General features: G+C 40.1%; 4 protein-coding genes and 2 long non-coding RNA genes across 17 annotated transcripts; 3 read left to right on the forward strand and 3 right to left on the reverse strand.

The window, feature by feature from the left end:
- The first annotated feature begins 26,398 nt into the window (after positions 1-26,398).
- Positions 26,399-42,316, forward strand: atl2 (atlastin GTPase 2). Of its 3 annotated transcripts, XM_051419930.1 has the most exons (16): positions 26,399-26,511; positions 31,414-31,580; positions 32,162-32,374; positions 34,724-34,855; positions 35,080-35,184; positions 35,282-35,332; positions 35,429-35,485; positions 35,840-35,932; positions 36,127-36,265; positions 36,381-36,508; positions 36,750-36,806; positions 36,934-37,005; positions 37,236-37,667; positions 39,208-39,222; positions 39,519-39,887; positions 40,134-42,316. In XM_051419930.1, exons 1-15 carry the CDS (start codon positions 26,439-26,441, stop codon positions 39,654-39,656), a joined length of 1,872 nt encoding a protein of 623 aa, XP_051275890.1. In that variant the 5' UTR covers positions 26,399-26,438; the 3' UTR covers positions 39,657-39,887; positions 40,134-42,316. The 3 variants fall into 3 exon arrangements, with proteins under 3 accessions (XP_051275890.1, XP_051275901.1, XP_051275910.1); XM_051419941.1 differs by lacking the exon at positions 39,208-39,222; XM_051419950.1 differs by lacking the exons at positions 39,208-39,222; positions 39,519-39,887.
- Positions 42,317-43,863: 1,547 nt separating this feature from the next.
- Positions 43,864-84,082, reverse strand: LOC127374538 (equilibrative nucleoside transporter 1). Of its 8 annotated transcripts, XM_051420036.1 has the most exons (14): positions 83,937-84,067; positions 83,467-83,556; positions 57,956-58,048; positions 57,737-57,818; positions 56,703-56,887; positions 55,606-55,745; positions 54,480-54,614; positions 52,058-52,155; positions 51,634-51,715; positions 51,007-51,092; positions 50,646-50,757; positions 49,596-49,681; positions 46,977-47,176; positions 43,864-45,666 (listed from the first exon to the last, which is right to left on the reverse strand). In XM_051420036.1, the coding sequence occupies exons 3-14, from the start codon at positions 57,982-57,984 to the stop codon at positions 45,555-45,557; spliced, it is 1,347 nt and encodes a 448-aa protein (XP_051275996.1). In that variant the 5' UTR covers positions 57,985-58,048; positions 83,467-83,556; positions 83,937-84,067; the 3' UTR covers positions 43,864-45,554. The 8 variants fall into 8 exon arrangements, with proteins under 8 accessions (XP_051275996.1, XP_051275965.1, XP_051275974.1 ...); XM_051420005.1 differs by lacking the exon at positions 83,467-83,556 and having other exon boundaries at positions 83,937-84,082; XM_051420014.1 differs by lacking the exons at positions 83,467-83,556; positions 83,937-84,067 and adding an exon at positions 68,679-68,701.
- A 2,965-nt stretch (positions 84,083-87,047) lies between these two features.
- Positions 87,048-88,313, reverse strand: LOC127374654 (uncharacterized). Its single transcript, XR_007887041.1, has 2 exons — positions 87,652-88,313; positions 87,048-87,541 (listed from the first exon to the last, which is right to left on the reverse strand). It is a non-coding gene; the product is annotated as an uncharacterized LOC127374654 (long non-coding RNA).
- Positions 88,314-89,600: 1,287 nt separating this feature from the next.
- Positions 89,601-92,711, reverse strand: LOC127350855 (zinc finger protein 135). Its single transcript, XM_051377881.1, has 2 exons — positions 92,423-92,711; positions 89,601-90,988 (listed from the first exon to the last, which is right to left on the reverse strand). Exons 1-2 carry the CDS (start codon positions 92,601-92,603, stop codon positions 90,000-90,002), a joined length of 1,170 nt encoding a protein of 389 aa, XP_051233841.1. The 5' UTR covers positions 92,604-92,711; the 3' UTR covers positions 89,601-89,999.
- A 2,883-nt stretch (positions 92,712-95,594) lies between these two features.
- On the forward strand, positions 95,595-114,432 carry adss2 (adenylosuccinate synthase 2). Of its 3 annotated transcripts, none has more exons than XM_051422409.1 (13): positions 95,598-95,918; positions 101,771-101,873; positions 103,792-103,854; positions 103,969-104,019; positions 104,234-104,300; positions 105,414-105,521; positions 106,627-106,708; positions 106,807-106,933; positions 108,981-109,135; positions 110,921-111,045; positions 111,367-111,464; positions 111,882-112,031; positions 113,283-114,432. In XM_051422409.1, the coding sequence occupies exons 1-13, from the start codon at positions 95,730-95,732 to the stop codon at positions 113,333-113,335; spliced, it is 1,371 nt and encodes a 456-aa protein (XP_051278369.1). In that variant the 5' UTR covers positions 95,598-95,729; the 3' UTR covers positions 113,336-114,432. The 3 variants fall into 3 exon arrangements, with proteins under 3 accessions (XP_051278374.1, XP_051278369.1, XP_051278360.1); XM_051422400.1 differs by having other exon boundaries at positions 95,599-95,918; positions 103,792-103,860; XM_051422414.1 differs by lacking the exon at positions 113,283-114,432 and having other exon boundaries at positions 95,595-95,918; positions 103,792-103,860; positions 111,844-112,025.
- LOC127375975 (uncharacterized) lies at positions 95,928-96,953 on the forward strand. Its single transcript, XR_007887476.1, has 2 exons — positions 95,928-96,012; positions 96,145-96,953. It is a non-coding gene; the product is annotated as an uncharacterized LOC127375975 (long non-coding RNA).
- Positions 114,433-118,543: the final 4,111 nt, after the last annotated feature.

Here is a 118,543-nt window from a genome sequence, read left to right on the forward strand (position 1 = left end):
GTCACAGCCCATTCTCATTCTCAGGTCATCAAATACAGATGCAAGCAGTGTTCAGTTAGTTGCAATCTGCAACTTCACCACTAGATGCCACTAAATTCTACACAATGGTCCTTTAATACAAGCGCAGGTAGCTATTTCTACTCAGTCTATCTCACAAGTTAAGAAAAAGCAAACTGAATTTTTAATGATTTTTTTATGTGCTCAAATTTGACATCACAATATTTCTTTCAGTTGAATCGATTACTTAATTGACAGAAAATCAGCTACTATTTTGATAACCAATTAATCATTTAAGTCTTTTTCAATTGGGACAATTTGCAGATTTAATTTATCTTAAATGGCCATAAACTGAATATCTTTGGACATTTTTCACAATTTCCTCGTCAAGTTATTGACAATATAATCTGCAGATGAATCCATAATGGAAATAATCATTAGTTGCAGCCCCAATGGAAACTGAAAATAAACACTAATGATCTTTTTTGTGTCCCAGATGTACTGAAATGATCATCATAAAAATATCCTTGTGTCCTTAATAACATTCATAACATTCAGGTTTTCTTTACAAAAATATTTTAAAATGTCACTTTTAGGTTTCTGTGATGATACAGCTCTTTCTACCCAAACTAAACATAACCAAAAATGCTTCCTCCTTCTCACTCAGCTCGACCCCCTGTGTGTGATATAACATAGGAAAAAGTGCTTTTTTAACCATGGGAAGAGCAGGGTGTGGACGTTCTCTACATAAAACACACCACCTCAAACTGAAGGTAATTTATACTGCTGCTGTGGCATTGTGGCCTACAGAGCCTTTGTGAGGCAGCACACAACACATCTTCTAAAGATGTTTGAGTTTTGTGGGGAATAAATTGTGCTGTTCGTCTGCGATCCAGCATTATATCATATTCGGCTAGCTTGTCGGTGCCACTGAGGTGGTGAATGGGCCGCCAGAGGCCCAGCCACTAGCGGGTGGTCTGACACAGAAAGGTTAAATATGGTTCAGCTACGGACGCCCTCAAAGGGCCTTGCTGTTAAAAAAATAAGTTATGTGGGTTGTATGTCTTCGTGCAGTCAGGAAATTGACAATACTGGCGCAGTGAGGCACAAGGCTGTCCCAGGGCTGAACTTCATGCTTGACCGTCCAATTGAAAAAAAGAGTCACAACATCACTTGTTTCCGGTGGATTTATTGACGGCTCATCAAAGCCCTGGCTAGACGAGAGGTGTAAAATCAACACAATGACCATGCGTATATAATGGTTATATTCATAGAGCTTCTTTGTACTTAGAACTATGACAACAAACTTGAACTCTTCATTGACAGAAAACAAAAATGCAGCAAAATAAATGGTTAAAACATTAACATAGTACAAGCATCAAATGGTGCCTTAAATACTAGGAGAGACACTGGACTAAAGCCCTGCATTGCACTGCTATAGTGATCTATTGTACTACTTGTATCATTTATTTATGCTTTGTATTAAAGGGTCAGTTCACCCATATTACAGAAAAACATATTTTCACACATGGTATTAACAGTTGTCATAGTTTATTAATTTCCCCTTGCTTCCACCCCCCACAGGACAAATATCTTTTTTTTAATAATAATTTCTTTAATAATTTCCACAGTTGCCACATTTTTTCAAATACTTTCTTCTTGGTTTGTTTAATCAACCTTTGGCAAAAAAAAAACAACTGTAAAGTACACTGTCTATTATTCAGATGGATTGCTTTTGATTTTTTTAAATGCCAGTCTTCAGTGCCCTGAGCACCACATATGAAATCCCCATTTACTTCCAATAAATTGTGATGCATAGTGGGAGGAGCTATTCTGGGCTTCTCTGGTCCCAGAAGTAAAAGTCTTTTTCCTATAGACAATGTTATCCCACAATGTTTTCGAGGTTGGATTAGTCTGAAACTCTCCTTGTTGAATCACTGGTACAAAAGATTAACAAATGCATGAGAACATTTTGATAAAGAGCCAAGGGCGTCTTGGGCCAGGTAAGCTACCTGGTATAGAGCTCGTACCCCATGTACCAAGGCTGAGTCATTGCTGCAGCCGCCATGGGTTCAAGTCTGACCTATGGCCCTTTGCTGCAGGTCATCTCCTCTCTTCCTGTCTATCTTGAGCCATCCTGTCAAATAAAGGCAAAAAAAAGCCCCAAAACAAATATATTTGGCAGTCCTGACTCTGCCGGCTCCCATCAAAAAAAGGGGAGCGTTGCCAAACAAGACTTGATGAGACACTCATGACTTTACAGTGTAATTATTTGTGCAAGGTGTACCAGTACAGTACAGACTGATAAATACACAAACTCATTCTGTTATGGCGTAGCCTACAGTATGACATACTGAGCAGCAAAGTTTGAGGAAAGATGGGGTAATGAGTCTTTGAGCATTTTATAAATCAGCTTTTATTTATTTCAAAATTACCATTTAATACTTGCCTTCACTGTAGGGGTACATATGACACCAAAATGAGAATAGGTAAACTGCATAGTTCATAAATAACTACAAGATACATCTGTGTAGTCCATGGAAAAGAGCAAGAACATACTATAGGATCATACAGCAGGCCGTAGTCACCACCATGAACAGCAAAGGACACAACACTACAGCCACTGATAAACCCGAATACTCTACACACAACTGTGTAGCCAGGTAAATCTCTCTTGGTCTGATTTCAACAAGAGGAATTGTTTAAATGGGTTTCTTTGCCTCTGACATGGTAAAAGTGAAAGTTGCGTGTTTTCATATTTTCCACAGCAGACAGAGGTGGGAAGTGGAAAGAGGGTGTGTTTTTGTGTGTGTGTGAACAGGATGGGGAGAAGCATCAAAGCCCGGGGAAGAGGTCCCTGGCTGGCCCCCCACTGCAGCCTTGTTCACATGAGAATCAATCTGGTGCCAGTGTTTGATGTGAACCGCAGATAAAAGAAACTAAACAAAGAAAGACAGCGGGCAGATATGGAAAGATGGGGCACAAACAGACAGGGAGATTAATGGGACAGGCAGATAAAAAATGTAGAGTTATGAAGAGGGCCACATTTACCAAAGAAGACAGGAATATGGTACATGAAAAAGACGGGACAAGCAAATGTACAGACATTGGAACAGGAGGCGTGAAGATGACGCTGAAAGGCAGACAAAAAAAATCAAACCAACTGACTGACAGAAACATGTAAGTAGGAGGACAAAGTGAAAGACAGACACGATCCATCAGTCAGTCAGACATCGAAGGGGCAATAGAAGGTTCAAAGCCAGTGAGGTGGACACCAATGCAACGTCTTCTCGCAGGGTCTCCCCATGACGCCAGGAACTCACATTAGCATCACAATGCAAACTGCATTATCATCATCGCCATCACCATTATCATGAAAAATGAAAATCATATTGAGTTCGGAGCAAAGCCTTCAGCCAGACAGATTTCAATAAAGGATTCACCCCTCTGGAATGTGGAGGTATCTCTCTAGTTATCAGGGTTGTACATTCACAGAAAACACTCCTACAATGCTGACATACTGTGTCAAAGGTAAAAAAGCTCAATAATAAATCAGAAACCCCCTTTTTAAACCCTCATGATCAGAGTCGAGAACTCCCCACTTGCTGGTCCATCAGTCAGTCGTCATGCTCCTCATGGAACAGTGTAGGAATGTTGTTTTATTTGTACTAAGTTGAACAGAAAAGTCAGAGCTCTGTTATCACGGGCCGCACAGGGACAATGAGAGGCGGAGAGAGCAGCTTTTGGGTCTTTTCTTGTTTTTATTTCAGTCGAAACAGGCTCTGACATTGTTGTTCTTTCTGCTAATTAAGCTGTTAGAGAGAGGGGCTGGTCTGACAGGGCCCTGCTTGGCGGGGAGGCAAAGAGTCAATGGGCCGAAGCTGAACAGGAGACATTTATGGGCTGCCTTAAGCTATTGTTTCCCCCCACCGTGGATCTTTTCAGGCCGGCCGCCTCTGTCTCGGTGACCTGTACAATGAGAAGAATGCCACTCCGAGAACCCAGAGCCGGCCACAAAGAGCAGCCCCACAGAATGAGGATTTCACGGCACTGGGCCGAATCCGGACGCTGCCAAGATTCCATGGATAGTTCTCACTTCTTCTGATCGTCAGACACTCTGTGTCACTGTGTTTGTGTTATGAAGGTGGATAAATATTTTGTATTCAGATGATGTATTCACATACTCAGTTACACAAGACAAATGAGTAATATGGCTGGTGCAAAAGCTGTGTAAATTAATTGCATAATAATATTAAAACACATTCATTTTTTGTACTGTAAGAATTGTGAAAAGTTTATTTTCCATCAAAGTATTTTAAAGTATAAATCTCAAATTAATATGCTCAAAAAATCAGATTGAAGCTTTAATCAACTCTTACAGAATGGTCCCTCTAAGTTTGTCCAGCAGCAGTTGTTTGAGCCACCTGTTCCTGTTACAGAAGCTGTCGCCCAACCTTGCAGATTAAACAGGTGAGATTAAGGCAAAGCTCTGGGCAGCTTGCAGAACATCCCCTTACACAGGCTACAAACACCCCTTCTGTGAGTGTGTTTGTGTGTGTGTGTGTGTGTGTGTGTGTGTGTGTGTGTGTGTGTGTGTGTGTGTGTGTGTGCATGCTCTGGTCCATTTGATGGTCATCCAAGCGTCTCTGTGTGTTTACTTGGACCGTGAGGCAGATCCTTCCTCTCTCGCCGAGTCACACAGCTCTGTCGCTGGCCTGAAGATGAATTTGTGATCTGCTTAGTTGTTGCAGAAAACTTTACTTTTTTTTTTCAAATTGCGGTTTTCTAGTGACTTAAAACAAACCATTTCTGTGTCAACACCACCTGCTTATGTCTTATCAGTGTGCCAGTTTCTGCTCCTTTAGCAACTGCCATGTGTTGTCATAATGTAACTCCATTTACCACAAAGTGTTGAATGGCACTTTCAGACGAGCCAGCACCTCGCACAACAAAGCGGCCCAATTATAGAGCCATTTATGTGTTTGTCAGGGGCTTCAAATGGGCACTGGTTTCTCGGGGTAGCCATATTGGCGAGGTCAGGCACAGCATCTGAAAAGGCAGCTTTATTACAGAACAACCCATCCCTCTCTTAGATGAACACCCAAGAAGAACAAAATGACAAAAAAAGGAAGAAATAAAAAATGACAACTTTGTTCTTTATAACAGTTTGGCTGAGCCTGCCTGTCTGGCTGCTCTGCGGAGCGCAGCAGCATGTGTTTCAGGGATTGTCCTGGAAGCGGGAGTGCAGAAACAGCAGGGAGCAGAAGACAAACAGGCAATTCGTGACTCATTAAACACGGCGACGGTGGCCAGCACAGTGGAGGGGTGTGAGGACCCGCGTTCCAACCGGGCGATAAACCCCCCCTGTACCAGCTGGAGCAGGCATCTGTCAGCCGCACGCCGCACCACGCCACGCCACCGATTATCAGCAACAAGCCATATCTGAGTTGCCGGCCACAGCCATTTTCAAACACCGTACACTTACATAACAGCCCTGATTGGCTCACATGGGACCCGCAGGTCCATTGACAGGCTACACATTGGAAAGTTGTTGCAGGCCTAGTCAGGGAGGGGGGCAGAGCAGGTCTCTCTCTCTGCTACACCAGAGGTCAACTCATGTCATTTTGTCATTTTATTATGAGCAGCAGGTTGGCAGTTTGGTTTGGGAGGCCGTCTGTTAACAGTGGCCCGTAACACCAAAGCAAAGAAAGGACACCAAACCCAGAATAACAACCTGCTCCCAGGGCAAGAGTTGAAGTCCAGGTAATTTTAACTACAAACTTATGGCACGTACAACTGAGAGTTATTTGTAATAAGCCACTGCGCTTGTATCTGTCCTTGAAAAACTAAAAGAAATGCATATACAGACTGCACTGGGTGAGTATTGAGACCCCGCTTTTTGTGAACTGGGGAACTGTGTGTCAAATATCAATATTTCATATTTGAGTGCAAAATAGAGATAAACCAATATCTTTAAAGCGGATATAATGTATATGTATATATATATATATATTTATGTGTGTGTGTGTAATGTTAAAATGGTCACTCGCAGAGAATTATCACCTGATTCACCTACATCTTTCAGCTCATTGTTTTGGTTTAACAGCGTTCAAGGTGTCATTATGTTTCACTCGCAACATTCTCATAGCGCATCTTTTGGCCTCAGCTGTCGGCTGTTTCCAGTTTTTAAGAGAAAAACATAGCATATTTCCACTGCCCCCAAACAGCCTAAACAAACAGTTATTGCAGGTATAAAATTACTAAATTCTTGCTGCTTTGGAGCTGTGACCACAGATACCATGTGTAAGTATACAATTTGCAATGAGGTTTAAACATTTCTTCAAAGTGTGATAGCTGATATACTAGTGACTCCACTTTCTTTAACAACTATTTATTCATCCATCTGTCTCAGTGAGAATAAAAAAATGTCAGAAGAGAATATTCTCCCTGAAAAAATGAGGTGCTAAACCACAAAGACAACATAACTCAATAATAACTTATGACACTGTGGATGCAAGGTAATCAAAATCCTCCATCGCCTGGAAAAGCTCAACATCAGCACAACTTTGCAACGAGGTAAAAGTTTGCTCTCAATAGAATTTAACGAGCCGCTAACTGCCTAATTAAACGCTGAGAGCAGATAAAAGCATGAAATATAGATAAGCTGGAAACACTGCCTATAGCAGAGGAAGACAGTGATGTCTCCTAAAGCCACAATCAGCAGAGCAACTAAACCATGCCTCGTCCTCCACCCGGTTGTGAATGTTTAATAAAAAAGTGAAGCTAAACATGCTGCCTCGCAAGCCATGAATAAGACTGAATCGTCTGCCAATGGAGCAATGTAAAAAAGTGTCTTACTTTCAATGAAAAGCCGGCGTTAATGTGGTACTTCCGAAGCCCATGGCACTTTCTAGGACTGAGGGATTAGGGCTTTAACAGCGCTCGTGGTGTGACAGAAGGGGCCTCTCCCTCTCCTCACCAATGGTAGCCAGGGTTGTAATTTTGACTTTAGCAGCCTTTACGACTCCCTCTCCTCATTTCTCCGGAATATGAAAACATCAGCATATGGCTGCCGACAGCACTGAGGCTAAGGAGTCAATTTCCCATAAGAAACATTGGGACAGGGGTGACATTCATTTCAGTACTGCCCCCCTGGCTCAAAAAAAGACGACAGAGGAGATACAGAAAGAGAGACTGAGACAGAGCTACAGAGCGAGAGGAGACAGATGGTGAGATGCACAAGGACAGAGAAATTCAGAGGGAAAGAAAGAGAAAGACAAAGATGGTTTGACTCTCATTTTCTTGTACCAGCAGGTCTTCATTGCCTCACTGTCTCAGTGTGCAGTTCACAGAGTTTCATGCGGCTACCAGGAACAGAAAATCTGTCCGTCAGCTGCCAAAGGTTCCAGCTCCGCTTCGTTCCTCTGAGCACTCTTAAAAACCCGCTGTTTCACACCCATGAATTACACTATTTATGGCCCTGGTTAAAATGGGCAGTTTCTGGGCACGCTGCATGTGTGTGCCGCCGCTCTGTGTGTGTGTGTGTGTGTGTGTGTGTGAGTGAGTGTGGGTGTGCCATGTGGCAGATGGAAAGCAATATGGCACACCTCTGCCCAGACAGATGTGGCACAGCACATCACAGTGAGCCGGGAGAGGGATCGCAAACCTCAGGAACATCTGGACCTGTGGCAACCTTCACCCTCAGCCAACAAGCTAACTTTACCTAGCTGCTAAGGACCTAGGAGGAGAGGAGAAGAGGAAACACTGGCTCGTAACATGTCACCAGTCCATGCAATCCCTTATATTGCATCTTCATCTCCAACGGCATTTTGACTGACAGATGAGGAATCTCACCTCCCTCAGTGAGGCCCGTCAATCAATTGCTCTCTGGAGTGGAGCGCTGAGGCCTGTCCCAACATGGGCCTGTCATGGCCTGCTGCACAGGAGTACATTCCCACCACTCAGGGGGCAGCCTGGCCGGGGCAGACTGGGGCTTCTATCAGGGCCGGAGTAGGGTGAAATTGGATGGTGGTGGTGATAATGATGATGATGATGACGATGAGGACAGGATAAGTGAGTGATAAACTTTTGGTTTCCGTTAAGTTCTCTGTTGATTAGGGAAGACATTGATGATAAGAAATATTTAATTAGATTGATTGGCACAAAGTTTGTATCCTCAACACTTTGGTAGTTCCCTGACTTGTCTCGACAACTGCTGGATGGATCTCAAATCTCAGCATGCAAACACTAAACTAAGATGGTGAACATGGTACACATTAGGCCTTTCAGCTAGGGCTCCACAATTAATTGCAATATTAACGAAATGACAAGAAGCTGCAATTTTTTAACAAAAGTAAAATGTGTGTAAAAACAGCATTATAATAAAGTACAGTAGATACAGACCCCAACAAATGTCACATCACAATGTTAGTGAAATATGATGCAAAAATGATCATTCCCACTAATCGTGAATCACATCGCAATTGCAGTATCTGTCAAAATAATTGCAAAATGTTTTTTTTTTACCAGCACCAGCATGTCAGCATCATCATATTGCCAGACTAACATTTGCATAGCTAGTATTGCTGTACAATATGCGAAAATGTATGCAAAATGTATGCAAAACGTATGGTGGAAAACATATCGGATGCAATTTGTTGATAGTGGGCTATAGCAGGCCCACAGTGATGGAACATTAAAATAATTATTATCATTAACTCTGCAGTTTAGTGAAACAAAAAATGTGGAAATGCAAAGTTCGTCAAATCTACTGGATCTGAAACTAATTCTAAGGTCTGAGAAGAAGAATAAGTGCTTAAGTCATTTTGAAAACAAGTTTCCCTCCTGCCAAGACTGTGATGAAACAAAAAAGTATTTCAGGGTGTTTCATAGATAATATTCAACATTAGGTAAACCATAATAACACACTGAAGCCCAATTAAACAATCAGAGAACAATTTCACAGTAGAGCAGACAACAGTTAATTAGCTGACTTTCCATGGTAAGAATAAAGCAAACAATTATGTTTTGTTTTACTGTAACATACAGGACACAGAGATGAGACAGCAGTGTGAAATGGTCACAAAAGTAAAAGCTGTTTTTGTGATATCTAGCACGAGTAATTCAATTGTCCTGTGTGCCTTTTTATCTATAGGATACAAGCAAAGTGTGATTCCCTGTCAAATTAAGTACCAGTCCATTACATTACATTTACAACTTTTAAGTGTTGCATTAAAGGACCGGTATGTAGGATTTAATGGCATCTAGCAATGTACCTGCAGAGTTCAACTCCCTCTCTTCAACCTCTCCTTCGCAGCCAGAAGGAGAAACTACAGTGGCCCCAACCCTGTCTAGAGCCAGTGTTTGGTTTGTCCATTCTGGGCTACTGTGGAAACATGGTGGCGCAGTCTTTCCAACAATCACCAACAGTGGTCTGGTCAAAATAAACCTTCAATTCACAGAGTTAGAGGCAAAAATATTAGTAAAAAGGGATGCTATGGCTTAATTTTAAGGTAAGGTTAATACTTGGAGTTAAAAGCGGTTTTAAAGTTAAAAGTTTCAAACTACGTCCACTAAAAGTGCTCGTTTTTGCCAATTACAGGCTTATACTTTCTCACTACCACTGCTCCCTTTCTTCATTCACTCTCTAGCTTGCTCGACCACCGCAACTCTCTCTCTTTCCCTTTCGGCCACCATAACGTGAAGTCAGGTAGTGTTTCTCCAAAAGTTGATTTTGTTTCAACTCTTTATCGCAGGACCGTTTTTTTTTTTTTTTTGTTTTGTTTTGTTTTGTTTTTTTCTTTTGGCATCCCCCGTCCCCACCACCACAGCCTCAATGCATTACCTGCATTCAAACAAATAGGAGGGCTGGTATTTTCGCTCCAATGCCTGATTTGGTGTCTGTGGTATCTCTCCTTCACACATCACGGGTGAAGCAGCCTGTCACTGAAGGTGCTGCCCAGTGCTGTCAGAGTGCCTCCTGCATGGAGTGGGACATGTTCTCCATCAAGATGATATCTTAGCTATCGTTCTTGTTTCTCCCACCACCTCCATTTGGTCAATGGGGCAACCCAGGGCTGAAGGAGAGTCTGTCAGCAATGGCTCTCACTTGTTCTTCAACTCTGGGTATGTGTGGAGAACTGCACATGCACCATACAGAAGCAGGATTTAGGATTCACTTCTGCTTGCGAATCCAATTCACTTTGCATATCTAACAACGCTAATTATTGGAAACAATGATAAACAACCACAGATTGTAGCCTGATTAAATGTTCTTCTTTTCTCTTCATCTACAATCTTGGCAGTGGTCAAAGGTCAGATCATTTGATGGTGTTATATTATTTCCTGTGCCATTGGGAAGCTCCTGTGGGAATAAGAACTGACATATGTTGGACAGAGGTGTGCTGGATGCCTGTAGACTGTTGTCCAGATGTCCTCCTGTCATCAATATGGATCACATCCTTTCATTCTTCCTTCTAACCAAAACATCCCAAACTTTAAGGACTTTAAGCAGCCAAATGAATACATTGGCACTTTTGAAACAGTAAATCTTTTCATTGACAATATTGTCTTACTTGAATGTATCAGTTCCTTGGAGTCTGTCTATTAATTGTAGAAAACACTTAATTTATATATCACATAGAGACAAGCTGAGAAAATCCATCATTTATTGCTTGTCAGAACCCAATAATGCTGTTTTTGAAATAACTTATGGGACATATTTTAAATATTTCAGTGATTTAAATGCTTACATATACTTTCAATAAAAGACTACAAGAAAAGTATCATTACTTTATATGTATATTTTATTTCTTACACCTTGCTGCTATATTTGTGTCTATGAATAGTGAACCAAAATGTCTACAACCTAGAAAGGTTCTATAATAAACATTTGAGTGATTACGACATTATTTTTTATTAATTAGTACATTTTAAGGTTATTTGGGATTCTAAAGACCTATAGCTGAGTAAAAATGTATGCACAGAAAGTCCCCTTGGTGTTTGCATACACAGTTGTATAAGGCAGAGTGCGATCTCACATTACATTACAGAGAAAAACCAACCGACAGGCGCCTTCCTCAGCTCCCTTGCTCTCTCAGCTCTTTGAATAATTAGTGATGTGTGTCAATATTGTGGCCCATAGTAACCATATGGTGGGTGCAGGCAGACAGGCCATTGTTGGGAGCTGTGAAATATTGTGTATCCCTGCGAGGGCTGGAGCCAGCAGAGGCAGGAAGTGTTGTCGGGACTGACAGGGACATTGTGCGCTTGAATGGGCGAGTCCTCGGTGGCAGGGAGCACCGCGGACCCAGACAGAAAGTCTTGACCCTGGCGAGAAAGGCTGATTAGGCATGGTGCTGCAGGCTTCTCCTTCATCCACCCCCACCACCACCACCACCACCCCTCTCATGCACACACCCCCACTGGAAGCCGTTAGAGCCCAAGCGGAATACAACAAGGCCACTTAACTCAGCGGCGCCTTTTCACTGCGCACATAAAAACACTCATATATTCATGTCAGGGGTGGAGAGAGTGGAGAGGGATGGGGTCTTGCGGTTGCACAGTCAGTGTGTGAACTGATTAGAGTGTGTGTGATTTGTGGGAATGACAGTGGTAACATAGAGAGAGTAAACCCAACGACTGATCTGATGCCTCTTAGGTGTAACAGAGTAATGTTTTTTCAGATTTTTTACCATTTCTTTAAGCAGTCCAGAGTCACGTTTTAACATGCATCAAAACTAAGTGATGTAATTAGTGTGCTGTATAGAGGACAGATTGAAAATGATGCTAAGCTTTTGTTTTACAGTCCTCATATCGCCACTGTATAATCAGACAAACACATTAGGTCAGATGTAATAGAAGGAGGCCAACATTATCCTGTCTCATTAACAAGCTGTGGAGTGCATGAAAACTGAGCGACTAGTGCATCCTGACACAATACACAAATCCTTAAAACACCATATAAAACCCCAACAAATATCCGACTCTTAACTCTGCAAACATTTAAATTCAGAAAATCCTTCAAAATGTTGAGGAGAGACATTTTATTGTAAAACTTCCTTGGCAAACATCTGAACTTTATGCCAAACATTTTATTTGTTAATTATTAACCATTTAACAAATTAAATATTTAAATGTTTCACAGAAGAAATTCCATGTCACTCACAAGATTACTGAATAAATCGGTGCAGTAATTAATGAGGATTAAAATGTGCTGAATATGTGTACATTTTAAATGACTGCAGGCAGTAGAGACTAAAAGGATCCAGCAACTTTTAAAGTTTTTAAATCTGAGAAATGAATTTATGCTAATGTTATCATTTTTCCACAATATGGTAATATTTTTGATTTCTACAAAACAGCCTGGGCTCAGTTGTGTATTTTGTAATTGTGGACGGGGGACTTATTTTCCTTCTTGCAAAACAAGCTGGGTAGCTTCAACAGAGGAGCGAGTTCATCTGGTTCAGTTTCATTTTACCGTCCTCTGAGTTTTCTGCTCCTCTCTGCTCCATAACTGCCTGATCAAATACGCTTCCATCCACGTCCCGTCTCCTCCTCATCTCTCCATCCTTCTCCTCTTTCATCCCGTCCTCCTTTCCCCTCTCTGCCAATTATCTCTCCGTCAGTCTGTCACACTTTGTAGTCTAATAAAGGCGTCCTAAATTGATGCCCATCCCGCCTTTATCCCCCTGATAAAGCACAACAATTAAGGCTCATGTCTCTTTGCTCAGGGCCTTTGATGGCTCACAAAGCTGCACCCAGAAAGAGGGAGAGGTGGTGGAGTTGCACTCATGTTAGCACGCAGCTCTCTCTCTCTTTCTCTCTCTCTCTCTCTCCAATGTATGCACAAAAAACACAGATATGAACACATACACAGAAAAATATGTGCATAATAATGCATATCAGAGATGTGGACTCACATGTCACGTGACTTGGACTGGAGTCGGACTCGAGTTGTTAATCTGATGACTTTAAACTGGACAAAATCATAAAAAAAACTTGCAACTGGACTCTAACACCTGTGACTCTGGACTTCTCTTGGACTTTAGGCCTTTGGCTTGGAATAAGAGGTGAGGTGACAGATGAAAAAAAGCACAACAGAAATGTAATCAGTGTCAAATTCAACAGTAATAAAAACTCCAAAACTTCACAAACAAAATCCACGAAGAACAGGACCTCCACATAATGGCTGAAACAACTGTTAAACTTAACTCCACAACTATCCAAAACACAGCTGAGAAATGCAGCAGACATCAGAAAGTGTTTCATTATAAAAAGCAAAAGAAAGCTATAAATTAGAGACCAAATATAGCAATAATCAATAAAATAAAAAATTCATTTTCTTCCTTTTCAATCAGAGAAATAACAATTAAATCTTGCACCTGCAACAATCCAACACCTGATCTCGGTTTAAGACTTGGACTTCACTTGGGACTTTATAGCCCAGACTTGTGACTTGCAAAACAACGACTTTGTCCCACTTGATGCATATGCACCAACACTCACCGTACATAAACACAAACTGTGGAGGCAAAGCAATTTACACTCACTGGTCAGTGGCTTTGGAGTGGGTGTGAAAGTCTACCTGCAGGATCTACCAACAGTCTAAACACCATCTCACCAAGTCTAAAAGATTTTCAATGTCATGGCTGAATATTTAGCTTATTTAGCTGAATTTCATGGCTGCCGTATTTATTTGAGCCCGAGTGTACGGATAAGACTGACAAAGAGATTGAGAAGGGGGCATCAAGCAGAGGAGGGTGAACCAGCTGCTGAGTGAGAGGTCCAGGTTGAAATATAGCTACTAAAGTTACCCTGTAAAGGTCCAGTGTATAGGATTCAACTCCCTCGTTTCACCCTCCCCTTCCAGGCGTTAAGGGGAAACTACAGTAGCCGCAAAACAAAAACAGCCTTACAGCCAGTGTTTGGTTTGTCTGTTCTGGGCTACCGTAGAAACATGTTCTACACGATGGACTCCATGGAAGGTGACCTGTGTCCTCTGTAGATTTAAAAGGCTCATTCTAAGGTAACACAACGATTCTTATTTTAAGTTGATTAATGAAAACTAACTATGAATATTATATTACATTTCCACCAATAGAGCCTCTTGAATGTTACACACTGGACCTTTATTTTGAGACACTATTTTCATGTCAGGAGTTCAAACGCCACATTCAAAACATGTTTTATAAAGAATGTGAAGCTGTCATTGTTAACTGTTATTACTATTTTATGTAATAATGTTATATGTTATAATATAAATAATTTATATGACTCTGTATAATCTTTTGTAGGCTGCATCTTGGCCAAGCCTCACCTGGTTAAATAAAGGTTGAATAAACTCTACTGCTAAGTTCCTCCCTTTGCTTAACAAACAACTGACATGTCAAACAAGAGAGAGAGAAAAAATGTCTCTGAAAGCCTGAATAATATGTGAGTTTATGTAGTGTAATAATATAACATAATATGAGGAGATTGTGTTATTATATTCCCAGCTATCTTGCTGTGAAATGTGAAGAAAATCAACAAACTCTTAACTGCCTTTTGACGGGAGAACAAAAGTTTCTGTTTTTGAGGGAAGAGAAAATTGTTTGGAAATGATTGATAAGAGTCTTGAAACAGTAAAATGTGGTAAACAATCATATTTCCTCAGGGTATTTCAAATTTGGTTGATGAGAATTAAAGCATAGATAATTACTGAGTAAATGCCAAAACATTTAGAACAAAAATAAAAAGGGAACATTTAAAAAACACAGCGTGATTCCTGCAAGAATGTTCAACATGTTACCTCTTTGTTTATTGAGTTGTGGTTTTTTCCTATATGCCATGACACCAGGGGGTAAGCTGTAAATTTAAATAGTCGGTGAAAGTAAATGGAAAGGTGTGAAGGAAAGCAGAAGACACAACATCGTTAAAATCCATCTTCGGTCTGTGAAGGATTCAGATACACAAGAGTAACTCTGTTGTTGTGGTAGAAAAAAATCAAATCTGCACCCTGTTATTACATTCTGCATCTTCTCACCGGAGATGGATCTGAGGAGAAGTGAACACAAACTTTTCTACACAAAGAAACATAAAGTTACGAAAGCAAAGAATGGTCTTGCTTGCAAATTTTTCTTTAATGCCATTATCTTGATATTACAAGTTAATCAGCCCATTAGAAAACAAAAGGCTGGCTTCTCTTATCACTGCCAGCATACATACAGTAGATGGGGTATTAGCACTGGTTCAACATAATGCACAATGTATGGAGGAACGATAAGCATTGTGACAAATAATATTCATTCATTATTCATTTTTAAAATGAAGCCAGAACCAGGAAAAAGTGTACGAAAAGAATCTGGACATTGTAGGGCTCAATTAAGTATCAGTCTTCTTCTGAGACATTTTGTCAGTATTGCATCACATTGCAAATTAATGGCCTAAAGGTCCAGTACATAACATTTAGGAGAGTTTATTGGCAGAAATTGAATATAATATTCACAGGTATGTTTTCATTAATGTACAATCACCTGAATATAGGAATTATTATGTGTTTGTTACCTTGGAATGAGTCGTTTTCATCTACAGACATCACAGGTCGCCTTCCATGTTGAACAGCCATATTACCGACATTTTGTGTTTATTTTATTTGGCAGCCACCATGGTTAAAAGGGGTTGAAGTGATGGAGTTGCGATCAGCAATTTCACTGATGCCACTAAATCCAAACACTGGACCTTTAAATTAGCTCTCATTCATTTAGGTAACAACTCTTTTTAGTTCAGTTATGAATCCTCCCCGACAGTCATGACAGTGCGGCTGAAAACAGGTGTGATCAAATGAAAGAGACACTCACTTTCAAGCTCTCCATAATTATCTCATTATCTTGAGAAAACAAAAGTCCTTTTTTCATGAGAAATTATCTCGTTATCTTGAGAAATCTGCCTTGTGTTTGCTTGAGATAATGAGATAAATTAACTTATGATCTCAAACTAACAGCACTAACAAAAATAATTGCAAGCAGGGTCATTTGCCATATCTATCTTAAGTTTACTAACATTAGCAAACACTGGACCCCTATAACCTCCTGATTATACCAGATCAAGTGAGACTGCTGCAGAAAAAGCCCTGAGTTTATGTAAATGAGCAAAGTTGTATTACTTATGAACTCAACTTTTCATTCATAAGAAGAAAAATGTGTTATTGCTTCTGTCAGTACTTATATAGTCTCACTTTCACATATTAGGTTTACGGTCAATCAGCAGCATTTGTCAGCAATAAATAAGGTGTGTGTGTGTGTGTGTGTGTGTGTGTGTGTGTGTGTGTGTGTGTGTGTGTGTGTGTGTGTGTGTGTGTGTGTGTCTTGGCTAGATCCATGTCCTTCTACAACTCCTCCTCTTCCCGTTGAAAGATTAGAAGGGCTGTGAACTCTCTGGAATACTGCAAACTGTGTGTGTGTGTGTGTGTGTGTGTGTGTGTGTGTGTGTGTGTGTGTGTGTGTGTGTGTGTAATATACTGTAGGAGACTGCAGAGAAATTAGACCCAAAGCTGCATGAGCATTGGTAAAAAAGAAAGAAAGAAAGAAAGAAAGAAACTCAAGACATCATTGGCAGGAGTTACAAGTTGACAATAACCAGCAAAATGTTGACATACAGTTGTGGACAATGCTAATCTTCATTACAGACTACGTCATACACTGGAGCACAAAAAAAAACCCAACAAGATGACGGAATAAAAATAACACTGTCAGAATCAGCTTTATTGGCCAAATATGTGTAAGCATGCCACTTTCTAAGAATAATGTTAAGAAATACATATATATGCATATATATACATAAACAAATAGACAACAGCATACAATGTATGTAGATTTAACAGCTCCGGAAAACAAGGATACAAATAATGTAAGGATTTGTAAGCGGCAATATTATGGAGCCAGGACGGTGACTTTAAAATTTGGCTTTGAAAACAAAACCACTACTGAAAAAGGAAACATTGGCATTGAAACATTTGTTTCATGAAACAAACATGAGAGGAGGGGTCTGAGGGGAGGGGCAAATAGAGAGTGGTTTGCATATAATTTGCATATCAGCACTACTAAAATGTCCTGTTCACCAGGAACTTCCAAACCATTGGAAATTGAACAGGACATTTTAGCAATGCCACCATGCCAGAGGCTTCAGAGCAGACGGTGAGTATGCCGATATGCAAATTATATGCAAACCACGCTCTACTTGCCCCTCCCCTCAGACCCCTCCCTCTCAATGCCAAAACAATGACAGAAAGTTGAAACTGAAAATTAGTGACACTGAAAAAAAACTGACATTGTAAAAAAATCTGTCACTGAAAAAAGAGTGACATGAAGAAAAAATCTGAAGATTGTCATTGAAAAATACAAAAAAATCCCAATAAAATAAAATAATAAGATTTTAAGATTTTAATTATTTTAAAGATTTTAATTATTTTAATTAGTTTCTTGTTTCAATGCCAATACAACTGTTTTCAATACAAATGTTTCAAAGCCAATGTTTCCTTTTTCAGTACTGATTTTGTTTTCAATGCCAATTTATTTATTTTTGGATGCCAAATTTTAAAGTCACTGTCCTGGCTCCATACAATATGTGCCGGAATAAATATTGTAATGTAATAAATGACTTTATATACATACAGTAGTTTGTGAACAATATGTACAGTCTCAGGTCACGCTGCCTGTACTGTTTTTCTTCTATTCCCGGATAATCTTCCACAGTGTGTTCTATCGAGTGTTAGATGGCATGTTTACTGTAAGCTCTCCAGTGGTTTTTCTTCTTCTTTGGCTATCATTTGGTTGATCCACATTATGTGAGAGCTGTGCTGAGGCTGTGAGGTCTCTCCTTCCAGCAGCAGCAGCTCAGCAGTGTAGTTACCTGGGAGGCAAGGCCTTGTGAGTCAGTAATGTTGCTGAAACAAAAGCTCTGACAGCAGAAGTGTGGAGAGAGTGATGAGACCCCCTGCTGATGTGTTAGCTAGCCTGGCCTCGGAGCCTCATCCCTGGCTTTCCTTTTCAGACTCCTGCCCCTGAGGGCTTAGGGCCCTGGAGACACCAGGATCCTGTAGGGGCCCGGGTCCTGGTTTACCAATGGTCACCGCTCATGCAAACATTGTATTGCCTATATTAATCAGATAATATAGTAATGGCTTGAAGTAAAGCTACTGGTTTGTGACAAAGCGCTTTGATCCATTTCATAGAGAGAAGTCATATTAACATAAAACACAGCTCTGACATCACATGTAGGTCTCCTCATGTTATTGCAGGAGAGTCTTCCAGTCCTGAGCTATGTGCACGAGAGTGGGGGTTACCTTTTCCAAGCGCATTATAAGATTTTTTGCAAATCATTTAATTGCCTTTTTTTGTTTCTCTGTTAGATTGTTGCAAAGCATAAAAAAGAAATGAGACAACATATCCTGATTAAACACAAAATGTATCACCCCCTGGAGATTTCACATTTCATAGATTTTATCTCCAACCCCAAGACGGGTGTCTCTATTTCGTGTCTGAACATTATTCCTGTATTAAGACATCAAAATTAACCATCGCACACTGGAATGACTTCACTGTGATTTATTTAAGTGTGAACAGCGCGTTTTGCCTTCAGCTTCCTCAGGTTCGCTCAGCAAAGCAAGCAGCAAGCATTATTCCTGTACTATTAACTAAAACTGTTGCAAAGACATCTTAAAATCTAAATATATGTATTTTACTTTCTAAATGTAAAAGCCTAGAGAGAGAAAGAGAGAGACATAGAGATAAATAGGCAAGACAGAAAGACCTGAAATACTTTGGGATGATATTTTTCATAGATTAAGATCTTGTTATTCCACTGCAGGTATTAAAATACAGCTCAATCCCGTACAAGCTTTTGAACATATAACACCAAACTGTTTTTCCAGCACTCAGCAACATGTTTATTGTCCCCTCTCTCTAACTCCACATACAGTTTGGGTTGCTGAATCAACAGCATTGTTGCCAGGTTGTCATGGTGTCTGATTGTTGAGTATCATGTCACGCGCCCCATCACAGCCGGACGTCCCTCTGAGCTTGCAGCCGATCCCATGGTCGCCATGACGTTTACCTTGGCAACCACAAGAGGCTGGCAAAGACGGGGGAGCCAGGAGAAGTTGGTGGTGTGTCACCTCATGTCAAAGCCACAGTGTTTAACAGAAAGCAGTATGAAGCCTCTAAATACTGACAAAGGTATTTTTGGAGACCTTTTCATAGAGGTTCTGTATTTAGAGAAAGTATTTCTTACGTCTAAAACAACGTCACATGTCATGTTTTCTTATCAAGGTAAACTATATATTATTCATACATTCTTGTGCTCAGGCACAGAGAATCAAACATCCACATACAGTGGACGATGGCAATACCATTGGTTTGATACAGAGCATCCAGAATATAATGTGATTTTTATGTGATGTTAATTTTCCCTCCCGAGTCAGGTACCTATGTATTTATAATAACCAGTCAGAAAGAATTCAGATCTTCTATTTAAGTACAAGAATCAGTATCTCACAGCTGAAAGACTTACAAGTCCTGAATTCAGAACTTCACTTGAGTAAATGTACATACGTATTAGGGACAAACTGTAGTTTAGTATCAAAAGTACTTTTCATGCAGAATGCCCCATTTAGATTGTGATATTATTATATATTTTGGATTATTTGATTAAAATTATTGATGCATTAACATGAAAAGACCAATGATGTTTGAGGTAGAGCTAATTTAAAGTAATTTAAATACTATACTATATGTTTAATCCAGTTTGGCATGTGCAATAAGAGCCCATAAACAAGGCATCAAAACTGGTGCATGACTTCAAAATAAATCTATATGCTGATGATATGGTGTTATTGTTGTCTGACACATGCCATTCAATGTCATGTGCTTTGGATACCATTCAAGAATTTGAAAAGCCTAGCCTACAATAAGAGTGAATTGATTCCTTTGAATCAGTTAAAATTGGTTCTGGAAAACATAATGATAGGTATGGTATGATGTACATAAGAATTAATATTACATCACCAATTTCCATCCAAGTCATTCTTTTCAGAAATGAATAGCCGAAATCTTTCCTGATGTAATCTTTTACACACATTGATTTATTTATCAAAATAACAGAAAATAAAATACATTGAAAATGACAACATTTTTAATAGACCATATGGTTAGACTGCAGATACAGTGCGGCAATGAGTTATAAGCTCCTCTAAATTCAATCAAGGAAATAAAAGTATTGTAGAAAAACAATCAACGGTAAAGTGCAGCATTTTTTATTTAGATTTTAAAAGTTTCTTGAGTTTTGGCACATTTAAAATCATCATGAAGTTGTTTCATCTGTTTGCAGCATTGCAGCTTAAAGTGTCTTCACCCTGTTTAGTTCTGCTTCCTGAAGATCTGAGAGACCTGCTGTATTGGGTTTATATTCTTCAAACAGATTGCTAGGTGATTTATAAATCAGCATCACCACTAAAACCTTCTATAACTAACTGGAATCCAGTGTAAAGATTTAAGACCAGGAGTCTTGTCTTAACAAGGCTCATGTTATGACTGTGCTGAAGTTGTCTAATAGTATTTTTGGGGGAGACCAGATGAGAGACCAGTACAATAGACCACCCTGCTGGAGATGAAGGCATAAATGACTTTCTCTAAATCTTATCTGGACATGAGGTGTCTCATTATTTCTATTTGTTTGAGATAATAAAATGTTGATTATGTTGTTATTGCCCTGATGTGGCCGCTCAAGTTCAGACTTGAGTCTAAATGTCTGGGCAAACTCCCTCATTAAAAAAAAAAACACAGGAAAACTTTTTTGAAAAAATGAGTTCTTAGGCCCTAAAGAAGTGAAAGTACACAAGGAGAGACAAACAGATAGATTACTTGCTATGAAGACTCTGATCTGCCTCTAAATTCAAACTGAGTGGCTGCACCAAACTCAAACAGGCCTACACTGCCACCATGTGGTAGCAGTGAAAAGAAATGTAAGAGTTTCAGCTGCAATGTCCTGCAGAAAGTCTTTCTATTTATACATATTGCCAAGTAACTCTCACAAGTCTGGACTCCTGTAATCATCTAAAACAAGAAGTGGATATTAACTTATAATGTACATAGGTAATGGTCAGATGCTGTGTTGTTGTATCTAGACAATGTTTTGATATTGTGTTGGTTTCCGACAATTGATGGCATGTAGACTTTATTTTTAAGTAGGGAACAGTTTTGGTGTTTTGTCATGTTGTATAAAATAAAATAAAAGATATATGACTTAAATCCTCCCAGCAGCATAAAGAGGTAGGAAACACAAACACAAAAGTATATAAAATAAATTAAAAAATAAATAAAAGATCTTACATTTTATAAAATGTATATCATAACTGCATACAATATCTTACACCATATACATAAATAAATGCACAAATGTGCAAAGGTATTGTAATTCTGAAAACCTTAAATAAAAACCTTGCCAATCATTGGCTGCTGTACAGGAATAGGTTCACTTTATGCGGTTTTATAAGCCAGACACGCTGTAAACCACTAAAGCTCGATGGAGACGCCTGACTGTTCTAGACTTCAGAGACAGGACATTTACATATTTTTCTGTATTTTGGTAGGGATGTGTAAAATAAAACACCTTTTAAATAAATAAAGCTGATTAGATTTTTTTCTTTAGTCACTAAAGTTATTTATTTACTTAATATAGGAAATGACATTGATACAGTAAATGTTTCTTCTTCGCTTAAATATATTCAATTATAATCAGCAGACCTTCTACAACTTGTACTTTAAAAGTTGTTTGATGCATATATGTGACAACATTTACTTGGAACCCACTTACAGCTGCTTGTATAGTCTTTTGTAATTTATGTTGCAGGCACTAGAGGGAGCCCTCTACTCAGTCTTCACCGCTTCCTGAGCTCATATAGATGTACAGCAGATGCAAAGTCCTTCTAAACTGACTGCAACATGAGGCGGTGTTCAAGTATGACGTAAGTTTTGATGAGAGGGAAAAGTATAAAATAGGATCCAGGGGAATAATCCTTTAAAAAGGTTTCAGGTAGACTTTACACTCCTGGACAGCTCCTCTATATCATCCATACACCGTACAGTCAACACATCTGGAGTTTAGTCCTGGTCTGGAGGTTCTGTCACTCTTCTCTGACCCTCTCTCTAAATTTAACAGCTTGTCGTCATGTGTGTCTCTCATATTTCTGCTGGCCGATGGGACCAGCTAAGAATAGAAGAGCACTGACACAGATTAACACGGCTGGTTTCCTTCTCCCTCTCACTACTTCTAAAAACCAATTATTTTCCATCTGTCACTCTTAGAGCCATGAACTTCCTCCCTCTCCGTGTGTGTCTTGACCTTAACGTATGTTTAACTACTGACCTCGTCCATGACAGTGTGTGGAAGAACAGGGGGAGGAAGGAGAGGAGCTCACTGTCGAACCTGCAGTCTTAATAACACAGTTAGGACCACAGCAACCCTGTTTGGCTGTAGGTTTTGTATGTACGCATTAGTCGTTGAGCATTAATGGGCGGCAGGTAAATACATGTTTTCTCTCTTTATTAGACATCTTAGTTTCCCAGCATGTACCAGCAAGACAGTTCAAAGCTGCCTGCAAAAGACTCAAGCTTACAACCAGGAAATTTCCTTGACACAAAGCTTTATCTATAACTTTGAACAGGAAAGACTAGAGAGTCCTTCAGTGCCTCCTAAATGTCAACTCTAATCCTGGGATGGAGCAGGATCTCCAGAAGGGTCGTCCCTCATAAAGAGTGTTGATCAACAGGCACCCAATCACAGTTACCCAACTAAAACCTGATTGGCTCATGTGCAGGATGAGTTTCAAAGGCATCTTCATTTTGCCTGTCCCCTTTCTCCTCATCTGTCTTTCTCTCTATTTGTAAACTGTGTGTGTTATGTGTGTGTTGGTGTGTCCAGGTCGTATCAGTTCAAGTTTAGAGTTGGAAGGTTATAACGGTGCCGTTGATGACTTTCTCCAAACAGCAGCTTTGTGAGGTAACACAACTTGAATGAGCATTTAGATTAGCTAAATGCCAAAGCAAACACACCTCGCTGCTGCAGCTAACGCAAACAGACCAAATCGAGGCGACTGACACGGAACTAGTTAAATCCTTGACAAACCCATCTCTCTACAAGGTTACTAAATGGACCTTGTAGAGAGATGGGTTGTGCTGTTGTGAATGTTTTGTTTAAATCACATGATCTTCCTCAGCAGAGCAATGGACAAACACATTTTAGGACATATTGTCCAGTGGTGCTGGTAAGATTATATATTTGCTCTGCTTCTTTCATTTATACTGGATAGAGTGCCATTCAACTTGGTACAGACACTCATGGTAAGCAGAGGTTGAAGTTTAATGACGTTGATGATCCCTTAACCCATAGCGGCATCAACATTTTATGCGGAAGTTTAGGACCAAACCTCTATTCAGATCAGCCTGTTGTACTTTGCATTTAGTGCTAATTAGCAAATATTAGCATTTCAACATGCTAAACTAAAATGGTGAATGGTGACATTATACATGCTACACATCAGAATTGTATTGTCATTATGGGCACGTTAGCATGGATTAAAAGTCCAGTATATGACATTCTTAGGCATGTTTGCATTCACTTTAAAATAAGAATGATTGTGTTTTTGTTACCTTAGAATGAGCTGTTTTTATCTTTTTAAGTTGCTTTCTATGGAAGCTGTAGAACCGCCATATTTCTACAGTAGCCCAGAACGGACAAACCAAACTCTCAATAGCTGCTGTTCGTGTTTAGAGCTATCTGCAACCACACCGCTAGATGCCACTAAATCCTACACACTGGTCCTTTAAAAGTTTTAAACCCATATCTTCCCAACCAGCAAACTGACACCGGGCCTCTCCAGCCAGGTGGAATCTGACTCAGGATTACATGGCTCGAAGAAAAGCTGCCCTCCTATTTATGCATCTCGGTCAGCAGATAGTCTTTCCACAATGTCAGTGCATAATGCTGGACGTCAACAGCTGGGTAAGCACATGAGGGCAGTTTATCCACTGAGGTGAAGAGGTTTTATGACTTTTTGTTTAGCAGTCGTCGTCACTGAGAGCAGTTAAAACACCATAAAGTTAGTAAGTGGAGAACAACATATCTCCACTGCATCCCAGATATCTGGATAAACACAGGAGATAGGTCTTATCTTTACTGTGGGCAGTCCGCCTGTGAAAGCAAAATTAACCTTCATCAAGGTAGTGTGTACACGGAGGAAGGAAGTGTGGTTTAGCGTGTGGACATTACACCGTGTCTGCTGGTGGCCACAAGAGGTAGATAGGGAAACAGTGAGTGAGTGAATAAATAAATAAATGAATGTTATATGTGTGTCACATTTAATCTGTGAGGCTGTAAAAAGGCACAGCGGTGCTTTGAGCCAAATGCTAATGTCAGCATGTTTACTATATTAACCATTGTAGTTTAGCATGTTATCATGCTAACATCAGCAAATTAAGCATACAGCTGACATTGCTTTGTAGGTATTTGATTTGATAAACTAAAGTATTAGACAATTCAAATTTGGACCTGGTGGTTAAAAATTATCAGTCAGTGTCTTTACTTCATTTAATATCAATCTATCCAGAATATTAATGTCCTGATGGTGTTACAAAAGTTCAGAGAATCACTGAAGTCAGTAGGATTCATCCTTAAGAGACATAATTGTCTGTACAAAATGTCATGGCAATAAATCCAATAATTGTTGAGATATTCATCAACAGGATGTCATTGGGCCATGCAGTTGATAGGCTGATAGTATAACAATAAATATGTCACTATTTAATAAGATTAGTGGACACTAATTCTGACTTTTCATTGTTTTAACAGAAAGAAAGAAAACATGCCTGCTCACGTTTCTTATGCCAGAAACCAAACAGAACAATGTGAGTGGAGGCAGTCACGAGACTTACTGAGGAAATGGATCTAATTTCCTCCAACTCCAATCTCACATTCTTGGGATGGAAACCAACATTGTTGATGATAATTACATTAGTGGATGGGGGTATTCACAACAAAAGTCTAGACAAAGAAACAAATAACATGAGCACAACAAGCCAGTAACAACAGGGAAACAGGTCATAAAAGTAAAGTTGCAGCTTCAAATGTACCAGCCTGTCTGTGAAAGAGTGTCAGGTTTTCAGTCCTTTACCAGCTTTAAACAGAATGTAAACGACGCCAGAAGCTATCATATGAACAAGATGCAAATCATGTAAATGGTTTGAGTTCAACCATGGGAGCGTGTAACTCAGCTTTCTACCAATGTTACCATCCACTCTCTACAGTTCAGTGAAGGCAAACATGCAATTTAAAAGGAAACCATTAGTTTGCTTTAAACTAATTATTTTTTCTTACCTATTATTTACCTTAAAGGCCCTGAAACCCCATTAATTTTACTAACCTCTTGCTGTAAGTGGTACTGGCTATTCTACATAAAGGGTTTCTGTACTTCTGTACATTTCTCAGATCTTTTGTTTGAAGTGAATTGTGTTATGTTGGATAAAGTTATTTCCATGCACCAGTCAGAATAAAACAATGTAATAATCATAATCAGAAAGTGATGACAGTCACATTGTTTGCTTATGTTGTTTGAGGCACAATGGAGACACAACAAACCGGATCAAACTGCATACACACAGTCCTGAAGATTTGACACAGGTTAGCTTTCTGAGTGTTAAACTTTGATTAATTAAGTTAATTAGTAAGGTAATTAACTTTAACTTAGAAGATATTAAGTTTGAAGTTTCCCACATATTAAACAACAAACATACCTACCTACATAGTACTTATTTAGCATCATTGGATCATGACAATCATTGAACACAAAAGTGTGAACACCTTTATTATACAATCTTTAAAAACGAGTTTATTTATTCCCTCAACACCTCACACAAAATGGCTTTAAAAAACAAATGTGAGGAATGAAGGAGTTTTTAATGGATTAACTTGTTGCCCTGGTAAACACAAATTAACAAAACACATTAAATCATGAATTCAACTATGTAATTATATCGTATTTAAATTATATCTCCATAAGAAAAGGGCTGTGTAATCCACTTTTATTTTTTTAAATGTAATGTGTAATTCGTGTGTATTTTGTTAACTGTAACTAAAAAAAAACTGTAAAAACTCTTCATCAAGTCTTCATCCCTGCTCTGGGCAATATTCTTGCAGGGGTTCAGACTTATTTGCCCCTAAACAGACTACAGTGTCGAACAAACACAAGAACATGAGCGCTGAAAAGAAACTTATCCTTCGCGTCTGTGAATTAAAGACATAGTTTGCATTGTTGCGGGGTGCACTTGCCCCAGCTGCGGCAGCCTCGGGACAGACAGCGTGAGAAGAAAAAAAGCTGCTTTGACGTCAGCCACGTTAGATTTCAGTAGTCCAAGATGGCGGAGGTGAGCGGGGTGAGGAGCAGAAATCACTTCGAGCCCAACTGCAAAAACCGAGTCGTTGACGAAGGTAAACCGCTGTTGATTGTGTCTAATATATTTATGACAGTGAGCCGAGGGTGAAGTTGAACACGGGGGTTGAAATGTAAAGTGTTTTTTTTCCTTTTCTTCCTGTCGTCTTTGTCTCTTGTGAGTGACAAACTCTCGCTTTTCCGTTAGCCAGACGCTTGTGTTTTCAGTTGGGAGACCCGCGGTGTTCTGCCAAATGTGGTAACCCCAGCCAGAATATGTCTCCCCCCCTCTCCCCCCAAACACAGTCCTACTTTATTGTTTTAATCAGTTTTCTCTCAGTCAAGACATGCTTTCACTCTGTAAGTTGACGTTGGTGAGGGAGGAAAAAATAAAAAAGCTGTTGTTTTGTTTGAAACTGATTCTGACCCGGATATAATATTCAGCGGCGACACCTGTCGGCTCATTTGTCCGAGCCGTCACTTTCACCTGGCCCCGCGGCGGACCGGCGGCTCGTCGGTGGGTTTTTATCGTCTGTAAACCAGCCTGTAGTTGCACAGTCACTCCGTATTGGCTTCACCTGGCACCGTCTCTGAACTTTGAAACAGTCCGCGTTACGCCAGTTTCCTGTAACGGGGTTTCAGCCTAACTACACCAACGCATACGTTAATCTTCTCATCCCACTAATGACTCGGATATTTTTAAATACCCTATTATTAGTCTGTTTGTGAGCAGACTTAAGACGTGATTGCGGTGCTAATTTTGTCCTCTGAATACAACTAAGCGCATGTCTGTATGTATGTGCATTTTATAGCTACAAAGTATTTTGTGTATGAGCAGGAGGAAAACATAATTCAGTGTTTATACAGACGCTTACTGACCCAAAAACACAAAACAAGTAAACCATAGTCGGATATATGTAGCTCCCTCACTTTGCAGACTCATTGTGGTCACTATTGAATGTCCCATGATGAATATAAGTTAATTACAAATGTGTATATTATTAATTTCTGTATTCCCAAGCTTTTCAAAGTAAATATAAGTATTGCTTTAGTTGGGTTGGATGTTACGGTTGTTTAATATCAGGATAAATTATAACAGTAGCCTACGTATTGGTACATTAGCAAGGATGCATCTCCCCATCTGTGACAACATTGCCGTCTTTGAATTGGTTGTTTTATAGAGCTGAAACAATCAATCACTTAGTTGATGTACTGGAAATTGGCAACATCTGCAAACAGTCTAAAATGTGAATATTTGCTGCTTTTATTTGCTACTTTTATACACCAAGTAATTCATTGATTATTTAAAAGACAGTTGACGAACTAACAAATAATAAAAATCAGGAGCATCACATCCCGATAACCCTTGTGTCTACTTTCATACATGCCAGCTGACTCTGTGGCAACAACGTTCACTAACTGCGGCTGCTCTTAATCTGCACTTTGTCCTCACAGACTCTCTATTGGTCTACTTGCTGCAATTGAACATTTGCCCTCCTTGACTCTTGTCCAGGGAGGCCGGTCAGGTTGTCATTTGGCTCTGGTGTGCTGGGAAGTCAGTGTACCTGCATCTTAATGGGCTACAGTGAATTCCTCCTTCTTTTTTTCGTTAACTCTGCATTGTCTTGTTGACACTCATGTTGCCTAGTCACTTAGACAGTATTCATGTAAAATACAGAGTCTGGATCTGACGAGGCGAGACGAGAGCGTTGTGCCATTATTCTCTCTTATGATCCAAATGAAAATGGGAAATGTCCTAAACGGCAAATAGTTTACGTAATCTCGTCACTAACAGTTAGAAGTAGTTATTTTCCTTGCCTCTTTAAAGTGAAACCTCCCATATTTAGACAGCTGGTTAAATTAAGTGGACCATAGCCTTATCAAAGTCTGCCTCAGATATAGTGCAGGAGTCCAGGGAAGGGAGAGCTGATTTGGGACGCGGTGTGATGTAGGCTAGCTTGCGTAGACACACACTATTCTTGCCATGCATAGTTAAAGATAGAGCCCCATCAGAGGGATGGAGGGATGCAACATACTTGTGTGTTTGTGCGATGCTTTATGTGTGTGTGGTGTACTGTACCTACTCTTCATCTCTTGGTAACTGTGTGTGTGTGTGTGTGTGTGTGAGAGAGAGGAGAGAGAGAGAGAGAGAGTGTGAGTGAGAGTGTGTGTATGGGCAGGAAAACATGTAGGCCAGTTAACATCTGCTCTGTGCCTCCATAAGATAAGAAGTAAGGTAGCTAATTTTAGTTCTGCCCTCGTTTTTTTTTTTTTTTTTGCGCGCTGAGGAGTACGACAGTGCATTAGCCACTTTATCATGAAGTGAGTGTTGCAGTGAACGCACATATCAGCATTGCTAATGGTTTTTCACTGGCTGTTATGCTTCCTTGCATGCTTATTGTGTTTTGTCTCTCGCACACATTCTGCTGCAATACAGACTCCTCGCAGTCCCAGCAGAATAGTGTCTTTGTGTGAGTCCCCTCTGTGGCCGCAGTCTGTGCCACTTCATCCTGCTGAGTGCTGCTCTGGATTTGAAGGGAACCTGCACTGCCACAGACTAGGGAAATGTGCAGGGCTAATTTGTGTGCTGAGCAGATTACTGTAACTGCCTCGTGCTTGCAACAGTTCTTTAACACGAGCACAGCATTGCTGCTGCCCTTTGGGAATTTGCAGCACCTCTAGGTTGATCTTTGATTGCCCCATTTACAGTTGTCCTCTGGAGCAAGAATATCACCGATTTCAAAACTGCCCTCCCACCACCTTCAAATGGTCTTGGGTTTTGACAGAGTTGAGATGCTGCCAGTGCTGGGTCAGGGAGTCAAACAAGCCTGCATTTCCACAACTAACAAGTACATGAAACAAACAGCATAATAACTAAAAGTCATTGACTGTATCTTGAACATTGCCTGAATGTAGTTTTACAGTTGCGGCGGTCAATAGTAAGTTCTTTCATTTTCATTATGATTAATCCATATTGTTTCTTCACCACACGGTCCAGCACTGTGTTGCTTTCTTTTCAATAAAAATGCTTACTTGACATTCATTATATACCATTGTACATGTGAAGAGGTTTGAAGATCTGTCTTGTGTTCAGACTTGGGTAATGTGAAATCTAATTTGTGTGTTCGTTGCAAGATGCTACCTGAGGCCATGAATGGAGGAAAAGTTTAATATAGTATTAGCTGCTCTCTACCTGTGTCAACCACACAGCCAGTGTATGAGCATCCATCGGTCACGGCACAATAGTTTTTTTTGAGAGATGTTCTTGTGTTTTATATCTGTTACTGAATTAAGCACACTAACTTCAATTGGAAGTCTAAACCAGTAGATTCAAAAACAGTGCATTAAAAACAACAAAGAACCCAACTCATGACTTTAATATGTAGCTACATCTTTAGATAATTCAGAACATTAGAGCTGAAACAATTGGTTGATTTAATTGTTTAGACGACCGACAGACAAAGAAAAGAGAATTACATTCACATGTTCCAGCTTCTAAATTGTGAGGATGTGCTACTGTTCTTTGTCTTATGTGATGGTAAAAGTAATATCCTTTTGACCGTTAGTTGGACAAAACAAGACATTTTGCACCTTTTTGGCATTGAAAAAGAATCGAAAATGATCATCAGGATTTGTGTGTTTCTATTATTAAAGGGTAAATTATTAGTGTTCACTCTAACCTTACCAGTAACGTCTTTCAGGTTGTCATGATAGTTGGTGTTCGATGATGGATGTGCCATCAGAATTTGCTTTACTTGAGGTAGATGACATAGAAGGGTTTACTATATGCTGTATTAGTCTTACTATTGGATACAGGCGGCGTATCCAAGGTGTGTCTGTGAAGCAACAGCAGGAGCAATCTGTTGGGTCCCATCAGTTGGCCGAAACCTACATTTGTTTGTGGTGAGAGACAACTTGGCACAGTTGAATGGCTAATTAGTTGAAATATTTGAATGAGCAATGCTTGATCCTTGCTGTTCTACCTGTTCAGTGGACTGTGCGTCAGGTACATGGACACTTCCAGTACGTACTTCAGGGAGTGTCATCTTAATCCTGCTCCAGTGATTTTTATATCTGTAAAGAAAAGCCAGGAGTGAAGGTAAAACATGATAACGGTAGAGGGCTAAACATCCTTCTTTAACCTTTTTATTTGTGTGAATAATACTTCACTGAGGTCAAGGTAGAAAACTGCTTTAGATATAAAAGGTAAACACTTTTGTCTTTTAACATTTGAATTGTACTTTAATTGCATAAAATAATTAGAACTGTATTGATCAGTTAATTAATTGCTTAGTCAATAATAATAAATTGAGTGCAGGTGTTGGACTGTTGGTTAGACAAAACAAGACATTTGAAGACTGGAAATTGTCAATAATAACAATAGACAAGCTACTCATCTGCATTCTCTACAGTTTGTGGTGCAGCACACTTGCTCATCCTGCAGTCATAGCACTGTTACAGGAAAGAAGGAACTTTGCAATTTTTAGAGGAAATATGTGCTTTAGATTTAAAGGAAATACCTTCAGACAAACATCAAAATGACAGAAGAAAAATGTGAAAACGCTGTCCTCGTAACTTTCTTTCCTTATGTCCTTTTTGCTTCCCCTTTTGTGATTTTCAGTGCATGGGCTATTTTCAAGCTTGACCTAGATGTGTAGAGCAGAGTGGGCAACAGTATTTAGACCAGCACAATATGCTGAAAAGGTTATCTATTATTTGACCGCATATAGGGCATTTCACTTCCTCTTTAATTTCTTAGAACAATAGTCTCTCTCACACGTAAACAAACTTCTGACAATGAAGCCTATTCCTCAGAAAAATATTTTTCGGTTTTGCTACGTAACCCTGCCTCCACATTCTTCTCTCTCTTCTCACTTTATGTCCATTGTCTGTACACCAGCATGCAGCAGCCAGAGTGTAATTTTATATTTCGTCTCATTACTTTGTCCTGTTATCTAAAGGCTTAAGTGGTGTGGAAGATGTCCCCATTTATCGGCATAAGAAGAGGCCCCCTTTAGCCACCCCTGAAGACCTGGAGGATGAATTGCTTCCCAGGACCACAGCCTCAAACTCGGGCAAAAATGTTAACCTCAACCCCTCACCAGATGAAGAGATTCAGGAAGAAGAGGTAAAGCAATGTTACATTTACTACCATATTCCTGTCTATTGATAAGCATGTATACCATATCTAACTTAGAGTCCCAGTTTCTCTTTATTCTAATCACCACTCTCAACTTTATCTAGATTTCCCATTTTCCAAAAATTTGAAAACCAAAAGGTATTTAATTTTCTATAATGAAAGACAGAAAAAAGGAGCAAATCTTCACATTGAAGAAGTGCCATCCAAGGCCATTTTTTAGTAGTAGGCTCTCTTTTGATTGACTAATCATTTCAGCCTTAATGGCAGTGTTGATCACATGAATCCTGAAGACAGAATGGACAAATGAATGCATGAACTGTGTATGAACAAGAGGTACTGCAGACGAAGAAGAGAGTTCTTGTGTTTCTCACAAGGCATTTATATTCTTGAATACTAGCTGTGTCTTTGATTTACAGCAGGATCCTGAAAGTGTTTGTGTCGCCTTTCTGGCCAATCTCATCCTTGTGATTTTCAGTTCCCTCTCCCCTCCCTGAAACCACCAGTGTAATCACTTAAACCTCTGTCGATGCCAGGGAAAGCCCTGATTGATTGCTAACTCATGTCTTCAGGCTGAAGTAGAGGAAGAAAAGGCCAGGCCTATCCAGATCGTCCTGGCCAACGAGGATGAGCACAGCTTTGAGCTGGATGCTGCGGCGCTGGAGAAGATCCTCCTGCAGGATCACGTGAAGGACCTGAATGTGGTGGTTGTGTCTGTGGCTGGGGCCTTTCGCAAGGGCAAGTCCTTCCTGCTGGACTTCATGCTACGCTACATGCACAGTCAGGTGAGATAAATAATGTGGGATTTTCATATTGTTTCTGGACATACAGGGGTACATCTGGGGTAGAGAAAAGGGAACAAGTACTGAACACATGATAAGTGTTTCTTAAATGACGCTGCATATTGATTAGAAAGTTTATAATCCAGACAAAGTCCGCCAGACTTTAATACACTCTTATTTTGTATTTTTTTCACTTAATCTATAACAGTAGTGAGGTTATTGGATGTTTTATTGAAGAAGTTGCATCGTTGGTATTTATTGTGTAAAATTAGGTTACATGAGATTGATAATTTACTAATGCAGCTGATAATTAAATGGTAATTTTTACAGAGATAAAGCCGAGATTTTCCTCTTTGACTTCCACACAGCTATATGTAAAGTGTGTAAGGCTGCAACTCACAATTATTGTCTCTATGAATTGTTCGGCCTATAAAAAAAAGTGTTTGTATTTGTTCAATAGCTGGTGAATTCTTGAAAGTGTTCTTGCCACAGTGTTTTTATTAATATCAAAAGGACTAATCTGACCTGTTAATAAATCACAAAAGTTTTTACAAAGGCAAAGACCTTTAGATATTAACTTTATTGATTTTAAAATATGCCTGTAAGGGTCTTATTTACATATGATTAGCCTATCATGAAAATTTAGAAATGCAGCCTGATGCAGTTGTTCTTAATTGAACCATCTGTTAGTCAAATTGGTGATCTGACCTCATTTACTTATAAAATTAAGTTCTTGCACTGGTGCACAGCGTCAGTGAGACAGGCCCTTGCTGAAGGTATGTTTACATAAGCTGAGTAAACATTAAACGTCTCATCTTCCTTTTGGGCTTTTATTATTGTCTCACATTCGCAGTCGGTAGAGATTGTGAAAGCAGGTGGGCTAGATGAGCTAGTACATCAGATGAGATTACAACCAGTACTGGCATGTGTTTCAGAATGTGACAAGCAAAGACAAGTGCTTCCTGTTTGGTGTCATACTGAGATACTTACTCAACCAGGTGGGGTGCAGCAAGGTGTATGAATAAGACAGGGTGGTGTAACTGCTCTCAGACTTCTGGGTAGGTGAATTTTAAAGAGTTGCCGAACTCAATTAGATATAAATAAGATGGACTTTTATTATTCTGATACATCATGTATGTCAAGATTGTTTTCAGTCTAATACACCTAATGTTCCTGTGTGGTTACTGTCCTTTGAAATAATGTCTGTAAATATGAATAACACAAAGTGGCACATTACACACGCGCACACACACACACAAGCCCATTCTTGAGCATGTCCACCCAACAACTGTGTGACTTGCACTGACACAAGTGTCAACAACTAGTCGTTCAGACCTTCTGGCAGCAGCTGGACAGACAGAGGATCACCTTACGCTCACACATACTCATTAAGACACACACACACACACACACACACACACACACACACACACACACACACACACACACACACACACACACACACACACACACACACAGGCCAGACAGAACAGTGTTGGGACCCATTCTCACAGCTGTTGAGCAGCATGAATATGGGCATTCATCAGTCTGACCAGATCTGCACATGTTCACATTTTTCATCCAACACGGATGCTTTTGTTTAGCTGTTTATTTACATTTAATAATTATATATAGCAATTAATGTTACAAAGTATTACAGTATATAATATTTTTGGTTTGACTTGTTGTTATCAAATTACAAAATACCATTTTGCTTCGTCATAAGATCCTGGTTACACATTCAGCACAGATGTATTGTTGCACCAGGAATCAGTGTTCACACATACTTTGCCTTGCAAATCAGGTATTTGCTTGTGAGGCTAGTTTATACATTTCCTGTTTGTGGTCAGTGGTCACCTCACTTGTCAGCCAGAAATACAAACAGGTCACAGTAGCTGCAGTGGTGGTACGGCTCGACACGACACCACCCGCTTTTTGTACCTCTACTTTGTTTCCCACTGCAGCTAGAGCCCCCTTCAATGTACAATTGGGAAACCACACACTGGAGCTTTACTTTGGTCTTAAGAAGCTGCAGCCACACTGTACATTTACTGCCAGTTGACAGGATCGTTATATAATGCCAGTCAAAGTGTGGCCTGATGGTGGTGAATGTGCAGATCAAATTTCACACCAATTTCCCAGATTAGGGTTTTTTAAAATACAGTCTAACACTACAATACTTTATTTCACCACAGATACCTAATAAAGACAGTTCCTCATGAATATTTGACAATCTGAACCAAATGCTGGTGGAGTTTTTTTTTCTTTAAACCAATCTTCATCTCTTCTCCTGTTTCACTTTCCTCTCATCTTACCACTCCCCGTCTCCTCCCTCATCTCCGTCTGCCACAGAGTGAGTCGTGGATGGGAGGTGATGATGAGCCCCTGACAGGGTTCACCTGGAGAGGAGGCTGCGAGAGAGAGACCACGGGAATTCAGATCTGGAGCGAAGTGTTTGTGGTCGACAAGCCCGATGGCAGCAAGGTAGACAGATATCATACAAACAATAATATAATACCATAAGACCTCATGAGTTCCAAATGTTCTCATACATGTTTAAATTTGTTTTGGTAGAACCTGGTAAATACCAGGTTAGTATTCTTATTGAGATGTTTACATGTATAAGAAAGCAAACACAACAAACACCCTTCTTGGCCTACAGGCTGAAGTTGGCAGCATATAACATTTATTGCCTCTCGTCCCAACAGGTTGCTGTGCTCCTCGTTGACACTCAGGGAGCGTTTGACAGCCAGTCCACCATAAAGGACTGTGCTACTGTGTTCGCCCTCAGCACAATGACCAGCTCTGTACAGGTGAGACTTTAAAGTGAAAAATACACTGATGCTTTTTTATCTCTTGAAATGTCAACATTTATAGCTCATGTTGTGTGTGTTTTTTTTATCTGTTCAGGTGTACAATCTCTCCCAGAACATACAGGAGGACGACCTGCAGCATCTACAGGTTGGTGTCATTTCTTCTCCTTGCAGGAAAAAGCAGAACCAAAGTCTGCTGCAGTTATTTCTGTTTTCTGATCATTACTCTTTCTCCCATACGTAGCTCTTCACAGAATATGGCCGACTGGCAATGGAAGAGATCTACCTGAAGCCTTTCCAGGTACTGTCTGCTTCTGTTGACTGTGTTTGTGAACATTTTATATACATTAGATCCGATTTAATGAATGTCATATATCACTGAACGTGCACCTTGTCATAAAATCTGCCTATTCAATTAAATATGTGGCTGCACAGCAAGAATTTTATTTTTAATGAGTAATATTAGGGGATTATTAAAATACTAATTTAATAATAATTTAGAGAGGTCATTTCAGTTAGAATGTAATTGAAAACAGGAAAGGTATGGACAATCAGTGATCAGAGAACTGATCAATATCTAGCCACATAACCATTATTATCTAATCAAATACAACATGTCTCATTGTGTCTCTGTGATGTTGGTGGTGTGTTTCAGTCCCTGATGTTCCTGATTCGAGACTGGTGTTATCCTTATGAACACAACTACGGATTGAAAGGGGGCAACAACTTCCTGGAGAGAAGACTACAGGTGAGACTCATTTTATTTTCTACCCTGATATTTCTGCACATCGTTAAAGATACTTGTGCAGCAGGTCACACACTCACTGTTCTGTCATGCAATCCACATATTTTCGACAAGCACAGACATACCCAAAGTCGTTTGTTAAGTTCGCTCAGCGTGTCACATTTAAAATTCAAGTATATTGGTGTTTGCTGACACAGGTGAAACAGAACCAACATGAAGAGTTGCAGAATGTGAGGAAGCACATCCACTCCTGCTTCTCCAACATCGGCTGCTTCCTGCTGCCACATCCAGGCCTCAAGGTGGCCACCAACCCGTACTTTGACGGCAGGCTGAAAGGTAATGAAACAGGAAGATGCACATGTACTAATAATGAAGAGTGATATCCAAAGCATACTGGACTGTGATGTTCATGCTCCAGAGGACAACCAAGATGTGGGTTTGTGTGTTTCAGACATCGATAGGGATTTTAAAAAGGCGCTGGCCGAGCTGGTTCCTCTCCTACTGGCCCCTGATCGACTGGTAGAGAAGGAGATCGGAGGCAACAAAGTCACCTGCAGAGATCTCCTGGAGTACTTCAAGGTCTCAGGATTTTATTAAAATCTAGTGATTTTCACACTAATTTCTCATAGCCCTAAATTATTCACTCTGCTAACATAGAACTAGTCATTTGACAAACAAAAGTGTTAGGATGAATAAAGGTTGAAAATAAGTCTTAAAGTACTTTCCACGTTCTTTACTCACTGTGTTATTTGCATATTGAATATTAACATTGTACAGGACACACCGGTGTGATAATCTGTATTATTTTACATTCTTGCAGGCTTACATAAAGATCTACCAAGGTGAGGAACTGCCTCACCCAAAGTCCATGCTACAGGTCAGTTACAGTCTCAAAACCTAAAGGATTTTATGAAGTATGGGTCACATTTTAGGTTTTAATTCTCATCTTTTGTGGTCCTCAAAGCTATCTTGACTCTCTCTCTCTCTCTTTTCCTGTTTGTCAGGCAACAGCAGAAGCCAACAACCTGACTGCTGTGGCAGGAGCCAAAGACATGTACAGCAAGAACATGGAGCTGGTAAGGATGTGTTCTCCTTTCACAATCATCATGAGTCACAATAAATTCAATATTAATGTTGCCAAAGATGTCTAGATGATGCTGTAGTCATGGTCTGGCAAACTGGAAGTTGGAACTGGAGTTGCATGCTAATGCAAAGTCGGAAACTATTTTTGTTTTTCCTTAAACCTCTTCGGTCCATCACACTTTGTTCCTCTTTCATTTAAACTCACTTGTCCTTCCCTTTTCAGGTGTGTGGCGGGGACAAGCCATACATCGCCCCGACTGACCTGGAGCGCTGCCACGAGGAGTTTCGCGAGCATTCAGTGCGGTTCTTCCGGTCTGTGAAGAAAATGGGCGGCGATGAGTTCTGCCAGCGCTACCAGAACCAGCTGGAGTCAGAGCTGGACGAGGCCTACAACAACTTTTCCAAGCACAACGACGGCAAAAACATCTTCTACACGGCGCGCACCCCCGCCACGCTTTTTGCAGTCATGTTTGTCACCTACGTGGTGTCTGGAGTGACGGGCTTCATCGGTCTGAGCACCTTAGCAGCGCTGGCTAACTTGGTCATGGGCGTGGCGCTGCTGTCACTGTGTGCCTGGGCGTATGTGAAGTATTCTGGAGAGTTTCGGGAGGTGGGAACGATGATAGACCTGGTGGCAGAGACACTCTGGGAACAGGTGGGTAGTCGACATGAGAGGAAGGAAGAGAGAGTGTGTGTGTGTGTGTGTGCAGACTAATCTTGAAGGTTTTTTGAACAATTATTAACAATTAAATTTGTAAGGAGTGTTGTTATGGAATTTAAGCTTGAACTGATACACTGTAGGCTGAATGTTTTTTCATTAGAAAAGGTCTGGCCGATCTGTTAGGTATTAAAACAGTTTATCAAAGGTAGTTCAGGATCAGTGTATACAGTATGTCGGCTGATACGTAGTAAGAAATTGAAATACAGATCAGCCAAATATGTTTGAGGGAGTATAGAAACAATGTCTTCTTTACATTAGGGCTGAAACTAATGATAATATTTTTTATTAAAGATGAGTCTGTTGATTATTTCTTTAGATTAGAGAGACTATAGACTATAAAATGTCTGAAAATAAGTTAAAAGTTTTATTTATGGTGATATATAACTGAGAAAAGCTACAAATCTGTATATTTTAGAGGCTGAAGCCAGCAAATGTTGATAAAGAAGTCAAACAATCAGTTACAATAGTTCTATCTATTAATTGACTGATAGTTTTAGCCCTAGATTGCACAGTTTGTCCACCAGAGAGCACTGATGGGCTATTTTTGAACTGTAAAATGTTCCACTCAATGCTTCCTGGTCACAATTGGTTAATAGCCACATTTAAGTGAATATCAGCCAATATATTGTTCTTGGATTCTATAACTCTTAAAGATTGATGTATGTCTGCCAAAGAAACCCAGTATTGGCTTTAGTATTAGGTTTAGACCAGATTAGGCATTTAGAGTTAGGTGGTTGTTGTTGTTGTTGTTGTTGTTATTGTTATTATTATTATTATTATTATTATTGAATAAAATGTCATTGTCAGCTTGATACATATTTTGTTTTGCATACTACTGTGTGATGTTGGGTAGGGATTAAACCAAATATGTGTGTTTTGTCTTTGTGAGGCTGTCACTGCAGACATAAAACATGATCTGACCTGAGAGGTAGTCGGTAGGTTGTCAAAGCTTAGGGCAAGGGTTAAATAAGGTTTATAAGTGAGTAAATGGGTTTTTTTTATTTAATGTTTTCCCCCAGGAAAATAACACTACATAATGTGTGTATGTGTGTTGATGCCATTGGTTTCTACTGTCGTTAGGCTTCCCTAAAGTTCCTCTGTTGCCTTTTTATTTCTAGGTGTTTAAAAAGTCCAGAGAGAAAAAATCCTTCAATCAGTTTTGGTTTCCTTCTGTCCACTACATGTTTATTATTGTGTTGTGTCTCGTCTTCACATCCCATAATTCATTTCACAAACTCTGAAGAACCATTGTTTCACTCCACCTTTCAGCGCTCCCTCCACACAATCAGTTCTCCATCTGCAGACTGTACTCAGGTGTACAAATATGAAGCCACAGTGTTTGTGTTTCTTATCTATTTTGAGTTTCATGAATGTTTGGGGTTCACCACAAACGCAGCCCTCATGTCTCCTCTGACTGCTCCCTCCTTCCTCTGCTTTTGTCTCTCTTCCTCCTCTTTCCTCGCCTGCTTTACAGAAGACGGTCAGAAAGGTGAGAAGTGTCGCGTCTCATGTCTCTGATCTTCTCCCTGCCGGTCACAACATCCTGCCTCATTTCCTTTCACCTTCTCCTCCCCCTCCTTCTAGCAGTCTCCACATATTCTTTTGATTTTAATGGTTCAACATCTACCCTGTCTCTCATCTCTCCTTTTTTAACCTTTATTCGTCCTTCATCTACCCTCAAACGTCTGGATCTATCGTTCTCATATTTGTCCTGCTCCTGTGTCGGTCTGCCTGTCAGTCTTGTTCCTTGTTTAACTCTCCCGTCCCTCCCTGCTGTCCTCTCAGGTGTTTTCCAAACTTTTGGAGCCTGTCAGGAGCCGCCTGGCATGGCCCGTCTCTCTCCTCCCTTCATTCCCATCAGGAGCGACACTGGGACTCAGAGCTCTGTCTCCTCTCAACAACAACTACAAGAAGACTAAATAGCTGCTGGACGACCGGCGGATTCAGACTGTTAAACCTCCTTCTCGTATTGAAACTTCTGCAGTTTTTTGGCTTCTTTTATTGTTCATTTTCAGTCCAATGGTGCTGGATTCTTATACTTTAACCCCTGGGACCCACTCTGTGTGGACTCCCTCTGAACTTCACTGAATGTATCTGGACACTGGCAGGCCAGGCCCATCTCAGGATCTCAAGGACTTGAAGCCTGCTCAAACGGTTTTTAATAATTATTGTTGTTTTTTATTATTTGAAGGGGTTTTGGTCATTTGTGTTGTGGATCTTTTGTTTCTGTGGTCGGCATGTTGAAGACTGCATCCTGTTTTCGTTCCTTTTTTATTTAACGTTTTTCTTCCCTAACCTACTTTCTTTCAGTTTCTTTGTCCCCTTTTATAGATGGTTTTCAGACAAGTTAACTTGATTTGTTTTCATACAAGATCCTCTTTTTTGTCTTCTCTCCCACAGGTTTTGAAGCCATTAAGTGAACATTATATGGAAGACAACGTCAGACAGACGGTGGTTAACTCAATCAAAGCCAGCTTGACAGAACAAGGCTCGCAGCACACCAAGTTAAAGACTCACTGACACTCTTCCTTCTCATCTCTCCCCCCCCCTCGTGTTCACCACCCTCCTGCCCACTCGCTCAATGTGTTCAATCCTAGAACTGTGGAACTAGTTCAACACCAAAGCTGACCCTCTTTTTATTCCCCCGAAACGGCCATCATCACATCACTGCCCCATCTTTATTTGCTGTTGTGGACCTGTAGGCTCGCTGTGTGCCCTGCTCTTCATCGCCCCCCAGTGCCTCAGAGTAGAAACTGCACGTTCATGAGAGTACAGAGGAGAGAGCCTGGCAGCGGCTGCGTCTCTTGCCAAAACAGGACCTGAAGGACTGTCATCTTCTCCAGAGTGCCATGCTGCGCTAGATGAATCCTGAGTTGTAATGCATACTATAGGCTGACACACACACACACACACACACACACACACACACACACTGACATCTTTGCTGGTAGCGGACTACACTCACTTCAGGATTGAGCTGTAAATCAGGGAAAACTGACACCGCCGTGGGCAGCTGTTATCAACAATGGATGCAAACTAAAACCCGTTTCTGTGCATTTAATCATTTTGTCTTACAGTTCAGACAGTTCAGAGCTCAGTTTACTTCCTCTTCAGCCTGTTTAATTAACGTTTCCTACAAGCACAAGTGACCAATCGACTCAGAAAACGCATAATGAGCTGATTGTCGTGTTATTGATTCTACTGAAGCGAAAGTAAGGAGAGGCTATTTTAACTGTCAAATGTCCAGCCTGTCCTGGTTAACTGACTTATAAATGAACTGAAAACAGGAAATCAAGCAAAACTGCATTTTTCTTTCCTTCTGACATACTGCTAGTTCACCTGCCTCCATTCATTCAGTTTCTCCACAGTAAGTATGGGAGGCATGTTAACCAGCTGACCTAATCGAACTGGGCTCAGGTTGCTTCTGGACAAGACCTCTGTACGTCTCTCTGTCCTTCCCTTTAACATTGTGTGATTGTAACCCTAAAGAGAACTGTAGGAAGCCTCGAGCCTCTCAGCTGATGTTTGATCTGTTTTTAATTTAGAACTGACGTGTTTTATCTGGCCTTTAGTGTCTTGTAGCGGACCTGCCAGTAGTTGGCCCTCTGTGTGCTGTTAAGAGCTACCGTGTTGTAGCATTAAGCTAGCTAAGAGCTTTTAGAGCCCAGGCCTCTATAGTCAGGTAGTCAGGGAGGACTGTCATTTCGAACCATTTTCTCTTCCACTGCCTTTCATTAAAGCCACACTAGCCCTATTTCCCCCCACACGTTTTTAAGACCTACAGGCTGTAAGTTTGATTCTTGCTTTTCGGGAGTTGGAGATATACATCTTTTATTTCTTTAGCCCAAATTCAAAAGCTTAGACACTTTTGCTCTCCAAGAGGAGGAGATTGATACCAGTCTTATCTAATTCCTGGCTAGAAAGTGAGAAGTGTATCTCCCAGTGTTGAACTATTCCATTAACTGATGAGAAATGATCTGCCCACTGCCTTTTCCCCCTAACTCTAAATCACTGGACTCATGATACAATCAGTCAAGTAGTGATTTTTTAAAATGTTATTCCTCCACAATAGGAAGATTGAAGAAACCTGTCCTTTGATCTCTTTTTTTTTTTTTTTTTTTTACTTCAACAGCTGCATCACATCTGTCTGAGCTCTTTCGCATTGAATCCATCCACATAATTTCTCACCTCAAGCGCCAGTCTCGTACTGTACAGTCTCTCGTTTTCTGTGTTCACATATTACAAATCGGGCATGTATGTTGAATTAAATATTTAAATAAACTTTGTATACATTTTATAGTGAATCAGTTGACAATGGCTGTTGTTTTTCTTCTTCTCTTGATCAACTTAACAGTCTGTGGTTTAAGAATGATAAGTTGCTGCTGTAGGGTTTACACTAGTTGTCTCCTCACGAGGACAGACGTTAATAGAAACGTGGTGTGAATATTCGGACTCTGATAGGAAAATCTTTTGGTTGTGATGAGTGGGTTTGGAGACGATGTCTGTCTGCCTTTTAAAGATATCTCTGGTAATTTATTTTTGAATAAAATGTTTACCTTAAGAATAAATGATCTATACAATTCTTTCGGCTCCTTTTTCGTCTGTTCTTTTTGGAGTGACTTTATTTGAACCAAATGACACACTGTCACATTTCAGTTGTACAGTATTCCTTACACAGCTTTTACATTCAAGCACAGTTCTCTAAACACATTTCCTCGTATCACATTTCTTCCATTGCACTCACGCTGCCAACACAAAGCAACACAGCACATTTCTTAGCAAAGTTATGCAGAGGGTCTTGATTGTAAAATCCATGTGTATCTACTGTACTGTGATAGGTTTGGTTTCAGAAATGTGGACACAATGAAGATTGATTTAATGCACTAACTGTACTTAAAGCTATTACAAGGAGTTTTAACTGGCTATTTCTGTAGAGTTATTCTTAATGCCTGTCAGCAGGTCGGATTTGGTCCAATTCCCCTTGAAATCAATGAAATGAAGCTGGGGAAACCCTACCAACATTTGTCCACAGGGGCAGTTCCTAATGCTGCTTTAAAATAGTTTTGACACTTTTATAACAGATAACTGTTATATCAGCAGCTTCAACACAAATACTTTTCTGTCTTTGATGTAAAAAATTTTTATGAGAATATAACTAGATAAATATATCCAAAAAACAACATTGGCCATAGACCTTCTCTGTCAGCCCTGAGAATTATAGGTCTTCCCTTCAGTTTGCTTAAATAGTAAATGATCATAGAAACAACACAATAAAAAATATACAACACAAAATCACACATTAAAGGCATTTGGAGAACAGCTGGACAGTGAGACAACAGTGTTCAGAGAGATTTCAATAGGGAAATCAGCCCGACACAGTAAAGGTGAGGGTAGATGGGAGAAATGGAAATTACACCCCTTGTTGCCGACTTCGAATGCACTTCAACCAAAAAGTTCCCACATACACACACGTTGTTTTAAATTGCTCAGCAATGTTTTTAAAGGATGCATGCGATTCTGAAAGTTGTGTTTACTGTATTTTAGACCAGTGCTTCATTTTGGTGAGAAATGTGAGGTTTAGTGAGCTGTGTGTATAGTCTGTGGATAATTGTGTTTAATGGTAACTTGAGGTTTATTTTAAGAAATGTGTGTAAACAACATAGAGAAAGTGTCATGGGAAAGCTGAAAAGGAGTAGACGTTTTCTACTTATTTGCTCTCTCAATGTTAAATTGTTACATTTCATGGCGGTAGTATTGAGAAGAGTTTTCTTTGAGCAGAGTTTGAGAGTTGCTCAGTCAGTGGCCTTGATTCATAAAGAAGTTACCAAGAAAAAAAGAAAAGTTCTCTGGAACTAACACTGAGGAATTTTCATGTGTCCCTCAGCTAACTTCATTATTCAGTCTCATGCAGAGGCAGCACAAGGAAAAGATCAGTGGTGATCAGCTGAGCAACACAGCCAGTTTATACTGTACGTTCAAGATAATTAAGTAAAGGGCTGCTTGTATCAGCAGAGGGACCTGAAGAAGCCTCTGTGTCCAGATGTTTCATAACACAGTACTCATCTCCGGCTGTATCAGCTGAGATGTTTGAGCGGTGAGTTTCCAAAAATGACCAACAGGAGGAGCCAGATTCTTAAAAATACACGGTTTTATTTATCACAGAACGGTTTTAAGCTGCAGTATAAGCAACATTTTAATGGTCCAGACTCCCATAGCAACAAAACAGGGAAGAACAGACCAACGTTGTGCTTTCAAACAAACAGGCTGTTAATATTGTGTACAACTAGAGCAGACTTAAAAAACAAAAAAAAGGGCATCAAAAAAGGACAACAATGCAAAGAAACAAAATGATAACAATGACAGCCCCCCCCCGTCTTAATAACATAGCTAACCCGGCGAGAGCCAAGTGGTAAAGTTTGAAAAATATACTAAAAACTACTTGTGATATAAAACCTCCAGGAGAACACGTTTTATGAGAAATTTGTCACAGGCTCAAGAAAGTCTCCTAATCTCACTCACAATGGCACGTTTCATGTCTGCCACATCTCTTCTTCTCTTTGCTGCGTTCAATCGTGGCAAAATCTGTGTGTGTGTGTGTTAATCAGGAAGACACAGTAACAGTAAAAACTGAAAAATCGAGACAGAAAATGCGACCTCTGTTTCTATTCAGTGAACTCGAGACAATTTGAAGTATCCGGATGTTTTTCAGACAACCAAACAGACCCACTCCGGTACGACTTCGTCTAAAAACTACACAAGAGACAAACACAAAACACGGCTCTCTAAGACAATGAACACTCAGCGGTAAGTCGCCCAAAATTTGATTAAAACCTCGTCTTTAGGATTTAGACCGTCCTTACATTCTTTGAGAATTTAACAACTTGTTATGCAGAAGTTTACACACACGCACGCACACATGCACACACACATGCACGCACGCACATACACACACACGTTTGATGGGTCATGACCTCCCTTCAAAGTTCATCATTTTCCCATGTTGTCTTTATGTTTTTGGCTTGATCAGAGTTAAAAGCTGCAACAGTCCGGAGTGATGTAACGTTCATGTTTGATGTGCAAACTTTTTTTTTTTTTAACAGTCACGTTGAGGATCACAGTTTATAAACTGATGGGTTGAATGTAGACGAGCCAAACGCCAGAATCCAAGAGCCTCGTTTATAAAAAGAAAATGTGTTCAGACTTTATTTACACACCCTTAAAACTTTATATGATTTCTAAAGAATGTGAATGTTTAAAGAACGTGAAAGAAATTTGTCATTTTACATACGATCAAAACATTATCGTGATCCAACATTTTATCATTGTCTTTTTTTTTTTGTGTGCAAAAGAACATTTTGTGAATGAGGCTCTGGGATACTCTGTGTGACAGAGGTCGTCATTATCACTGCCTGGGCTCAAGATTTAGGGAAATTTAAAACACACCTTGAAGAATTCCTGTTAAGTCCACTACGACTTATTGTTTTTTTTTTTTAACACTTTTGGTTTAAATTTGCTTGTTTTACTCTACAACATGTTTGATCAATGGCATCGGTTGGAAAATATCACCAAGAAACAGGAAAAGAAAAATTCAGTAACATGTTTCAGCTTACATTTTTTGCCAAAATGGCTGTATGAGACAAGTCTCTACTGTATACTTCAGAAGACCGAGGTTCTCTAGTCTTCTATCTCCACTCAGCCGGAGACAGTCGTCGAGGAGTGTGACTAGTCCAGTTATTGAAAGGTTCTCCCATTAACGGGTAAAGACAGGGAGAATGTTGGAAGTGGTCTAATCTACATCTACTGAAAGGTCTACTGGAGATTTTAGACCATGGCCCGGAAAGCAAATGAGACTGCGGCCCCCAGCGCCAGGCCAAGGGACAAGAAGAAGGCCATGATGGCCCCCGCGGTCTCCGACTCATGCTGTGGCACCTTCCTGTACAGGGACGACAGAGGGACAAAATGCATTAGGAATGAGTGGTTCGCCATTACACACACTGATGTTTGTGGTAAGGTACAGATATAAAGGAATAGTAACATTACAGGAAATATGTTTCTTCACTTTCTCTCTAAGAGTTGGATAAAAACTGTCACTGATGTTTTATGAGTTTTAGCATTTGTTTTGTATTTGATTACATTTCCTTTCAAGTGTTTGTGAGTTCTGTGTTTCAGAGCAAGATAAACATCTCCTTGGGGTTAATTGAGTTAAAGTTAAAAGTTGACCTCTCTCATGTCTTTGCCTCAAGTACGGAGCAGTAGCCCGAAGCCGGTTAGCTTAAAGTGAAGACTGGAAGCAGAGGAAAACAACTAGCCTGACTCTGTCTCAAGTCACTAAAGCTGTAACTATTTAGTGACGATCAATGCTTTATCCATCTACCCAGTACTATGTGCAGCATCTCTGCTGGTTGCCCGGCAACCTCATTATAATACTAGAAATAGTTTCTGGACATCATTCGCTCTAAAACCACAAATTGTTTCTACGTCTCTGTTCATGCACGGATTTAACAAACAGTGTTCCTCGACTTCGCTTTGAGTTTTAGAGGTGGTGCGAGGATTACTTCTGCACTTTTGAGAGAGACATCTTTTTTTCCTTTATGCTAAGCTAGGCTAATCTCCTCTGGAGTACTAGATTTAGTATCGCACTCCTTTTTACAATGTTCACGATGGGCAGTTAAATAAAATTTTAAAAATCAGTAGAACCTGAGGTATCGTCTTTTTTTATTCCACATTTTTGTTTCATGTCAAACTTGGCCTCTACATTACCCACAATGCAACTCGACAGCTGATAGTTGTTACGCTAGTAGCAGCTAATTTATCTTCAAGCTTTAATCAGATATCAGGAGCAGGCCTACAGAGGTTGATTGAGTTCACTTCTTACTAACTACAGCCCAGACTGTTTTCATCGTCAGACCAACCAGACGCTGACTTAAGTGACATCACTTGAGGAAATTTATCAGACAGCACCCTTTTGAGCCACAACTTCAACTTTTTTTCACAAATGCAGTAGAACTCCCCAAGATCTGTAAACAGACTCCCAGTTCCCGTTTAATAAACACGAGAGTGGTTTCAATCTTATATCTTCTCAGAAATGATCTTTGATCATGAACATCTGCCGAAACTAAAACTGGTCAGTCTTCAAGTACATATTTCCTCCAAGTTTACAGTCAGTGTGTGTGTGTGTGTGTGTGTGTGTGTGTGTGTGTGTGTGTGTGTGTGTGTGTGTGTGTGTGTGTCTCTGGCGCTTACTTAGGTCCAAAGCACATGCAGAGACTGGCCAGGTATCCGTTGGAGAAGGAGAAGAAGATCATGAAGATGATGTACCAGGCATCGTGGGAAAACAGGACAGGGAGATAGTTGCGGGGCTGGACGTTACACAGCATGAAGAGAGGGATGAAGACGACCCGCAGACCCACCAGGACAGGAAGCCAGATACTGTCTTTACCCGGCTGGAGGGAGGGAGAGAGAGAGAGAGAGAGAGAGAGAGAGAGAGTATATCAACCACAGGGACACTGTAACAGACTTCTGGGTGTTTTATTTCCCACACTCTAAATACAGAGATGTTGAGGATCAGCATGAGTACTTGCTTTGGGCGTGAGTATTCATTAAAAGGACCAGCGTGTAGGAGAAACTACGGTGGCCACGAAAACTCTGAATGTGAAAGGCGTCACACTGCCCTCTGTTCACATCCCAGTTAGTTACAGCCTGCCATGCTGTTGCTTTGTGTACAATGAGTCCATCGGCGGTTGTTTTGTTATTGTTTTTTTAACTTTGCTGATTTAATGGTCTGCCTCTGAAGACTGGGAGCTGCTGCTTAGAGACAGACGTCCACATTCACAGTACACACACACTGAGCTGAAGAAGCAGCAAGAGTAGAGCCAGAATATTTCCACATCTAACTCTGTGAATTAGAGTTTATTTCATCCAGTTTGACGACAGGGAATTACAGTAACAAGGTGATTTAGAACAGCTCCGACCGGGACTCTGAGGAAAGGGATGTAAGAGTGGAGCGAGAGGGAGATCGGGCATCAGAGAGGCTGCAACAGCGTGTAGAGGTTTTAGTGAGTTTTATTTTATTTGGAGAGTTTGAATTGAAAAGTGTATTTTAGGATGAGTTAAAGCAATCAAGCTAGTCTTAGTTTGGTAAAACACAGAAGTTCAAAGTTGTACTGTTCTATTTTTCTGTTAAATAAGGCAAACAGGTGTAAGAATATTTCCTTTCTCGATACTTAGTGAGTTTATTTTGTTTACTAAAGCTAAGAGAGCTTGCGGCACGTAGCCAACTCGCTGCTCATCTCCCAGCTGATACTAATGACTAACTATCGGCAATTGCTGGCTGTTGGGCTGAATTTTTAACGTTACTCTGAACCCTATTACGTTATTAGCAACTATTTAGATGATCAATTAATTGGATTCATCAAACAAAGTTGCCACACACAATCCCTAGTTCCAGCCTCTCACGTTTCTGCTTTTCTCTTTAACAGTTTTTTTTCTTTTTTACAGTAATTTAAGTCACAGCTTTTACATCATCATAATTTTAATAGTGAAAATCAGTGAAAATTAAACTTGTGATTAAAAAATAATCACAAAATGCTGTTTTGCACGGCAAATCTGAGTTCAATAACAGATTCATGTCTTAACACTATCAATTAATTTTAACTTAACAATCAAACCTAGTGGGAGAAACATGTTTAAAAACACGACGGACCGTAGGACCTGGAGTCACAAAGCACCTCAGTGGAAACCGTCCGGATCCTGATCAGTGTTGTCTTATGATGATAAATAAACTCACATGGTCCTGGAGCAGCTGACTGCCGTTATCTCCACTGACATACCAAGAAGCTGCATTCAAGTGCAGGTCAGACTGCGTGAACTAACTGTACTCAGTTTGTACAGAATGAACTGATTCAATTTAACTATTTCCTCCGGATCGCAGGAAATTAGACTTGTTTGTTAATTTATTATTTTCTGGAGAAAGTTTTACAAGATCTGAATTTATGCTGTGAAAGGAATGACAAAAACGGTTTGGATTATTAAATATGAACGAGGTGAGGCATCGAACATCAGACAGTTGGAGAGACTGTGAACCTAAAATAATGTATTAAAGGCCAAAAATGCCACGTATAATATACACAATACACACAATACTCAGATAGCAGCACTGAGGGCTTCTTATCAGGTCATGCAGATGTGCATGTAGGAAAAGAGTCAGCAGACCCTCAAAATCACCAGACCCACACCCACACACTTGTGTCTAAAACAAACTGACTGACTGATGTTTTTCCACCATTACACTCATCATACCTCAGATTTATTAGCGTGTCAACATTTAATGCTGCCAAAGGGTTTCATGAAAGTGTCAGTAAGTGTGTCTGTTCTCCATGGCACCATACAGACAACAGCAGGTCACACTAAATATTTTGCTTTGGTCATTTTAAATAGATTCCATAAAGCAAAAGTGTTTGTAAACCAGAGTGCTATTAGTGAACAGGATTTGTTGACAGGTGTGGTAGCGACGTTTAAACACTGGTCTTTGTCCTTACTACAACCTGGGACATTTTGAAATACGCTCCCGCAGTATTTTACAGGCGTTATTAGTGGCAGTGAGCATAAAAGTGACCGTAGGGTTCTCACTAGTCTAGCTGTATCCCCAAAGACCGGAGACCACCAGGAAGTTAAGACAACATTTGTGATCAAATTTCTCCTGAATAGATCCATTAAAACAGCAGGAAACTTGACAGTTAGTTGGGTCCAAGCCTGTGAACTACTTAAGCTGGCACTGAACCCAAAGAGGAAGCCTGGACCTTCAGAGCGGGTTAGAGAGGCCGAGCCCTGTTGGTAAAACGTGTTATTTGTGTCGTTACTGACCCACATACAGACAGCTGTCAGACTCCTGCCAGCCCAGTCCATTAAGTTGAAGAGGAGGAAACATGACACAGGGATGAAGTATGTTCCTGAAGAGGGACCAAAACAAACAAGCTGTTGTTAGCAGCAACAACAACAACAACAACAACACTGCTGATGTCTTTGCTTGTAAGAAAACATACATCAACCTATCCTCTGTGGGCCTGAAAGGTGAAGCTGAAGAGTTTGTAGCTTTCTCCTCCATGGAGGACGGCAGCTGTGCTTGGATTCACTGCTGTTACTTTATTCCAATGGCATCCAATCAAATCATCCTTAGAAACATCTCAAGCTATTTTTTTGCTGTGACTCTGGGTCCTGTGAATCCAAACTGACAACTGTGCTGCAAAAGCTCCAAACTTTTCAGAGCTACACTGCAAGCCTAAAGGGACATGGTGTATGCTTAAAGGTTTAAAACTCATATTTATAAATAAATCCATGTACACAGAATTTTCAATTTACACTAAATAGATCTGCAACGACAGCAAAACAAAGTCTACGTCTAAAAAAGACCAGGAAAGATAAAGAAGTCCAGTTTTACTGTTGAATTAAAAGCCTTCCAACACATTTGTGCCTCAAAGATTTCATCTTTGCCTGTTGGAGACCAGGGTTAACTGAGCACATCGCTGGTTGTTATTTTGGGTGTTTTTATGCCTGCGCAAATATGGCAGCAATCTGCGCTTGTTGGGCTGATGGTGGCCAGCCAACCCTAACTGGAGACAGTTTTCCCCTTTTAACTATAAACAGGAAAAATTATGTGAATAGGTTTAAAATGTTTTATTTTGGATTGTCGTGCAACTATTTACTTCTAATTCTCGCCCCACAAAAAACTTCATCTTACTGTGTGAGGTTAGGGGTTAAATATCTTACATCTTCTTTTTGGGAAACAAAAACATTCTCAAACAAGCTGCAGAATTCATGTTTTAACAGGGTCCTCCCTCCCAAATGACAGATGATCAGAGTTACTGTAGCAGTATAGCTTTGTACAGATGTTGGAGGCTGGAAATGGAGACTCACCCCAGGCGTCTCCTTCTTGCGCTACAGTGGATCTGACGTCAACTGTTACGGCTGGGAATGTTCCGATGGTGACGGTGAAGATGAAGCACACTGACAAAGCCATCACCCAGATCTGATCAGAGAGCACAAGTCAAACGTAATCAATATTATGTAATCAGGAGCTGATTATCCGAACTGCTGATGGGATGTTGAATGGCAGATTTAGATATCTACTATTACTACTAAACGGTAAAAATGTGTCATATCAGCTTCTATAAGTGTGTATATGTATATATTAACAGACTGTTGGGCTGCTGACAAATCTATGATGCATTTTAATCCCTTTGTGTTCATATGTGACAATGTGAGAAAGTCTTCTCACCTGTTTGAAGATGTTTACCACAGACACGCTGGGTTTGGCCTCGTCCTCCACCAGACTCACCACCGGCCGCTTCTCTGCTGGACTCTCTGAGAGACAAACAAACGGCTGTCTATCATTATTGTTGGTCAAGAGACACATGGACCATCATTCCCACATCTGAGTGAGTGTACACATGAGATTTCAATTGTTATATAACATACGATTCCCATTACATCACTCGCACACTAGTAACTAACACTACAGGATCACATTGGTCAGTCGAATTATCTTTGGTTGATTTTAACTTCTAATGATAGTGTTATATTTTTTCCAGACGTCCTGCTCATTTTCCGCACAGACAATGTCAGGAGACTCGCAGTTAGAGCCCTTTCGAGATTTGGATGGACATGAAACTCTCTTGATTGAATCACCTGTGCAACAGATGCGCAACTGTGTTATAAAATGTCTGGTTTCTCTTCTGCCTGAAACGTAACAAACAGAAGTACAATCCCCAAGATTTCTATTCAAAAACCTCCAATCGTAATCTTAAACTAAAAGATTACTCTAATGTTCATCTTCAATTTATGAATAATTATTCATTTTTGGAAATAGGAACCAGAATATCTGAGCAGTGAGCAATGTATGTACCTTTTTTAAGCAAGTCCATCTTGTTCTCCTCGTCAGCAGAGGGTCTGGATTTATTACTCTCCATATAGTACTGGAAAAACTCCTGTTGACAAAACAAACAAACAAAATCCATAATGAGCCCATTCCACTGAGCTGGCAGGGCAAACACCATGTTCCCTGAGATGCTGTACATTCACACCGGCAGTGTTTTCTACCCCCTCACACACTCTGGACTGATATCAAAAAATGACATCATAAATCATCTTTCTGAAAGTGCTTATCTTAAAGCACTCAGCACTTATCTCAAGTTTACAAACTGCTTTCCAGAAAATGTTTCCCAGCATGGGGACACGTGTGTAAGTGGTTTAAAACAAACATCCTCATGACAGAAAACACTAGAAAGAATTTCACTCTGTAAGAACATTCAGAGAATATGAGGTCTTACCATCCTGGGCAGAGTGAGGTAGGACAATATGGCCAACAGAATGACAACGCAGGCTGTGATGAAGTAACCAAAAGCGCTGTCCTGCAGGGCTGATCCACCTAGAGAGACACACACAGTCATTGGTATCATGAGTATTGATTTCACACATTTAACTGTTGTTCTTGTGGCTCACAGCAAACTCCAACTGCTGGATTATATCATTTCATTAGGGCTGAAAATAATGATTATTTTGACTATCAATCAACAAATCATTCTTGATTAATCAATTTATTGATTTGTTTATAATAAGGTTGTCAAAAGTATCAATACTCTGATACCTTTTCAATGCCGCCATATTCAAAATAATACGATACTATTCAATAATATCGAAAGCTTTCAACCCAAGGCAATCAGCTGATAATCAATCAATAGTAATCACATTTGGGGAGCAACAGATTACATGTAACTGAGTTACGTAATAAGCATCCATTACATTTACAGTAAATAAAAGACATTACAGGTATATTTTGTAAAAATGTGGATTATTTAGCAGGATTACAATTTTAAAGTACATCAGTTTTTGTTTAAAAATACAGTTTTGATGCTTAAAATCTTTCTCTGTTTTCATTTTTTTTTCAAAAATGACATTATTCTGTTGTCTTAAGAATATACTCACATCAGTACTTCTTGATATTATTTTCCTCTTTTCTTAATTCACATATTTGGTGTTGAGGTAATCCAAAAGTAACTTAAGGTTACATTACTTTAATATTTTGATACTTGGATAAGGTTTAACAGGTAATAAGATTTTTAAAGTAATCCTTTCAACCCTGATAGAAATAATGTTATTATTATTACAAATGTGTAGGTCTATGTTCAGGATTTTTTTCTGTACCAGCACCATGTGCAGGTTTATTAAAGAGAATTATTTATTATTAGTGCTGTCAAACGATTAAAATATGTAATCGCGATTAATCGCATTAATGTCATAGTTAACTCGCAATTAATCACACATTTTTATCTATTCTAAATGTCCCTTGATTTCTTTTTGTCCCACAATTTTTTCTTATTTTAATGCTCTTATCAACATGGAAAAGTAGATCAGCTTGCTTAGTGCAAATGTTGTTTTTATTGAAAACAACATTGGCATATACTGTAGTGGTCAATTTCACACTAACATCATCCATTGTCGCCTGGCTTTGGCGAGGGGGCGGAGAATTCGCATCCGCTGTGTGCTTGGCCATCAAGTGGTATTTCAGACTGGACGTGCTGCGATGATAGCTCAGTTCACAACGACAAAACACACAGATTTAAAAGTAAACTTTCCATTCAGAATATTATTGCCCTCCATTTCGGCGTCTTGTGCTCGCCATCTACTCAAAACGTAACGTCTACTACTCTCAAACAAGTGTGTGCGGCGTGCCTGTTGTTTTGTTTCCGGTCTAGCTAGATCCGGTGTGGTGTTGTAGTTTTTCTAACGTTACTATTTGTTGCAACAGCAGTTAAAATGGGTTTGTGTTAACGTCGTTAATAACGTGTTTAACTGACAGCACTATTTATTATTAACTTATTTTGTGTGCTTGTGATTGGATTTTAGACTTTTTAAGGCCCCACAGACACCCTCAAGGAATATCTGCTCATCAATACTGCGAGCTACAGACTGTACAGTGAACACAGGATGCATTTCTTATGAAGAGATACCAATACAAACATGAACACAGTAATACTCCTGTACTAGCAGCACGCTGAAGAACTTTATGATTATATGTGTGTGTATTTGTGTGTGATGTCTCTCCATATATGTCACCTTCTACAGGCACCATAACATTGAAGTTAATGACTCAGTAAACAATTAGTCCATCACAGGGACAAAGAAAGTGAGATATGTCCAATTCGATGCAGCCTGCTGTAGTTAAAAGCCAAGAAAACAGATAAATTACATGTTAGATGTGATTGAACTGCATAAACATGTCTGAGTCATGTCCTCTAGAGAACATCTTGACAGGAACAATCCCGCGTGCCAAAAGGAACTTCCAAGCAACTAATTCTGTTTTTATAATTATGTCTAGAAGGTCAAATTCAAAGAGCAGCCAACATACTTTATTGTTAATCATTTACCATTTGGCTGACCTTTTACCAAAACATAATGTATCATTGAACACATTTAATATTGAACAAATATTTGTGTGAGTGTTTCACTTCAAAACGTATTAGCTACACAGTCACTATTTTCTTAGCAGTTCAAATTACAAATTGTGCAAGATAAGGGAAGTCATATATTTTAGAAATGGCACTGTAGTAGACAGGGAATGTGCTAGACAGACCAGTGCTACCTCCTAAAAAGTGTTCAGCACTGGTAGGGGTGCTGTCTGGTACCAACACCTGAGCATCTGTTATTCTAATGATAGAAGAGGTGAACTACTGCTTCATGTGTGAGACTTACTGGCCAGTGCGCAGATCATGGAGAAAGCAGCGAAGGTTCCAGCCAGCCCCTGTCCACTCATGATGGGTGTGGTGTAGGAGGCAGGCAGAATCCCTGCAAGCCCAAACAGACTGCCCTGAAGAATTGCCCCGAACGCTGGGGAGGGACACAGAAAAACAAGACAAGGATGTTTAAGAATTTGTACACACAAGAGTCACTGTGACACAGAACAAACACATTGTCCCAACAGTAAAAGAGGCCCCTCGCTGTCACAAACAAGGAGAGACGACACCCTTTCTAAAAGCAACAGCAAAGTAACAGTTAGCTGCAGAAAACCTTCTGCGTCCACTAAGAGGAATGTGCAGACGTCGATATCAAAGCTTCAAGGTCACTGCGTCCTCCTCTCTAAATCAAACACGATGGGCTGTTCCTCATGAGGACCTGGGGGTCAGGGCTGGCCCAGCAGGGATAAAGAGGGGGTGAGCTTATCCCCGCTGCTGAGTGAATCATTGTAAATAAACAACCCTGTGAGATTACAGACTGTGTTCTGAAGCTCAGTGTGGTGTGAGAAAGTGGAGGATTTTCCCAACACAGTGGATGTAGATGATGTTGATCAAAGACGGAGAAAACACGTGGAGATAATCATTTGCATAATTTTAACATTAAAATGATATAAAGGGAATCCTTGAAGTATACAAGTAGTAATGCGGTCTAATACAACAGCCCTGCAGTACGTTCATTAAGGTTATAATAATGTTCAATGATTATAACCTTGATTCAATTTTATGGTTATTTTGGTGGCTTTCGATGGTGTTGCTATGGAACTGTACTGTGTTATACTGTGAGGCGTTTCTAATATTTAGTCTACCATCGTTGATATAAATGGGGTCTAAGGTCAAGCTGCTGAGATCCACAGTTTCTGAGGAGCAGATGACCTTTATGAAAGTAGCATTTGTTACAGGTCTATTGTATAAAAACAACCACTTAAACAATCACTTTTTCTTGGCCTGCCCAACGTTTCTACCTTGATAGGCATTTCTTCCTCGAATCGCCACACACTTCTAAGATTTGTTCAGCGATTAGGTAGATTAGCACTGCAGTGCTACGTGGAGAGGCACAATCAATTCTTGTTAGTTTAGAAACTCACAGTTAATGCAGATAATTTTGATCATAGTGAGGGTGAAGAAGGGCAGTGGGGCCACGTCAACCTTCACCAACACGGCTGTCAACAGGAAAACCACAAGGATGACCACCAGGCTGCCAGAGATCCGCAGCTTCTGAGGGATCCTGAGTCACACACAGCAAAGAGAAGTGAAAATACAACGTATGATGTCTGTTTCTACACAACCCACCCAAACCACCTCAAGAACATTAGCCATAGTCAGTTTGTCAGCAGGAGAAAGACAAGATACCTGTTTAAATCTGACACGAGAAAGGAGAGAGGGAAACATGGAAGAGTGGATTATGATTTATTGTTGAAAACAAGTTTAAAAAAATTCTGTTAATGACATTATGACAAGAGGGTCAAGTTGAGGCCTTTCCAACAGAAAGCAGGAAATAAGAGTGCGTTGGGTCAATTCACAATGAGCAGTGCTTTGTTCATCAGAAAAGGAAACTGTCTTCTGGAGAGAAAAACAGGATGAAAATAGACAAAAAAGGTCATCAGAAATAAAGAGAGTATATTGAGGAAGTGTGGGACAGCGGGAGAAAAAGAACAGAGGCAAAGTTTGGAAGAGACGCAGAGAGAGGTAAAGACTAAGATGGTGGGGGAAGTAGAGAACATAAATAGCATTCTTGGGTGTGTTTGTGCAGGGGGAGAGTCGGCCGTGGTCGGGGTCCACCCAAGATCTCTCTCAATCCAACTCTGATTAAAGCAAACATACTGGAGGCACACTGACATAGATTCACATAACAGGGTCATGTTACCTTTAGTGGTATGGGGTGACAGGGGGGTACCAGTAAGCAGGGGGGCAGGCAGAGAGAGTGGGAAAGTAAAGATGCAGAATTAAGTTCCTTCTTTGAATGTAACGTCTTGTTTTACCATTTCTCCCTGTAATAAATAAACTAAAATTTCACTTTGTCTCATGATCTTACTGTGTTCTCTCCAAATTACTCATGAAAACAATATATGTATTTTGCCCGTTAGGCTTTAACTCACTGTTTGGTGTTGGTGGGGAAGTGTACATAGCAGACACAAGACTGAAAGTTACATAAGTATAAGTCAGTACGGAGCAGCGTGGATACCTCTGGTGTATGAAGGAGTTGAGGCAGGTGAAAATGAGCAGAGGTACCATGGCGCAGAGCGTCATCACGTTGTTAAACTTCGACTCCAGCACAGTGCGAGTGTCCCCGCCCGCACTGGACGTCTCATTTGTCGTCCGATTGAAGGAGAGGTCAGTGGGTGGGTCCTTCAGCCTGCTTGTGAAATACTAAAGAAAAGGATGGAGGAATGCACATTTTTTACAATGGTTATTAGCTCTTGCACATCAACAGTAAATAAATTAATATTCACAAGTTTGTGTCATATGAATAAATCCTTACAAAAAGAGGTGAAAGGGCACTTAGATGAAACATTATAAACGCTTTTCAGTTTTAAATGATGCACAAATTAAACACACATTTATGTTAAAAATACAAAAATGGTTCAATCTATGAATCTATAGTGATGCTTTAAATGTCTGTAAGTGCAACAGTGCATTAAAATGAAAATGCATTTCAAGTTAGCCTAAGAAAGCTTTTGAATTTCTAGATTGTGGCCACATACTCAAAGTATTACCATATTTCTGGTTCATGTCTTTAGAGCGCATCTTATTTACTTATCAAAGTGCTTTCCAACTTTTGTCAAAATAAATAAACACTATACGGTATTTGAGCTTCAACAGAAATCCCCCCTAAGGGTGCATCCAAATCCAATTCACACAAATTCCACATTTTAAGAAGTTAACCCCTTAAAGCTCAAAAAGAATGGCTCGGGATTAAAGAGGCTGTACGACTGCCGTGGAAATCCACCTGGCTGGAGTAAGGTCAGCCATCCTGAGTGAAACCAGGTGCTTGTGGAAGGAATGGTAAACAAACAATATTGTTTTCTCTAAGTTAGGTGACCTCTCTCTCAGTGGAGCCCAACCTTTTAATTAAGTAGTCACTAACAACAAGGCCACCAACAGGGCTCTTCCTTTGACCTCCATCTGTCTGTTGTTCCAAGGATTAACTACATTTGGATGTGCAAATATTCTCATATTCAGACGGATACAATTGTCCTAAAATGTTGCTTAACTTACCATCGTTGCCGTCATGAAGAAATTCCACGGTAAGAGGGTTCCCAGGCCCAGGATGAAGAAAATGATCCATACTGCATTGTATCTAGGAAAGAGGCAAAAGGAAGTTCACATGAAATGACATCAATGAAGTCATTCAACTTCATATATAAACAATTTATTCACTGGATCGCATCCAAATCTCATATTCTGCAAATAATAGATTTAAAGCGCTTCTCTTACTTGTCCCGAGGTGCGTTGATGGCCGTCATGGTTCTTGTCAGACTGCCAGAGGCACGTGCTCAGTCAGGGTTTTAATCAGGGCGGTAACCAGGTCTGAAATACACAGATAACAAAATGTGTCAAACATGGAAAACATTTAGTGTGCGCACACACACAGACACACACACACACAGACACACACACACACAACAGACACACACACACACACACACACACACACACACAGCAGCAGCCGCCTGCGTATGTCTCTCCTTTCTATATTTAGATGTTTTAATGAGCTCATTCATTTAAGAGCCAACACACAGCAATTAAATGATGGGCTGCATAATGTAATGTGAACAGAAAATAATACAACTAACCAATTCAGTTAAAACTGTCAGGTTCAGTTTAAAGTTAGCTCCAAACTCAGCACCAGCGGTAGAAACAGACAGACATAACAAATCACCTTCCTTATTTTTTTTGTATTAATTTCTGAACATGTCTTAGTCATTACAGAGGAAGACAGACCAGCCACAAGAATGAGTGGTTAAAACACTGAAGCTCAACAAAGTGGCCACTTTCTGGTGAAGTTGCATTACAGTTGTGAAACACATGCCCCACTTCACAAAGTACAGAATTTATTTTAAATGTAAAAAACATGACATTTTCTGCCCCGTTAACCTTTAAAAAAAACCTTAACTAAACTTACTTATAGCTGAGTTCAATCAGGGACAAAGGACTCCTCTTTTCTCTGGTCAGATGCACAACTAAAGCAAAGGCCGAACAAACTCTGTATGCTTCATTTTATAGCATACAGAGGTTTAGGAGGTTGACACCCCACTGTCGGCCGCCCATTGGACCTGCCCCTCTTTACATCTCGGTGTCCATCCCTCCCTTTTTCCTTTATCTCAAACTCCCCTTTCTCCCCGACCCTTCCTACACATTTTTACATTTACATTCCAAGCATGTGTGACGATCTTTGGCACGGAGACGTCAACTCCTAGATATCTATCATTTCAAGTAAACAGTAAATAGTGAGAAAGACAGACCCTTCCCTTGACAAGAGAATAACAATCACGTAAGGCTGAAGTGCTCAGAAAAGAAGCAAATGTAACAGCTAGAGAAGAGAACATGAAGGATTGCTTTTTTATTTAAATTGTTCCACATTGAGTCTTTACATTCCCATCTGTTCCACTGTCCTATTTTTCAATCTATGCACCCATACCTTCTTAATTTCTCCCTTCATTTCCTCCCATGTTTCCTAATGCCTACTCATTTCTCACCTCATTTCATCCACTGTTCCTCTTCAGCACCTCTATCATTATTATTTTTATGTCTGTTGGCCTTTCTTGTGCATCTCATATTGGCCTTTTATTACCTCCCATCACTCCTCTTTTTTAATTTCATTCTGTTCTCAGCGCCACTCTTAACTTATGTAACGCCCTCTCTCCCTTCTTCTCCTTGCATCTTTTCCCCCAGGATCAGATGGGACACATGTGTTCAGATAGCTGTGTGACACCTTCTCCAAACAGAGTAACTTTTCTCCCAAGACGCTTCCTCCATAAAAAACACACAAAGCAATTTGGCATCAAATCAAACTAAACACCACAAGGCAAAGTTTAGGTTGTCTCAGTAAATACAAGGATCATGAGCACTTAAATGCAACAGCTCTAAATAAAATTTACTGATCAACTCCCCGAGCCGTCCATTGTAAGAGGCTGATAAAAAAAAAGGTACGTGGTGGAGTTTTCCAGCACTTTGTTTTCATAAAATATTGCAATATGATATTCTTTGTGATGTTCTTACACCCCTAGTACACAGGGATGCTAATTTAAAGATGGACTCCAGTTCGCTGTGAGCTGAGAAAGTCTGGCATAGTGATCAAGTCATGTCAAGCTCCTTCTTCCCCTTGGAGCGCTCAAACACTTGATTTCAATGGCTGAATTTACTGCTGCTCCATTTTAGATTGGTTACCAACTACAGGGGCTAACATAAGCGGCAACCAACAAGCCAGTTGCTACACTGCTTGCTACAACTGTTTTAAGGAGGCCGGAGAAAAAACGTAAGAAAATATTTTTTTTTGGAAGTTCAGAACCAAATCGCTATTCTTGCGTGAATCATTCGTCATTTCCCCCCACCCCTAATCCACAGGAGGCGCTAAAGAAAACCATCAATGCGTCAGCAGAAGAAGACTGCTCGCAAGTACATAACACAGTTTGCACGTTCCGAACTTTTATGGAAAAATTGGCTTTGCAATGTTTTATGAGGAAGTAAATGTATGAAACATGTTTGTTAGACCTCAAGAATACCCACACAACTCATTTTGGTTCCTGAATGCAATGCAACAGCGTGTCAATTTCCTGTATTGTGTGTGTTGTGAGCTAGCGAGGCGGGCGGTGAGCAACCGGTGCAAAGAGATTTTACAGTCTAAATTTAGTTTACTGTGCCAGCAACACTAACACTCCCATGGTGCTCAGGGAGTCAGCTAATAGGGCCGCTAGCTGCCCTGTTGGTTAAGATAATTGACATGCTTCCCGCATGTGCTCCTGCGGATGTCCGCCATTATGTCAGCAGCCAGTCACGGTCATGTTTTAGGGTATTTATGGATAAACAAAAAGTACATTCAAGATTTTTATCTTTAATTGTCACACAAGAAAGTTAAAAGGACATAAACTGTTGCCAGGGCTTATTCATTATGTACTTTCTTTGAGGTAAAACTAGAGATATACTATTGAACAATTCTCTTATTGCTACGTTGTGTGCAATAAGTGTGTGTGTAAGTGTTTATTGCCAATGTATCTTGCTATTGTTTTATTGCCCAGGCCTACAATGGATATTAACCGCATCCATTCATGGTTACATTAATTAAAGATAAGACCGGCATGTATAATTTTATTTATTCACAGGTGAATAGACTGTTGTGGTTCCTGCTGACAGACATAACATGACGAATCCCATGTTTGATCTAGTTGGTCATGAGTGCGCTCTCAGAGCAGGACACAGACTGCTCTATATGAAGGGAGCCCATTAAGTACCATGCATCTAAAACTATACAGGGCTGACTGAGCGGAGTCCAACTCTGAGAAACAACGGTCTATGAGAAAGGTTTGGATGGCATGTGGGATGGGAAAGACACTGGACTCTATTTGTTAAACAACAAGTCCATATGTGCTTCCTTACATGGAAATTTACCGCTAGACCAGGCGTACACTGTGTGAATAAAAACTACAACCTGGCCGATAAACTGACAAGGCCAATATAAGTCGATATTAGCCGTCAGTAAATTATCAGTATATGTTTCTGCAACAAGAGGTTCCAATACAAATATTCTACATGTTTAAGACAATGTAGAAACAGTCTCCACAGTTTTAAATGGCCTTCCTGGAAACTCATAACAAAATTAATATTTTACACTGATGTCTCATTTTTCTCTCCCCCTCCGGTTGTCATGACACAGTCAGTTCCAACAACATTGTCCAAACTTTATCATAGCCGGTGGTATTACAAACACCACACTGTGAGTCACAGTTTAAAGCACACTGGCTCGACCATGTCCCAGATTCCTGTAAAGTATGCCTCTCTCAACCTAACGTGTCATGAAAACGAGCCAGCTGGCACAAGTTGCCTGGTGTCGAAATGGTGCCCACCACACACACACAGTCACACAGGCACTTTGCAGTCTGTAGAGTGGTACAAAACTCCAGTTTGGCATCGGTCTGACACTTTAACTAGCCGGCCTCTCAGCGAGATCCAACTCCAACAAACAGCACTCCAATGGAAAACGATTTAACAGGAGTGATGGTAATTTATTGTTTCCTCTCTACTGTCAAGGTAAAAAAACATATATAGTTCAGATCTTGCCAAACTGTTCAAGAGGCCAGCGACTATGAATCCAGGAGGCCGGGACAGGAGAGAATAGGGAAAGGAGCAAGTCCGCCAGTATTTATCTTTGTGAAGTTAGATGTTATTTATTCTGTGTTTTGTACTGTTAATATATATATATTTAAATAACTGAATTAATATCATAAACATTCTCTAGTTTTATAATGTTTCATCCGCTATGCAGTCCTGTTTGTGTGCCACAGTGCATTATGTGTGCTGCAAGAAGCAGCAGTGTTCAGGACTTTAGGCAAACCTGAACTTAATCATGTGCACTGAGGGGGAGTTAGGATTTCTTGTTTAAAAGGAGAAGTTGTTGAAATCAAATTTATGGAAAGGTATGACCTAGTAAATACACAGGTGGCACGATACAAAAACTCCCACTCTTTCCCACACAGTGTAATCATCAATTCAATCAATCCATTTTTTATCTTGGACACAGGGGTGAATCTTAAGAGAAAACGAAGTACATTTAGTTACAGCGAGTAGTTTCTTGTTTTACCAGCATACCTCTCCAACAGGGCCGCCTTTATTCCCAGGCTGACACACAGAATAGTTTGATGCTGGTCATATGATGAGGCGAAGGAAGAATAACCTTCTCCCTGAGGTCATTTCCCAGTGCTTATAGAGGGTCAACACTCTTATCAAAGCCATAACATTTCCTCTGCCCACCCAGTATTAAGACTGGAATGCCATTCTAGGAAATAAGTGAAACGATAACAGGGAGGTATTAATTTTTACAGTTGTGAAATATTCATCTGGCAACAGGTATAGCAAACTCATGCCAAGAGTTGTTGTACTTGGCATGAGTGACATTTTGTCAACAAATTGTTCAGAATGTACGCCTCTGAACGCAGCATATAACTTAAACTACAAACCAAAGCCAGTGTTCAGGATGTAATGACCTGCCGGTTTCCATTCCAGAAATCTAATTAGAGATTATTTCACTAATGGGATACAACCTGAACACAATTAACTGCAATTAACTAGCTAGTAGCAGAAAGAACATTAAATTGAATTGCTCGAATCAGTACCTGCGAAGTACTGTATACACAAAACAGTATTGAGGGCTTTAAAATGTTCTTAACCGTCTTTTCAGCATGTCTGGTGTATGCAGCGGAAACAGGACAAACTGGATCATGTAGAATCACAATACTCTGCACTCATCACACAAAAACATACAAACTGTGTGAACTGTGCCCTCTGTAGTCCTTGGCATGTTTTCTCTAAATCTAAAATGAACAGAGGCAGGATGCACTGCTACAGTGTAAACAACAAAAGAGAACAATTATTTCCCCACATGTGAAGCAGTCACTCTCGAGGTAGTGGGTCCCAGTGGCAAAAATATATACTGGGGACCTTTACGTCACACCATCTAAAAGAGGCTTCCTATGCATAACCCGTAAAACTCTTCACTGGTGATTTATATGCCGTTCACATCGGGGCACAACAACCAAGTTTCTAATTTCACATCGTTCCTAGAATGACACACACACACACACACACACACACACACACACACACACACACACACACACACACACACACACACACACACACACACACACACCCACACACACACGTACACACACACACACACCCTTCTCGGGCCAAGACATCCAAGAATACATTACAGTAACGTTGCAGTACATTGACTTTTATAACCTTGATTCCTATTTCACACTGTGTTTCCTCCTGTTCTTCTTTCAAGGACGTTATTACAGACTCTGTCGGCAGCCTGTCCGAAGAGAACAGATTAAACATTTAATAACAAGTCCAACAACAGGCAGACTAGAAAAATGGAGGAACATGTGGGCGATTTACTTAATCTTAAAAAGAAAAGATGAAGGATTCCCTAAATATTACATCATTGAGAAAAGCCTGAGAAACAAACGACCATGTTTGAAGACGTCTGGAGAAAGAAGAGAGAATAATGAGCTCTGGTAGTAATTTATTCATGGTTAAGCACACTATTTAGGGCTTGCACTGGTTTTAATGGGTCAAAAAATCTAAATCTGTTACATTTACATTAAAGAACGTCAAAGTGATTGTGTTCAAATTCTCGACCTCAACAATCACATCGTGAGAAAAGCGAAATGGCTTTGACATATCACAACATTTAAACATGACACAAGTTTCTGGCGAGGAGCCTTTCTTCAAATGTTGCTCCATGTTGGCTTCACTCAACTAATCTCTCTGATACCGTGGTCGAGTGCTTGCACTCAACTGTGAGAGGAAGTGTCAGCGGTTTGGAGATTCAGACAAGACAATAGATGACACAAGCAAAAGCAGTAGGGCTGAACTATTGATTATTTTATTATTGTTCATTAATCTGCCAATTGTTTTTTTTTTTTCAATTAATTGGTTTTATCTAAAAAAAAAGCCCAGGATAACGTCTTAAAATGACATGTTTTGTCCAATGTGTAGTCCAAAGAGCAACGATACTCTGTTAACAATGACATCAAAAAGGGAAAAGCCTTGAATATTACTGTTAAAACAAGACTTAAATGATTAATTGATATCAATCAAACATGTTGCCAATACATTTTCTGTCAATCAACAGATTCATTGTTTCAGTTCTACAAAGCAGACTGTAAGATCGTTAATGCTTTTTACGAAGAGCAGCAAGCACTCAGTACCGGCAACAGGGTAAGGTGACTGGACGAATGTATGAGCGATCGGTGAGTCCATGACAGGAAAACCAGCTGAAGGGTATTTTCACATCTAACTGCAGTTAATTAAGGGTTTATATCGACTAGTTTGACAACAGGGAATACAGTAACAAGGTGATTCACTGAGGACGAAGATGGTACAGTACATATGCATGTACAAATATATCCTCAATCGTACATTGTTGGACTGACGATGGCCAGTTGGACATTTTTAACCCCAATAAGCAGTAGGCCATTCATACTTGACAGAAATCCAGCTTTACTAAGACAGTAACTACATCTACAATCTCAAGAAAGTCCACTGGAAGCTTTGCTATCAAAGATAACATTCAGGTGAGGAGGTTAATGCACATTACGCACTTACTGACAACAGAAAGTCAACACTATAGTATTATGCATTATAATTAAATTCCTATTTTCAATTAAAAGCTGCAATCATGCTTTTGCACCCGCAAGCTAGAGGTGGGCGATATATATTGTTTGCGATAATATCGTCATTGTTGTTTTGACGATGTGCAAATTTCCATTATCTGGTATTTAAATTACTTCGCCAAAAATATTGAAACGCACGCAGAAACTCCTCTCATCCACTTAATACACGGTGCAGCAACGCTCTCTTCAGCATGGCAGGATTCAGTCACACGACTAGTGACATCTCGCTAGAATCCTCCTTGCAACAGTTTAGCAGCACGTTGTGATGGTAGAGAGAAAATGCAAGCACCTCCAGTCCCTGAAGCTACCGGTACTTCAGATGATTTAGTGCCGAGACGTGGGTCTACCTCTCTGGCATGGAAATGGTTTGGTTTCGAAAAGACTGATAAGGGTCTGTGTCCACCAAACACGTTTTTAGTGCTAGCAGCGCCTATTTTGAATACAAATCCTATGAGCTTCAGCGTTCAGAGTACTAAGTGCCTTCAGCGTTTTTTCAGCCTTTTTGCCCATATCGCCCCCCCTACCGTAAGCACAAGCCAACAATCACTAATCACACTTTCTGTCTTGGGTTACATTTTGAATTAAAGTAGGCCACGTATTGTTGATGTGACTTCTGATAGTATTTGCAGCCAGTCACCCTGGCAGCAAATGCAATGCTGCCTACACATTTAACAACATCGCATGCAAGCATTGTGGTTTGGTGGGAAACCCATCTCCCATCAGTCAGTAGCCGTCCCTTCAAACAGCTTGTCTTCAAACAGGCCTTGCATGTCAGCCACTGGCTTTATACTACTAGCCAAATTAAATCCTATACACAGAACAAGTATTAAAAGAAAATAAAACTCAAAAAGATTAAACAACTTCTCAATCTGAACCAAAGCTGTGAACTGAAGGACCCTGACAGGTGGCCAAATACAGTCACCTCATCACTTCCACATGGGCAGAGAGGCATTTGGATATTCAGGGTGAAACCAAGCAGACGCAGCAGGCCTAGGTAACACCGTCGGGGTCCTCACGCTCTGATTGACAAAGAGACATAGAGACCGATAAAATTAACTCAAACACACCTCTAACAACACTGACTGGGCCTTTGTTTTCTGGGAAGATGGGGTCAGAAATCCAATCATCAGAGAATGTCTCTTGGCACTTTTCAGGTCTCACAACATCTTTCAGGAACAAGAGAAAACACTGAATAGATATTTTACCAGTTTCAAACCTCTAATGTAAAAGTTCCCACATCAAATAATTAAAACATTAAAGCTTTTTTTTTTCTTAGTGGAAAAAGGGGAACAACCTGCGCACATCAAGATAACCAGCTTGGAGTAGTTAATCAGAGAATGTAAAATGAGTAATCCTCTATGTCTTTATTGTCCTCTTGAGTATTGTGGCACTAACGTCACTGCGAAACAGCTCTTCTTTATGAGAAAACACAAACAACTCAAAGAAAACAGACCTTTTCCATACATGAACCGCTTCTCTGTACCCAAGATTGTCCTTATGTAATGTGTATTATACGATTCACGCCCAATCAGCTTCCACCCAGACGCAGGTCTGTGCAGGGGCGTGAACCACAGAGAGACCGGCGTGCTTTTGTAAACCTGGGATGTAATCAGGATAATACAAAGAAGAGCAGGAAACAATAGCACAGGGAGAAGAGAGACCTTTGTGAGACTAATGAGAGCAGCCGAAAAAAGGTAAATCCTGGGGGAAAACCCTGGAAAGAAAAAAAAAAAAAAACTCTCTCTCAAGCCAAGAGAGGGAGGGAGCATGAAAGGTCTCCAAATCCATTGTCCCTGACCCTCCCCTTCACACCACAAATTATTTCCCGCCACTCAGAGAGAGCAGGAACAAAGCCCATCTCCAGCTGCCTGTCTTCTTAGTTGGTTCAAGTGGCTGACTGATGAACTGGCAATAGCAACTCCACTTACCGCCATGACTACACTTCAGTCATCGCTGATGTGTTCAAAACTAGGACGACTAGAGGGGGTCAGGCTTTTGATGAGTCAGTTTAACCAAATCTCATCACCACACACCAGCCAGATGATACACCCTTCATTCTGCCAGTGTGGATAATAATAAATTACATTTTGTTTTTCTTGCCTTGAGGCGTGTAGCTGCAGTCAGCTCAGGCAACAGATGGGAAAACTTAACTCCCACTCCAATAAAACAGATGCTCATGTGCACCCAGTGGTGGGTCGATGCTGCTGTCCCATCAGATGTTCAGTCGAAAAAAACAAAGCCACCATTCTGGTTGCGCTCTTCTCCTCTTGCTTCAGGGTCAGCAGAGTCGCAAATAGCACAGACACGTGTGAATGGAGCCAGGCCAGGAAACACTCGCTCACTCACAGTCAGATAGATCCCTCGTCATTTAGAGGAGTTACAGTAATCCTGTAATACATTTTAGAGTAATACCACAAATCCCCCCCCCTCAAAATCATTGAAATATGTAACCTCAAAGCACATCCTACAGTAACAACAACATAAATACTGAAGATCATCATGTCACTGAATTCACTATTAAGTCACATTTAAAGTAACTAAAACTATATTATATTATATTATTAGTGAGCTACATAAACATAGATTGCACATACCTGTGAAAGCCACAGCTGAGGTTTGAGTCACCACTGACATGTAATAAAGGTTTCAGTGGATTTTTAACTTGTTCTCCTGTCACATCACATCCTGTGATATATAGTACAACAACCTCGTGGTTCCTCTGAAAACGTCTTCGAAGCTGCCTGTCACACACGTGCTCTCCCAGAGGCAGCCACCTGATTTATCACCAGGTTGTGCTGAGACTAATATTAATATTTTTTTTTAATAAAAGGCTTAATTTAATATAAAACGCTTGTAACGTTAAATAGCGTAATTAAAAGCTGGTTCCCATAGAAACATACAATATTGAACACATTTCACAGACATTATTTAAACTCGAAAATGTTAAAGTTACACGAAATGAGGCAGAAATGTGAGAAGGCAAATGAGGTAACTTCAGCAGCTGTTTGTCGGTGAAAACTTAACTTTACAAACAGCACTTTTACTCTCCATTTTTGGCGCTAAATTTAATTTCTAGCTGTAGCCAACAAAGGAGGCATGCTGCTGGCGTCCACTTACCAAAACACCGGTACCCGTTGTCTTCCCGGTTGTCTCCCGGGAACAATAACAGACAGCACAACGAGCACCGGAGGCGTTAAAATGAACTAAATCTCCTCTCTCACACACACAGCCGGCAGAAAGCAGACCACCATCTGAAAGTAACGCTCTTTTATCAACAATGTCTCCTTCTGAGCTGAATACAAAGTCGGACCGCCGCCACTGTTCAGAGATAAAGCTTCATAATAGGCTGATAGTAACATTAAGTCAGTTCACACTGCCTCAATCAATCATGCGGGGATGTCCTTACCTTATCATTACAGTCTGTGCTGGCTTGTTGTATCTCAGTCTCAACTCAACAGCGGACTAAATGTGGCGTTCAAAGCTCCTTGGAAAAGTCACAATCCGACACAACGATGAGGGGCGGGGGGGGGCTCACTGAACAGTCATTTCAACATAAACATAAAATAAAGAGATCGACCGTGTAACATATTGAAGAGTCTTGTAATGACAAGTCAATCATTTACAAATTGAATAATCAATTGCATTTTGGAGGTAATTAACTTTCCTTAGATTGCATATCATTAAAATCATCATTAGCCAACATACAATAAGCAACATCCTTTTAGTCCTAGTAACTGAGAGAAAAATATATCCATACATACGTGCAGTATTGATTTGTAGGTGATTCAACTTCCCTGAACTAGTGATTGTAGCATTGCCGATGGTCCCAAAACGCAGCACTAGATGGAGGCGACCAGATGGAGGCGGAGGAAATCTGTATTTTAGTGTGAGATGACGTTAAAATGTCATCTGCACAGATCTGGATGTGTCTGTCTCTTTGGTTATGAATAATCTCTTTATTGTTACAAACCACAGAAACACCCTCAGACGATGTGATACTTCAAAGGTACAGCGAGCTTCCAGTCACTTATTAGATTATTACCAACTGGCAATAGAGAGATATAACCATAAAAGTTATATATCTTTTGTTTATTCCAAATTTTAGTTGTTATTTGCCCAATAAACACCATTAAATGCAATAACCCTCTATCACACTATGTACTTTTATATCATGATACGCAGAGCAATTAAAGACAAAGATACCATCGTATAATGATACTGCATAATATCTGATGGGAAATAATAATCCCATAATCCTGTGCAGTAATAATTATGGTCCGTACAATAAGACTCTTATTTGGGGGGACACATTTTTTGGCTGCTTGACTTGCTTTGTTGCCGCTCTGAGCTGCACAATCGAGAGATCATTTCCTTTCTGGAGCGAGATAGAGGTTTGAAAACACCCCAACTACATGCACTCTTTGGCTGTAGCAGCTGGCATTAAATCAGCCTAAATAACTTGCTAGGAAATTACAGACTGCTCGTGATATTTCCCCAGAATCACAATGGCAGTACCCAATAAGTGAGCAAATAACTGATTAACTGTTAAAACACCAGTTGGTTTGAATGTATTGGAATAAAATGTGTGTAAACAGCTTATGGAGAGAACTGTTTTCAATTGTACCATGAATCATTTACTCTCAGCATTATTCACACTTAACAACAGTGTTTTAATAAATGCAACGTCAGCACATGTACTCCAGCTGAAGGTCAACGCTGACTGTGTTTAACTGTCTGACGAATTTAGTCAAGGACAAAACAATACAAGTAAAGGATAAGAAAGACAGAGTGTGCCTGAGGGAGCCTGCATTCACATGACTGTGCTAAAACTGACATTAAGGGCAGGAGTTTTCCATGTGCAAAAAGCAATTTGAAATATCGAATTATTGTCCTCTAAATGAGATGGAACAAATGACTGACGATAGGAAAAACATTGCAGTTAATTGCTGCTATTATGCAACACAATTACCTGCTGTAAATCTGTCTAAAAAGAGACAATCCTCTCTTAGTAAAGCGTGTTTTCTTAAGTGTCTACGAGAACTGACACCAATGTATAATTTCATCATAACACTTCGGTCTGAACTGCCCTGCCGAGGCGTTGTTTATGGTCGGTTTTTGTGCGGCATGTGAGTCTGGACACACTTAGAGTTGGTCTCTGCTGTTTGCTCATATAGTCGTGGTAGGTACACAGTCATCCACACCCTGTCTCCCCCCGGTCTAAAAAAAGCTTTCTGTGGTTATGGACAGAAACCATGTGCAAAGGAGCGCTGGTCTGTCTGCCTCCTCACAAACACAAACCCAACAAGGAGGGAGCTGAGGACTGAGGGAGCACTGTCTCTCTGTATTTCATTTACATCAGTGTCTTTTTTATTTCCTGTAGCTGAATATGTATCCCTTGCTCTACCCTCCGCGTTCCTCTGAGGCTTGTTTACTGGCTTGCGTAGGCAAAGGGGAAAGTCAGTCAGCAGCTTTTGAGGGCACAGCCTCGACTGAGTTTTTCCACGGAGAAAGAAAAGAAAAAGAGGGAAGCAGTGAAACGGAGACAAGGAAAAAAGAGAGAGGATGGTTTCTACGAGACAAGTAAACTGACACACGGAAACTCTAGCTCAACAGGTGCATATGTGGTTGAGGTCTTCGCCACTAACTGACTTTTGAGGCACCTGTGTGACGATATATCTGCCAATAACCAAGAGTTTGGCATGCAAAAGCTGTACAATAAGCTAAATCAACCCGTTAAGAAACCCAGTATTTCCCCATTGCAGCTCGTAACAACACACTGTCAACAAGAACCTGGTGGTTCAATGGCCTCCATTTTATTGCAAGGTTGCAATTTTTATTGTCACGTGTACATCTTATAAACTCTTTCACTTCCTCCCGACCTCTGACAGTTCTCTCAGGCCATTTTTAGAACACATGTTTATGAGCAAACAAACATCATACATGTCTAATTCGAGAATATCCTGTGAAATCTGTGGCATGAGGGAGAGGAGGAGGGCATGACATGAATAGGCTGGAAGTGGCTTTCTGGCCACATACTGAGATTTAAGAGGACAGAGGTAGGAAAAGGAATTCCAGTGGATGGCCTCTTCAACCCCTAAATGGCTCAGGAGACACAGAGAGAGTGAAGTAAATTTGGGATTAGGAATTTTGAGGCCTGGCTCTGTTTTGGAGGATTAAGGTTCGGACTGAAGCGACGAAGACAGGCAAATAAAGAAAAAAACTCCTCGGGGGGGAAGTCTGCGAGAGTGAAATCCCTCCTCATCTTTACCTTCAGAGCCCCTTTAAATTCCCAACAGAGTGTGAGTGGTCAGCAAGGGTCAAGCACTATTATGAAATCCCTGTCACGATGGATGATCCACAAATCTGCTGCTGCACAGACAATACATTCCTTGCAATCCAGTGGTACATTTAGGGACAAGAGCTAAGTCTGAGACAGTCCATTATGAGATCTACCACTTTAGTTTAAGTCCAGCAAATTCAAAATTGGCTTTAGTTCCCAGTTCTCAGAAACTATGGAAACCATCCAGAAATCCTCAGAAACAGACTTTTATTTGTTGAGTTCACTCAGTTCACCTCTTCAATCTGTACAACCCTCATTTATCAACAATTTGGCATATGCTAAATGTTGACAAAGGCTTAAGTTTTGGGCGCAAACTTATCTAAAGAATGAAGCAACATTGCACAACACATTTTAGATTTAGTAGTCTATAATTTGTAGCTGAAAGATTTATCACTACGTGAATGTCAGATGCCTCCCTCACTATTTTTTGGGGTTCTTCCTCTGTAAATAAAACCCAATAACATCTTTTGTATTTCCCCATCTAACAATAACCTCATTATGTATTTCAACCAGGACAAACAAGTGTGATCATTCATAAATGCCTTGAAACAAAGTAGGAGTTCACATAAATCACTTTGGCTCATTAAATTTGGGGATTATTCAATGTTTACAAGTCAGATTCCGTTCAGCATATGAGGAGGAGGATTATGTGTGCATTCCTTTCATTTCTACATTCCTGTGCTGTTTGTGAATTTAACATGCGTAGTGACAGTGCTGATGACAGGGTTGGTGTTAAAGGTTAAATCCACACTTAGTTACAGAGGCAGAGCACTGTCGCCGTCTCTGGTGGTTAAAACTTTGACAACACAACCATTCAAGAGGTTCTCATCATTAATGAAGAAGTTAGGGTCTCACTCCCAGATACTTATCTTCACTTCTTTTGAAGTATGCCCAGGTGTAAAATTTGAAGAATAAATTGATATTACGTATAAAAATACCACCGTTAAGGTCTCTTAAGTACTTTTTCCTCTAAAATCCTGTGTGTGCAGCGCAAAAGATCCTATGTAAGTTTAAATAAGGGTTAATTTAGTTCATATTTTATGTATTTGTCTGAATGTTTAATGGATTTTTTTGCATATATGTTGTGTTTCCATATATAGTAAGGTCTGAAAAGGACCTAAATGCCAAGTCAGTGGATGTTTTAATGATGGCCTGATTTACCTTTTTAATTCCTTTGCTCACTCCAAGTGATCTGGTCTGTAATGTGTTCTGTATAATATTTATTTATCCTGCATAGAAAACTGTAGCTTTTCACTTTTTGTTCCAGTAATCTATTTAGAAGATTTAATAACGCCTCTTTTATAGAGCAGGTGTGGGAATGACGCAGGATTAAAGTGCATTGGATTTATTCAGATGAGACAGCAGCGACAGGTTTAATCCCTGGTTGTCACTGTTCACAGGATTACATCAAATAATTACTAAATAAAGTCTCACTTCTGTCAGGACAAACACTACAGTGCTGTATCTCTGGGTTGTCCAAGTGCTTTTCTCTCTATGTCTGCATGTAATCGGTTAAATGACGTTTAAATATAACTACATACATTTTATAATATACATTTTATCCAAAAAGAGATGACTGGTCATCAAATTTGGGTTTTGAGAGTTTACTTTATACTTGACTTCCTCAACTTTGTACGCCAGTTAAGTTGCACTTTACATCCATGTTCATTCCAGTCGTTTTGATCTCGGTCCTCGGATTGGGATCCTTCACGAGGGCTTCTTCAATTTTCCCCTTTAATGGGAGTTGTTCCTCATCCGAGTTGAGGGTCTCAGGATAGAGGATGATGTATGCTGTACAGATTGTGAATCCCCATAGGGAGTTATATAAATAAAACTGATTTGACTTGACATTGTTAAGCTTTGTTGTTCATGTTCTGCTGTATGTCTATTAGTGTGTAATTTAATTGAGATAAACAAAAAACAGAGTCAAATTCCTTGTATGTGTTCACGTGCTTGGCCAATAAAGTTGTAGTCATGCCAGTAGACAAGGCTTCAAATACAGATTTTTTTTAAATCAGCTGCTGCAGAATAAGTTTTTGACAAAAGATATTTGCACAGAAGTTATGCAAGGTCATTATGAAAACCTTGCACAACCATCTCATTTTTAAAGCATGTATTGTTCATCTATTTGGAAAGAATGTCAGTCTTTTAAGAACATTTCCTTTATCCTTTCCAACCAGGAAAACTCGCACCAGCCTTAAAGGACCATTGTGCAGAATTCAGTGGCATCTGGCAGTGAAGTTATAGACTTTAACCACTTGAATACAGCTCAGCCTTCCAAGCATTTAGGAGAAACATCACAACCGGATCAACCGGAGGACTCCATGGAAGAGGACCTGCTCTACTGTAGATAAAAACAGCTCATTCTAAGGTATCGATTCCTATAAACAGATGATTTTACACTAATGAAAACATGAGGGCTGGTCCCTAATAGTTGACTTAACCATTCGAAGAGTCTTAGTCGACAAAACTTTCATAAGTCAGACAAACAACGTCAGAATCCATTCGGGGGCTACGCCTTGTCACCAGGACAAATATCAGGGGGTTGTTGCAACCGCTTACTGGTGCACTTTCACATCTGCTAACTGTACTAGCAGCTGCCACTAGCTAGTTAATGGTCCTATTAGCTATTTGTACCCAGACTGGGAGCTCGGAGGGCAGGGGGAGTTACTAGCAGGAGCGGGGAACTCAGTGGGGAGCCGCAGTGGACCAATAGAGGCTGACTTACAGCGGCTCCAAACAGGACAGTTATGACCTCGGTGTGGTGTTCAGGGGTTTCATGTATGTCAGCTCATTCCTTTGCTGTACATGCGATGCGCACACTACACATCAAACCAAAATCAAACCACGTTACCATTCAGCGTACAGTGAGCTCATGTTTTCATGTGTTTACTTAAATGTATGTGGGTTTGCATGCGATCTGATATGTTTTCTTTGTGCATGTATGTTCCAGGGTCCATAACATCATCTGTTAAAAGATTTTGGAGTGCTGCCATTACAATGTTTTCTATGGCGTGGTTATGTCCATTCAACATCCTGTTTGCCCATTTGAAACCCATTACTCAATTGTTCTCTCTCTATTGCTGCGTGAGACGGCACCAGTGATATTTTCCACTCTTGCTGATACTAGACCATAGCGCTCCTCTTGTTTGCTTGACTCTCTGGATGCTGGAGGCCATCTGTTGAAGCCATCAGATCAACAAAGACAATACTCAAGGTTGTTATTGTTGAAGAAAGCTTAATCAGAAAAAGAATTAGTTGAGAAATACAATGTTTTTACTTTTCTTCCAGATGTTAGGGGTCATTTAGCCCGCTGGAGGAGACCCTGTTAAATAACTGACAACTATTTGCACTTTTAATATGGACTATACTTCAGTAGCTCCAGTGAAAAGTGTGGATTATTCAGAGTGAGGGGGACACTGAATAAAACTGTTGCTTCTATTTTTTTATTGTAATTCTTCAATGATGTGAGCATGCAGATAAAATGCCATTAATCTCCATTGTACTGAAGTGGAGGCATACATGTCAAGACAATATAAGATACCACTAGAGGTAAGTTAGTTTGGGTCAATCAACCGTTAAAGACTTACTTTATGTTAGGTGTGGTCAGAGTTGTGGTCTATTTATCTGTAACAACACGTTACATTGTACTGACACAGTCTGGAGTACACTTCTACATCACTGCAGCAAGGTGAGACATTACAGCACTGGAGGTCAGCAAAAACAAGATGTACAGCTGCTAAGGTAGTTTTTTAAAGCGGCTATAATCTATATTTTTATCACAGTAATGTATCAAATCACTATATGAAAACAATGTGAAGTTGTGAAAGGGGTCACTATTTTCAGTGTCAGGAGAATCATGGAAATACTACTGGCCCAATTTTCAATAAACTTGATGGAAGGGTTTAGCATGGCCCAAGGAAGAACCCATTCAATTTTGGAGTGGATCCCAAATACCGGGCGGACACATATTATTTTTCATCCTTGTTAACATTGCAAGATAGGTCGACTGTACCACTGCTGTCTCTGGCAAGATGAACTGAATTTGTCACACATGCTCAAACCCGTCGTCATAATAGACTTTTCCACACTGATAAGTAAATTGAATTAATTAGTATAACTGGTAACACCTGTGTTTACCCTACTATTTCATGTCAAAATGGCTGCTGTGAAAAAGGTCTATTAAAGTAAATGGTGTGCCGTAACTAAACACACAACAAAACTAACACCTCAAACATCACTGTAGCAACAAAGCACCTTGGTGGAGGTCTGTGCTCTCCGAGTGTGCTTCTAGTACAGTAGTCTAGTACAAGTTTTATCACAACTTTAGAGGCCCTACACACCCACATGAGTGTTTTCACTTATCCTCGACACCAAAGCCCATGTACTAATACACACCCACACAGTCCACGAAGAGGTCTATTCAGCCCCACCTGCTGCTTTTCTCCTGTACAAATGGTGCAAAACAGCTCTGAGTGAAAGGAACACATTTACACGTGTATTTATCAAACCCTTTTCTGTTCCTGAAGTTCCCTGTTTTTTTTATAGGCTGAGTTAAAGGAATCTCAGAGGCTGTTACCAGATCCCTCAGCTGCGTGGACGGCATGGCACTATGACACCCACATGATTGAGTGAGCTGCATCTGCCACATGTATGACCCAACAACTGCGTGTGAATCATAGATCAGGGAAGGGTTCAGTTCCACATTTCTACTGAGTAAGGGCCAACAGTTAAAGTACACTGTTACTATTAAAAACATTTTACAATTAAATACTTTTGAATTCTTATACAAAAAAGTTCACAGGCTGGCTTAAATTCAAAAGGCTGCATTTCAGACATGGGTTTGTTTTCACAGTGTTGTTTTTAGGTTGTGCTCTGTGTCTCTGCGTGGCTCCAGGGTCATTCGACAATTAAAGGGGGAAAGCTCAGTTTACACACATAAATGTGACAGTGGTAAACAGAATGGCACTATACTAGTCAACAGGATGTCTCTTAAATATATTTTTGTAAATTAGCTTATAATTATTGTTTAGTTTACATACAGTAGCAGATCACATTTTGAAGTGTAGGACACACACACACACACACACACACACACACACACACACACACACACACTTATGATGTATTAACATATATGAGATTTAACAATCCATGTATCTGACCTAGCTAACAGCAGGAGATTATTATTTAACTGTATTATTTAAATGAAAACTGGAACTGAAAATGACCAGAGTTTGGTTTGCTCTTTTTGGGCTACCGTAGAAGCATGGTGTTTCAACATAGCCGCTTCCACGGAAGGATGTTGATAAAAATGGCTCATTCTACAAATAAAAACAAAACAATTCCTATATTCAGGTGATTACACAACATACCTGAATATTATATTGATTTTATTCCTACAGATTCTCCTAAATGTTACACACTGGACCTTTAATTGTTATTTATTTATTAAAATAAAGATCAATTCTCTTCCCTAATCAATTAATTTACTTACTAAGCTCTGCATGTAATAAGATAAAATGACAATATATTAAACATCAGGTAAAATAATTATCTGAATATCACAACATAAAGAAATATTATTAAGCATCATTTAGACTAAAAAAAGTTGTTTATCATAGAAAATATTTTAACAGTTTATGCTAAACATATCAGAGACTGAAGCCTGTCACATCCTCCCACTTCTTTAACCACGTCAGCCTCCAGTTACACTGTTGCGCAAGATGGTCATTGAGCTCGTCACGCACAGGAGCTGATTAAACTCTGCTGATGTTAAATTGTGGCTGTCTAGAAAATAAAGACATCTAGCCCTGTTGAGCAATGTTCTATCACACAACAAACTACAAACCTCAAGAAGGATGTGTGAAATTGGGGCTTGTGCATGTGAGTTCTTCAAAAAATTTACCCAATTTCGGTCTGACGACTCAAAGACAATTTCCTTTCAGGGTTATAAAGTAGTTTAGCCAGCAGGCTCTGCATCAAACAAAGAGTGCAGCAATATTCTTCATCTGGCTTCAACATTTTGGCTGCGCAGACCTGAATCAGAATGCATGTAGGAGAAACACAAACACAGTTCACCTCCAACCATGACTGAAAAAATATGTTTCATAAAATCACTGGTACTCTTTTTAAATCGACAGTCTTGGCAGCGTTCCTTTTTCCTTCTGTGTCTGACTCATCTAAATCTTAAATTTTCCATTTTATTGACCTGTGGTGTCCTTTTTATCTAGCACATTAAAACATTTGTTTAATCCGCTCAGTCTGTGTGTGTGTGTGGTCTTGGGTCTTTTTCACGCAACACAAATTTCTTAAATACGTCTCAATATCAGTGTTATCTTTTTTTGGTAAACCATTCCAAAGGCTTTGTCAGCACCACACTGTCACAATATTACCCTAATATCTGCATACTAACTCCCCTGACCTGCAATGACTCCTGTTCCTGACATTCCCCATCACTGCCTGTTCCCACTTCTCTTATTATCCCTGCAATATATATATATATATATATATATATATATATATACCAGCCGATTTCCACCTGTTCCCTGTCAGGTAGTCTTAGGGCACGGTCACGTGCGCACAAATGCAGACAAGTGAGCAGCTTATTGGTATCTGTGGTGCTGAAAGTGGATAGTGTAGGTGGGGTCAACCACACACACTTATTTGCTATTGGTTGAAGCAGCAACTTTGCTGGTCAAAGCTCACCAAAGCTGGACTAAACACAAAGCGAAGAGGCAAATTTGCTTTTTCACAAATAGCAAATGTTTTATTCGCCCCTCTGCTCACATCGTTGTGTTAATAATGATTATATACATGTGTGTTCATGCCCCTGCGTGTTCCTCATTAAGCGTTCCAGCCACTTCATCCCAGCTATTACTCGTCTGTATAATATTGTGCCTGTACCTCAGACTTCTGCCTTTTTGCTTACTAAATGCCTGGTAAAGTTGGCCTTTCTTTGTTTGTCTGATTGATTTCTGACACCTGCCTTTTGATTCTGAGTAAAAACTCAACATTTTATCCCTACGGTACAGTAAAAACCTCTGTCAACAAGTGCAATATTGAAAAATCTGAAATATCACAATAAGCCCTGATCCTGACTCTATTACAGTCAGCAGCAAGCCAGTAAAGCTACATATACAACAAGATCTTGAAACACCGGTGTCACCAAACAGGACAATCTCCAAACCTCGGCAGCACCACAGACTCACTGAATCAGTGAAGGAGAAGTAACATGGCATATCATATCTTGTATTCCTTTAGATTTCTGCCAAAATGTGACAATAGCTCTAGCCCCGAGAATCAGGTTCAGGATTTATGTCCAATGCTGATGTTCAGTGCCAGTGGAGGAAATAGTGTGACCTTTATGTGGCGAGGCAGACGGTAAGGGTGGAGGTTGCCTTTTAATTATCTGTAAGCACCATCTTTTCCTAACCGTAACCATATTGTATGCAATGCACAGATAAAGTAGAACCCAGAATTTTAACCTTTGTGTTTTGTTGAAATTGGCACGAGTTTAAATACCACTTTCTTTTTCTTCTGACCTTTTCGAAAACTCAGTCTTTAGGAAAATACTGAATAAATAACCCCTCCCCTCTTCCCTTCCTTGCAATAACTGGGCTTGCACATTTGATGAAGCTGATGTGGTTGACTCCAAAGAGATCTGACCTCTTGTTAGACCTCCTGTGCTAAAACTGTTAAAATATTCCAGTAAGAGAGAAATCCTAATAGACTCATTTACGATTTGGGAGGGGTAGTGCTGCATATGACTGTCCACAGATAAAGAGAATCTGAGAATCCATTCAAGTAATCAAGAAGTAATGCCTCAGTTTCTGTAGAGGACTTCTGAAATATGTCCTCAGTTCAAAATCGTTTCATAAAATGTGTCTTTTGAGCTGTTAAAGAGGACCCTCGGGGGTCTTCAGGACCTCAAACTGAATAAAACTTGACATTGACTGTAAAGAAGGGTTTTGCAGAATCCTTCAATATCAACGTTCTTGCCTGTCAATGTTGTAAGACTTCGTATTCTGGGTGTATCAGGACCAAATGGCAGTGACCCCAAACCACCATATATTCCCACAGAATCTCAACAGATACACAGTCACACGGTTGTAAGCCTCCTACAAAATACATGCAGACAGAGTTAAGAGACCTCTCAATTATCTGTGAAAGTCAGACACTATTTAAACATTTTGGTCCATGGTCATTGGGGTTAGCAATGCAATTGATTTTGATTGTTTTCTGAATACTCTATTTCTGCTTCTATGTGTTTAAAAAGCTCTTTACTACATTATGTGTTGGCAGTTCCCTTTGTAGGCAGTACGTGACAGGAAGAAACATTGAAACCACTGGAAACAATGACAATGTTTCGAGTTATTTGAAAGTTTAAAATGGCAAACATATGTTTGAGATTATTCCAAGGAGTTCCCCTGAACCAACATTGGGAAGTTATGTAATATCATCCCCTGATGAAAAGTAGCTTTCTTACCCTCTCAGTATTCATGCAGAAACATTGAGACACTAACACATTCTTTTACTGTTAAGTATACAGTATTAATTTTAACAGTGTGATGAATACAAATCTGTGTGAAAATGTGTTGATAAAAGCCAAACTGACCCCAATTTGCCTCCTCTAAACGCAACAAACTCATATGTGTGTGTGTATATAAGATGCTTTATTCAAGATGTGAAAACAAACCTAAGCTTATTTACTTATGGAAAGTTAATGAGACCACATTCCAGTGTGTTTAAACTAAACTGATCTGCAGCAAGAATTATTTTCTGAACAAATATGCTCAAAGTATTTTACCTTAGCGATCTGTGTTTTCTATAGAGCTCTCTCAACTCAACCATCCCTTTCTCCTTCCTTCCCTCCACCTCTTAGCTTCAGGTCGGTTTACACTTGAGAGAACGAGATACTGCAAATAAACTACACAGCGGGACAGAACACACAAACACATGCAAGCAACAAACACAAAACATTAGTGCTGAAACCAGAGACGATTGACAATGAACCAATCTAAAACAATTCTGATAACTGACAAATTGTTTATTAATAGTCAACGCTAGCAGTTCTGTGAGGCTTTACTTATGGGCATGGCCATATGCTAACATGTTCACATGTGCAATGCTAACATACTAATGCTAATGTTTACCATGTTCACCGCCTTTAGTTTAGCGTGTTAGCATTCTAACATTTGCTAATAAGCACTAATAAAGTGCAGCTGAGGCTGATGGGAATGTGAGTTTTGCAGGAATTTGGTCATAAAGTATTGGAAACATTTATATTTTGACCTGGTGGTGGCACGAGATGAATACAGCATCTGGGAACCATGAGAGTCTGTACTACAGTTCAATTATTGAGATATTTCACTTACTATCAAAATGGTACACTGACCAATATTGCCATCCATAAAGCCACAGTGCTAGCACAGCAAAAAATATCACATTTAAGAGGCTTGTTCCAGCCTCTTAAATGTGATCATTTTCTTCTTGTTTCTGTTTTATATAATTGTTTAGTGAATGTCTTTGGATTTTGGACTTTTGGTCTGACAAAACAAGCAATCTGAAGACGTCATCTTGAGCTCTAGGCAACTGTGAAGGGCATTCTTCATTATTTTGACATTTTATTGACTAAACAATTAATCAAATAATTGAAGAAATATCAGTTAAATCAAGAGTCTGCTCTTGTCTACTTCCCTGCTCTTGCCCTCAGTAAATCAGTTCATCAGTATTTATGACCTTGTCTGGTTGCATCCACAATGACGCTTTTGACGATCCAATCTTGGTCACCTGATTTCACTCAACTGCATCATATTACCCTGCGACATACTTACATGCTGTTACCCCTGTGTGGTTTTCAGACAGAACTTTCTAATTATAGTCGTTTAGTTGTCACAGGACACAAGGTCCTGCTAAGAGATCAGGTGATAGAGAGGTAGCAAAAAGGGGACAGTACAACTCATGTTAAAGCAGAGCTAAAGGCTGATTACAGGGCGAGTAGGGGGTTGAAAGTTTTGCTCCGAGGCACTTCATCAGGAAACATGGCCGTGTCTAACTTCTAGCCTGTGACCTCTTTGTAGTTTAGTTTTCTGAATAATCAATTAATAGGGAATTCTACTGATTTCGCACCTAAAGGCCAGTTTGCTAGTAAGAAGGGGAACTACTCAGCCTGTGAAAACAGTGACAAAATAACGCCATTATGTCATAGTGACATCATGAGAGTTATACGGGTTCAAGTTTGAATCTTAACATTTTTAACAGAAGTCTCAACAGAAACTGGAGGTTTGGAGATTGAAAGACATGAATGTTCACCAGGCAGGGAGGGCCTAATGAAAAGATAATTGCATTATGGGAAATGTAGGTCTTAATAGAGGACTTAAGTTAAGATTTATTGCCTCTGCTGCTTCAGCTATGACTCATCTTTTTTTAATCCCTCCATTTTATTTATGTGCAAACTAAATTGCTAAAGAACGCCTTAAAATGTTTAGTCTATAAAATGTCAAAACATTGTTACAAATGCTCATCAGTGTGCCATACTATTTTTATTTGATATGTTATTTAAAGGTCAGTTGTGTAACAATTAGGGAGATCCGTTGGCAGAAATAGAGTATAATATGCATAACTATGGTTTCATTAGTGTATAATCACCTTAATCGCTATGTTTTGGGTACCTTAGAATGAGCCTTTCTATCTGCAGATGCCACAGCTCACCTTCCACCTCCATTAAATGCACCTGGAGGAGACGTGGAGCAAGGAAACACCGGTGTTTCCTACATGGAAGTCATTTATCAAGTGGAGTAGGTGTGATGTACAAATGCTGCACGTCCATATGTGGAACATGAGTGCTTTTTGTATGTTTGGCATGATTGAAAACCTAACTGACAAAATAAAAAACAAAGTAAACTACAATCGACATACACATATCCCTACGCATCAATGTGGTGTGTATTGAGCAGATAACAATAATACAAGTAAATCATCAGTAACCAGAATATTTAAAAGTGATATTCAATTATTAAAATCAACAACAGTAATAAACTGTTAAACTATGTTAAACAATTGACATATCTAAATGAATACTGTAAGGCTTTGAAATTGCTCTGTGGACATTGGTACCAGTCAGTTTGACAGATGATACAGCTGTGCAGCAGCAGCTGGTGTTGCTTACTGACGTTGTGAGCAAGGATTTCTCAGGTTTCGACTTCTCTGTCCTCGTGTCTCTCCCTCGCATTTCTCTCTCTCACATCCTCGCTGGGAGGAGCTAAGACATGAGGAAAGGAAGCGAGTGAGGGAAAACGAGGAGACACGTTAGCATAATGAAAAGCACCCAGGGCTGTTCAGGTTTTTTGTGCGAGGGAGTTGCAATCTACACGTTGTGAAGACCTGGTGTGGAGGAGGAGCTGACTGAAGTGGAGCAGGTAGTAAAGGGGCCTGGTCTGATTAGAGCCTATATATAGAGAGAGAACCCTTTTGCACTACCTGCAGCAGAACCCTGGGCTCTCACCGACAGCAACTGTTTGTCAAAGTGGAATAAAACCAGTGTCGATTGGTGCCAGCCTTTCCTGTCCTACAACCCATTGACTATATGAAGTGGATTCTTCAGATGTCTCACTGAGAGCACAGCTATAGTGTTAATCATTGTCCCTGGTTATCAGCCTGCCTCTGATACAGTCCTGAACAACATTTTACACTGCAACTTCACCGCTAGATGCCACTAAATCCTTTCAAACACGTATGCAGTAATTAAAACTGCCACCTATTGATCAACTCCTCGATTATCCATTAATGTTTCAACGCCAGCGTCTGGAGTCCGAGCTGGGCATCTTGAACTTTCTCCTCTTTACGTGCCAAACGCTGAGAAAACTGACACCGACAGAACAGCTTATCACTGTGAGAATAGCAGCTTTCTCCAGGCCCCAGGACACTGATAAGCAAGCAGCTTCAAAAGTTATCAAACACACTCCACCAACATTGTCGCAAGCCCACTGAGGTGAGAGAGGTTTGCCATGTAGTGTGTGTGAAAACAGAGTTAACATGTTGTGAGTGTTTACATGATACAGTAGTAGTTTTTAGCTCAATGGGGTCTATTCTCGGAGCTCTTTCATGCTGTCCCCCTGCTGTGCAAGTATGTGTGTGTGTGTGTGTGTGTGTGTGTGTGTGTGTGTGTGTGTGTGTGTGTGGGAGGATCTATATTCTCACACTGTCACCTGCTGCGATGCCTCAACTCAGATTGTGTACAAGTCTCAACCTCTGGCCCGAAAGTCCAAAGAGAGGTCAGCCTTCATCTTCCTCTGCAGCTATAACAACATGCATGCTGTATTAATGAGAGATATTCCAAGTCTCAATATAGACTACATCAAAGCAGTAGGCTACATGCATTTAGACTGATATCACATATCAAGTGCAGCTATCAGTAAATGCCCCTTAGTGGCGCACTGCGACTTCGTGACCATTTGACCTTGTCACCGTTTTCTGCAGGAGCCCCCACCGGCTCCACAGAACCGGTTATAAACTAAACACCTGCATTAACAGAGTTGTCAAGCACAGAACAACTTTGTTGGCACACCTCCCTCCCTCCCTCCCCTCCTCTACGGCTCAGTATTTTTGGGCAGGCTGTGTCAGCAGACTGAGCACCGTCCTTCACTTTCTACCACCGACACAATAGAAACACACTTACCCTCACACAACCGGCCCGCGATGCCCTCACATGTGAGCAGCACGTCGGTTCGTGGGCAACAACGCTCATGCATTCATCTGTCTTGTTTGTCTCTGCTCTCATTCAGCAGCAAAACTCAACTCAACGCTCCGCATTCATGCAGCTGGCACGGAGAGACGGGGCTGTGCGGTTACGGGGGGGGGGGGGAGGAGGATGGGGGTGTCTCCGACTGGTCCAGAGTCCGACAAATAGCAGGCCAGCTGGTTACTTTGGGATTTTTTTTTTGCAAATAAACCACCAGGTTATAATCATTTTGTTTTAAAACGTGCGTCATGAGTTCCAGATACAGATACTGGGTCAGAGGGAGAGAGAGGACACAGTCAATAGGTCTTTATTCATATAACAAACTACTGACTCTGTACAAGCCAAAGTACAGGAGATGTAACAAAACAGGGCCGTAGCTACAGGCCTTTGGTCCTGATGCAGCAGAGGGGACCATCTGTCACAACACTGTGTACCACCACCTACTCACTCATTTATTGATCAGCCAGCAAGCAATCGGAACTATAAAGCGGTCAGAGCAACCCTGTCTCCTGTAAAGGACATTTCTGTGCTGTTAGTTTGTTTTGCCGAAGACATTAGGAGGGAGACCTAATCGTAGGAAAGTGGGTGGATGGTGGGTGCACAAAGCTCAGCACTTAAATATAGGTCCCGCATGTGGTTTATAGGCAATAAAAACAGTTTAAAGTTAGAGAAATATAGTGGTTTGGTTTAATTGTTATTAAGGAAAACACACAAAACCAATGTTGTCAGTGTATGTAATGTAACGTGACTAAACTTGCAAGAAAGCATTTTAACGAGACTCAATTCGTGACACACATTTATGTAACATAGGCAGTGTACTGTCGACACAAAGCATCAGAGATTGTGTATACAGCCTGAATTTAAACAGTGGTTCAATAAATAAAAAGAGACACGAGATGACTAACAATATGTACTGTGATAACTGAGAACAATGTCGACAATCAAACACATTCATAGAGTGTGGGCCAGTAAAGATAAAAGAGCTGCATCTTCTCTGGTGACGACGAGGCTGCAGGTGGACGATTGAAGCTATCTGAGGATAATCTGATGATCATAGTGCTAATGAGGGAGGAAATGAGTTGTGTAATGCTCATTATTTTGCAAGACAGAAACAGTTAAAGATCAGCCTCAACCAGCTGATTGTTTTGCAGAATGCAGGAAGAAAATCGGAAGAAAGAAAAACAAACAAATGAATACGAAGAGGAGAAGAGAAAATTATTCTCCTACATGAGACATATTAGAAAAAAACTTTATTTCACAAGCTTTAACACCATTTTTAATTCATGTTCCTGCCTAAAATCATTTGGTAAACCACACTCTGTAAATAAGGCAACAGATGTCAAGCGAGGATTCACTTGATCCAGTAATCAGAGCTGTAAAAGACAAGTGTGCAGAGGTATGTGTGCAGAGGTATGTGAGGAACCAACTGTGCAGCAGCAGCAGCGTCAGTCATTCTGCCTTTTAATAGCAGAGCTCCACAATGCATGAAAGGTCCAGCATGTCATTTATAAATACTGGGATTAGCAATAGAAAGTAAACAATAAGACAAATGTATCATCTGGTATTCCTCAAGATTTTTCCTGAAAACAAACTGTCTTTGGATTTATCCCATGAATGTAAAACATCTAGTGCAGGAATGTGATTAGGCTGCAAAATAAAAACAGACATCCTGATCATTGTTTGAGTATCCAGCCAATAAACTCCAGAAAACCCATTACTATTCATGTTCTTGCATTTTGTCAGACAGTGTTTCCTCCCATCAACTCCCACATTAAAGACATTAACAGTATTGAAAATATTTTTTACATTTTTGGCCCGGCAATTTATTTCTGTGTTTGTCTGTGCATGTTTCAGCATCTACAGTGTGTCCACCAGATGTTGGCCGTCTTCCTCCACGTCAAACACACCCCATGGAAGATCATCCCAACAGATCTCGCCCTCCATCCATCTCCTCTGCACCAGAGACTCCCTTGGATCGCCTCCATCCACACCTGGCTGCAGATTTGGATTCCCCCTCACATGCTCTGGGCTTGCTGGGCGCTGTTGCGGAGGCTTCACTGGGTGGGTTGGCGAGTAACTCAATGACCCAGTTATGCAACCGAGGAGCAGTGGAATTTCTGATGATTTGCTTAGTGCGGGTGAAATTCTTCAACAGTCTATGGGTGCAAAATGTCACTTTTCACACACCCGGCACACATACAGAAGAATTACCAAACATAACCTCTCTTCTTGGGTTAATCTATGAGACACAGCCTGACCCACATAAAGAAAATCCCCCCCAGTTCTTTTAACTTCACAGAAGATTAACCTCTTACCCTCTTTGTTTCAGAAAAGTATGGGGACATTTTCTCTAATAGCCATAGTCTGGGTCGATTACTGCTGCTAGTACATACATAAGAATATACAGCACAGTGTGACAGCTACTTTGGTCTATGATTTAGCAGCGATTTGAACAGATCAGGCCAGCTGAAGATATAGATTTGAGTGACTGAATCCCCATTGAGGCTAGACATGAGCTGACATGTAGGAAACTGTTTCCCAAGGATCTAGGGGTGTTTGCTGGTGATCCTGCTTCTTTGGGGGGGGTTACATAACCAGATTAGGGTAGTGGGTTTTAGTCTTGAGGGTCACTGAGGCCTGATTAGCTCTTTAGTTTTACAATCTAAAATCTGAATCGCCTGAAGCAGCTTCCCAAACACAGAGATTCCTGAATGAGCTCCTGTTCTGTTGGAGATTTCTAGGCCTCTTGGGAGCGATCCAAGTTGCGCTTTTAGGCCTTTATAGTCCTTTTATTGGACCAAAAAGTTATGGATGAATAACTCAAAACCTGGTGACTTTGTGAATGTAATGTTGCAGCTGCCTGTCTATGAAAGTGAGAATTTATTAGCAGTTCAAATAAAATCTTTGATCAACACTGGACCGGGTCCCTGACGAATTCAGAGCCTTAGACGAAAAAAATCCAGAGCCTGGGGTTAAAACCATTGCTTGATAATAACGTTGTACCTTTGTGACAGTTGAGTTGTGGGATAAAAACACAGTGAACGGGCAAAAAATATAATGTTTTATTTAATAATTTAGCCTCAAATAAGAACATTTGTTGCGGTTTGTAGGCGCCCTCGCTGACTTGTAGGATAGCTGGGTAAATAAAGACTCCTGCAGTGCCACCTACTGGTGAAACATATTCCTCACAGATCAGAAACAGATTTAATCTTAAAGTTTTTGTCAACAACTGTTACTTCTCCTGTGGGCACTTACAAGTGGAGGCTGGTGTACAACTAAATTACAACCCGTTACAAACCATTAATTAAATATTTATATAGAGCTTATAAATACTAAATAAGAGAGGTTACAAAGGTGGGAGTATAGCAAACACATGAAATACATATTGCAAGGTCACAAGAGTTACACCACATTACACAGAAGAAAACTGATGTAAATGTACAGCTGAAATATCCTGTAGGTCCCACCACTGTCCCTCTACACCACTAAACGGGAAGGCCAGGGGACCTAGTGTCTCATCTCTCCCAAAGGGTGCAAATTACCTGGAGAGAGAGACAGAAGTTAACATATTAAGTAAGTGAGGTTTGTTAATACTTGTGAGATTGTGTCTGTGTGTAATACTTTGAGACCATCAGACTTCAGGAATGCTTACTGTATCCAACCCCTCCTGTTAGTCAGGCCGCCCCCAAGGACCACTTGAGTCGCTCGCAGGCCTGTCCTAAAAATGAAAATTGAATATTGATATTATCTGTTTCCCACCTTGTTAAGTCATTGTTGATAATTATTGCGAAAAATCATTAACGTGATCAGTTTCTTGAGTATCATTTATCATTAATAATAATATAACTAAAGGCAAACTGAGCAAATTTGTTATTTCAGAAGAGTGTATCAAACTGGTAGCCCTTCGTGTGACTCAGTACCCATGAAGTAGCTCTCAGTTTCAAAAAAGTTGGTGAGCCCTGCTGTAGAGTCTCTAAAACCACAAAAACGTTGCAATAGATAGTTAATGACTTTTATAAATCTCAAAGGAACAACTGGTAACCATAAATATTCACATGATGGTGTGTTTACAAAGTGCTTTGGAGAATTTAAACTCAGTTTGACCCGAACCATAATGTCAGGAAACATGTCTGTATTGGTTTTAGTCATTCATGAGGTTGATTCTTCCCAGAATCGCTGTCCCACTAGTAGTCTTATGTCAGCACTCAAACAAATGTAACCTCATCTGAAGCATGAATGCAAATACTGTGTGTCTTTGACCACACTGAAACTTCCTATAATAAAATATAATTTTCACAGTAACCTCTGGTGGATATGAAAGCTCTATAATATATATATATATATATATATATATATATATATATATATATATATATATATATATATATATATATTTTACATTACAGTAATCAATTAATTATGTGTGTGTGTGTGTGTGTGTGTAGTGGTAAATAGAGACTCTAAGTGATAAACTCACAGATGATTATAACTATTATATATATTATATTATATATTTATAACTCTGCAGCACCTACTACAGTTTTTCTTGATTGTTAGAACTTGCTTAATGAAACTGGGATCCACTTGATCTCCAGCTTCACCTTCTTAGCACATAACAAGTCTTCCCCTGCAAATGTGTTTTTAAAAACACTTTTTCATTGGCTGAACACATTTTTCACTCACTTTTTCAAAACAGTTAACACAGATCTCATAGAAAGACCCCGACAGCTGATAGACATGACTTATAATTCTGAATCTCTAATGCACCTGTGTGAAATGTTTGCACAACCCTTTAATCTAAGTCTAGTGCTTACTATGTCCTTACTGTCTTACACGTCAATGACTGGTCATGGGCACGGAAAGACCTGCACAAAAGAATAAAATGAATGAAGAGAACTTTCTTTTCAAACATTATTTCATCAAGGAATCTCAAAATAATGTAAGAAGTGGGGATGCAGAGTGCAGTAGGGTTTGTTATACATAGTTAAATCCCACTTATAAATTCATGCTGTGATATTGTTGCCTGTTCATATTGACAGCTGTATTCTGTTGTTCATTGTTAAATAATTTATTAAAATATAGTATAATATAGTAATTTGACCACAAGTTGTGTTGTTTGGTGGAAATATTTGCTTTTGTTGAATGTTGTAACAAATGAGAATAACTGTAATCAGTGCAACCTATGGAGACTAGGCAAGCATACAATTCATATACACTACTCACAAAAAGTTAGGGATATTCGGCTTTCGGATGAAATTTCAGAATGTACATAAAATGCACTAAAACCTTTCCAGGTGATCTTAATTTGACCTTCTACTTAAATGCCCTACTTTCATGATATAATATCACTGTAGCATCAACTTTTTACATTTTCCATAAATTTCACCCGAAAGTGGAATATCCCTAACTTTTTGTGAGTAGTGTACATCTATAAAGAATATAATTTCCAATAATAAATGAACAATAAATATGTACTTTGGTTAAAATGAAGCTGTCCTTCAAGGAATATTCTACTTTTCCATGTAATTAGTACCAAATAACACAGTTCTCAACAGTGCAAATGACGGACCTGTTAAATAAAGCATTACTCTGAATAAAATCTGTTGTTGAAGTTTATTTTTATTTGACAAGCTGCTGCTGAAGTGGACAGCACACCTGCTGCATAAAACTATACTGATAAAGGTGGTAAAAAGTTCCAGGTTGTTCTTAGTTAACTAATTACTTTAATTAATGTTTACAACAAGTCTGAGCTAAACCAAGCACGTAGATTCAACATCCTTTAAATCCCGCTACACAGAAAGTTTCAATTTCAGCCATCTGAAAACCATCTTTCTAGTAAAATATAAGGATTTTTTTTACACAAGGATGAACAATATGGCATCTGTTGCCTCTGACAGGCTCTTCTTACTCTGAGCATACTGTGACTGATCAAGTTATCAATCATGAACAGAGAGCTTGTTTACTCCTAAGTTGGCTCTTTAGCAGTATTTGATGAGAAAGTCAGTATTTCTGAGCGTGAGTCCCTAGGTGGTATTTCAGGTGTGCGCTCTGTAGAAACCCTCTGCCGCAGATGTCACACTGGTGCGGTCTCTCTCCCGTGTGGCTCCTCAGGTGCTTCCTCAAATGTCCGCTGTGGGTGAAACTTTTAAGACAATAAGAGCAGCAGAAAGGCTTCTCTCCCGTGTGAATCCTCATATGTATCTTTAAGTCTCCTTTCCGGCTGCACTCTTTCCCACAGACGTGACAGCGATGCAGCTTCACCCCGGCGTGGCTGGCCATGTGTTCGGCCAGAGCGGTCGTGCTGTTGCAGTGTTTACCGCACGCGTGACAGCATTTCGAGCCCTTGTGCAGTTTGAGGTGCAGGTTGAGACTTTCGGTGGACTCTAAGGTCTTCCCACACACGGCGCAGAGGACATCTTCTTCCTTCGAATGCATGCGAGAAGCGTGATTTATCAGGTGGTGATTGGAGGAAAAGCATTTATCACACAAATAGCAACGATAATCAGGTAAAACCGAATTCAAATGGGATAACTCGGTGGAAATGGTAACGGCGCTCTGACTTTGGTCTGTCTGTGTTTGGTTTGTAAAACTTGCAGCAGGTCTTTCGTTCTCCCTTCCATCTTGGACCCTTTGATTTTGGATCAGAGTTTGTGAAGTTGAGGCGAGAGGTAGAACGAACTGATGTACAGTTTTAGTTTCCTGCAGCTCCTCAAACTGCTCCTCACTGTCACTGTTTTGAGTCTGAAGTGGTTTCGTGTCCCCCTGTTCATCCCAGGCAGATAAATGAGGTAGGTGTGAGACATCAGCATCCTTAAACTCTTGGACCTGTTTGTCTTCTTCCTGTCGCTGACTGGCCCAGAGTTCAGGATCTTCCTCTTTAATGTGTCGAGGCTCCGGGTCCCTCTGACAGACACTGCGGCTCGGCTCCCGCTCACAGTGGTGTTGCTCGGAGGGAGTTTCCTCTTTACAGATGGACGACTGAGAGAAGTCTGGAGAAAAAAAAGGAGTAAATAATTTAAACCAGCTTTCCCATTCTTATTTCTTTATCAGTGATTAAGTCGTGGATCCTGCCAGATAGAAGTTGCTAATATTGACAATATCTCCATCAGGGCTGCAACGTTATGATTTCACACATCTTCAAATGTCTTATGTGGTTTGACTAAAGTTCTTCAAAGATGAGAAGAGTTAGAAGAATCCAACACTCTGTTACAAGAGTTTATTCATACTTTGGTAAAAAGAAATAAAAAAAATAAAAAAATAAATAAATAGGAAATCATTAAGGACTTCAGAGACCCATCAGCACTAAAGACTGTTTACTGTCTTGGCAGTATGTCTCAGGTAAAAGTATGTTTTTTCTTTTATATGTGATTTGCAGCCTAAAATTACAGCGTACAGGTGTTTAATAAGTTGTATACCACAGTATCATTCGTCAAATCGCTCAACAATATCGTTTGCAGTTGTTGTCGTTATAGTTGTGGTGTGGACTCCATCCACTTGAGTTAGAACCATTTAAAAAATATATATTTATAATTATTGTTATAGTTGTGTGAACGGGCTGAAATCCAAAGATATTCAATTAACTATCATGTGTGACAAAGATGATCATCAAATCCAAATGACAAACAATTATCTGATATGATTATCAGTAGCTGATTCATTTTCTGTTGATAGACTAATTGATTTATTGACTAACTATTACAGCTCTAATTACAATATTGATAAACTTGTTAAACTTGTGGTCATTTAATTGAGACAAATAGTATATTCAGTGTAACTACATTTTAAAAAATGATATAAAGTGTAAAGTATGGAAATAAAATACAGAAATATATTAATATAGTAATTTTTTAATCACATTATTTAACTTTCCTGCTCACTATATATGTTGGGCAAAACTAAAAATCTCCAGTACCAATACTTTAGATTATAGATTATAGATTATAGATTATAGTATTGCCCTTATATCAATCAGGGTCTGATGTTATCTATCAAGTTGATAAGAAGTGTTCATATTTTATTTGTCTTTCATTGGTGTAGTACAGACAACCAAATAATGAACCAGTAAAGTAAAATGTGGTTATTTTATTAATCAAGAAAAACAACCCTTACACACTGTGTATATTTCATTTCACAAACATGACACAGGTTGAGTTAATAGCTTGTTTGGAAACACTTGGTTTTTATCCCAATTTTAGACTTTGACACACAAACAGCAGCCTTATTGATTCACACACACACACACTAATCCCATCACATTAAATAACTAATAACAATTTAACAGCCATTTCCTCTACGAGAGGACACTCTGACCGACCTTTAATCTAATCATTTGAGTCCAGACTGACACTGACACAGACTGTATACATTATATACATTATATACATTATATACTACATTATATAGTGTATTATAACTAAACAGACCTGTTCTCTGGTTGGTCACAAACTCCAGCAGTAAACCTCGGAGTCGTTCAATCTCCTGTTGTGAACTGGACGCTTCCTCTTCATATTTGTTGATTGTTCTTTCAAAAACCTGAAATATTTCCTCGGCAGCAGCTGTCAGACGCTCGTTCACGAAAGCCCTGATAATCAACCGAGCAGACATTTTAAAATCACTGTTATATGAGTGCGAATAACCCCGAGAGGAGCTTTCATGTACGTATAGTCGTTTTCGTGTGGTGCTTGCTTAAAAGCTACGGAAGTAACAATAAACAAACCACAGAGCAAGAATGTTGGTGTCGACGCAGCTCGGAGCTCTGCTGCCCCCTGTCGGACAAAACAGGGACCACAGCTAAATGCAGAAAGGTGTCATTATCAATATTTTAACTTTGGTGGAAGTGGCTAAATACATATTCAAGTACTGTACTTGAGTACAGATACTTTTACTTTACTTTAGTATTTCCATTTTAATCAACTGCAACGTTTAATCAACTCCAAATGCAAATATTGTACTTTTTACTCCATTACATTTGTCAGATAGCTTTAGGTACTAGTTACTTTTTCAGATTATTTTAGAGTTTTCATACCCTTCCTGACAATCATTCACCTCCAAATTTTGTGATTTAGTTACTTTTTCTGATAAACTGAAGCATTAAGTGTTCCTCTACTGGTCGTTAAAGTGAAATTATTTTAAAAACCCTCTCTGTTTTTATGAAAAGAGATTTAACTTTAGAGAGACGTGATTCTCACAGGACAGCAACATTACAAACTCAATCTTATAGAATATGATGCATTGATATACCGTATATGAATTTGTTCAATTAATACAAATATTAGCATAACTTTAAAAACCTACAGCAGTAAAATGCAACATATACATCAAAGTCACAGCAGCACAAGAAAGACAGGAAATCAACAAAGAATTGTTTAACATTAAATGAATAAAATGAAATAAGAAATAAAACAAATTACATGAAATGAGAATTGTGCAAATAATTGTGAGCATTTGTGTCTGCCCAAAATAATAATAATAATAATAATAATAATAATAATAATAATAATTACAAGTTAGGAAGCCTTGAAGTGTGACTCACAAGCATAAGAAAATAACTTTTTTTTTACTGGAGGAGAGAGGAAATCTTTTTAAAAGTTTCAGATATTTGCTGTAGTACACGGAGAGAACATTTAAAAAAAGAATGGAAGAAGGAAGAAGGAAGACGGGACATTTATCAGAATTAATCTGTGCATGTAAATGTACAGATGTAGTCACTGTACAAGCACAAACATGCTATTTCACAGGTTGTTAATATACTTGTAGGGTTGTACAATTTAAGAATCAAACAATAAGAAACGTGACACTCTTCTGCCAGCTGCCTGATAAACAAACTGAGGAAATAAAACAGGGGTGCAAACAGGAAATTCCTACACCTCGGTTTCCTTTGACAGTTCTGTGAAAACCAGATGAGAAGTGAACAAACGCACCCAGTTCTGATGCAGCTTGCAGGTGCTGCAGCCTGTGGGTTGGGTGAATGCATGTACATAAACAGGTATGTATTCCAGCAGATACTGCTGGAAATATGGTACGACCTTAACCTTGACTTACATCAAAAAACACGACGAGTGCAAGAAAACCTGTGTGAGTGACATCAGTTTGTTAATAAGCAGCCCTGTTTAAGAGAAGGAGCCTGAATCGTGACCTGTGCCCACCGCTCACAGTTCTCGCTCTTGTTCACCCACTTGACCATCTGTCCCACGCTGAGCTCAGAGGAGATGAAAGGACAGTCGTGATGTGAGCTGTACCTGGCAGCGTGCACCTCCATCTGCAGCAGGTACAAACAACAGCGACAAGTCTGCATGGAAGAAAAACGTTAACGGATCATCGGCCTTCTGTTGTTTTCACAAACTAAATGTTGTATTCTGTGCTCATTGTGTCAAAAAATATAAATAAAATCAGTGAGTTGTATTGTTTTATATTTCTTGATGTTTTATGCAAAGCCATTGTTAATGAAGGAGTTTAATCATGTTAAACTGGCTCTGTTTTAGGTGCAGCACTGTGTGGACATCATGCTCTATAATGTGAGAAATGGGGCACTTGCATGCGTTTGTGATCACCACCAGAGGGAACTAAATAGTTAAAGATACAACACATCTAATACAGTCAAATTTAGAGCTTCATTGTATCAAACGCTTCCTGCCCATTGAGAGAAAACAGAGCAGGCATGTTGAGTTTTTATCATCTTGACTAAAATGAGCAGATATATCAATAGTTGATATATTAAAATTAATTAAAATGATAAATTATATTTAAAGTTAACATGAATGTATAACAGTCTCTCTCAGAACCCTGACAGACATTTTTAAATCAAATGTATAGACAATAATATAAGATCTAGTGCCCCAAAAACACAAGATAGAATCAACAAATATACGATGATGTGTTATAATAATGATATAATAAGAAAGAAATAAGATTAAGCTACCCAGCAGTATAAAGTAACTTAACCAGCTGCGACATGAAAGTGATGCTAATGTATTAATGATTATAAATCTAATAATATAATGTATATGTATTCTGAAATTAGCCATTCTAATAATCAAAATGAACACTTTTACTTTTGGTACTTTTTTTGCTAATATATTTTTTTTAGCATTGTAAAATGTTTAATTATTATTTAAACACTATCGTATTGTCTCATTTACTTAAATATCCTCTCCAGACATGCAAACACACATACAAATAGTCTTTTTAAGTATAATTTCCACATTAAAATCCATAAAAAGTCATCTACTTCTTCTACCTCATTAAAAATTACTATGAATCTATGAATATGCTAATTGTGTTAATTTCTGTAGTTTTCCTGTCTCCTACTTCACTGTAAAGTCAGTTCACAGTGTCTGTGCACTGGTGGCTTCAGTCTTCTACATCACATTTGTATAAGTTGTAAACTGGACCAGAGTAAAGGGAATGCACCAAGATGATTCATTTTCTATCTGAATCCAGAAACTCATTAAAGATGTGGGGCACAATAGTTTTATTGAACCCTAATTAAAGCAACTAGTGTCTCATCTGTGTCAGTCTTTGCAGTCTTTATTTATTTTTTTGGGTTCACACTTGGGTAATTACCCTTGTACGCATGTGCGAGAGGTGTGCGTGTGTGTCTGTGTCTCTCGCGTCCAAGCGTTGCCTTGGAGGGAGCTCCTTCACTCGGCTATCTTTGGTGCAGCAGCGGCAGCAGCAGCAGCAGCGCGGTGCGACGGGGCGCACACTGAGTCAGCCAGCCACCCAGCAGCAATGTCGGAGAGTGGGAGTCAGGAATCCGCCGCGGCCCCGAACGGCAGCGACAGCCCGTCAAAGAGAGCTCAAAGACCGGCCGTCGGCAACAGAGTGACCGTGGTGCTCGGAGCTCAATGGGGCGACGAGGGGAAAGGAAAAGTTGTGGATCTTCTGGCACAAGACGCCAACATGGTGTGCAGATGTCAGGTCAGTAAACCCACCACGCTGCATTCACTTGCTCGCCCCCCACCCACCTCGGTGAAGCTAGTAACACCAGCAGGTAGCTAACCAGCTAAAACAAGTGAGTTCCTGGAAGCTAACCACAGTTTTGCTAGCTAACATCTCAGCCACTGTTGTTGTTGTTCACACTGTGTTTCTTTTTTTTTTTTTTTTTTTTTTTTTTTTTGCTAATGTCACCTTGAATTCCTGCTAGCTGCTTAGCTGCTCGGACACCTGTACTGCTGTGGTGAATTGTCTCCTGTCGTGTGCACATGACAAAATATCTGAAGGTACCTCTGGCTAACTACAGGGACCAGGTGCATCACCCCACACACACACACACACACACACCGGGGTTTTTATCCCCCCCCGGCCACCATTGTGTGTTAAAGCTAGCTGGCTAGCAGCAGGACTCGACCAATGTTGGCAGCAGTTTGGGTTTTAATTCATTCTGGCAGAAGTTTAATCACACAGCTGGGCGAGATAATGTTAATATTAAACTGTGTCATTGTGGGATTGTGGTCGGTGCAGTTTCCTTATCTTAATGCCTTTTTTAAATGTGTTTTCCTGGTCCTGAAGGCTGCATTAGCCAGATTAAAGTGATCAAATATGTAATCTGTTGTAGCTGAGTGAAATGACAACCCACAGTGCTAAATGTAATTTTTAATCTCCAAATTAGTTTAGATGTTATAGTGAAACACCAAAAATGTCCCCACATTTGTTGTAATATACTGACAACTTTGAGTTTGTTAGCATCAATTCAGCCAATCACCTCTCTGTGTATTAGGATGCTGTCTGTTCTCTTTTAAACAAACTTATCTTGATCCTGCAGGGTTGCTCTTGTACATATCCATATACACACTGTCCTGCTCTGAGGGGCCTAAACATACAGGACCTTATCATTTCAGACAGGCTGGGGAGGGTTGGGGGGTCATTGTGCAAAACAAGACAACAGTACATGCGTAAATGCGTTGATAACATTTACGTAAGTATGTCGGGACGTACACACAGATGTTCTCGCCAGAGCCAATCTAACATCAGGGTTTAATGGGTGGGTTAAAGTGTGCGGAGTTGTGAGGTGTAGCCTTAAATGGATTATGAGTGATCGTCAATAGGGGCTGTGGACGCACACAGTATGTAGGCCTACGGAGAGAGTGATTGTCCAGCTAATGGCGAGTTGTTATTAACCTTCAGTGTTTCAGATTGTTACCGTATTTTATCTTATCAAGCTCTTATTTTAGTGATATCCATGTGACTCCTCCACTTACTTTTTATCTGGACATTGGCCCGGTTGATCAACCTCTACCACTTTGTGTTAAATTTGCTTTTTTCCTTATGAAAAAATGGTGGAGACTCTGAAATGCTGTGAGTGGTTGTCTTGGACGTGAGACATGGCCAGAGCTTTCTCCTGGATGTCCCCGGTCTCCCTGAACTGGTGTAGGGAGTGAAAGCAGGAGAGGGGAGGACGGAGCTCCGGCATAAAATGTTTTAGAAAGGCTTCTGCTTTAATGGCCGAGAGCCACATCTACTCCAAGAAAGCTGAAGTCCGACCAGCCTGTAGGGGACTGGTCATATTTGGTCTGTGTTGTACGGTGTGTAACTGTATACAGTGTATTCACTCCACATGTCCAGAATAATAACCACCTCTTCTTTTGACGACATTGTCTGGGAAACAAAACACATTTGACCAGCTCAGCTCGGCTTTGTGCTATAACATTCAGCAATGTGGAGCACTTCCTATTTCTTTTTATTTTTTTTAATAGACTTCAAACTGTCACAGCCTCTCAGTAGTTCCTGTTGACACTTGCTGCTGTAGAGTCTGTGTGGGGAAACTGATCTGTGCTAAAGTAAAACAGGCAATAAAGTCAGAATGACAAGCTTACTGTACAATGTTTTTGTATGTTTGAATCTTTTTACCACAGATTAATTCAAATACATCCTGACATATGTATGTATGTTATACACAGAAGACAAACACATATTCATACATTTGGATGAAAGAAGAGTAGGAATTTGGCCACACAATAACACTATGCTAGGAGCACATTTTGATCGGTACCAAAAAAGGGAAAGTGCAATAGAGCTGTAACAATTATCTAATTGATTGATTAGTCAGTCGAAAGAAAATTAAGTCCTTTTTCCTTAGCCTTCTAAATAATACAGACAATCTCGCTAATCTTTTGTCTGCTTGTGTTTAATTCTGTGGAGTTCAGAGGACTATTAGTTAACTCCGATGATAACAAGTTGACATAACAAGGATTCTCTTGAGCTTCTGAGCGTCCCTGTTCCTGCAGTTCTGCCAAGGCAGGAGACGTGTAAAAATAAACCGCTTTCTGGCAGTGGTCTGCCACAGCGTCCCCTCTATACATTATGGTGTGTGTGTGTGTTGGGGTTGCGTGAGTGAGCAGCGAAGTGCTTCGTTGATCTTTTTATAAAATAAGCTTTGCCAGCAGTCTTGCTCGGTGTTCCTTACAGTCCTCTCAGATCCTAGAAGAAGCGGGGGGCGGAAGGGCAGCACAACATATCTCAGGAGACTGATGGCAGAATAGTCAGTAGTCATTATTGTGGAATATCATATGTCCATATCGTGCCTCACCAAGCAAATGGTGCACATATTCTCTCATTAGCCTCCTTAAAGGCTCCAATGTACTCGATTCAAAGTTGTATTTGGCTGTACTGGTTGAATAATCCAAAAGAAAGTTAACACAACACACTGCCGATCGATCTACTGGAATATAACTGACTGCCTTTAGTTTCATGTTAAATTAGACTTAAAAATGGTACATGGTTGCCAACATCAGGGCTTAAGGTGACCTTGAACCTATTCAGGAGGTGGTTTCTGTGCTCACCATGACACCCTGCTGCTCAGAGATTCACTACACAGGTGCTTGATACAAGACAAGGAACTGACATTCAATATCTGATTGTCTTCTTTGACACAAGATCAAATCTTTAGTCAAGTGTTCTTTTACAAAAGTTCCAAACATGTCGTCGTTCCAGCTTCTCAATTACATGAGTGTAAACTCAGTATCTTTGGCTGTTAGACTGTTGGTCAAACAAAACAAAACATTTGAAGACATCTCCTTGGTCTGTGGGAGATTTTAAAACTATTCAGTAAGGAAATAATTGGCACTTGGCAGACTAATAAGTTTGTATAATAATTGTTTGTTGCGTGCCTTATGCAAAGTCACATTTCCAGTTATTTTACACAAAAGATTAAGCTTGATGTAGAGTGCACAGTTAGGTGTAACTAAATTAAAGGTTTTGTTTATTCAAATCTGCTTCTGAAGAGTTTATACAAGAACTTACATTTTATAATATATTTTCTATGAAAATAACCAGAATTTTTGACTGAAGACTTAACAATATGTTATAATAACCCCTACGATTGTTTTATCTTAATCATCTATCATGATTACTCATTTTTGATCAATTTTCTGTGGATAAACTAATTAAATGTTTCTAATGACCAAGATGTTTCAGCTGTAGCACGTGTCTGCCATTTCATACCGAAGCAGATTGGTGTGAGATCAGGTAACATGTGTTGATCCAATGGTTTATGCTGGTCTATCCCAGCTCCTTGCTTTTAGTCTGAAAGAGGTATGAGGTCTGAACTTCCATTGGTCTGTCATTCCCGATTTTATACCAAACCCTTCAGGCCTGTACTTTTCCATACTTTGTTTCTGTGAATGTCAAGTCCATTTTCTTTATATAACCCAATATCAGAAACCACAAATGTACCTCAGTGGTCTTTACAATCTGTACAACATATGACACTGTCCTTTCCTTACGAAAAATTGGAAGAAGCCTCAGGAAGACACAGGTGCAATCTTTCTTCGTGCAATAAATGTCGTGTGTGCAGAATTGACCAACGTAGTAAAATTACATTATGGACAGATTGTGAAGAATGTGTCTCCATCTGCTGTGTCTGGAAAATCACTGAGCTCAGGTAGTGTAAGCTGAACACCACCAGGCTAAACATCTTCCCTGACACCATTCTGTTAAATCAAATCCTTTCTCTTATTGTGAATCAGTGTTGCTGTAGAGAACAAACCACAGCACAGTAGCACAGCAGCAGGTGTGTATCAAAAGTTGAGATTCTCGTGATGGGAATAAGAGGCTGATCACGGGGCCGTATGAGTACCAGAGTTATGTTTGGTGGCGCGGGGGGTGGATCGTAAAACTATTTAAAAAGGAGAGGCATCTGCCCCCCCCCACCTTCAGGGTACTGCTGTGGCCAGGAATAACCCCATGTGGTCAAAGCACATGCTGGGCTTGATTTATGTCCGTGGGCTACAGCGTTAGGAACACATCCTGGTCACAGGACAGACTAAGTTTAATTGGCACCTCAAGGTAGTGAGGAGTGACGCAAGCTGCAGAGGCATGAATGGACCTGAAGCTGCGTTATCGTCACAGAGAAATTAACATTTCAAATACTTCATTAATTTGTCCTCCTTAGTTTTTTGTGCTTTGCTTGTGTTCTTTTCACTGCTGATATCATCCTCTGTTTCCATCTGCACGTCCATGAGTGACTGTGAAATGTAAAACAGAGACGAGCAAAGCATTTCATATTGTGAAGTTCTCATCCTAGGACTCACTGTTCCCCTTTCTGGGCTCCACTTTAGCATTTTTATTTCCATTGTCAGCTGTGCTAAATTATGTGCAAGCCTGTATGTAGCGTCAGGTTTAACTCCCAGCAAGCACATATTGTCAGTGTTGATACAGTTGCCTGTTGTGGAGGGGTCAAACACGCCGTGTAGTCTTCCTTTCTCAATCTGAATGAATGTAGAGATAAAATATGATACCAAAATAAAATACAATGTGTAACTAAAACAAATGCTCACAGTCATGGCCTGCCGATATACTGAGCCGCCCAGAATTGACCTCTGTTGCCCCAACAGTGTAACATCACATATTGAAGGCTGTAATATTCTCTTGTCTCATCACTTTGACTGCCTCTCATATTGGTCATGGACTGCCTTACTTTATGAACATGGTTTTCAGCATCTTACTTCATGTCAAACTATACTTTCTTTATTTCTGTCACAGCCCGGCTCTGATGAAACTTGGACAGCTGTACTATTAATATTTTCCAATTGTTTCACGTCCTCTCCCATCACTATACTGATTTGTTGAAACCTGGTATGTTTTTGTCTGCTAATGTCCGACGGCAGGACTTGAAGCTCCGTAGTGTGAAATTCTTCTTGCTCTTTGGTAGCATTTTTGTGAATGGAAAAATGCCCACAAACTGAGCCTCAATTGTCAATTTTATTGGTGTAGAGTATGCTAATGATAAATTGTCACCTAGTCATGAAGAGGTGGGATTCATTTGATTCAAGTGTGTGCAAGTGAATGAAGAAGTGATTCTTGCATGAAGCTCATTGACTGTCCAAGCTTTGGTTTGTTTGTGGTCGTGGTTTTATTATTCCATTTATTATGATTCATGCCAAAAAAGGAGAGCTTTCTCATTACAAGGTTGTAACGCAACACATTATTCCTCCAGCTAGTTGTTTGTTGTTTTGATGTAGGAGTTGGGAGCATCATGTCTTGACAGGCCGTGGTTTTGGGTGTAGAACATTATTTACATAATGTTTAATCCATAGTGCCAGAAATCCGTTGTACTTGTCGGTTTACACTGGAGTCTCTAAGCAACAGCACAGAGCAGCAAACATACTAACAGGCAGAGGCCAGTGGTTTATGTACGATGCTTGTTGCTACTTGCCAAACTATTCAGGCTGCCTTCCAGTTGAGCCAAACAAAGTTGCAGAGCCCCCATTAGGCTCATGCCTCTCTGTGTTTCTGTTTGTCTCTCCTCATCGGTCTCTGTCTGTTCTCTGCAGGGCGGCAACAACGCAGGCCACACGGTGGTGGTTGACTCGGTGGAGTACGACTTTCACCTCCTCCCCAGCGGCATCATCAACCCCAAGGTCACCGCCTTCATTGGTGCGTAATGCACACAGATGCACACGCACATTCACTCACACACAATTACACACAGGCTCTCGCTCCAAGGCCATTTCCCTCGCTATTTTCTTGATGAATTGATCGAAACTCCTTTTAGCCTGGTGCTCGTCATAGCCAGATAATGGCCTCCATTTTGATGACTGCAATAGTGAGTGCGATCAACTTGACTCAGAGCCAGACTGCAGGCTACATCACATCCACTCATCGGCTGTAACTTCATTAGCTAATGGTTTTTTTACTCTTTCCTTCTGGCTTCCAACCCTCCACACAGCTGCACTGCAACATGTACAAGTGTATGATCTGTCGATACTCAATCACATTTCTGCTTTTTTTCCTCTTTGATATATGACTCATTAATGCCATTCTGCAGACTCACACACTCAGAAACACGTGTACCATGGTGTGGCAAGTGTGACATGCACTTGGATCTATGGTTTTTCAGTGCATGTTGGACTTGTCATAGCCATATTTATTTTCATCACATTAGTTTTATTAGTTAATCTCTTCATTTTGAATATTTAAAAACAATAGAAATGGGAAGAATTAAATTGCTGCCACATGGCTTTTTCTGAGCCGTTTGTCAAAAGCCAAGCATTGACCCCAGCAGCAGACACAAAGAGCATTTTAATAACAATACATTCAATTTGGTGTATGCTTTTATTCCACAGTGCCCAACAGTACTGTAACTGTATACTTAGGTACTTAGGTGAAACCAGATTTTGTTGTTATGTACTACTATCAGGACACAGTGAAAATTTAAGCAAATATGACAAAAAGTTACTTACTACTTACTTACTACTAAAAGTTACCTACTTTTATGAAATGCCAAGTTCATTTCCTGTGATCTGTCTGCTGAGAACAGCCTCATAGAATTGATATTTGACGATTCTTCATCGTATAGCCTAAACAAACAAAAAGAGTTTTTGATGCTATTAAAAAAGAATAGAAAATTAACCCAATCTAGAGCTTTTACTGCTATCATACCTTGACCTCTCAGTTATTACTACATGTGCTTGTCATTCTAGATGTATCTTTCAGCAACAGGTAAACATTTAGTATTATTGGTGTTTCTTGGTAGAACTTACAGATAAACATATTTTTCAAACAGTTGTCCCATCGTAGAGACATTTTTCTGAATATTTTACTGTCATTCTCCCTGTGTGTTAAAGTACATTCATGGCCTCCAGCCCTGGGAGCAAATCTGTGTTCAGGTCTTGAGCTGCATATCTCGCACTCTAATTCACACAGTGTCAAGAGTTTGTTGTTTTTCCCCCCATTTTTTACATTTAATTAGGTCAAAGTAATTACCTCACCTACTCCCCTAATGCAACTTATTCTGATTAAAAAGATTATCAGGGCCAGCTGTTTGAATACTCCTGTGAACAGGCATCGTTTGTGCCAGCTCTGTCTGACAGAAATACATCCCTTAACATCACAGTTGGGCTGTCAGTACACACTGGGGGCGGCTCTCACATTGTCAGACATTGACTGTGGTTTAGATGTAACTTATAATTAGACTTCGGATAGCCTTTAGACTGTGCATCAGCAATGAGTGTATTGTGCCTAACACAGCGCGAGATGGGTAATAAAATCTTGTGCGTCACATTATCAGTTTGAGGCTTGTTCGATGGATGACTGGTGAATCACAGCACTATAATGTAAATTGGAATTACAATTACGAACATCCAATAAAACAAAGAAAGGTCCCACAAACGTTTTATTTTGTTCACCTCCATCGTTTTGGTTTGTGTGTATTCTATAGATGTGGGTCACAGGAGTCAGTTGGGGTCATCTAGAGAATGATAAAGGTGTAACTTTGCACACAACCATGAAACTCTGTATGGTCCTTATTTGACTGTAAATTTAAACATCACCTAATTTATGTTTTTGTCCTCAGGCAATGGTGTAGTGATCCACCTTCCAGGTCTGTTTGATGAGGCAGAAAAGAACGAACGCAAAGGTAAAGGTAAGTGACGTCCAGTTGTTTTAAACTCATAAAGTGTATAACAGACAGTAACAGGACACGACGGTGCTTTAATGTGTGGAGACTTAAAGTGTATTTGTGTGTGTGTAGGTCTAGAAGAGTGGGAGAAAAGGTTGATCATCTCAGACAGAGCACATATTGGTAAGTGATCCCCGGACACTTTTGTGTGTGTGTGTGTGTGTGTGTGTGTGTGTGTGTGTGTGTGTGTGTGTGTGTGTGTGTGTGTGTGTGTGTGTGTGTGTGTGTGTGTGTGTGTGTGTGTGTGTGTGTGTGTGTGTGTGTGTGTGTGTGTGTGTGTGAGCCCTGCTTTCTCTGAGGTGTGTGAGAGTGTGTCCCCTCTCTCCCTCCTCCGCAGTGTTTGACTTCCACCAAGCAGTTGATGGCGTTCAGGAACAGCAGAGACAAGAGCAAGCAGGCAAGAAGTAAGAAACCTCTTGCTTAAAGATGGCTACCACACGCACACACTTATCTTGGATCTTATGAGTCACCACCAAAATCCATGGATGTGCATACTCTGGATCAACTATTCAGTGTGTGTTTGTAAAAGCACTCAAAACACGCAAGCAGCTCACGGATAAAAACAGTATCAACAGTAATAACAGTACTTGTACTTGTTGATTTGGTCTAAAAAGAAACTGGTATTGGTGCATCCCTACTGGTGTCTGAGTTTAGTTATCACCTCTTACACTACACATAAATGTCACATTGACACACGCAATATCAAAACTGCTCTGCCTGGAGGTGTTTTCAGAGAGGTCAGACAGAGTTATTAGCCCGGGCAGTGAACCATAGAGACATATGTGAGGAATGTTTAGCTGAGTCTGTGCAGCATTCAAAATATCAAGCTCAAGGGAGACGCAATATATTCCGGTTCAAAGCTTGGTTGTCTTTACCAGCTCAGCAACCAAAGCTCCAAACACCAAGCCAGCTACTTTTTGTGTGCAAGTGTGTGTGTGACAGAGAAATTGCATGTTCACGGGGGTGTCTTAATGGCAGTCATTATAAGCTTTCAGCAGATTGCTATGACGGGCTGGTGGGTTTCCAGTACCTCTAGATATCCTGTGAACTCTGCTGCTGGAAGTCAGAGTGAGATAGAAGAGTTTTGACATTGCTTATCCGGATGTCTACATTTGAATCACCAGGTAGTGTTATGCCAGGTGTTGTCTGTGTAACCAACCTGTAAATAACCTGTATGATCTTGGCTGACATTTAGTTGGAGATGACAGTCATGTTACCTGCTGCTGCTGCTGCTGTATTGTAAACTATGACCCAAAACAGGGCACAGCCTATTTCTGGTCTGATTTACAGCAGCAGGGATCATAAAGTGCAGAATATGGCCCAAAGTGTTAAGAGTTAAGTAAGACTCAGTGATATTCCTAGAAGTTAAAACTACTGGTACTGGGTCCGGAGGTGTTTGATGATGATGATGATGATGAACTTTGAAACTGTAAAAAGACACGTTGTAGACTGAGATCACATGCTAATGTTCCTATCGCCTATGTTTTTCCCCTCCCTCCTCTCTTGGCCCCGTCCAGCCTCGGGACAACAAAGAAGGGGATTGGTCCAGTGTACTCGGCCAAGGCTGCCCGTAGCGGTCTCAGGATATGTGACCTGCTGGCTGACTTCACTAAGTTCTCTGAAAGGTCTGTGCCAATAGTACAGGATTATGTCTCTGTCTGGTGTTTTGTTTAAATAAGTAATTGAATTGTTTCTTTTATGCCTTACAGCCCCTTTCCCTTACCGAAACTTTTCCTTTAACCAGGAAACAAAAACTTTACCTGCATTTCAACCACACACACCTAACTTCCGTTTTATTGCCTGAAGTCCATTGGCTCTTTTAAACCATGGCGTTTCCGTTTCCTTTATCAGCTTAAACGCGTTAAGCTGTGTCATGCGTGGCAGGGACCAGAGAGACGGATGTTTTTAATAGTCTCAGGAGTTTTTCCAGTTCTGAGTACTTTTGTAGCTTCTAACTGAATCTCTGTGGTTTGCAGTTTAGTTTCTCTGCTGCCTCCCTGTATGGAGTTGTGTAAAGCTACTGCTGATGAAAATCTTACTGCTTCATAATAAAAGCTTTTAATAAACAAAATAACCACAGTTTTATTGTGAAGAATTCATAGAAAATAAATGTGTTTATTGCCAAATTAGTAGAGCTTAGTTGGTGACTTAAACTGGTATACATACGCCTGCCCCTCTATTCCTTTTAATCTTGACCTCTCGGCCATCGCTGCCTTTTTAAAGACACAACTTCAAGCAGGTAGCCCCGTAATGGACATGCAAATCCCTGCCTCGCTGTGCTGATGCGCCAAGTAAGTCATTGCGGCTGTGAAAAAGGTCTATCGCAAGTGGAAATACGACGTTCACGTTACAAAGTGCTCTACCAGGAATGTGCAATTGCACGTATTTGATTGGTTGGATGACCTCATTGTGCGATCCAGCAAAAGTTCATTTTTTTTGCCGACGACACAGTGTTTTCTGCAGGTGCCCTCTGCTTTGGCATTCCAGCTGCATCACTGTAACTGGTCTCCATTCAAATGAGTGAAAGCTTTGTGTCTGGGACTGGTCGTTGATAAGGGGCAATCAGTCTCTAAAGCACAGTATAAATAGCAAGATATGTGATTTGTGAGCCTCCTGTGGGTTTAATCTCATAGAAACATGATGTTAAATGGTATCTTAACAGCCCAGTTGGTGGAATGAATGATGGTATGAGAACAATTTATTCAAACTGGTCAATGTTGCTTGTTACAGGTATAAAGTATTGGCCCAGCAGTACAAGGCTATGTACCCTACTCTGGAGATTGACATAGAGGGAGAGCTGGTCAAATTAAAGGTAACAGAACTAAATAACAAAACACAAAAATATTTCTAGAAACATTAAATTGTCCTCTTTGTCATAACATTTTATATGTTGATTTGATGTGATTTTAGGACTATGTGGAGCGGATTAAGCCCATGGTGAGAGACGGGGTGCACTACATGTATGAGGCTCTTCATGGACCTCCTAAGAAGATCCTGGTGGAAGGAGCCAACGCAGCACTACTGGACATAGACTTTGGTTAGTATATTGCTGTGCATGTGTGTGAGCGTCACAATTACGCACACCTTACTCTTAACTTGTTTGGTTCTGTATATTTTCCAATTATCCATTTGAATATAAGCCGACTTCTCTATGCTAACCTGTGCTCTGAGAATAAATGTCATTTCTGTTTGCCAAGCGCTGTTGAATGCATTTATAGTGACCCAGTGATGTTGCCCTGAAACACTTAAGCTTTGTGATGATCTTTAAAAAAGCCTGCTTGGAGCTCAGACTAGAGATGATGGTAAGTTTACTAACTGCTACAGAGGTGCTCTGGCATCCAGGCTTGACGTGCACGCTCACAGCTGAACCACTTAATGTCACATGACTGTGCATGAGCACGAAGGCATCCTGTCAGTCAGTTGATCACAATTGCAAAGTAAACATTAAATCAAGAAATATTGTCAAAAGGTTGTTTAAAAGCATGACAGTTGTGTTTATCGTTTCAGATAATGACACCACAGACTCAACATACTAATCTTCTAGGCGTTATAGTATGTCATTGTTACAGGGCAGAACTGTCATCATTGAGAGCAGTGACGGGACTGAGCCAGGTTCACCACTGGTTATTATCAAAACACTGTGCTTGTAATAACTCTGGTATCAGAGAACAGTGTCCTGCACACTGATAGGCAAACAGCCGCTCTTTCTGACTGGCTATATCTATACTTGATTAGAAGTTGTGGGAAATGTCACAGCAGCATCAAGCCGTAACTTAATGTGTATAATTTTATTATGATTGTGTGTTCATAAAACTAATCAAGATTTATTTGGAATTTGGGAGCATTTATGGCATCAGTGTTTAGCCAAAGAGCACTTTGACATGACACAGAACTGCTGATGAACACACTGGTTGCTCAACAAACCGGTTCTTCTTTGATTACACCACAGCCTACGTGAAAAAATATCGGCATGTGGCCAGCAGCTAGGCCTGGACACTTGATCCTTGTACGCTTTTAATTGCAGTAGGTGAAAGACAGGTTCTGAAGCTCATTATGTTTTGAATAGCTGAGGTAAGTGTAGTTATCGCCTCAGAGACATACTTGGGTATAGTTAAACAAAAGACCAAAACTTGCTTTAAACTTCAGTGTTTTGTTCTGTTTGAAAAATGTGTCAGATGGGTGAGGTTCTTTCTTTTCAGGCAGCTCAATTATCTAGAAGCCAGTTAGGCCTCAAGGCACACTCACAGCTAGGTATTAGAGAACATTTCAGTTAATTAAGTGAACTGGCAGGTTTTGTCATGAGCCAGTGAGCATGTCCAAAGGTATTTGTCTAATGAGGTGTAATGTCCAGTGACTGAACAAAGAAGCAGGCCAGAGTTGTTAGGTCCAAGCTCGACATCAGGACAGGTGCTGCTATATCAACACAGCTCGTTGTCCTGAAACAGCTCATCACCCTCACCCTTGCAAAGCCCACACCACTGTACGTGATGTAAAATAAATTTGGAGATGAATGAACCCAGAGGATAACAAAAAGTGCTGTCATTAAATTTGACCTGCTACCTTCCTCTAGACCAGGGGTTTTCAAAATGTGCGAGAGTTGCAGGGGGCCACAGAGGCATAGCTGTGAGGCAAAAATCCTGCGTGAAAGAGTCAGGTGCTTTCACGTGTTCTAAAAACAATGGCAACTTAGTTATTGTAGTTTGACCGCTGATTTGGCTGCTCAGCAGTTGGAGCTGCAGTAGAGGATGTGATGCAGCGCTCATGGAGACAGTTCAGGTGGTTTTAAAGTACCAAAATTGCCCCAAACATTCTTCTCTTGCCTGAGAATCATGATGTTTTCTTCTGTATCAAAGTAATCGAGTGATGGTTGGTTGTGTGTCCGTGGGTCCAGTGCAAACAGTAACTGCAAATAGTTAATTTGACACACTTTTAATGGTGCCAGTTGGGCAAAATGTAAACAAATGACAGTGTCCACCTTTTGAAAATCCCTGCTAGAGACAAATCTTCCCACATTTATTGTTAATTTCATTGTTTGTTCAATCAATATCTGGTGTTATCACTGTTTACTTCTTGTGTCATTGCAGGGACGTACCCGTTTGTGACATCGTCCAACTGCACGGTGGGCGGGGTGTGTACAGGTCTCGGCATGCCGCCTCAGAACGTTGGCGAGGTTTATGGCGTCGTCAAGGCGTACACCACCAGAGTCGGCATTGGAGCTTTCCCCTCAGAGCAGAGCAACGTAAGAGGCAACATGCAGTCATTTATAACGCCCATTCATATTCAGACATGGCATAAATATCCTTTACATTAAGTAAGACTTTATGTACAGCATACAGCAAAATGTTTTTTACCTGACCTGGCCAATCAGAAACTATCGCTTGTAATGAGTTAGTAAAGTAGGGGTAACAGAATGAAGGTATGAAGTTTGAGCGTCTTGTTCCAATCACTAGCAGCAGCAAAGGGGAATGAATGGAAAGGAGGTGCAGACTTTAGGAGAGACCATACTAATGAATTTGCTAGAGTGTAAATTGAGGTTACTGTTGTAGATACTGAGTACTGAGTGGAGATATGGAGGGGTTCTTCCAATGATAGTTTTATAAATGAACTGATACCAGGGGGTCTGTCACCCGGTATGGATTGATGGCCAGTTGACTAGACATTACAGGTTATAGTTATGAGTGTTGAAAGGGGCACCAGTGACAAAGCAGATGTCTTCCAGTCTACTGACAAGATTTTTGGAGGCAGATTTGTAGATTAAGTCGCCTTAATCCAAGCTTGGAAAAATTGTTATCTTAACCATCTTAACTTTGCAGAGAGTTTTAAAGATGCTTTGTTGTGATACAGGAAACCAGTTCTTGTTTTCACTTGGGAGAGCAGCATGTTGATGTGCATTTGAAAGGATAGTAAACTGTACAGCCAGACACCCAGGTATTTGTAGGAGGTGACGAATTCAAGTTCTTCAAGATTTTGAAGAGGGCATGCGACTTGAGGTAAGATTTGGTTGAAGACCATGCATTTTGTTTTATTAGTACTTAGGAGAAGGTGATATTGGATACTATTGGAGCTCTGTTGCAAGGAAGTCAGAGCAGTGTTCAGGGAGGGACTGGATGTGTACAAAATGGTGTTGTGGATGTGAGAGCTCCCTGCAGCATGAGCAATATTATTGATATAGAGATTGAAAAGGGTGGGACCTAGAATGGACACCGGAGGAACACCCATGGACAGGGAAGGGCCAGACAGGAAACCCTCAGGTCTGACAGATATACACAACCAGAGAAGTAGCTGTTTGTTGACCAGTTTCTCCAAGACTCTGGAGAGGCAAGGAAAGATGGATATAGTAACTGTAACACTTTAGGTCTTAGTTGTTGCCCCCCTTTGTAGAGTAGGGTGACAGTTGCAGATTTCCAGTCCTGGGGCGAATTAACAGGTCTGCAGGGAAAGGTTGAACAGACAAGTTATGGGACCTGAGGTCATATGTGCCGCTAACTTCAAGAACTTCAAGTCCAGCTGATTTATAAGGATCCAGTTTGAGTAGCCTCCCAAGCGGGGGTCAGTGCTTGGTGTGTCAGTGCGGCAGCTACAAAGGCATGACCAGCTTTAACAAAATGCTTAGTGAAATTACAGTTTGACTTTATCTGAGATAACAATGTCAATGTTGGGTAATTGAGAGAATGTGTTCTTATTTTCCATGATTTTAACAATCTTCCAGAACTGTTGATAAAGGTGAGTAGTCTTATTTTTAAACAGCACCACCCGGAGGTGGTCTTGCTACACTGCTATGAATGACGAGCTGTAGTAAACTTACATTTTTATTGTCAATAACTCTGAGAGTGACACCTGCTCATGACTAAACCTTAAACCTGAAGCCTGAATGCAGAGCCCCATCTTTAATGGCTGAGTATTTTTGGTGTCTGAATGACAGGAAGTTCAAAAACATTTACCAAAAAAACATTGAGTCAGCCAGTCAGTGAGCACTAAAGAACTGAGACTCATGGAGTGTCTTCACTCATCTCGTTGTCTTCAGGACATCGGAGAGCTACTTCAGACTCGGGGGAAGGAGGTGGGCGTGACCACAGGCAGGAAGAGGCGATGTGGTTGGCTGGATCTGGTGCTCATCAAATATGCACACATGATTAATGGCTTCACTGCGTGAGTTCAGTGTGCATGTGTGTATTTGTATTGATTCCTATTGTTTTATCTGTGTGTATAGGAGGGTTTTTTTTTTTATTGCATATTGTTGATATACATATTGAGTTTCACCAGGTGCATGCAGCTAATTTTTCTACATTTGTAGAAAAAAAGAGTAAGACGTTTTTTTGTGTCACAAAACTTAACAACAGTTCTTTCTTCAACAAATCTTTCTTCTTAGAGAATGATTAGGATTGGTTATAAGCTGTTTAGCAGAGTGACGTGTATTCAATGAGAAGCTGTCTTTTATAACCTTCCTGTCTCCTTTGTCCTACTCCCCAGTTTAGCACTCACCAAACTGGACATACTTGACGTGTTCGCAGAGATCAAAGTGGGCGTAGCGTACAAAGTCGACAACCAAACTATACCTCACTTTCCAGGTAAGCCGGTTTGTGTGAATGAGCGATTATTGTGAAAGTGTTAAAATCAGTTGCAGCACATATTAAGAGAATAATTGAAAGTCAAAGAAAAATGTTGTTAAAAACTGTTCTTTTCTTTACAAAATATTGGACTATAAAGACAACATTACCTTTATGTTATCCTCCATAACCGCTACTGACTTTGACATTAGGTTCAAACTATGTCGGTGAAAAAGTGGAGTTGATGCATCTTATTGAACCTCTCACTGGCGTGTCTCCAGCTTTTCCTCCTCTTCCTCTAGTCTACAAGATTGTTGCAAAAACATATTGATCTGTTGTCATAGCTGTTTGATTGCAGTCTTTTGTAAAGCTAATGGTGTGATATTACCCCCTGCCCAAGACCAACCCCAACCCCTACTTTTATTGATTTTGTGCCAGCCAATCAGGAGGTGTTGCAACGTGTGGAGGTAGAGTACGAGACGCTGCCGGGCTGGAACAGCGATACCTCGGCTGCGAGGAGCTTTGACGAGCTGCCTGAGAACGCCCAGAAATATGTCCGCTTCATTGAGGAGCATGTGGGAGTGCCTGGTATGACCCCACACACACACACACACACACACACACACACACACACACACACACACACACACACACACACACACACACACACACACACACAGACAGTCATTGATGCACAGAATATACACAGAAAGTGAGGGGCGCCCTGGTAGCTCACCTGGTAGTGCTGGTACCACATTTTTTTTTACTTGTTTTCGGTGTTTACTATAATCTAGCTTCTACCCACTAAACCTAGGAATGTTATGTTACGGCTGCAACTAATGATTATTTTCATTGATTAATTATTTTCTTAATTGATAAATACTGTGCTTTTTTTGAATTTCAGAATTGTGAAAATCACAATTTCCCGGGAGCCAAACTGTCAAAGTTCCTACAACCGAAATACAAATCCTCACATTTGAGAAGCTAGAACCATAGAATAATGACTAATCAATTATTATAATTGAATAATGAAAGTAGTTGCTAATAAAATCACATGATGACCATGATGAAAAACAGGCCTGTGTCTTACATATCCTGAGTTTTGACTTGTCCTGAGTTGGAATTGTCATATAATGCACAAATGATACTATATGACAAATAAAAAAAAACACACTGCTTCTCAGATTAATCAGTGTAATGATTATCAGCTTTGCTCGCCAGTGTCCTCCATAATATTTTTATGTATTGGCTTACTGAGACGTCAACAGGACATGCAATAGGTCAAGCTGATAGGGGAGGAGCGCCCTCTGCTGAACCACACGATAAACAACTTCAGTCTGTTGGGCTTATAGACTGTACGGTTTGAATTTGAACCGGTCATTGCAGTTTCTGTGTAAAATCTGTTACATGTTTTAAACAAAGTTTGACTTTAGAATAAAAATCAAGAGCCCTAATGTAACTTTAAATGTTAACTGGGTTTCTTGTTTTTTAGTAAGCAGTAAGTAAGCATGTGTATGAGAAAAAGCTAAAGCACAGCTGTGACAGAGAATTATCCTCTAGCAGTCTGTTTCCACCACTGAACATTTAACTATTTGTAAAATGCACACGTTCAGACTCATACAGTTGAAACAAGTAAGCAATGCTTCCAGCCTACGTTCGGGGTGGGGGATGAATCTGCTGCATGTATACGTGGATTTACTGTAACCAGGCTACATGTAAATGTGTTCTCCGACTACCTGCGTAACCTGGTTTCTCTGAGTGCATGTAAACAGAACACAGACCTTAGACCTGTGGCAGTAGAACGGGCAGTAACACCCTCCCCTGCTTCTGTTCCCTCAGTCAAGTGGATCGGAGTGGGAAAGTCTCGGGAGTCCATGATCCAGCTGTTCTAGACGAATGGAGGAGAAAATCAAGCAAAGAGGATGCACAGCAGCGAATCAACTGTACCCTTCTCCCCCTCCACCGACATACACACAGCCTACCTACCTGTCTCAACTCTCCAACGGAGATCATCATGTCTGTTTTTAATGCTTTACCTGAGTGTCACAGCGTTACTCTCTGGATCAGACTCGAATCAGACTGACCTCCCTGTATGAATGTTTCCCAGCGTCTCCATCTGGATTTTAACAGTTTTAAACTCTAGGATAACAGCTCCACAGTCAAGTCCCTCTCTTTAATTTGTCCCCGTTTATACCGTAGCCATTTACTTCAGACATACAACACACTAGGCGACACCAGCTGCCATCGTGGTCTGAGAGGACATGAGGGAACGGACTCTCACACACGCACGCACACACACACACACACAGATTGACGCAGACACGGGTTCACCGCCCAGAGGAACTGTCCACAGACGTTTTGGTTGGTCAAACTTTGTTCAAGTGTATTTTTGTTAATCTATGCTGTGTTTTAAATGCGCTGTGCCAGTCTGGTGTAAATCAGTTTAAAGGTTTTAACCTCAGTACTTTAGATGCTTTGGACTATATCTGCTTTATGTTTTATTCTGCTGGGTTTACCTCAAATCCTGACATGATAAAGGGATCTTGTTGTATTTGTAATGTGTCTTTTTGTGATGTTTTTTTTTTTTTTTCATCAGACAGATGAGTAAAGACATCTTATATTGCCTTGTCATTCAACCAAACAATAAGCTTTTAAATTTCCTGTAGCTAGTCACTGCTTCCACTGAATGCTGTTGATGAAGTACTGATGCCCTTCTTGTCGTACTGTGAGAAGGCTCATGGGTTTTGGGTTTATTTTAGCAGGTGAGTTTTTCCATGAGCTGGTACAGAGAGTCTGGTATAACAAATGAAAATCAATTCAATAGGCCAGCATCTTTCTACTCACATTCTTCTGATTGTTTAAATTATTATTACCATTGATTTCTATGCACTTTCAGTACAATGTTCTGTTAAAGTGTAAAGGAAGGCAACGGTAACAACTTTTACACCAAGAGAAGTGTAAATATGGATTGATAAAACTGTATAAGAGAGTCATCTTCCTCCTTTTTTTTGTGCAGTCTTGTGCCATTGCAGAAAAATAAGGCTTAAAGTTCCCCTCCACTCAAATATTAGTTTCACATTCATCTGCTGAAAGTGGAAAGTTTTTATGTGCTCTGATTTTAAGGGCCGGGGCCAACAGTGTCCAGCAGGTACACTTTAGAAATGGACAAAATTAGGATATTCATAGATTCTGGATTTTGTTTTTAATGAGATCAAAGGAGTAGATGCCTTTTTCAGGATTATAATGTGGAAATTATATATATATATATATTCATTTAGAAAAAAACACACCAGACACATTATTGTGTATATGTGTCTTATTTCGTGTCTGGAGGGGATCTTTAAATAAGTTGTCCTTGGTTGCATTTTGCCATCAGAAACTATCTGGTTCTCGTCACTGTATCACCAGTTCAATGGCACCATTCAAATGAGCCAATCAGAGCTACCTGCTGGTGTGATGTCACAGCTGAAAAATGTGTCTGATGCATTCATGCAAAACCTCCCATAACTCCGACTTGGGAGCGTTCACGCATTATTGTAAGACGATTACCCTGGCTGCTACTCTTGTAGTCACATCATTTAAACAGCCTTAATCAGCGACTTTAACAGTGTTACATAACCAGATACATATACTGTAAAGCTCCTTTAAAATTCACTGACTCTGTTGTATTCATGCTAATATTGGATTTTATTTAGATGTAACTGTCAGTGATGGTGGCTTTCCAGCCATTTTGCCATCAGTTTGTCTCCAAATTACAATTAGGGTCGAGTGTGTTTGCTGATAATTAAGGTCCCAACAATATGATATGAATGCAGTATTATTCTTCCAGGTCTAAATCAGTTTTGAATACTGAAAGGTCTTCAGATATTTGGATTTATTATTGCTCTTCCATAAAGTTGGGGGACTATCAATCAGCAGGAGAGGCCAAGATATCCAGACCTTGTATGGGGTCAAACTCCTCCAATGTTGAATCCTACATTTTCTATAATGCTACTGGCTGACGTCTTCCGTTATGCCTTGTTCACGCCACATGGGAGGGACGTTAAGGACTTGTCTGCATTCACATGATCTGATAAATCAAGGTGGTTGTAGGATTAGAGACACTTTAATGTGAGAGTTAGAAACACCCCCCACTTGTAAAAACCCCTTGGATGTTGATGTAAACGCTACAAGTAATTATAATAACTGATATAAAATAAATGTGGCATTAGACCAGACTTTGGAAAGCTCCTCCAGAGCCACAGAAGACACACAACTGTTCACAGACTCCTTTAATGAACCCCTGGTATCTTGTTTGAATAGAGGTGGAGGTGGAGAACTAGAAACCAAACAGCTCTCTGTAAAAGTGAGTAAAGTGTTAGTTGAAAAATTGTCACAGATGTTTCATAGGCACAGCTGTCGTACCATAGCAGACCCTGTACGGCTTAATGTGTTTTTGTTTTTTATGTCAGATATTGCAAACTCAACCTGTTTTCCGTTGGCAGCAAGACAGTAACACATTACACGTTTTGTGGGTTTTATTCCAAAACAGCATAAACATGATGACATGAATGGATTTGATACCAGATATTTCACCTTCAGTAAACAAAGCAGTGAGTCGTCACGTCAATTTAGCTGGAGAGCGTTTAGTCAAATTATTGATACGTGATTTTGGAATAAAACTCCTGTTTGTTAATTATATAAACTGGTATCTAATCCACTTCTTCTCTGGTGACCTAAATGTGGCCACTCAGTCTGCAACATTTTTCTCAGGACATTGATTAAAAGGGGATTTTTAAAAATGTATTATTCGTTTTATCTTGAGATTGTGTGTAACTGCTGAAACCAGTTGTGAAAACTCAACAAAACCCCATTTAGTCTCAACAACTCTTTAACTTTTAAAACTATGTTGTTTTCTGGATTCCTGAAGAGCAGTTTTGCAGGTTTTTTTTAAAGTAAAGCTGCTCCCATTTATAAAGAAAGTCATTTTCATACTGTACTTTCTTTTTTTATTGACACACCTGTCTGCCCCCCTTGTGGTGGTTGAGAGGGATGGAAATAGTGAATCCGGATCATTCACTCTCTTCTATCTGCTCTACTGAACAGTGTAAGTTTGGTATCTGTGTCTCCTTATTTCCTAACAGCAGCAGTATGTTTCTTCTCTCTTTTGCTGTATTATAATGAACGTTTATCCCTTTTTGTGCTCACACTGCCAACTTTCACCGAATCCCCTTTCTTAACCTGAAACTATGCGTTGTTTTTTTTCTGCTTTCCATCCTCCTTTCTTTTCTTTTCCTTTATTCTGAACATTCCCTCACTGCGCCCAGGTTGTTAAGGGCAGACTCCCTATCTTGACATCTGGTAAGACTAAATGAATGTTTTAGGCTATGTACGCACAATATAAACAGGAAAAACCCTTAACACATACGTTTCTGTGTTAAATCTTTTGTTTTTGTTGAACCCCTTCACATGCAATTTCCCCTTTTATTTCCAGTAAAGTATTTTTCAGGTTGGAAAAGTCATCACATTTCCTGAAAATGTATCCTGACATGGTATTTGGTGTCTGTGGAAACTTTGGGATCTCCACTAGAATTTAAAATAAAGTTCTGTGGGTTTGAACAACGTGTGGCTGCAGAGTTTGTTATATAAGAGGGGTTTAAAGGTACAAAGTACTTAGGAGGATCTATTGGCAGAAATTTAATATAATATTCATAGTTATGTTTTCTTGAGTATATAATCACCTGAAAAACAAGAGTTTTCGTGTTTTTAGAATGAGACATTTTTATCTACAAAGGGAGCGGGTCTCTGGAGGCCGCCATGTTGAACCACCATGTTTCTTCAACAGCCCAGAAAGGACAAACCAAACACTGCCTTTCAGGTTTTATATGAATTTTGTGGCCACTCTAGTTTCTCCTGGAAGGTGAGGGGTATTGAGTTGGTTGCAATCTGTAACTCCACCACTAGATGCCACTAAATCCTACACACTGGTCCTTTAAGAGGTTAAAATACACACATTATTAGCTGATTAAACTCCAAATGTCAATATGTACAGTATCGTATTACTTTGTGTTGTAGAAGAGAAGATGGTATTTAACTTCAGATTTCAAATCTGTTTTCAAATACGTCTAGTGTAAATGTGTGACCTTTTAAAACACCAAACCCTAAAGGTTTTCAGACTTCAGATACTTGAGACAAGATTTCTTTCTATCTAGCACTATCCCTCCAGCTATCTAGCAAACTAACTATCACGACAGATTGAGCAAGGTATCAAGGTAGCTACTGATATATCTAACATTAACTATCGAGCTAGCTATCAAGGTATCTTATTGAGCTATCTATCGAACTAGCTAGCTAACGACATATTTCTAACTTTCGAGCTAATGCAGTTGTCAAGATATTTTAATTATTGAGCTAGCTAGCTATAAAGCTAAAGTTTAAAGTCTAATTTAGCAACAACAAAAAAAAAACTTTTCTTGATTTAATGCATTGGCCTCTGATTAATGCTGTTACATGTGGTTAATGCGACACTGCAAATAATTATTTCTTTGAAGAGGCCTTTTTCACAGCAGACATTTTGATGACTCAGTAGGAAAAGCACAGCGGTAATAACATTAACAATGTCTTCTTTCTATTCAAGCGTCCCAGCAAGCCGTGACAGTGCAGCGTTTATTCATTTTATTATTTACACCTGTGGTTGTCCTGCTGTAACAAATCAAAATGTTGCTTATTGTGTTGTAGAACTTCACACCAAAAAGATAAAATGCTTTAACTCATTCAACTAATTTTACTTCCAGAAGTTGTTTTTCGCTTTGGGTTTCGCAGATAAGACTTTTCACACAAACACGCCAATCCGACTGAAACACAGCCTCAATCGAGTATGTAGGCCGATGCTTGTTCTAGTATTCATATGTGTGTTCCAAGAACCAGAGATCCCGACGTGTTAATGAAAGTACTTCATTTGTTTGTCAAATATGAGGGCAGATTAATTCTGTCTGGCCTATAAACAAAATAGGTGGTCAACAGAAACAGTGAGCAGTAAGAGAGTTTAGGCTATATTTGGCTTCATATGTCAAATAAATGAGTCCTGTGTGCTCTCCCACCTCATGGTTTGTTAATACTGG

Source organism: Dicentrarchus labrax, unplaced genomic scaffold (genome assembly GCF_905237075.1).
Source record: "Dicentrarchus labrax unplaced genomic scaffold, dlabrax2021, whole genome shotgun sequence".
NCBI lineage: Eukaryota > Metazoa > Chordata > Actinopteri > Moronidae > Dicentrarchus > Dicentrarchus labrax.

Excerpts from the sequence above, each read along its gene's own strand:
- LOC127374538 (XM_051420005.1), bottom strand. The coding sequence starts at position 57,984 with ATGACGGCCATCAACGCACCTCGGGACAA. Across the intron at positions 51,093-51,633 it reads GATGGACTTGCTTAAAAAAG|AGAGTCCAGCAGAGAAGCGG; the intron begins GTACATACATTG and ends TTTGTCTCTCAG. Across the intron at positions 49,682-50,645 it reads GCAAGAAGGAGACGCCTGGG|GAACATACTTCATCCCTGTG; the intron begins GTGAGTCTCCAT and ends GTCCCTCTTCAG.
- LOC127350855 (XM_051377881.1), bottom strand. The coding sequence starts at position 92,603 with ATGTCTGCTCGGTTGATTATCAGGGCTTTCGTGAACGAGCGTCTGACA. Across the intron at positions 90,989-92,422 it reads TGTGACCAACCAGAGAACAG|ACTTCTCTCAGTCGTCCATC; the intron begins GTCTGTTTAGTT and ends TTTTTTCTCCAG.
- adss2 (XM_051422400.1), top strand. The coding sequence starts at position 95,730 with ATGTCGGAGAGTGGGAGTCAGGAATCCGCCGCGGCCCCGAACGGCAGC. Across the intron at positions 101,874-103,791 it reads CAAGGTCACCGCCTTCATTG|GCAATGGTGTAGTGATCCAC; the intron begins GTGCGTAATGCA and ends TTTTGTCCTCAG. Across the intron at positions 111,465-111,881 it reads AACTATACCTCACTTTCCAG|CCAATCAGGAGGTGTTGCAA; the intron begins GTAAGCCGGTTT and ends ATTTTGTGCCAG.
- atl2 (XM_051419930.1), top strand. The coding sequence starts at position 26,439 with ATGGCGGAGGTGAGCGGGGTGAGGAGCAGAAATCACTTCGAGCCCAAC. Across the intron at positions 34,856-35,079 it reads ACAAGCCCGATGGCAGCAAG|GTTGCTGTGCTCCTCGTTGA; the intron begins GTAGACAGATAT and ends TCGTCCCAACAG. Across the intron at positions 36,509-36,749 it reads ATCTCCTGGAGTACTTCAAG|GCTTACATAAAGATCTACCA; the intron begins GTCTCAGGATTT and ends ACATTCTTGCAG.